This window comes from Mastacembelus armatus, chromosome 17, assembly GCF_900324485.2.
Source record: "Mastacembelus armatus chromosome 17, fMasArm1.2, whole genome shotgun sequence".
Taxonomy (NCBI): domain Eukaryota; kingdom Metazoa; phylum Chordata; class Actinopteri; order Synbranchiformes; family Mastacembelidae; genus Mastacembelus; species Mastacembelus armatus.
This window is the reverse complement of record NC_046649.1, coordinates 9,572,191-9,687,285: the sequence shown is the minus strand read 5'-3', so window position 1 is coordinate 9,687,285 and position 115,095 is coordinate 9,572,191. Positions and strand designations below refer to the sequence as shown.

The following is a 115,095-nucleotide window of genomic DNA, read 5'->3' as shown; positions in this document are numbered from 1 at the left end:
AACTCTATGAAACGACAGTCAAAGATTGTATGAGACCAACAGTAAGTTTAGATGTGGGTTGTCCTGTGTGTATGCACCTGAGTTCAATGTCTTCACCATGTTTCCCAAAGCCACAAACCACAGCACCACCCCTATTGCAAGGAGCAAGGAAGGAGCCCAGTGTAATCATCATGATCCCAGAAAGGAGACGATCTGTAAATAAATACATCTACAGTTTTCCAGTTTGACAAAAAGTTACACAAATCCCAAATGTAAAAAATCTGCAGTAACAGAATGTGAATGTCTAACCTATTCTTTCAAAATCTAATGAAAACACAATTTAGGATTTAGAAATAAGATGCTCAGGGTGTAAAAACACTGAGAACAGCAGGACAATCTTTCACTTTACCGACACTGACTTTAAATAATCCATAGAAAGAAACTTTGAAAGGGTGTCTTCATTTCCCATCATGCAGCAGTCTCTAAAAAGTGTTTCCTCAGGGTAGAAAACACTTGAAAGAGGGAAGAGAAGGTGAAGGGAGTGGCTCCTAACAGGCATACCTCAGACCGTCAGGCTCCTGTCCCAACACGTCTGATCACAGGAGACAAGCAGCCATCACAGTTCATGGAAATCAGAATTTATATCTACATATATAAAATCAACCCATGTGTTTCTCTGTATCAGTGACACAGAGTTTCTGACTTCGTCCCACCAGTACATGCACCACACAACAGGAGTTTATCTAGTGTTTTTTTCTCCTGTTGGGACACAGAGTTGCCTCCATTGTTTCACATCCAGCACACGATGCAACTATACAGCAGCAGAGAGCTCCACCATCTGGTAAATCATAAGTCTGCTGCTCAAATACCGCATAGCAGAGAAAATGATCTTGTTTAGGCTAAAAGAAAAAAAAAAAAAAAACCACAAAGAAAAAGTAAAACATAACAATGCATAACAAAACAGTGTCAAAAAATTAAATCTTCCATTCAAACTTTTTATAACAGACATTTTAATAAAATTATGAAAGAAGATTAATAAGTATCTACTAACTTTTGGCCAAAGTCAGTAAGTAAATAAACATATTTTGAAAATATTCTGTGCAAGTAAATGTGTAAAAGTGTGTGGCCACTAGAGGTCAACAGAGGCTTTTAATCACGGTGTTTAATCCTCGTCCTCTACCAGACCTGAAATGTCAACACCTACATGCCAAAACCTCCTGGCACAGGGATGGTTAGTTTCCCCTCTCATTAACTCTTAATGTAATAGAGTGGGACAAATAATACAGTTATACTTACATCTGTGAACTAGTGCAAATGCCTATTTGCATATATTGTATATATAAGAATATTCATTTAGGAATGTTGTACATATCATATTCTAGTTTTTTTTTGGTTTGCCTTCTTTTTAATTTTTCATCTTCTATTTTAAACATCTATGTTAATTTTATATATAGTGAGCTTAGTGAACTGGAGTCAAATTCCTTGTTTGGTCAATAAAACTGATTCTGATTCTTAAAGTCTTCACACTTGACACAGCAGGGATACTAGTAAAATATACATTTACTGTGATGTCAACACTAATTGATAACTAACTTGATGTTACAGATTTTAAGAGTTTCGTTAAGTTCAAATGGTAGGTTAAATGGTAATCCTCAGCACCAATACTATGGTATATTTTATCTGCATTTCAGCAAATGCTTTCTGAAGTATGAGGATATGCTGCAATAAACCCCAATTAGAAAAATATTTTTATGATCTTTGTGACACAAGACATTTAGACTGATGAAGTGCATCCATAAAGCAGCACTTAACTTGAGGGCTTCTTCTCTCTTAAGTCCAGTATTGGCTCTGGAGCTGATCCAGGCTCCAGGTAAAATTGCTGTAATCAGCAGAGTCCAGCAGCCAGACATCGCAGAAAAATCAAGAGCTGCTGAAAGCATGTAGCAATATAAACAACTGTCTCCTCCATGAAAGAGTCTGTGACGACTCAGTTGTCCAGGTGAAGTTATCTAGAGAGTCATGGCAACTGGACTTATAGTTTTTAGGTCGAAACGTTTCACCACTAGTCAAGTGGCTTCTTCAGTCTGAGGCAAAGAGGAATCTCAAAGGAATTTCAACTTTATCCTTCAGGTTGGTTTCACTCCACCCCTGAGTCTGAACAGGCTCGTTGGGTCGACTGTGTAAATGGGGTGAGAGTCGTTATAGCCTGAGTTGGTTTCACTTCACACCTGGCCTGAATAGGTTAGTTAGGGGAACAGTGGGAATGAGCAGAAGTGAGGGTTATTAGGCTCTAAGGGTCGACACCTCTGATCCACAAACTGTGTGTACAGTGTGTCCTCCCTGAAGGACATGTAAATTAGTCCTTAATCTTCTCTGTTCTCCATGAAATGATCACATACAGATTCTATAACAGGTGACATATAACACGTTCAATAGGTAAATCTGACCTAACATAAGGTCTGTAACTCTCTAATAAGCAAGCTACTATGACATAACTAGAACAATCAGAACAATACATCCTAAATGCAGGAGACAGCTGTATTTACTAGTTACTTTGCAGATTCAGGTTTTAAAGTTTAGAAAAACTCCATATGATACATTGTTACAGCTGAAAATACCCAGCAGTACTGTATATAATGCAGTGTAATTTAGCTTCAGTGGCTATAAAATGTTGCTGCCACGTTATTGCATTTGTAGAAATAACCTTATCATATCTTACATAGCAATGTGCCACAGCAGCTATTTGTCTTCACCAAAAGCACATTTAGTTTTCCAACTCTAAGGACCCCGTGTTAATACGTCTGTTTAGGACTGTCAGTGCAGAACTTTGGTAAAAATATTCAAACATTTCTGCTTCCACTTATAGGAGAGCAGTTTTTCTGTAGTCCACCAGCAGAGGGGCCCTTTCGCCTGTTTTTAAAGTCCCTGACTGGCTCTTAAACAACCTGAGCCTCAATCTGGGCAGAGATCCTCAACCTACACCAGCCAGATCAAAATAACTTGATCTGTTAATCCACTCTGCACCAAGGAGCTGGGTCACCACACAACGAGTCTGTAATATCAACAGCTGCAGTGATGGTCTGGGGCCATCAGGTGTTTATAATGTGAGATTCTGTATTAAGTTTTTATATGATGGGTTGGGAGCACAGCTTATTGTATTGACTGTCAATCTGATCAATCCATAGGTGTTATATGTGTGTTTGCTATTTATATTTAAAAAAAACACAACCTGTCTGAAGGCACAGGATTATTTCTTTGCTTAAAAATGTTTTATCTTAAACGCGAGTCCTCTGTGGGGGCTCATTGTGACTAACTGGTCTCCTGCATTTATCATCCTGATCAGCCTCCTCCTCTTCTCGCTAAGCTTTTTATATTTGGCACTCCATGTGAATAAAGTGATTGGGAAGATGCACATAAAGGCCTGTTCACGGCAAACACACACAAACACACAAGTGCACAGAGAGACAACTATACACACATTTGCAGACCAGATGATCCTTGAGGCTTAACTAATGAGATCAGCCTGACTTAAAGAAGAAGTCAGAGTTTTTGAGTGTGCTACTGTCTGTGTCCACATTTTCATGCAAATCTTTGTGAGTGTGTGTGTGAACTCAATATTTACGTGTGTGTGTGTGTGTGTGTGTGTGTCATGACTGCAGCTCACACTTTATCACTTATTTTGCTGACCTCCACCAATACCTGGAAATAACACAGGCGTCATGTTTAATGTTTCCAATCCACATGTGGAACAGGAGGGACATGTTTTAATGTGACGTTTGCAAGTATGTAGTTAAAAATGTTATTTAAAGCATTATCAAATTTAGTTTTACTCCACAGCAAATTAACTTTGAATCATGCAACTTCTTGCATCAACATAAATACAGACAATATATCACGTTGCAGCTGCAGCAGCACATTTGTTTGCTCTGCATCTGCTGAGGCACAAATTTCTTCAACAACAAACCTAAGGCCTTTTCAGCTGACATTCAAATACCAGTGTCCAATAGTTACACGTATTCTTCCTACTTCTGTCCTACCGACCAGCAGCTGAAACTCACTTGAACTTTCAATGCTAGACAAAATATTTTGCAAGCTTTAATGAATATATCCAAAATCTTTCTCTTCCTGGCAGATGCAGCTTATGGGTCCCTGGCTGAGGTCTCGAAAATATCCAAAAGGAGCATGTCCAAGATGTGGATGGAAGTGATTTAAACATGGGTGTCAGTGCACTGGCTCCACACCTCCCTGCCTGCTCCAATCCGAAGGAGAGCAGGAGCCAACTGAATTCAAAACTCCTCGTCTCTGCTTTCCAGAGTAATACCACACCCAACCTAGGCCAATAAATGCTTTTGCAGTAATCGTTTGTCAAAAATAATGACATATAATGCTCTTAAATTTACTATTTTGTGCTTAAGGAGAATAAAACACATCAATAAAATTTAACTTCAGCTCCAAAGGAATTTGTTAAGATGTGGTGGTGGTGGTGGTGAAGGAGGAGAGGAGAGGACCCAAATGCAAGACAAGTTCTTTATTAACCTGGGTTGACTGGGCTCGGGCAAACACATACAATATCTCCGCCACTCGGGGCAGGCAGGGAGAAACAGAAAAACGCCACTCAACGTAAAAACAAAAACCTTACTCACGCACATTAAACAACGCAATACACCAACAGAGAACAAAGAGACACAGGGGGTATAAATAGACCGAACCAAAGACTAATTAACACAGGTGAAACTAATGAACTAACAAGAAATAAAGTTAACCAAGGTCACACAGGAGAAAACAGGAAACAGCCCCAAAGTAAAAGTCCAAGACCAGAACTCAGAATTCACATCATGACAGAATTTTGAACAAATATATTTTGTGGTCCTCAGATGTGATACAGTTGCTCTTGGAAGAGTTTATTTCAGATCTCCTAAAAGGGCAGTTTAAAACATAGTTCTTTTCCTTTCAGCTGCTCCCTTCAGGGGTCGACACAGCGAATCATCTGCCTCCATTTAACCCTCTCCTCTGTATCCTCCTCACCCACACCAACTATCCTCATGTCCTCCTTCACTACATCCAAGAACCTCCTCTTTGGTCTTCCTCTAGGCCTCCTTCCTGGCAGCTCTAACCTCAGCATCCTTTTACCAGTGTATTCACTGTCCCTCCTCTGAACATGTCCAAACCATCTCAATCTGGCTTCCCTGGCTTTTTCTCCAAAACATCTAACATGAGCTGTCCCTCTGATGTCCTCATTCCTGATCCTATCCATCCTCGTCACTCCCAGAGAGAACCTCAACATCTTCAGCTCTGCTACCTCCAGCTCTGCCTCCTGTCTTTGTCTCAGTGCCACTGTCTCTAAACCAGACAACATTGCTGCTCTCACCACTGTCTTGTCCACCTTTCCTTTCATTCTTGCTGACACTCTTTTGTCACACATCACACCTGACACTTTCCTCCACCCGTTCCAACCTGCTTGCACACGTCTCTTCACTTCTTTTCCACACTCTCCGTTGCTCTGGACTGTTGACCCTAGGTCCTTAAAAGATTAAGAATATGTCACCTTATGCTCCTCCCTTTTCTGGAACAATGTGTTCACTACAGCCATTTCCATCCTTTTTGTGAAGTCTACCACCATCTGTCCTTCTACATTACTGTCCTGCATACCAAACATACCCATCACTTCCTCATCACCTGTGTTTCCCTCACCAACATGTCTGTTGAAGTCTGCTCCAATCACCACTGTCTCACCACTAGTGATACCCTGAATCACCTCATCCATCTCCCTCCAGAATTTCTCCTTCTCTTCTAACTCACATCCTACCTGTGGGGCATAACCACTGACAAGATTCAACATCACACCTTCAACTTCCAGCTTCGGACTCATCACCCTATCTGACAGTCTCTTTACCTCCAGAACTTTCCAATCCTCCTTCAGGAGAACTCCTACTCCTTTCCTCTTTCCATCCACACCATGATAAAACAGCTTGAACCCTGCTCCTAATCTATAGGCCCTGCTACCTTTCCACCTGGTCTCCTGAACACACAAGATATCCACCTTTCTTCTCTCCATCATATCAGCCAACTCTCTAGTTTTCCCTGACAAAGTCCCTTTGCCCACGAATATGCCTTCCTCCTCTCCTTCTTCGACCAACAGTAGTCCAATTTCCACTGGACAATTTCCTCGTGTTGTTAACCCCGGCGCGACCGATTTGGTATGGAAGTCATATTTGTGATTCGCATGTTTGATTTGGCTTAAAATCTATGTTGGATGCCCTTCCTGACACAACCCTCTGCATTTACCCGGACTTAGGACTGGCACATGAAGAAACTGGCTTGTGCCTCCCTGTGGTTGCATTAGTTTAAAACATACTAAAAAGGTAAAATATAACATGATAAGATAAAATAAGATAAGATAGATATTATTCATCACCAAAGGGAAATTCAGGTAGTCTTATAGTTAATAAATAACTCGGTAGTGAAGAGTAGTCAGTAGTCATCTGCCATCGTCTAAGGTGTTGTAGAGCCTGATGGCAGTGAGGATGAAGGATCTCCTGTATGCTTCAGTCCTGCAGCACGGTGAGGTGAGTCGTCCACTGCAGCTGCTTCTCTGATCCATCAGGATGTTGTGAAGTGAGTCCAGCCTCATTCCAGTCACTAAACCAGCTTTATCCACCAGTTTGTCCAGCCGCCTTGCATCCTTAGGCTTTATGCTGCCTCCCCAGCAGACTGCAGCATTAAACAGCACACTTGTTACCATAGCGTGATAAAACATGTGCAGCATCTTCTTGCAGATGTCTAAGGACCTAAGAAATCATCTGTGCCCTTTTTTATAGAGTCTGCCTGTTTTCAGTGACCAGGTCAACTTATTGTCCAAGTACATGTCTAGAATTTGTACCAATGCCCATTGTCCCCCCAAGTTGATTTTAAATGAGGGATGTAAAATTGTGTTTGTCATAATGTTTGTTAATCACCTAAAGGATGAGTAATCACTTTAAATCTTTGGAACCTGCTCTTGGTGTAACTATCACTATTTGAGCCTGATTAAATAAACAACACCTGCCTTTAATTAATCAGACTCATTGCCTTAGTACAATCTTGTGATTTCTTGCTTTAGATTCTCATTTTGTTGTAATTCTATAAATATCTACATCCAAACTATGTCATAACTACAGCATAAACATCTTTGCATCTGTGGGCATCATGAAGTATTTCTTAAATAAATATTAAGTATTAAGTATTACTTTGTATGAGGTGGCTCTGATCCTTCCACCTTATGTCCTCAGAGAACCATTGAAATGGTTCTCATTGAGGTCAAAATAAACACAGCGAATTCTCCACGTGGCAGACACATGGTCCTGATCATGGGACACAGAAAGCCAGAAATAAGTTTCTGCTCCAAACACACACTGACTTTACCTCTCTCACAGCTGTGCTTTTTCCAAACACCCCTGACTGAGGTCATGGATTATAAACCTTAATTCTAATATTTAGTGTTTTTAACAATTGCTGATTCATGCCATGCAGATTGAATTTCAATTGTATTTTGTAAATGTGCATGTTGCCCTGAATTTTTAATTGTTATTTGTTTGTTCTGAACATCGTTGTTATGGTTATACAAGAGCCACGAGCTTTTATGATCTTGGGTGGGAAGCCTTCAGGGGTGTAGGCAGTTGTGTCTGCACTGCACACACGCAGCTTCCACTGGAGGGGGCATGGGAGTGGAAATGAAGCTCCAGGCAGAAGTTGATACCCAAATAAAACTAAATTCCTGCACTCCAGGATGGATCTGTCAGGTTAACTTTGAGTGGTGCTATGCAAAGACATATGTAATTCGTCCTGCCTAAACACTGTTTGACACGATGTGCCGCCAGGCCAAACAAAGCAGGACCAGATAGGTTGTGAATTCAAGTTCCTCTTAGTTATTTAGGTTCACAAGTGACATAGTTCGGAACAGAAGCTTGTTCTGAATGGAGCCTGTTTTAGCAACAGGGTGCACTTGTATTTACATTTAATACACAGTGGGTCTCGTGTGTGACAGCCTGAAGGTTTGTTAATGACAAAGTTTCATGTTGACACCAAATCAAATAACTAAATGTAATGTAAAGTCCTTTTAATTAAATAACAGTATAGCAACACCACAATGTAAAAATAGCATGTTGCAAGAAAAATTCCCAGAATTCCCCAAAATTATAGTAGAGCATCACAGGCAAAGCAATTAAAGGTACAGCTTTTGCAGGTTTAAAAATTAAATTGTAGATTCTGCAAGGTGTGGAAAGATGAAGTTTATATGTTGTGCATAAACATTATTATTTTTAAGTTATCAAATATTATCATTTTTTCAGGGCTTCAAAGCTTTCATGGTAGTTTTAATGTAGGGCAAGTTACATCCTAATTATTCATATTAATACATGGTGATCTCCAATATAGAATGTATCTTATTTTATAAACTTAATCACATGTTGTAAGTAAAATCAGAAAAACTACCACTCAACTCAGCAGCATTATTGAGCTTTTTATCTCCTCTTTAGTTCTTTGTTTGTGGCACATCAGTTCTATGCTTCACTCAAGCTGATTTTAGCAACCACCTTACTTTTAGCAACAAGCAGCAGTTTAGAGCATACTGACTCCCAAAATGCCAGACGGGGCTGGAAGAGACAGTGGCCATTGAAAGTGGAAGGAAGTGTGATGACTAAATTGGGGAGACTGTAAGTTAGTACAGTGCCTGTACTCTCAACAGGGCAACATTTTAAGGAGGAAAAAAAAAAGGAAACATTTCAAAATGAAATAAGCCTCATAATTAAATTTTGTTTTTTTTCCTGCAGTCATCTGAAATTCATCTATTAATTCAATCCATCTCATCTTCAGGACATGTCTGGCATTAGTAAGGATGGAAAAGTACTGTGTGCTATTTAATTACTCTCTTCCCTATAAAGAATATCGTCCTTTGAGAACATTTTATAGAATGCATCCATAAATATTTAACCAGACACACATGCCAAACATTTGTTTAATTGTTCATGTAATTGTTCATTGCCAAGCTGGAAAAGCCAACGTTCTCCTTGTAAAGTGGGTTGAAGCACCAGAAATATGACAATAATTTACAATCATCCTCCTCCCCAAATTATAATTTAGAAACTGCAAAAACTCACATTATTTTACTCCAGTAATAGTTCACCTAAAACCTTAAAAAAGTAGCATATAAAATTTGTAAAATGAAAATTGCTTTCCTCCTTACATCATTTAATCACAGAAAAATCCTAAAATGATGACAGCTGAAGTTGTCCATGGGTTAAAGACCTGCTTTTGCCTCTCACGTGCTGTGGGAAATGCTTTGTGTAGCGTGTAGCTCAGTGTATGGTGTGTGTCATGCCTTGACCTGACCTGTAACACTGACTGACATTTGTGCATTGATCCAGTGTACAATAAACATGTTTACACAGCCCCACCACACTCACTGACGTACTCATCCTGGAAAGCTATTATATTAAAATACTATATAATAACCTCATTAACCTTAATTCATTTGTTTCAGGCCAGTCAGTGAGCTGGATTCCCATTGCTTGTTGTGTTTGTTGTGAAATTTGAAGCTTCCTTTTTCATTTTGTCTTATAGGAACATACACTACAAATAAACCTGAAAGGAAAAAAATATGAACGAAAGAAAACATGAAGGTCAGAGTTCATTATCAGTTGTACCAATACTTAACTTCCACTGTCCTGTCCCATGTGGTGAGATCAGTACTCTGTTGTCGACTGACCTGTGATCAATAATTAACAGATATAATACTTAGAAATACTCCTAAAGAAAAATATAAGGTCTGCAAATTCATTATTTCTTGTAGGGAATCTTGTAAAAAAAAAAAAAGACAAACGTTTAATCATTGACCTTTTATATTATTAAAATGTATTTTAACCCTTAGGAGTCTGCTGTCACACTGGCATAACCAAATCACATGACTAGCTCAGTGGCCTAGACTTCTGAGGGCTAAATCTTCAAAATCTCAAACTATAATCAAGAATTGGTCAAATGCTGTGCAGCTGACTGATTATAAAGAGAAGATGATTATGTACATGTGACATATACGTGTCTGTGAATGAATCTTTCACATTGCAAAAATAAGATAAATTATAAAACTGATGGTTGTCTGTGAAGACAGACACTGCTAAAGATAACTGAAGTTGAAATTGAAGTTCTTAAGTGATCATGGGAAGCTGTTAGCGCTGACGTTCAAGCTGGATGCCTGAGTGTCTCTCAGGACAAACAGAAACGTACAGGATGATGACAACAGAAAGCATTCAAAGCACACTGCTGCCGCTATTTCAGTCTGAATGTGGCCAAAATGTACTGTCTGATTTGATTTGACTTAGGGAAACATGCAGTGTACGCTCTGCAGCTCTTTGAGGCATTAAAAAAATAAAATTTTCAGGAATACACTTATTTGATTTCTTAGTTAGAGGAGAAGATCAATACCACTCTCATGTATTTTAAAATCTTCTTATTGAACTTTAGCAATATCTGAAATTACTCATGACAGATCACAACAGACAGCATCATGACTTCCACAGGCAGTACAATATCTACATTAGATCCTGATACTCAATGAATAACTTTGTCATAATAGTACAATGCCTCCATCTGCTCTTTGTCTCTTGTGATTTCATTTTCTAATTCCTGTGACCATTTTGGTGCCAGATAAAAGATTAAATGAATTTATCCAGTTATTTACCAAAGATTTTGTAGCATAAATATTGTTTGAAAAGAAACAAAAATCAAGGCAAAATGTTTCTCTTGGCAGAGTTCACCGAGCATGAGGTCCATCGATTCAGAGCCTTTTTAGCCTTCTCACTTATATTTGGCCTCCTCTACTGACTCCTTTCCAGTCTGCTCCCCCTCCTGAGGGGCTCGATACAAATATCAAAAACAAGCAGGGACAAAGTAAACCACTGTCTGCTACCTGAGGGAAAAATCATTAGAAATGAGTCTGTTCTAATACAAGAGTTTGATGAAGCATGCAGGATATAAACCCAATAGAAAACAGCAGAAACAACGACAAATTTAAAGCTGTAAGTAAATAATTATATTCTGAGAGACATAGGCCTATACAGGGGAAGTGATATTTAAACACAGACATATAAAGTACACAAAATAATTATTGCAGGTTACCAGAAAGTTAAGATAAATGATGTTTTATCAGGATGTGTTGGATGGACAACAACTTGAGGCAGGTTATAAAAAAGTAGAGCCCAAGACATAAGCATGTCAAGCTTGGCTGCAGGGATGTTAGTTAAAATATATCCAATCAATCTCTTCTGTATTGTAAATATGTAGCTATAGCCCAAAATAGTCAAATAATGAAGTAACAACTGATAATACAAGAATAAACAAATATGTGTATTTCCCCAGTTCACACAATGTCTAAGTATTGTTTTATTGTCCCTTTGTGTTTCTTTTGAGTTTGTCCGACCCTCCAAACCTGATGTTGCCACTTACTTTTCTCATGCTGTGATTAAAAAAGGATGACTGGGGGGGGGGGGGCTTAGGTAAACAGCAGGGTGTTCAGCACTCACCATTGATTATGGACCCCAGAGAGCCTCAGTTGCTAGGGCCTTTATAGCATGGGTCGCTAATTGTTCATTCAAGAATGATCCATCCTTGTATGGAAAAATCTAAGTGGCTATTGCTGTGCTGGCCGACTGTCATACCGGTTTTGCCAGAGCCAGCGGACATATTGCATTAAGAGACCACACATACCCAGTGTGACTCACTTACTGGTTGGAGGTAGAGCTTATGTAAAGCAATACCTGAGGCCAGTGGAGGATGCAGAGCCAACAACTCACTTTGAGAAGGGATTAATGAAAACCTGTGAGATATGATGGTGTCAGTGAGACTCGACTCCCATCCATCCCCAGGCCCTCTAACATCCAAGTGCTGCCTGAATTTCTCTCTGGAAACACACATGTTTCTTTGAACGTTTCTCATAGATTGTGGTGTCAGTTCAGTAACCTTTCATTAGGGAGTTCCTCTATGGTTAAAGACACTAAATAATATTTTCTTTTTTATAAATCGTGTGAGAGAGGAGATGTTTCCTGCAGATGTTTCAAATAAAGAGGCAATTACAAAAAATGGGGGTTTCAGGCAGAGATAGTTTTTGAATAAAATATTACACTGCTGTTAGTTATTTTACCATGTTTGCAGCAACAGGCCCACATAGTCAGTAACTTCCAAAACTATGTAGATCCAAAATGTTAAACACTTCTTTCTGTGGTCTGGAAACTTTGGCAGCTTATCACAGAACTGAAACTGCCCTGGTTGTCTCAACAGAGAAAGAAGGGCATCATAAAGTAAACTCTGTAAAAACTGAGTTGTCCTGTACACAGTAAGTGGAAAGACACAGGATGAAATAGCATCATAACACTCTGAGTTCATAATATTTTTAATTACTATATCAATGATTATATTATATATTTAGTTTGTTTTTCAAGATGTCACGTTAAAAATTTTGGATCTGGCAAAGTTCTGGTTAAGGTTTGGTGAATTTACATAGACGTAACTGATAAATGTATGAATTTATAAAGAATTTTATAAATGTTGCCTACTGAGATGAGCTGTGGCCCCCAAAGCTCCTCCCTAAAGCACAAACCTTGTTATGAGGTATATTCTGGTCACTTTCCCAGAGATGGAAGTGCAGCAAAGAAAGGTAAAGCTTGCTGAGATGACAGAGACAAAGCCACTAACACCAAACTTCATATGAAAAGGAACAGAAACCAAGTCAGTCTGCTGCTGTGAGTTTTACTGTGAATGTTCAATGGTCTCTGTTGTCTATGAATGAGTCAGTGAGTGTGTGAGACGTTGGTGTTTCCTCAAAACTGAAAAGAAATGCTTTAACAGAAACAAAATTACTTTATGTTTCTGGGACTTAATGCTCAGCTAAATGAAAGCTATGTAACCAAATGCCATTCAGTCATGTTATGATGCTAAGGTTGAACATAGCTGGTGTATAGTAAAGAACTAACCTTTCAGGTAAAACTGTTGTTTGCTGAGTGTTTGCTCAGATATTAAATACACACTCTGGACTCCACACTGGACGTTGTGTTTGGACATTTGTCTCATTTTCTCTGTTATTCCACTGGTGGTTTTAATAGTAAACTAGTGTGTGGAAATAAAAAGTGACACTGAGTAGTGCCCACGTAAGTGACATCTGCTGTGAGACCGTCATGTACCTCCAAGCACCTTGCACTCAGTTCACATCAGGATGTGCGTCAGTGGAGAGCACTGAGTACGCCATCAAAGTGAATTCACAGGTAGCTGTCGCTCTGGTTTACTTTCAGCCCACCTTGTCTAAGTCAGGATTGGTACTGGGTGAGAAAACCCGTCCTCAGTGTGAGGATAAAAGGGAGTTAGGGGGTCTTTTCTCAGATTAAAACTGAGGCTTTACCTCTTCTTCTCTCATTCTGTCTTTCTCTCATGCACACAAGCAGAACGCAATGCTGAAATTGTTTTGCTGTTGTAAAAAAGCCCTGAGACAAATTCTGATTCTACATACAACCAGGAGAAATGTCATCAGAACTGAAGTGTATTATGACCTCACTAGTTAAACAAAGCAGGGCTGTATGTGGTGGTTTCCATCTTCTCCTGTGTCCTGGAAGAGGAATGTGCTCTCTCAATCCACCCAAATCTCCTGTTGCAGACTGTGAACTATGTGTGAACTGTTTGACCTGGATCAGGATCAACTCCCACAGGATATGGATCAAGGCTAGACCTTCAAATAAAGGTCCAGAGTGAGGCTCGGATGAGATTGCTGTGTCTGTATCAAAGAGGTGGCATTTGTATATTCTGTCTATATTCCAGCATCATTGTAGGTAAACAATGTTCTTAAAATACACTTACCCTGCTGATGCTTCATTCGTTTTGTAACTGTCTGCCAGATACAGTAGTGAACAGTGTGGCTTATAGCCAGGGGCCAGTTTCTCTTGCAGATATGTGATGTTATTATGTTTCCTCCTCCTTGTTTCTTGTCTGTGTTACCTCAGAGCAAACTGATCCAGGCATTGGACCCTGGCAAGGCCTATAAATCTGTCACCTCCAGGTGTCAAATGCAGGGCACTCCTACAACATGTTTGCTACCTAAATAACCCTGATGACTTGTCTCGTTTACAGCACTACCAGCCTTTCACACATCCCTGTTGCTCCCGTGTCAACAAGTTGTTTATCTCTAGCTTGTGTTGCACTTGCGGTTGTGCCTTGGTGAGTCTTGTGAAACCAAAGTGATGACCTGGAATTCTATCCTTGTATCTCTATGTGAAAGGTATGTCTGTGACGAGGCTGCACTCACACTTAGGAGCGCTTTCTTTCTTTCTTAAAATCCTCCAAACTATTATGAAATGATGAACTTTTTAGTGATCTCTGAAACCCTTCATTTGCAGGATCTATGCAAGATCAACACAGCCTATTCGAAAACATATCTGCCTCAATAAACAGCCTCCACTCAGTACTCTCTGTGCAAAACACTGTTGTACACGTTGCACACAGTATCAAATTTCAGGTCACACTCGTCAGATTGACAGTGTATAGTCCAACCTCGAATGGTGGAAAGGCAAAGAGAGAGCGCATATCATTCAGAAACATCTTGGCCTCAGAGAAAAATGTTATTACAGCTGCATAAAAAGCTGATTTACAGCACAATTCACAACCTGTTACATAAAGAGAGCACACAGTAGCTGTACAGGGTAAATATTTTTTTCAAATGTTGGTGGCCACAACAGTAAAAGCAATATGTCAGTGTGTGCAAGAGTCACTTTGGATAGAGTAAACAGATCAAGCCAAAGGAAACAAGGTAAAACAACCTTAGTGCCAGAGACCACTGATGCACAATAATCATTTGACATAAATGAAGCTGGTTTAAATTTTAACCTCATAATGATTAGAAATCAGTAAATATTATGTGAGACTAAGCAATAATGTAATCTTCATCTACAGCATCGACCCAGAGCTTGAATGCTGCTCAAGTTTTCGGTCAGGTTTTTGTTCATTGATCTATCTATCTATCTATCTATCTATCTATCTATCTATCTATCTATCTATCTATCTATCTATCTATCTATCTATCTATCTATCTATCTATCTATCTATCTATCTATCTATCTATCTATCTATCTATCTATCTATCTACCTCTTATAAAAATGTTTGTAGAAAGATGGAAACACGTGAAATAATAGTAATTATTAAAAAAAGGTCATTAATGTTAAATTAAAATAAACTATTTTATTTAAGTATTCTGTCTGAGATATTAGATCAAGACGCTGGTTCAAAAATGAAATGACTTAATGAAATGAAGCTTGATGTTACTCCACAGTGGAGACTGACAAACTTAATAACCTGATATTTTATTCATAAATCAAGTATATCTATGTACAACAGACCAAACCTGTTTCCCCTAACAACCTTTACACAAGAGTCCAAATGCTAAAGCATCAACAGCTTTGGTGGTATGTGAAGCTCTCACACAACCCTTCACAAAGGGGCAGAGACACTGTCAGAGAAGATCATATTTTCTAAAAAGCACTTGTTTAAATGCCCGTCTGTCTGACATCAGCACAGGTTACACATTAATCCAGTTTTTAAATACCTCCACTGCAGAGCCAGTGTTGCACTGTGGATTGCCCCACCTGTTTCTTTAAGGACAGATGTTTCCCTTTTAGAATCTGTAATAAATCAGAAGATGCTGGAAAGACCCTAAAGGTTTAACTCTCAGCAACACTTATATTCCAAGCATATTTTAGTGAAAGGATCATACACCATCTTGTCAGCTCTTCTCTCAGGGAGAAGCAAGGAATCTAGAGATTCACTTAAAACCTGTTGACATGAAGAAACAAAACAAGTTTCAACCCCTCACAATAGGAAATGGTCATTTAGCACCAGATGGGTCCAGTGAGTCACATCTGTGCCCTATGCTCAGGTTACATGCGATAGATATCATGTAGCTGAGAGACAGCCCACTGCACTGATGCACTCCTAGATACGTCCTGTGACTGTCACAGAACAGCACCATCGTAGTAACAGCCTGCAGTGATGATGTACACTATGGTTCATGCTTCAAGGGCAGATCTGTGACATGAACATGCATGAGGTTCAGCTGTGTTTCTTCTTATGTGTGCAAGGCTTATTTTTTAAGGTTAGCATTAGATCATTCATTTACGTTTCTGAATGCTGAGAGCTTGTGCTTTTGAAACTTTAGATTAGGGATGCACAAAAATGATTGTGGGCGGGGTGTCACTAAAGGAGGAGGCTGATGTCTAATTTTTGCTGAAGGGAAGATAGTTGACATTTATGTGGAAAGGTCATGAGTGACTGAATGCTATTTACTCTGCATTATAATGAGAAGTGAAATATGTGAGTGTTTGTGTTCAAACCATTGCAAATATAGGCGCACACCATCACACATTTTGTGCAGAATTATTTATAACACTGTGAATTTAATCACTTCAGTAGTGTTATATTACTATGAGATATTTTTTGCTGCCTTAAAAATGTACCTTACAGTAATCTTGGTCTGACTGCAATAAAAGCGAAAATAAGCTGTATCTGTAGTGTTGAGCAAACCCAGCAACAATTTTTGCTTGTTATTTGAGCTCCCTAGTCCCAGGTCTATAATTCTCTCATGCAGATTTGTAGCATCTTCAGTTCATTCACGTCTTTTAGACTTTCTGTTATAAAAGAAACACACACTGGAGAAGATAAACCTTTGACTTCTCCAGAAGTCACTAAGTTGTTTAATGCAGATCACATCCGGATTAGCTGCTAATCAGAGAGTTATACGAGTGCCTTAGTGGCTGCAGCTGGTGTCCAGATTACAGCTAATAGTATTAGCTTCCTGCTCCCTGTGAGCATTATTTCCTAACCTCAAAGTCAGCAACTTCCTGGAGCTCAACAAGTTTCAGTGCATTTAATTTTTTGACCCTGTGGAGCATTTTTTTTAAACCATCTTCAAATACATGAAGATAGCATTGACATACAAAATAGACAATAATACAAATTATTTCAAAGTAAAGTTACTATCACTGCACATGCAGCTAGTCCATGAAATCAGTACAAGTGAGAATCACTTCAATTCTTTTGGGAGAAGCTCTGTGCATGTTTTAATGTCACTATTGGGTTGTTTGTGGATCATTTTGTGTTATTAAAATTGTTTACAATAACGCCTTTTTAGTTTATGTTCTCACTCTGCAAAACATATACAGTATACAAATAGGCCATGCAAGATTGTGTGTGCATTTGTCAGATGACTGCTGTTATTTCCTTCTTGCTGAACTAGTAGGCAGATAAGTATCATATACAGCGTAACAAGCATGTGCTGCACTGTTCTTGTTATCCTGTGCATGAATGTGCAAACTTTACTATAGAAAGAATTTCTTATATCGGAATGACACATTTTTGCGACTCAAATTTTTCAACAGGACAGCTTGATCTCCTGATCTCTACGTTCATTTCAGAGTAAACACTTTTTCTGCAACATGACTTCTGTTGTCTTGTCAGTGGCTGCAGTGCTGTGACAACACCGACTGATGGTGGCTGAGGTGAAAGGCTTCACTCCGCATTCATTTTTCACATCCAAAATTTCCCAGCCACTCTATTGTGAAGGTAATTTTCCATAGAGAAACCACTGGACACACACACACACACACACACACACACACACACACACACACGTACCCGTCCTCCTCCCTGAGGCTTTGCTGTAAAACAACAGGTTGATCCACTATGGTGACATAGTGTACTCTGGTACTTTTCCACATAGTGAGAGGTAATGTGTTGCAATATGTGTTTATATTTACTTTGCCCATTTATTGCTTGACATTCCAGATAGTAACGGTACACTACACCGAACCCTAATGTGTTCTCTGCTGGTAAAGATGAATTGGATGATGATCAATGCTGAAACTTTTCCACTTTTGGTGCATGTTTTTGAAAAAGTGAGTCTGATATTGTTAGGCCAGTAGCAAATCTCTATCTGTTCATTAGTTTATTTATATTTTGCTCCCATATTATAACATCAGAAAATGACATGTTGCATAATGCACAGAGCGGTCCTCAGAAGTACCTTTTCTCTGCACGTACTATCCAGTTAGCCACTTACAACTGAGGATACATTCTTTGGTTTGGTGCAACAAAGCCACCATTCATGTAACTCCTCTAAGCATTATATTTGAGGTTGATCCACATGATTTGGTGTCCTCAGATGACTAATGAGATAATCCAAACATTGTGATTTATGTTTTTGGCCGTTATCAAAGAACATTGAAAACTGGCCTGTTTCCTGTTTTTGCGTCAGCAAACAGTCTCATTAACTAAAGGTACAGTGCATGAATTAATGTTTTTAGTCATAAGTGCTAGTCTTAATTAACATGATGACATGTAATATCATTTTTTTATTTTTTTATTTCTATTATTTTGTGCTCAGTTGACCCAGGATGGAAAAGGAGTGTTTCCTGCTGAAATTCTTTGTGCACCTGTTACAACAACAAAAGCCCAACTCAACAAAAGTGAGATGAGATGGACCATTTCAGAAATAAAAATAATACAAAGTGGAAACACAGAATACAAACTTTATATAACAAGTGCTGGGATTAAGCCTGATGTGTTATTATGAAGCTCAGCAGTCCTCTTCCCTGGGGTCATGTCAGGCTGTGGAAATCACAGATATGAACACAGTAATGAAGAGCAGAGTTTGTGTTTAATGTTGAAGGAGCAAACTGTGACTGCAACCTTAATAAACCACATCAGAGGGCAGGCAGATAAAAATGTGTTCTGAAATATTGGAAAAACAGAGTTAATCGTGTTTGACTTGACATTTTAAAACAATATTCTAATTTGAATGTTACTGCAGGTGGTTTACTGTTCAGAAATAAATGCATTCAAGAATGCTGCCTGCTCAAAGTCATGCTGACTGGTGACCTAACAAAAATGTTGCCTTTTACACCTAAATGTCAACACTTATAACGGTAACTATCTCGCATTGTTCACTGGGACAAGCACTGGCATTACAGTTAGTTACCTAATGTCTAAACCAGTTTTACAATTTTCAGCTGAACTAAATTATTTCCATTACATTTAACCTGCTAATTATGTTCATTATAAATCAGTTGTTTGATTTATAAAATGCAAAAAAATAAATTGCCTGTTATAATTCCCTGTGTTTTCCAATATAACACAAAATATAAATATACTGTCCATAAAACAACAAAACCTTTTCTGAGTCACCTTTTGTTGATTGACAAATTGATTTATTGACTTGTGTTAGTTCAACAGGGTCTTGTGTATTTCACGTCAGGTTATTCACACTTTTGTTTACATCTCGTTGAGCTTGAGCTCTGAGAACAGAAATGATGACCATGACCATACTTCAAGTTATTCAGAGTATGTGCAAATATCCTCTGAACTGTGAAGACCTGACCTGCCCTCATCTATAAAAGGACCACACACTCTCTAGTACACCACAATGCACTTGATGTGATCAAATGTAGTTAGCAATTATTATGCAAAGACCGCTTACCGTCTGCGGTTTAAATAAATACTTCTCAGTAAGTCTCATACATGCTGCATGATTTGGGTTCAGAAACAAACACGTCCTTCTTTCCCCCCTTAGGCTACGTGTTTCTGAAGACTGTTAGATTTAGAGTCGTACAGTATTTTACTGATGTGACCTTTGATCCCTGCCAGACAACCGTGTGCCTGGGACATGTTTTGGTACGATATCCGTCTATGTCTAGGCCTTGGGTCAGTGGAGTTCACAAGAAGCCGTGGTGTTGTGCTTGTTAAAACATAGCACAAGTTCTTTGACTGGCTGAGCAGGAGACGGAGGGAAGGCAGCAAATTTGTGCCAGGGGTGGTTGGCAAAATTCCATGTAGTGTTGTTTTTGTGACAACTATTCGTCAGAGAGCGCTTGCAGAAAATTAGACAAGGTGTCTGATGTATGAGGAAAAGCCACACACAATCAAAAACAAATACCATGTTTATTTTGTTGCTCTTTCTGTGACTTTTTCTAGAATCCTTTTAAATGGCCACTGATTTCACAGATATCAATTTATTGGTCTTGATTGGTAATACCTTTTCAGTAAGAACAGTTGTATAGTGTTTTCTAAAGGACCTTTGTTAAGTTTTAGAAAACATCCCTGGTGATGTCATTAGGTTAATGTCAGATTGGGCTCTAAGAACAGAAAGCCTGTGTTAAAAACTGGAAGAGAGGAGAAAGAAGTGGGCATTTATCTGACAGGGAGGTTCCAGGGGAGGACACTATCACACATTAAGGGAAATGTAGGATCCATAAAACTCAAAACATTATGGAAGTATAAAAATAAAATCTCAAGAGTGCAAATTTATTTACTTTTAAAATGAATCATAGAATTTGGTTTATCTGCAACCAACAGCAATAAGAGATGTTTGTTTTCACTTTCAGCAGATTTGAGTCAACTTTTGTGGTAACTTCCTCACAAGGGAAAAAACTGCCAGACCTACATTCTGCATAGTGAACAAAAAGCCCCATTTTTGTGCGATTATATTGATTAGATTCATGAATGTACATATATCTAGCACACACAGCTGTTTGTCTGTGCCACATCTGCTGTAGCTTATCTACTCTTGTTCTGCAGAAAACCTCTGATACTAAGTTAAAGATGCTGCAAAGATATAGGCAAAAAAGGCTGAGAGGTAAATTCTTTGCATGCTTTTGTGCGTCAAAAAAAAAAAAACTACCTGAAAATCAGACATTTATTATTTATATTTAGACTCTCTGACTGAGTGAACAACTTTTGTCTCGTCTCATTCAGATTAGAAAATATCACTTCTTTCAAAGGATGTAAAGCTGAGCAACCCACAGAAACTTGGGCCACTAAAGATAACCACAGGGGAAAAACATCTAGAGTGAAAACATTAGCTAGAAATAGCTGCTTTGTTGCCATAGCCACCTGAGCAGCTGTAATTTAGACCTGTTGAGCAGCATGGCGTATTTATTTCATGGAGAAAATTCTGTCTAAAGATAAGGACAAAAACACGACCTGTTTTGTGTGAGTGCCAGGAAGGAGTGATCATTTTAACAGCAGTATAACAGTTGTAGACGTCTGTTAAAAACATGAAATCAGACCTATTAGTAATATCATACTTGTAAACTGCCAAGTCCTGACTTTGGTCATGTTCCTTTCCAAGATTCAAATTTTATTGAGATTTATTACAAACAAAGTCTTTGCAGTGTCACTACGAGCAGCTTTTAATATACTTGTTCAGGACCACTGGTTATATGGTAATAATGTAAAATGAAAGTGGAAGAAACGTCGCTTTGACCCCGCAGTCTATGATCAGGTGGAAATGTATTTCTGTGACAAATATAGTCCTATAGTGAATTCATGGTTCTCGATTTCTCCAGTTCTGTTTTCCTCCCGGTGTTCGGTCCAAGCTGCCTGCATGTTTGCTCATCACTGCAGTTCACCAGTGAGAGTGAAAGATCATGCCAGCAGAAGGTAACTCTGTATGTTTAAAAAATAAAAACACTGAAACATCTGTTTTTTTAAACATTAGAGTTAACTGAGCAGGGGACAGTTATGTTTTATGGGTGTGCTTACAGTGTGCATCAATTCAACACCAAGATGATTTCCTGGAATATTTTCATTCACGTGTAATGCTCCTTGAACTGTGAGATACAGTGTGATCACAGGGAAGCTAAAGAAAAAGCCTGTAACAAGTATAGCAACAAATACATAATAAAGAGATAAACACTAGTTACAGGTTTTATGCCATTTACTAGATGGCAGTCTGATCTCCTCACTGTGTAACTGTATTTATAGATTAGATTCAGAAACTCCTTGTGTCACTGATTGGATGATTGGTAAGTACACTGGACGGAGATTTTCATCTTATTGTGTTAAATGTTACCCAGACCAATGCACAGGAAGTGGTGGGAACACCGACGGGTGCGAGCGAGCCGTTTGGAGAGCTGAGGACTTCACATACACTCACATGTGTCGCTTTCAGTTTGAATTGACAGAAATAAAACATGCATATAAATACACCGCCCAGTGCCTTACCAGAAGTGTATTACTTTCACATGCTGCTAATTCATTTAAAGAGACGAAGCGAGGCTGCTGAACTGCAGCGACTCAGAGCGGGGAAAGTGTGAAATAAAGCGCGGGACATCAACACATGGCGGGCAGGTGTTACACAGGAAAAAAAATAAACGGGGACATTGTATTCTGAATTATTAGAGGGTGAAGACGGTCCGCGGGTCCTCCCGCACGTTTGCATGGACAACATGCTCTCATATTCCCCCTGGTATTTATAACTCAGTCGCTGACCTTGCACTTGGACTCGTCCATCAGGCAGGGGTGTTTACTCAGACCGACAGGAGCTAAACAACCTTTCAAAACGACCATACAGTCGCAACGAAGAGAGAGACGTTTTAATAATCTAGTGTTTGTGTCGGACCCGTGTGTTAAGATTTATGAGACTGCTGGGAGAAGGAGGGCGGCAGAGGCAGGGAGCGGCTCCCCCGGGCCGCCCACAGTGGTACGGTCCAGTGTTGAAATTCCGAGAATTGAGCTACAGCGTTTCTTAGAACTGGATTCTCAGAAGTGGTGATGTACAGAGTTTCGAGGAAACTTTTACAAGGTGACTTTTTTTCCTTCCTATTTTCTCAGCATTAGGTCAGACGTCTAGTGGGAGTAGCAGATGCTCACAGGGCTGCCTCGGCTGCTCTGGGGCTGCCTGTTTTCCCCCAGACCTCAGTGTTTTGTGATTCCTACAGCTAGACGTGAACTAAAAGGTGTGAAGTGTGGAAGCAGATTTTAACATTTGCACAGTTTTAGACGGAAGTGTGGATTTATCTGTCTTACATATGGCTTTAATGTCTGCTCTTTGTGGTGTTAATTCTTAGCCAGGACAGCGGGTTTGAGTTACAGCTTAATATTTGTCTTTTTTTTTTTTTTTTTAGTTTATTCGGGGCCATTTAAAAGTCGTGTTTGATGATATGACAAGTTTGAGACTGGTCGAGAAAATGTGGCGCAACAGGGCCGGTCGGTAACATCCAGCTAGTTTTCTCTCTGCGCATTTCTCCGGTCGATAAACAATCTTTTCACTTTACTGTGTGCAAGGACCTTTCACTGCTTGTTTTAAACCTTCAGACAAGTTTTAAAACAAGACAAAAACAACAAAAATAACATTTTGTTGTTTTAAAAAAAGCATAATTAAAGTGCGGGGCGGTCCCGAACGGTATTTCTCAACTTGGACGGACTGGAGCTCGGTGGCTCAGAGCCGAAGTTACGCAGCAAAGAAAAAAAGCCCCAAAAAAACCAAACCCCCCCCCCAAAAAACTCTCTCTCCAATCACACCCTGCGAGCTGAAGCCGCCTGAGTCTAACATTTCAGGCCTAGACCTGGGGATTAGTTTAGCGGGAGGGGAGCTGATGTTTGCGGGTTAAAAGAGGTGAGTGCTACTTATAACGGGGAACAGGAAACCTCCCTGTGTACTGGCAACCTAATCTGAGCAGCCAGGACGGTATGTGCTCAGCGTCAAACACGTTTACAACCTGCAGGCTGCCAGCACACACTGTTTATCTGCCACACACTGAAAAACTGGAGTCAGACCATTGAAACCTCACGGCCCCGTGGGACTGTGTTGGTCCGATTATTAGCTGTCGCATTAAATGGACAATAAACGCACTTCTAAGTTGTAAAGATGTTGACCCACTTACAGATATGTCACGGCACAGGGCCTGTGTAATAACACCGTTATTAAGGCCCAATGACATGCAAGGCTCTAAAGGTTTAGTGACCCTCCTTCTTTCTTTTCTCTCTGCTGTGGCGCCCCCTCTTGATAAAACACGCACAAAACATTTGTTAGCTTCAAAGGTTGTTTTGATTGTGAGTCTAGAACCGGAAGTGATGACATGCAAGAGTAATTATCATATACAATATATATATGTATATGTTTCTTTTTAATTCATGTCTTTTATTTTTAAAGTTTAACTTTTATGTTATGTGTTATGTTTTATATATAATGATCGAGTCAAATTCCTTGTTTGTGTGCACAAACCTGGTCAATAAAGTTGATTCTGATTCCTATGTTGCTTTAAAATTATTTCTGAGATGTACCACAGTGACAACTTGTTGGTGTTATCAGGAGAATGGCCTTAATTTTAATTCTGCTCATAATGATCCAGATGTACCCATGTTGTAATTGATATACACATAGTGGCTCTTTTATGTGCCTTAATATACCAGGAGGTCTCTTTTAGAGTAACTAACAATGCATTATATTTTCCCTTGCTCAGATTGTGACAGCATGGCCACGGCTGCCGATGGCTGCATTCAGTTCACGCGCCATGCAGGTGACGTCCTACTTAACTTCAACCGTCTCCGCAGCAGGAACATCCTGACTGATGTCACCATACAAGTTGATGGACAGGATTTTCATGCCCACAAAGCCATCTTAGTAGCCTGCAGGTACACGATAAGCAAAGGGATTTTTATCTACCAAATAAATACAGAATACACAGCCACACTCACATTTTTCTTTATTAGAACTGATCGAGAGTATAAACTAATTACACACAATTCTAAATAATGCGTGTGTAGATAATCATGGCACCCACCTTTCTGGTTTTCTTACAGTGGCTTCTTTTATTCTGTGTTCATGGACCCTGAGAATGCAAATCTTGGCACCATCAGCTTAGATGCTAAAGTGGACCCAAAGGGTTTCTCTATCCTGCTGGACTTCATGTACACATCTTGTCTGAACATCAAGGACAGTCTGGTCCTGGCCACTCTGAACACAGCTATGTACCTACAGATGGAACATGTGGCCGACACCTGCCACAGGTTCATCAATTCCAGGTAAACTATATCAGACAATGTGATAGGACACAGTCTGTTGTCTTGGCAAAAGCAGGAGAGATCTCACTTAGAGTTGAATATGTTTCTTCAGGCATCAGTTGCTGAATATGCAGAATGAAGTACAGACCAACTCATTACATCTGGCTGAGGAGATTCCTGCTTTGAGGCCCATCAGTGAAAAAGAATTCGACTTTAAAAACAACCACATATCAACCTCATCCCCTTTACAGGAGTGCAGGGGCTACATCCCCAATGTTTTCAGGGGTATCAACACCTCCGGCTCCTATCATGTCTACGGTGATCTTCATGTTTCTGCTGGCAAACTGGAAATTTCCCAAAAAATGAATACCCTTCCCAGAGGAGGGGCTTTGTCCCAGAAACAATGCTTGCAGGTACCCAACAGTAATATTGCTCACAGTGAGTCCACCACCACCATCTCGCACCCAATTTCATCCCACCCCACTTTTCCCACCACTATCGTCCGACCGGAAGGAGCCCATGGGAGCCTTCAAGGGCCTGCTGCTCCCCTGGAGGAAGACGGTATTCAGCACCCTCAGACCAGCTGCCTAAGATTGTCCCCAGGCTTTAGCAAGGGTGTTATTTGTAGTCCTCAAAGTCCGCTTAGATCTGACTGCCAGCCAAACTCACCCACCGAGTCCATTAGCAGCAGAAACGCAACCTTGAGCCTCAAACATCCCCCAAACCACAACAAAGACACCAAATCCCGCAACTGGAAGAAGTACAAGTTTATCGTGATGAACCAAATTCCTGATGAGAATGAAAAGGAGGCTCAGGGAGGCAGTGCTGAAACTCCAGCCATGTCCCCTACACTGAGCCCCTGCAGGAGTGGTGGAGGAGGGGGACTCAGTGAGGTCCAGGTAGACGAGGGAGTCGCCAAGCACAGAGAAGATACCCCCAGGTCTCAGAGTGTCAACAGCTGTAGCAACAGCACCTGCAGCAGGTAAAACTACCTCAGTCAAATTGCAAAATGAAACTTACTGTTGATAGAAGAGCTTAAACTTTTATGAACTCTGTGTTCTTTCTGTCATATGCAGCCACTGCAGATGCTCCTCCTGTGTCTGTGACAGCCCTCTGCGCATGGAGATGGGACACCTTTCTCCTGACTCATACGGCAGAGATGACACCACCAGGCTACACTCAGAGCATTCCTCCTCCAGCTGTGGTACGTGTACTCCATCAGTGACATGCTGTGAGCCTAGTGTTTGGAAGCATTGTTTTAAATACAAGCACTGAGCCATACATTGATTTTGTTTTGTTTCTTTCTTTCTACAGAAAACAGCAACTACTTCTGCAACAGCTGTGACTCCAAGTTTCTAGACGAAGATTCTCTGAAAGACCACATGGTCCAGGTCCACAGCGACAAGCCATACAAGTGTGACTGCTGCCAGGCTGCCTTCCGCTACAAAGGCAACTTGGCCAGCCATAAGACCGTTCATACAGGTAAAATTAGTAAAACCTGACTGACTTTCTAAAGTTTATGGATGTAACTGTTTCACTGTTTCACAACCTGCTGATCTAAACTTGCAGGTGCAAAGCCGTACCACTGCAACATTTGTGGTGCTCAGTTTAACAGACCAGCCAACCTCAAAACTCATACCCGCATCCACTCTGGAGAGAAGCCATACAAGTGTGAGACATGCGGCTCCCGATTTGTCCAGGTAAGGGGGAGGGGGCACCTCAGCATCTGCAGGATTGATTTGTGAAAGTGTCACATCACTGTCTCAGTGTTAGTGCGTTGACTATATGGTTTCCCTCCAGGTGGCCCATCTTCGTGCCCATGTGTTAATTCACACAGGAGAGAAACCGTACCCTTGCGAGGTCTGTGGAACACACTTCCGCCACCTTCAGACGCTCAAGAGCCACATGCGCATTCACACCGGAGAGAAGCCATATCATGTAAGTTTCCTAACTATGCTTCTCTCCTTTTTCACTGTCTACTAACTGAATGGAGTGTAATCCCTTCTCCCCTGGAATCCATGTTCCTATCACTAGCTCTAACTACTCAGTGAAGTTGGTGGATGAATCATTCAGTGTTTTTTTTTGTTTTTTTTTATTTCTTCAGTGTGAAAATTGTGACCTCCACTTCAGACACAAGAGTCAGCTAAGGCTTCATCTCCGACAGAAGCACGGTGCGGTCACTAACACCAAGGCTCAGTATCGCAGGGCTCCTAGTAACATCGCCACAGGCCTGGTGAACCCCTGCTGAGTCAGCTGCAGCTGCAGGCCTCTTGTTTTCCATTGGCCACCATGTTAAAAGATTCTATTTTTTTAAAATACAAATAGAAACTAATGTTATATTTGCCCTTTATGCATTTGTAAATGATGCACATTACTTTATATATGCTCTTTGGTATTTCAAAGATTGTAGAAGTTTATGCTTTCATTGTGAATGTCTAACAACAGAACATACATGTTGAATGTGAATTTGAGCAAGTGTTTCGCACATGACATTAACAGAATGTCAGCATAGAAGGATGGTCCTCTCATTTGGATTGAAAATACTGTTTTGTAAATAAGATAATATATATTTTAAGATAACTGTCTGCTGGCAGAGTACAAAGATATTTACATAATTTTTTTTTATGTGCATTAAGCTTCACTGACAGTAACAGAAGAGTGTATTGTTTTGCCATGTTTTAGTTCGTGGTACCTGCAATAAACTGGTAATCTCTCCAGGGTGTACCCCACCTCTCGCCCAGTGCCAACTGGGATTAGCCCCAGCCTCCCTGCAACCCTGGATGTACTTGCATAAATGGTACATAATGGGTGAATGGATAGTTTGTGTAATATGTACGTATTGTCATTCATCAGCAAATTATTTTCATGTCTAGGCTCCCGTTGGTCTTTTGCACATACTCGTTATGCTGTATTTTTATTTTCATACTTTAAAATATTTGTACTTAAAATGTTCTTCACGTGTTGAAATTGTTATATCCCATGCTCAGCATTGTTTTACAGACTATTTTTTCTTTACTCCATTCTGTAACATTTTGGTACTGCAATGATCCACTGTCCCCAGGGAATCATTAAACTGTATTTCATCTAACCATAGTATCCATGGTGCCTTACATAGAGACTTTAATAATCAAGTCTCCCTGACTAACTATTCATGCATTTCAAGCTTGAAAATAAGAAAGTCGCAGTAGTTATGAACTGCTTTTGTGATGCATTTTGCATTTGGTACTTTGCCCTCTTGTCATGTGTATGCATGTCTGGTACTGTAGTTTTGGAAGCTAATAATCTTTGTGTAGCTCGTAAAATGCAAGCATACCAGGCCTCAAGCTAAAAAAAAATTGCTCAGGAATTACAGTAATATGTAAATTGTCTTTGTAACTGCAAATATGTATATGTATACATACATATAAATATGTATATGAAAATAAAATGTTTATTATATAGCTTACATTGCAACAAGTGTATTCATTATTTTTAACTGGATTTTTTTGTGTATTGTAGTACAGTGCTGTAGGTCTATACAGTATAAAGGTAAATCTTCTCTCTGGCTGCCCCTAGTGTTTACTCATGTGACCTTCACTTATTCTTCTATAGGGATAACTGATCTGGATGAGTGTTTGGGGGACAAGTGTCATTAACCAATAAACCACCTCATATTTGTATGTAATGTAAAGGGTATATATTCTACAGAGGACAGAAGATGACATTTATCAATTAATTTGTAGAAAACAGTTATTGCTGAAATATATAAAACACATCACACCTGCATTCAGTCAGCTATAGAATAGAAATAAATTCTAAATCAACAAAACTATAATACATATATAATCAATGGAATAAAAAAATGTAGAAACAAAAATTAGAGATTGATATGTAGAAATAATTTAGACATCTTTTTTCCCCCAATTTTTTTATATTTATTTGCATATTGTCATTCCTTTATTCATTTAGTGTCAACAGTCAAAATATTTATTTTACTTATCTGATGAATGAGTCATTTTTCATCCTCTGTAAAATCCTATTTCATGAATGAAAAAACAAACTTAACTGACCAGCTTCAAGTTACAGAGTGCTGTCAGGCGCCCCCTGCTGAAAGCTACCAAGTGCATGTGGTAAATATAAAATCTTGCACAGGAGTTAATTTGATCAGTCTTATTATGCAATGCACTACAGTATCATATGATGCAGTACTAATATAGTAAATATTGAAACAAAATGAAAGATACAGAGAAAAACCCCCTTTTCAGCTTTATCCTCCTCCTTCAAGCAGTTACTGTACAGACATTTTTATCTCCATGTTTTCTCTAAAGTATGACTAATACCAGGTGTCATAGCAGTGATGAACTACATGAAGGTTTTCTGGTACAGTTGGTCATTGAAGAATGAGCCATCAATCAGAGAAACAGTGCCTGATAACCATGGCACAACTTGTCACGTCCCGTCATTCTATTCATTTAATGGCTGCATGCATTTAAATTAGACGATAGACAGACTCCTGTCTAATCTGTAAACTCTTGAAATCGATCCTGGTCTCTCATTATCGACATAGTAGGCTATTTGGTCTGAAGCATTATGGGTGCTTCTAATGACATGATACACATTATTATTTTTAAATACCATATTCTGACTGTCAGTACTGTAAGTGACTCTGATGGACAAGCTAAAGATGCATTTTGTTTCTATGCAAAGGCTTCAAACTATGATGACAGACGGTGCAGATAAGCTGTGAGCTCCTCTGAACATGAACTAGTTGATCATAAGCAGCTGTTAGGCATATCTACTTCTCATTCACCCACATACATATTGTACATATTGTACACACACTCACAAACAAACAGTACAGCATTTACAAAAGAGATGGACAAAAACATGTAACCGAAGTAAAAAGTCATATGCACTGACATAGTATAGTATACTTGTAGCTGATAAAAAGAAAACTAAAAAGTTAAATGAATGTTGGCAACTGTGAAAATTCAACCCTCTCTGTCTAGGATGGCTTTCACATCAGCAAACACCTGAAAGAGAAAAATGGATTGCTGTCAAAACAGAGAATGTATTTCAGCTTTTGTCATGTTTTAATAGAATTGTCTATCTTTTCCTTTCAGCTGCTCCCTTCAGGGGTCGCCACAGCGAAGCATCTGCCTCCATTTAACCCTATCCTCTGTATCCTCCTCACCCACACCAACTATCCTCATGTCCTCCTTCACTACATCCAAGAACCTCCTCTTTGTTTTAATAGAATTGTCTTTGGAAGGTTATAATCTGAAGTACGTTGATACCTAATTATTTTCATTATAAGAAATTTCATTTATTATGTATTTATTATGTCCAGATTTGCCACTATCACTTACTCACCTCAGCAACAGAACGAGAGGCGTCTACAGTGCGCACCTTCCCTTGTTTCTCATACTGTTCAATGATTGGTCGTGTAGACTGCAGGTAGGTTTGGATTCTGCATCAAAGAAAAATATCCCTTGTTATTGGGGTCATATGACACAAGGGACCCAGAGGAGAGACAAATTAGGTCAAAAACACATATGCAGGTGTTCAACTGTCGACTAAATGGGTCAAGAAAATCTATAGCGATCAAATAGGTCTGAGCTGTCATAAGCAGCAGGACATCGATTTGTAGGGACGACATAAAAATACAAAGCACATTACAATTTGGAGTTGAACTCTTTTCTGGTGAAGGACTGTACCGTTTTTCCAAGCTTTCCCTGTTGTCATCTGTGCGTCCACTGCTCTTCCCTCTTTCTAAACATCTGTTGATGCAAACCTGTTAAAAAAAAAAAAAAAAAAGATCTCCAAAGTGTAAAGAGGCTCATATGTCTAGTATGTAATGAAGAACAGAATGATGTTTTAGTTCTCTCGTTTCCGTAACATACCTCATTGCCACAATCAAAGAAAAGCACAAATTTGACATCTGCTTTGCCATTCATGTCACTGTTCCACCCCTGAAGGTTGTCCTCATTACGGGGGAATCCGTCTATCAGGAAACGGAACATTTTCTCATCTTTCTTCATTGTCTCTTCCATTGCCTTAAGGAACAGGAACAGGCAGAAAATTGGATTAAATTTACCTGTGATGCCATTTCACTGCAAAAGCTGTTCATTAAATAACCAAAATCAATGGGACTGCAGATAACCCAAGCACAACAACCGAAGAAAGAGCAGCACCACAAACTCTATTCAACATGCTTCCTACAGGTCATCACAAAATCAAACTGCACAAACTTTTACAAACATAAACTAAAGGTATTTTAAAAACAGAATAGCTCAGACATTGAACTATGTATGATTTTTGACTGTGACAAATGACATCTATGTAGGCCTGTACATCTTGTTAGACAGGGAAAGGTATTGGGATGAAGAGGGGGTTGACAATCACAAGGTGTTTACAGGGGTTAAGGTTTATTTATCTAATAACTACTTAATTATTATGTTCTAGCTTATCTTCCTCTTTTTTTCTCTTTGATTTGGATATGTGGGTGTATACATGTATGAATAGCATATTTGTTATTGTATTTCATAATCAAATATTGTATATTACATATAGTATATTATAGATAATGATATAGGAAGTGCCTTCCACCCGAGAGAGAGCTGGGATAGGCTCCAGCGGATCCCCGTGACCCTGAACAGGAAAAGCGGGTATAGAAGATGGATGGATGGATGGATATAGGAAGTTGCCCTGGTGACCTGTCCAGGGTGTACCCCTGCCTTTCACCCAAAGAGAGCTGGGATAGACTCCAGCAGATCCCTGTGACCCTGGTTAGGAATAAGTGGGTATAGACAGGAAGCTGATTTAATACTCTGAATGACTTAGTGAGAAGGTGTGGGATTAAATAACTTTATGCCTCCGCTTTTTTTCCAAATGTGTTAAATCGTGTTTGACACTTTATTTTCCTTTATGTTATTGTGATGTCTCTAAATATTATCTTCTTGATTGACAGCATGTATGCTCATCTATTTGTGTTTTTGCTTTACATATTTGAAATAATTTTTTCCAATTCAAATTCCAACAAGCACACATCCGATTTATAGCCTGTATTTAGTACATACCTTCCTGAGTAAGCTGATGGTGATCTTCACTGGGACAATTTTGCCTTCCTTAATGTAGCTGGCAATGAGCTGTCCAACCTCTGACCCTTCTCTAGCTCGCTCTTCTCTCAGCAAGTCCCCAGCTGACAAATGGGTGTAGTTGTAGTTCTGAGAGACAAAAAAACACAAATATTTTTTTTCAAATATGAAAAGCTGGCCCATGTGATGAAGAAAGTGGTAGAGCAGTTTTATATTTCCACAGTCAGTGAAACTCTACAGTAAAGAGGACAGGTTTTCCAGACAGGCTAAATCCTTGTTCAGTCCGGGATAAGGTTGAAGCTTGTGTAATGAATGAAAGGAGCCTTTGTGTATTCCTGCCATTCAAACATAAATACCACACTTAAAGTACGCCTCTTTATAGCTACACACCTTAAAACTAACATACACATACAGGTATCAAAGAATCCATGCAGCCAGAACTGCAGCTTTATGAACGTCCATGACTTTAACTTTCAGACAAGCAGAGTTCTGGCCTTTCAAACTTTTTGGGTGGCATATTAACATAACTTTTTGTGAAGCCACTGCCGTTCCTCTGGGATGGTGTGTAACTCAGAACAAATGAATTATACATTAGACAAAGCTTGACACAATACACAATATCTTTAGCACTGGACTGTGGTGCTCTATTTAGCATCAGCCATCCAGAGTTTATACATTGATTTATGTTTTTTTTATTAAACAGTAACAAAGCAGGAGAGCATCTGCAGGCCCCAAGAAGAATATTTGCATGTGTGAGCACATAGCTGCAGAAACCTCAGAGAACATGAACATGCCACGATGGCAGGATATGAATAGGAACTGTACAAACATTTGTTTAGTTTATGGCCAAATTTAGCAGAATTACATGATGATCTATGACTAAGACTATGACCCATACACCTGCATGGGGTGATCAAGGTAAAAGTTCCTCAGCCAGCAGATCAATATCAGTTCCTGTGTGTCCAAAGTCAGTTAAGTGCACTTTATATAAGCACTGCTGCATGATATGTGTGTGTTAGCTCTGTGGCTGCTATCTCAAGCTAATAAGCAGACAGTTCATTTAGCGTATTGATTTAGGCGCAAATGCGTTTTATTGGATTTGATTATGGTTTGACTCAATTGTCTGTACTCTGTCTGGCTCCTCTGTGCCAGCACAGCTTGTACATCAGCACTAAACCCTACACACAGGGCGGCTAACAGTTAGCCGGCTAACACTGGTTCATTTTAGAGGACAACCGGAGGTCTGTCTTACTTCAATAATACTTCATAAAAAAGGCACAACCACCCAATAGTTGAATAAATAATGTTGTCACTACAGCGGGCAAAAAACTCTACTATCAAAGGCCATAGGTTTCATCGACCTTTATCATCTTACCTCTACGATTTTGGAGCACTGAGTCCCTTTGCCGGCACCAGGCCCGCCCAGCACGAACACAACCTGCGGCTTCATCATCAGCGAAACCCGGTACAACAAGCTCGGCACCCTCTGGGACACGCTACCGAAACAACGGCTGATCATAAACCAGCACCACCAGCTACAGACGGGAACCGGCGGGGCAGGCGCAGGAAAAACGAGCCGAACTGGCCGGTGAGTGCGTGTCAGCGTCGGTAGGTAGGAAGTCGACGAACCTAACGACACCATTTCCGCTTCTGACCTCACTGACCAATCAGCTTTCAGAGAGGCGTGACGTGAGCCTTGGACACGCCCTCTCTCACGTTATTTTTTTCAATGCAGAGCTCGGGTGACGCCCCTCCTGCCTCTCCAGCATCAGCACCTCCAAACCGAGCCAGGCGACCCGCGGCCGGAGAAGATGCTCCCCGGTCCGTGAAGCTCAGCGGCTCGGGGGCACACAACGATGAGGCGGCTGGCCGAGCGGCGCTGGGGTATTGTCACCGTTTTCTGCACGTTTCTGCTGCTTCGCTGCCTCCATTCATGATGCACCATTCATGCATCCCCAAGAATGGAAGCACACTGGAGGAAAACATGAAAATAGTCTGTCACAGCCTGCTGTCTCGCCTTTATAAGACACTGTCGCGCATTTGATGAAGCCTCTTTTCATGTAGGTCAAAGTGATGAAGAGCCCGATTTTATCTTTTGAGGGCGCCGCGCGAATGTAGGGCTGATAGAGAAAAGCCAAGCACACAAAAGGCATCCAGCCCCCCCTGCTCTGACGCACCTGGCTGCCCTGTCGCCACTTGACATGACAGCGCAGAGCCAGGAGCAGTGCAGCAGGATCAAGGGGCACCGACGTGCAGCCGGACGTGTGGACTCGACAAGGAACGGGGGAGCTTCCGGACGCACGGCGGAGCAGCAGCAGCCCAGGGGAGGCCGGATTGCAGTTTCTGGGGACGAGCGCCAAGGGCAGTGCGGCAGTCAGCAGGCAGACCGGGGGGAGGAGGCTGCAGAGATCTGTGATACTTCCCCCCAAGTCCCCACTGCGCTCCCACCTCCACATTATCCTGAATACGATGGTGGATGCTTTTATGTTTGATCAGTGGTGACTGAGATACTCCCTATTTTCTCTCCTTCTTTCTTTCCCAACCAATCGGTGATGATGGGCAATTAAAAGGTTAGATTTGATATTCAGGCAAGGGTGGAACCCTGAGGAGACTGATGTGCATACTGGCCAGGAATCATTTGCTCCCTTCTTCTTTGGTTTTGCTCGTTTTGCTTGTAGCCTGCACTATGGGCTGTATTCAGAGCATTGCATGCAAGCCCCGCATCAGACGGGAGAACATTGTGGTGTACGAGGTGTCGGCCTCTATTGACCAGTGTCCCACCATCATTGAAGAGAACTCACCAATTGTGCTCCGTTACAAGACGCCTTACTTCAGGGCCTCAGCAGGAGTAGTGATGCCCCCAGTGCCCCGGAATGAAACCTGGGTGGTGGGATGGATCCAAGCTTGTACCCAGATGGAGTTCTACAACACTTATGGTGATATCGGCATGTAAGTATAGTCGACACCACCTCTAACTTTCTGCTTAGCATATGTTATCATCATGCCACTACACCTGCCACCGGCAAACAAAAGCCTCTCATCCTCTCAGGTCCAGCTGGGAGTTACCAGAGCTACGAGAGGGACGGGTCAAGGCCATCAGTGACTCCGATGGCGTCAGCTACCCCTGGTACGGCAACACTACAGAGACAGTCACCCTGACCGGCCCTACGTCCAAGCCGTCCCGCCTCACGGTCAGCATGAACGACAACTTCTACCCCAGTGTGACCTGGGCTGTGCCCATCAGCAACAGCAACACACCCATGCTGACCCACATCACCAGAGACCAGAGCTTCATCACCTGGTTGGTGGCCATGAACTCCATCACCAAGGTGGGACTAGAACACAGAGAGGAGCCTCCCACATGCATGAAATTAACATCTTGAGGAAACTCATAAGTCTCTGTGTTATTTTTCTAAAATGGATATGTGACATGACTTGTTCAGTTTAATTGAAGAGCACTGGCTACACAGCTTTTGAATTTGCTCATACATCACACACACCAACTGATCGTGATGCTATCAGCTCTTCCTGCACTTTTCCTTTCTGGTGTAAAGTTACAAAGTACCTCACCGTTGCCTTAGCTGTCCTGAACACAGCCCCTGTATCAGTATCACACAGCGTGTGTGTGTTGTGTTTGTGGAAATGCTGTGTTCTTCTAGACCATAACAGAGACGGCTGTTGGGATTGTTTTCTTTATTGATGGTTAATAAGTTAGAAGAGCTCAGGGGTTAGAAAACTGCCAATGAAATTCTGAATCTTACTTAAATGTTTTCCTCTCAGTTATGTTTAAATGATCATCTGTACAGGCTGGTAATACACTATTTACTATACTATATGGAGCAGAGGATAAAATGCACAATACATTAGGTTTGAGCAAAATGCTAATTTTTTAAAGCAGACTGCATAATGCATATGTTATATGTAAAGTAGTGCCCATACTAACGTTATTCTGCTCTCCTCTCCCAGGAGCGTATTGTGTTGCAGACAGTGCGGTGGCGGATGCGGGTGGACATTGCTGTGGACCCAGACATGCCTCTGGGCTCTCGGGCCTCATTGGTAGGTCGACCCTACCAAGAGCAACCGCACATCCTCAACTACCAGGAGCCTATTCCTCCCAACGCACTAGGGAGGCCAAATGCCAACGACGCCCAAGTGCTAATGTGGAGACCACGGAGGGGGGCACCGCTAGTGGTCATACCGCCAAAATAAGAGACTGAAATGTTTGCACAGACAAAAGTATAAATGTTCCTGCTTGCAGAAAAGGGCTCATGAAGGTGGCAAGGTCAAGAAAACTGTCTAAGACTCAAGAAGCCTGAAGGATTTGGACCATTATAACAATCCAGAGAGGATGTTACATCCTGGATCTGACAGAGCAAAATGTCAGAAGAAGAAAAAGTCTACAATGAACTAGTGTCAGGAGCCTGGTCTTACATCCAGGCTTGTTTGGCATCAAGTTTTGGACTACATTAAAGAGTTCTGCCTGCCTTTTAGCAAAGAAGGAACTCTGTTTTTAGATGTACCACAGAGGTACAGTATTAGACCACATGGGAACTGTGCCCTGCATCTTTATGTAGATTTTATTGCATGAGAGAGTGAGAGACAAAAAAACTGTCCTCAAGAAGTTTAAGCATAGCATTTGTTTTGTATAACTTGATAGCGGAAGACATTTTGATTCAAAAGTCAGCCAAAAAAACTCTGGTTAAACCTCGTCAGTGCCAATAAAGGCCTTCAGCACACTCAGTGCCAGAGTTAAAAATATGTATTCAGAAAATTAAAGACAGAAGTATTATATGAATCTTTTAAGGTTTAATATTAATCTCTTACATCAATCAGATTGTATTAAGAGCACCCACCTGGCTTAAATATCTGGAAGAAAAACAAATCTGCTGTAGTTTTCACTGAAGTTTTGCTAATACACCAAATATATTTTCCACTAATTAGCCTCCATAGAACCGCTAATAATGTATTCAGACAGGTCACAAATCATTCAGAGAGACGAGCTGGACCTGGTATCAAATCAATGTCAGCTACGCTAACTTTTTTTTCAATAAATTGCTTGGAATAGTGCCATACAACACATTTATAACTAAAGTGTAAGCGCTGCAATGGGGCCAAACTGTACTCAGACTAAGGCTAGATTCGATGTGGTACTAATCAGGCCAAGTTTCGCTTCCGAGTTATATAAATCTTTCTACAATCAGGAAATCTAAATGTACTTTTAATAGATTTCTCGATTTTACAATAAACCAGACTGAATTTAGGCAAAGTTTGATTTGGATAAGGGCCATTTTTAACACCGGGTTTCTGTGTGTCACAGACATGTATGGTTTCTCAGTAGGTTTCATAGATGAATGTTTTCCTGTGTCATGGCTATGGTCTGTCCACGGACTCAACCTGGGCTCAGTCCAAGTCCCTGCCTGCCACTCCCACATGTCACATGACTCATCCTCCATCTGTGCTTCTCTCCAGGTTCACACCTCACCTTCCCATCTTCCTGCTCCTTTTCTCCTGTTTGTCCACCTCATCACACACACACACACACCATCCCCACACCAAATGTCTCATTTAGTTTGAAATACACAACTATGCAAAGATTGTGACTGTGTAAACAAACAACAGAGAAAAACTGGCAAAATATTGTTTAGTTCCTGCTGAATAAAATGTCTGTTACTACCATGTGAAATACTCAGAGGTTAAAACAAGTTATATTAATTCAGTTTGTCGCTGCCCCACAGCTTGATCAGACATGTTGCTATAGAGACTGGTTTGGTTTCTCTGAGTGCACTGCAACTGGAACTGAAAAAAAAAAAAAGCGGTTCAAAATATTCATGGGTGTGCCTCGCTCTGTGTGTACGCCTTATTATGTGTGCATGAGGGTTCGCACATACACACTTACAGCTCCAATTTATCCATTCACTTCATGCTGAAGAAAAAACAGATCACGAGGACGCTGGTTGTTTCAGTATAGATGACGCCTCAATGTGTTGATTTGTTCATACTTAAAGACGTTAATGTAGCATTTAAATAATAGTGGAATGAATGCTTTGCTTATAAAAAGTCACACTGTGAGCACATAGGTCAGAGCAGCCATATCTATCTTATCACATCTCATATAGAAAAGGACATTCAGCATCTTTGAACAGAGGTAACCCCTCCTCTTTGCAGCAAGTTTGCTTTTCATTCCACCACTAGATGGTGACTGTGAAGGGACTTCCTAACTTTGAAGCAGACAATCTTAACAACATGTATCCTCCATACCCTTTTAATACACAAACACATAGTAGAAGTGTTGAACAGTAATAATATATAAAATACATAAAAATATCATATAAAATATACCTTTCCATACATCCCTGAACCTATGGATTCATCATAATCTTATCCTTGTATCTTCATAGATGCAAGATGATTCAGTCATAAAGTACATTAGCTTCGCCACAACAATGTGTGTTGGCATGACTTGGCTGTACCGTACTTGGTATCAATCACCTTAAGAAAAATGTGTCTAAAAAGCAAATGTATTGCACATTACTGACTCCCTTCTTGTGTAAAGCAGCAGAGGGGTCAATGAGGCACATTCTGTCTCAAGTCTTCAGCCTTAGTTGTTTGTCAATAATGAGTTTTATCACTTTCACATTTCCCATATCTGTAATTACTACATGTAAAAGACTTCATAAATGTCCTTCTTCATCGTTATCTCTTCTGCCAGGAAATGCGGTTCACAGACGTCTCTGTTTATACTTTGATGATGCTGTTATTGGCAGGTTTGCACTCATAACTGTAAAGAAATGTGGCAGCAATAACCAGCACTGCCCCTAGGACAAATAGACTGAGACAAAAGGTAGGAATGAGAATAAAAGGAGAAAATAAACAGGCATTAAAAAGTAATTAAGCCAAAAAACACACACACACTGATAACTGTGCACCCTGTTAATGTCATATGAACAATGCAGACACGACAAGACAGATAAGAGTCTGCAGCCAAGCATACTTTGACTAAAATGATAATGGCAACATATTAAAGGAATAGTTTTTCACGTTGGTGTCAAAACAATAGTGAGACTAGGTCTTAGTCATCGTGACATCTCCTATCTGCTATTTAAAACAGATGTGTCACTTTTTATCCCGCTGAAGGTAGGAGTGTGTAAGGCCATGTGTGTTTACCTGGTGGGATTAAAGTCCTCCAAGAGGAAATATGAAATGAGGGTGGACACGATGATGGACACAGAAGTGGCAAATCCTTTGAGGATGTTGTCTGCATATTTAATGACCACCGCTACGACCAGACCGCCCAGTGCCTGCAGACGGAGAGAGAAAGAACTCAGTGACATGATGACAGATGTGTACAAAACCAAAAATAAATAAATAAATACATTATACAAAAATGAATGGGACAATAAAATCAGAATGAAGAGAAGCAGAATGGATAAACCTGTAAGACAACAACTGCATAGGTGATAAGATTGTAGCCCTGGAACATTCCTGACACTCGAACTGTCTGACCGTCATACACAATCATTCCTGTAAAGCCAAAGATGAAGCCAAATAAACCTGAAAGACAAAGACAGAGATGAGGGTGTTTTTTTTTTTTTTTTTTTTTGGAACAGATAAAGCAGCAGGATTTACAGTTCTTGTTAACAATTTAAAATATCATTAAATTATTAAAGCTCATAACAGGCAAAAAAGGGAAAAGAGATTCACTGTAATTTAGAGTTTACGATGAATTTGTTAATTAGTGTTGTCATTTAGAAGTAGAAGAAGATTCACTACAGTTGATAGTATCTAGATAATTGCTGCTTCATACATGGTACACACACACACACACACACACACACACACACACACACACACACACATCAAGGTAAGAGGTAGCTGTTTTTAGTTGCTGCTGGTAGGAATGCATTCAGCCTGCATCAGGCTGTTTTATGTTTTATTTTGGGTTTTAACCTGACTGAGTGTGTTTTCATTGCTTGTAGTGTCATGAGTCCCTGTTTGGGACTTCCTGCTTGGGACCTTTATTGTTTAGAGACTTCCTTTTCCCTGTGCACTGGTCCCCGGCAGCTTCACGTTGCAATTTGTGTTTATTAGTTTCACCTTGGTATAATCACCTGTTGTGTTTCTCCCTATTTATACCTCCCTCTCTCCTTTGTTCCCTGCCGAATCATTCTGTCATGAGCTGGTGTGTGTGTAGAGGTGTGGGGAAGAGGGAGAGGCAGTAGCACCCAAATGCAGACAAACAAAAGATTTTATTCTTCCTGGGACTTCCAGGGCAAACGAATACACTAACACTAGGGAACCGGGTGAGACGGTCAGCATTGAAGAAAGACCGGGTGGGACGGTCGTCATAAAAATAGCTCTAACATAACTGACATCGACTATAACTGTAACTTAACACAACTAATGATTCGTTTATTTACATTTATTATTTATTAATTTTGAGTGGCCAGCTTGCAAAAAATGTTGTCTCAAGCTCCAACTTTTTATTTAAAGGTGCTTTATTTTTCAGAATCTATTTTCCTGTGACCTATAATTAAAATATAGTTTGGTCAGAGAATATAAATTTTAAAAAGCCACAGCACCTGTGACAAAAGCTTCTTTATACTACACAATATCTCTCACATACAGTTATTCACTCAACACATACCCACTCACCTTACCAAACAAACAGAGGCCAGAGTCACTCACCCAGCTGTATGTTACGGACCCACACACTCTGTTTAGTCCCCTTGAGGAGTTTCTCAAAGTAAACTCCTGCAAAGCCACTGGACACGCAGGCCATCAGCACGGCCATCAGTCCCACAAACTTGTGGCCTTTGTGCAGGATCGTCTGCTCAGAGTCACCTTGAGACTCTGTGGGCCACTGTGGAGGTTACAACACTGCTGAACTAATGTGCAGAAACCACAAGCGCACTTTAAACCTGACTGCTCAGAACAGCATAGCTAACATCAGACTAAACTCTAAACAACACTAGAAGCCATTATCGCAGCTAAACCTTTTTATTTGTTTGCTCAGGGATGTGTCATGGGTTTGGAGTTACCTGCACCAGAGTCACTCCAGCCATGAGGAAGAGTAAGGAGAGCCACTGGTAGAGGTTCAGCTTCTTCCCCAGCATGGAGAATGAGAACAGTGCTGTGATGAGGATCTTCAGCTGGTACGTCACCTGGGTGCAGCACAAACACAGAAAGTAATCATGAAAGCTTCTCATGTAGGGCTTCATGTTTCAAAAATGCTCCAAGGTGAACCTGAACCAGCACATTAATGTGTAACCTGATAGGTGGCTGCATCCAGCTTGGATAAGGCCACATAGAGCAGATTGTTCTGCAGTGTGTAGATTCCTGCAGGAATGGCTAGCTTCATCGTCTCCATGGGCTTGTTCAAAACCTCCCTGAGAACCAGGTTCATTGCCTGCACACTGTAATCTGGCAGAGGTGGAGAGTGTATTGTTAGTCATTTGACTTTGGGAGCATCCTTGGGGTGAAGAGACAGAGACAGACAGGTAGGATACATGCATAAAACCAAATGTGCACCTGGAAACAAACTAAATACAGAAAATAACACCTCAGCTCACAACCTTCTACTCACTGTTCTCTATAAAGACAAGAAAGGTGCAGGCAAAGATCTTGAGCACCTCCGCCGACACCACAGCAGAGGAGGCCAAGTACTGGGGGCCATCTTCTTTCAGGGTGCGAGAGTAGCGCATGGTGAGCACCAGTAAGGTGGTCTGTAACACCAGCACCCCGAGGGACACATATTTCAGCCTCAGGGAGTGTGGCGTGGACAAGACCATCGTGTAGCACTCTTCACTCGAGTCAGAGGGCAAGGCCTTTAGGAAGCAAAGAAAAAAAAAACAGACAGTCATGCAGAAAAAGGGCAGAACATGATTAAATAGTTGAGCAACATTACAAAACTAAGACATAACAATAGAGCGACTGCATGGAAGACAGATGCGAAGAGAATAGTGGAATAGATATAAGGTAACGGCACAGAGTCTCTACTGACTCAGGAAGGAAGGACTGAGTAACAACTGAAACTGCAAGTACAAGACATTACCAATTTGCCACCACAACACTGCCACAGGCTTTACTTCTCCTTTTGGCATAATTTTAGTTTTGGCTCCTTTTTTATGTTATATCACATTTCTAATTTCTGGCCAGTGATTCATCTGTTTTCAGTCAGTTTTGCTCACTAATTTTACAGGTGAGGATATTTGTGTATTGTATTTTGGTGGTTTTATAATAGTCTTATGTAAAAATCTTAATATGGAAATTACAAATTCTATTCAAGTGTAGTGGAGTCTACATCAGCATAAACTGGAAGTACTCACGTAACGTTCAAGAACCTCAAACTTGTATTTGAACAGCATTTGACTAAATGCACTTATTTATCAAATGGTATCAAATAATGTTTCACATCTGAAGCACACACCAATGACAGACAGTAACTATGTACAGTTAGTCTGTGTCTGTTACTGCATTTATTTGACAGCTCCAGGGGCTTTTCAGTTTGATGAGCTTATAAATCACAATGAACTGATCATAAAGATATCAATCCCTTGTGATCCCTTTCACAAAAGAAGCATCTGATTGGAGTTGATTGCCATGTTGTAGGATTTTTACTTGCAAGAAAGTATTCTTGAACTGTTGTATTGCTGTTTTTACTGAAGTAAAAGATACAAATACTTTTTTTCTGGAGTACAACAGTAAGAACACATATGATTTTATTTTCACTATGACTGAAGCTTTCATCCTAAACTGACGTATCAGCATATCTCCAGCAGAAAAGCACATTGTGTCCAGCATGTGGTTATTCAAAAGTTACTGTGGATAAATACGTTAACAGTAGTGAGATAAGTGTTACCAGTCTGCAGCATCTCGATGGCTTGAAGACAACATTCTTCATTATTTATTTCTTGTTTCCTGTCTGAGCCATGTTATCTTATCTCTAAACAGTGGCTGACACTAAATTTCGCTTATCTTCACCATCTAATCCACATGCCATCAACGTGTAAATATTGTTGTGCTCTGAAAGCAGAATTTTCACTGAGATAAGTTTTATTTAACTCCTGTATCACTTCTACCATCCCAAAGGTTTCTACAGCCCCTGTAATGTGTTGGGAGGACCTGAGGGATGTTCACTGGTTGTTATAGGCACAAACTGCAGAATGGGGATGTTTCATGTGGACTGGTCACTTTATTGGGTTATTAGCTCCTGCAACTGTATTACTACTAACAGATCTAACTATAATATATCGTTTTTTTTAAAAATCAGTTTGCATTTCCCCATACTGTTATTTTCTTATTTCATACACACAAATTAGTTATTCTGTGAAAAATAACACAAAAGAGAAGAAGGCAATTGGTATATCTGTATTTACTGACAAGCTGAAAGACAAAGTCCACCAAGCCATATCATAAAGTAATCGTTTTACAAGCAGCAAGTGCCAAAGACGTGTTGACAGAACGAGGGTGTGACATGTTCAACACACTGCCCTCCTCATGTAGCAGCTCTGCTTAGCAAAGAGCATGGTTGCACAATCTCCCTTTGTTTGTCTGTGTGTGTGTGTGTGAGTGTGTGTGTGTGTGTGTGTGTGTGAGAGAGAGAGAATTGAAACCACTTACACACTTGCACTTTGGGGGACTCAGACTGCCTTGTGAGGACCAGCTGCTGGTTCCCACCATGTAAATCACTGAACCTTGTGGTGATTACTTGGTGTAAGTCTATCTGGTCCATCCATCCATCCATCCAGAAAGGCATTGCTTTCTTCCGTTTCCTGTGACTAAGTAGACTACCATAACTTCTTATAACAGGGTATGATAAGGTACAACCTTCTTTATCGAGAGACTATCAGTAAACTACTCTAGGATTCTAATAGTGCTGAGCTTTGATCACCAAAGGCTCTGGCATCCTCCAAGCTAAAGAGTTTTCGTGAGCAGCTGAATCTATTTCAGGGAAGCACATTATGTTGTCACCGGGCTCAATGACAGTGTTTTGTCTCTAAAATCTGTGTTCCAGCGTCTTCACACACCAGGGTCCCTGTAAGACTGTGCAGTCATTCAGGCTCGTGACAAAACACAGATCAGCTGTGGTCTCATGACATAGACATAGTGAGAGTGGCTCTCCAGCAAGTGATTCAAACAGCACAAATCATTTCTGGACCTGCCTTTCTTTATCTGTAATACCAGAGTCATACCACATAACATCATAGGAGACAGTGCTGGACTGTCATCATAAGAGACAGCCATCAGGCAGACGCTGCAGGAGCATAAAATCCAGAACAAGATTCGGTTTTAGCTGCATCGACTTTACATTTTCTGCCATTTCACACTTTGACTTCACTGCAGCTCAGAGGGAAATATACTACCTTCACTTCTTTTACTTTGTGATATATAAAACTTAAATAAAATATAAGGGAAGGAATCTGTGGCGGTTTCAGGTTTAAGAAAACAGTGCCTGAGGCCCTGCTGAGGGTGGGGCACCCTATCAAGCCTGCTCCACCTTTAGACGTGTGTGATAAGTATGGGCACAGCCTTTATCCTAACAAATCACTGTACAGGACGGTGCCATATATAAATGTAGTGCTACAAACAACTAAAAGTGCAAAGATGTTTCAGATCTACACTGAAACCTGGCTCAGGCCTACGTGAAAATCTGGAATCGGAGCCAGTAGGACAAGTCGTCAGCCGGAGCCGGTATGCTTGAGCCGGTGACGTGGGTCTGTGTAGTAAACACAGGAGCCATTGTGCCGCTAGGAGCTCTTCAGGTATTTGTTTCAGTGAGAGCAAATATTGCCACATCACAACATAAGGTGGATTGGTCATTAAACTAACCAAGGCGCAACAACTCCATAAAAACTCATGTTTAATTAAAAATTAACAAACTTACCGCCAACACTTCCCCATCACAGAGCCTCAGTCGTATGTTTCATTAACTGCATTAATGCTCTAAACTCTCCTAAGCCCCAAACTCTGCATCCTCTGACTTACATGTACGACAGGACGGGGGTGGCAGGCTGCGGACAGTCCTCTCCTTGTTGCTCCTCTCTCTTCTGGTAACACCCATAAAGTTTCGTAAATTCTGGAGCAGCAAAATCTGGAGCAGCCCTGAGCAGGAAAGCTGCAACACTACACCTTTCTTTACCTTCCTTCACCGGGGCCGGAGTTTCCCCACCTCTTTGCTCAATGAATGAATGAACCGACTCACAGGTTTGGTGACACTGTTAGAGACACAAGCCGCATCAGCACGACTGTTAAAAGACCTTTAATGACCAGGGCTGACTCTCAGAGAGCATTCCTCAGGGAAAACCTTTAAAAGTTACACAAATAAAAAGGATAATGTTGAAAGACATTGCAGCGTGTCAGCCTTCCGTTTATTTTCACTTTAGATCTTCTATTTCACTGATTATTTCATTAATTATATCATGAATATATCTCAGACACTCTACTGATGCAGCTGATGAAGAATGAATGCGACATCTGGGGGAAACGATGCTGTGTCTGGTGTATTTACTGTCACAGCACGCAGACATGTTTAACGCTGACGCACAGCAGGTGGCGCTGAAGACGTGACATGCAACATGAAATTATTCCAGAGGAGAAGAAGAAGAAGAAGAAGGAAGCGGAAGCTCTGTCTCCATGCTGCTTGTTCTGCGTGTTAAGAGAAGCCGGTGTTGTAAATAAACTGGCTGTAGCAGGGAGTAAAAAATGGTCCGTAAATTAAAGTACCATGAACAGAAGCTGCTGAAGAAGGTGGACTTTATTAACTGGGAGGTGGACAACAACCTACACGAGGTCAAAGTGCTGCGGAAATATCACATCGAGAAGAGGGAGGACTACACCAAGTGAGTGAGGAGCATTTAAAGCCTGTTGTCTGTTCCCCATGGCCCTCAGCGTTGTCCTGTACTGTTTGGAAACGCTTTGAGGTGAAGCCAAAGAAAGTGCTTCATTATATGTTTATCATTATTGGAGCTTATAGTTTTTTAATAAGGCCTGGCCAGTTGATGTGTTGGACAGAGTTTTTTTTTCTCCACTGTCTCAGGTATAACAAGCTGAGTCGTAACATCAGAGATCTGGCCCAAAAAATCCGAGACCTGAACGAGAAGGATGGCTTCAGAGCTCAGAGCACCCATCAACTACTGGAGAAACTGTGAGTGTGGAGGAGCGATCCCTCTGTACAGCTGTGCTGTGGGAATAGGTGCACTCTTTGTGCAATGGCTCTGGTGTCTGAATGAGATTTCTACACCTTCGCCGACACCACACTGATCCTTTTGTTTCTCCACATAAGGTACAGCATCGGCCTCATCCCCACCAGACAGAATCTCTCCCTCACAGACAAAGTCACAGCGTCTGCCTTCTGCAGGTAAACCACATTTCCTGTCATATAAAGTGCGTGTATGATTGTCTCGTTCTCATTCAATCTGGGGATGCCATCAACCATCACCTGTGACTCCCGCAGGAGGAGGCTGCCCAGCATCATGCTGAACCTCCGTATGGCTCAGAACCTAAAGACAGCCATCACCTTCATTGAACAAGGACGTATCCTTCATTGGTGCAGTCATATGTGCTGCTGTTTGCCCACAGAATTTATATATGTATTGGAATATACTTGTTTTTTTTTTTTTTTGAGACATCGCATTTGTCTTTCTCCCAGGGTAAAATTTGTCTTTAAGTTTTGTCCTTGACTCGGTCTCAGATGTGCGTGTTGGCCCAGACATCGTCACAGACCCAGCATTCCTAGTCACGAGGTTGGTCTCCACATTTTTTCTGTCCATCTATTATTCTTCTGTACCACCTGATGTTGCTAACGCCCTCTTACATAAGCTAAGTTCTGTAAAAGCACAAAATTAACAGTAAAGATGGCTGTTTGAGAGCATCTCAAGTGATCGAATATTGACCCTGTTACTTGACATTTTCAGAAACATGGAAGATTTTGTGACTTGGGTGGACTCATCAAAGATTAAGCAGCATGTCATGAATTATAATGATGAAGTGAGTTTTCAGAATCTGCCTATGTGTTATCTTATAGTTGCTGTAGCCTGTAGTTTAGAGCGCATGACCCTCTCTCCGGTCATAAATATAAACATAGATAGGTAAAGCCTTATTCTGACACTGCATATGACTGTTTCTTTTGCAGAGGGATGACTTTGATCTGGTGGCCTAAGTCCTACCTAATGCCCATTCACCACCCTGGATGACAAGAAAAGGAGGAAAATAAATGTTTTCTCCTCCACAGCACCTATAACATAACTAAGCAAGGACAGAGGGAGTCCCCACCCAGGCTTTTGATGGCTCACCAAACTCGGTTTTGGTGTCGTCATATTTCTGACTGAACTGACAGATTATAATCCAGCCGAAATATGTCAGATTTTTTGTTTGTGATTGTCAGCCACCACATTAACACAAGAGTCATTCATTTTATTTATCACATTCATTTTTCCAGTAGAGACTCCGACACAGGCTACTTCCAGTGTTGTAAAGGTGTAAATCCATGTTGTTTGCGCTGCATAACATGCCACTGTGTAAATATTGCCACTTGGGTTAATGTGTCACAGTGAAACACCTGTATAAACACAGTTGTGTGTGTGTATGTGTGTGTGTATATACTATGAAGAGCAGGACTGTCTTTGTAATGTTAACATAGCTTGTGTCACACACATCTATATAACATAAAATAGAAATTGACAATTTGATAAATATTTCATCTTTTCAGTAAGACTTTTTAACAATGTAAACATTGTGAACAATAAACATTTTTTAGTCACAGTATCAGGACCTTTAACAAAACTTCTGCATATGCATACTTGGTTTCTTGTTAATGCTGAAACTGAAAGAAACCCATGTAACTGTGTAAATATATCCATTTGTCAACACCCTAATATTCCAGTAAATAGTTACATGAACTCACCATAAACCATTTGTTTCTAAACAACAAGTCCCGCCACAAACCTTTGGCTCAGTTTATACTTTACACCTATCATCACTCAAAGGGGATTAGAAAGAGCATTTACCTTCACAATGGACAGACCTGTATATGATCCCTTCAAGGCACCCTCAACAGAAACATAGTCTGTTAAACGCTTCATTTTCAAAGAGAAACATGTCACTAATGCCAAAGTCCTTGCTAGAGTCCATTAAAGCCACCAGAAACGCACATAGATGATGAGTGTGATGAAGACCACTGCCACAGCAGCCACCTTGGCATACGTGGAGCGGGTGTTGAGGTATTTAGCATCACTTCGGTACTTCTTCGATAGGGTGGATAAGTTGCTGGCTTTAGTGTCTAGTGCTGAGGGAAATAAGTAAGAACATGAGACGACCTGGACATTTTCTTACAACACATTAATTGTGAAAAGCTGTGTACTAAACAGTAACAGCAAGATTGTAACTCTTTCTAATGTATCAGCAGGTTTCTTTGGTAGATTCTCCTCATGCGTACTGTTCAAGTACCTTGGCCAGAATTGTTTTTGTCCTGTACTTACCAGAAAGAGCTTCTCCTCTTTGTAGAACTTCCTCAATATTTGCCACCATAATTCTCTGGACATCCTGCAGCTCTGTGTTGATGCTGCCCAAGTTCCTCCTGGCCCTGGTGTCAACATATATCTTCTTTGTTTTCTGGATGTATGTGTCTGGAACAGAGTACATATGACGTAGTCAAGATCGTTGTACTTTCTACTGAGAGAGAACAGTGAGATTTACTACACAGACACCACCAAGAGTCTTACCAAACTCGATGAAAGAGTAAGGCCTTGTTACTGTGGGTACTTTTTTTCCATACTGGTCATAGAACTCATTGTGGAGGTCTTCAAGGTAGGCAAAAACCATCTTTTTGGGAAATGAAGCCTCACAGAGGGACAGGTAGCACACACCCTGTGCTATTAAAAAGCTACAGATAATACACACAGTCCAAATCAGTGGTTATGACTCTGTTACCTGATGATACATACCTGACTTAATTGTACAGTATATACAGTGGCAACACTGACTTATATTCTGAGGGACCTTGCCTGTGATACTTTGTATGTGATTAGCAGCAGTAACTTACTGAAAGCTCATGTCCCCGGCCTCCAGGGTGCAGCGGTCAGGACTCTGAGCGTTCAGTTTACGGCACAGCTGCTTGGCCTGGCTCTGGTACTGCTGGAGGTCTCTTCCTGACTGGCACAGGTAAGCACAGATAAGCTGTAGACTGGACTGTGTAAAACTGAATCATAGTTGCTACGGACAGACGGACGGACCGACCGACCGACAGACAGACAGACATAGATAGATGGACGGATAGACAGATAGACAGAAAGATAGATAGATAGATAGATAGATAGATAGATAGACAGAAAGATAGATAGATAGATAGATAGATAGATAGATAGACAGATCGATAGATAGATAGAGACAGGCAGATAGATAGATAGATAGATAGACAGATAGATAGATAGACAGATAGATAGATAGATAGATAGATAGATAGATATAAAGATAGATAGATAGATAGACAGAAAGATGGACAGATCAATAGATAGATAGATAGATGGATAGATAGATGGATAGACAGAAAGATAGATAGATAGAGATAGATGGATAGATAGATAGATAGATGGATAGATAGATAGATAGATAGACAGACAGACATACAGACAGACAGATAGACAGATAGATCGATCAATAGACAGAGAGACAGATGGATAGATAGATAGATAGAGACAGATAGATAGATGGATAGATAGACAGACAGAGACAGACAGACAGATAGATATAGATAGATAGATGGATAGATAGACAGAGACAGACAGACAGATAGATAGATAGACAGAGACAGATAGATAGATATAGATAGATAGATGGATAGACAGACAGATAGATAGACAAAGATAGATAGATAGATATAAAGATAGATAGATAGATAGAAAGATGGACAGATCGATAGATAGATAGATAGATGGATAGACAAAGATAGATAGATAGATAGATAGATAGATGATAGATAGATAGATAGAAAGAGATAGATGGATAGATAGATAGATAGATAGATAGATAGATAGATAGATAGATAGACAGAAAGATGGACAGATCGATAGATAGATAGATAGATAGATAGATGGATAGACAAAGATAGATAGATAGAAAGAGATAGATAGATAGATAGATAGATAGATAGATAGATAGATAGATAGATAGATAGATAGATAGACAGACAGACATACAGAAAGACAGATCGATCAATAGACAGAGAGACAGATGGATAGATAGATAGATAGACAGACAGATAGATAGATGGATAGATAGACAGACAGAGACAGACAGACAGACAGATAGATAGATATAGATAGATGGATAGACAGACAGACAGATAGAGATAGACAGACAGATAGATAGATAGATATAGATAGATAGATGGATAGATAGACAGACAGACAGAGACAGACAGACAGATAGATAGATGGATAGATAGACAGACAGAAAGATAGATAGATACCACACCATGATCTGACATTTAACTAGCAACTAAAGAAGAAAGTTGCAGTTTTGTTAAAATAAAGTATGACTACATTATATGTGTCATTTCCATTTGTCCACTAAGACTAAACGTGATTAATAACAAATCTTTTGCTGCGAGGTTTCGTTACACCTTTGCGGAAGCTGGCCGTCACTAAACATCGCCTTTTTTGAATGGGGTTTGGCGTGTGGCTCCCAGTCCTGACACAGACCCAGACTTTACACCAAACCGAGTCTGACCTGTTCATCCTCCTCCACGGAAGCAGCGAGCGGGAGTCCGTCCGCCACACGAGCGATAATCGTCAGGACAATCATGTTGGTGGAGGTCGGTACTCGGCGGTGTCAGGAGTCGGTTCTGCCGCAGACGGAGGTAACTTCAAAACTTGGGATGTTTTTACTGTCAACTTTGATGATGACGGAGTGAGGGGGACGGAAGTTCATGGTGCGCCGGTGAATTGGGCCCGGGTAGGAACTGAAGATTCGCAGCTAGTTACCCATCGCGCAGAGAGAAAGGCAGTTCGAGCAGAGCAGCGAGGAAACAAGTGGGGTTTACTGTGTTCTGCTAACTATTCAAATAATAGTAATGTCTGAAATAAAGTCGACTTGAAAATCTCTTCAGGTGTCGATAGTTTGTTTTCTGATCAGTAGGAGCTGTATTACCAGGAGAGTGTGGGGCCATGAGCTCCAGTCCGACCAGACAGACTGGCTGCATCTACTCTGCATCTCCACTGCTGGAGCCTGTGCTGAGCCGAGGGCTTCAGATCTGACCCGGAGCTTCTCTGAACCAAGACCAGAGGAAGAAGCTGAACCATGGACACTCTGAAAAGGTAGTTGTGCGTTTATTTCGCTCGTTTTTTTTTCATTTTTCACCTCGCTTGTTGCTGCATCTTTTCGCATCTTTTATTATTATTATTCTGTAAGGCTGATCGCTGTCTCCTCTCTCCGATGTGGTGGAAAGACACGATACTCGTCATTTTTGCAGCCTTTGAGGAGATGTGTTTTCCTCTTAGCGGTACTTCTGATTGCGGGTCTATTAGATGCAGCTGCAGCTTTTATCTGCTGTATGAAAGTACACATGGAGGCTGATAAGGATGGCATCAATGCGTCAGCTGGCTCTGCAGCTGGACTCAGCTGTGCGGCCAGTGCGTTTAGGACCATACCATGCACACATATGGGGATCGATCACTGGTCTGTGCTGGTGTTGTTTTGGCCATATTGCACTTGTGCGCGTCCACAGTTTAATCCTCTGAGCGCCGCAGACACACCGCCCCCATCCACTAATAAATGACCCGGCGGCTTGGCACAGTGGCATCCTTACAGCCTGAAAGGCCTTATTGTTGCGGTGCAGCTGGCACCACCGGGAGCACGTCCTGATTGGTGTTTTCCCAGATCGGCGTGTGCGTGATGCACAACCCGGCCACAGCGTCTGTTTTACTGTTTTTCAAGGACAGATTGAGACGATGCCCGTGTTTTACTTCTAGGGTGGGGCGCTTCATGACTAATTGATGCTGGGAAATTAATGGTTCTCAATCTGGAGCGCAGGGGATTTCTTCCATCTTTTATTTGCTTTTCTTTGAGAGGTTAGTCTCTTTGGTTATCAGCACACTCTCACCAAAACGACTCAGGGCGTCGTAAAAGCCCAGATGCTTCACTCGTGATTTCCCCAGAGACAAAACCTTCATGATGAGGGCCGCCTGTTATCTGAGAGCCCAAGATACCTTTGTATATTCCTGATCTACACATATCTACCGTGCACTTCCTTATACCCCCTCCCAGGTGTGCTTCTCATGCTCAGGGGTGAGGAGGAGGAGGAGGAGAGCAGAGGAAGAGGAGATGGGCTGCACCTCAGCCAAGCAGGTTTCTGCTGTGCCCAGCGCTGAGGAGGGCCAGAATAAATCCTACAGCAACGGGGACCTCGGATCAGGTCAGTGTTTTCACTGCAGAGCCTGAAAACGTCTTTGGTGATATGAGGACATAAAAAAACAGATACAGGTAACAAATGTTCATGTTGGAGGATCAGAATGACTTAAATATATTTCTGTCTATAAACACAAACTCTTTCAGCTTATGTTTAAAACATAATTAATAGTTTAAACATAATTATGTATAATAATAAATAAGTAAAGTACAATAAAAGCATTTGTTTATTTCTATGGTTAACTGATTATTCTGTGACCAAGTTTAACTCACTGCTGAAAAACTGAATTTTCAAGCTTTTTTAAAATCTAAAAAATTGTTAGTCTTTTGATTTAATTTCCGTAATATTTAGATAAAAGGTTCAAATTAACATCATATTGGATGGTAATTGTTTTCTGAGCTGCACTGACCCATAATTATTGCACAAAAGGTCCAACTGTCACCTGTAGATAAGTGTTGCCAGTTTTCTTGGTTATTTTAATATTATTGTCATTAGAAAACATGTTTAAAAAATAGTATTAATAATTTACACATATTAATTTGATGTTCCAACTCTATGTGCCCATAAAGCTGCCATTACTATGCATCATTATCTCTATTTTCATTTCCCCCTCTCTAAATGTGTGGGAGTGAGACAGACGTGGGGGCTGTGCATGTGTGAGAGAAACGATGGATGAGAGACAGAGCAGAGGGGAGAGTCAGGCTGACAGCTCATGTGCTTGCTGCTTGCCAACCATTGTGAAAAGAGGATTTAGTCAGGAGCGTGAGAATTCAAGCACATAATTACTTTGCCAAGTACTGAAGTGTGAAAACTGTTAACATGGAGAGCAGTGGCTTTTGTGGGTCATCTTCTGTGTATTAATAAAAGGAGACGTGCTGCTCTCTGCCTCTGTCTCCCACTCTGCTGCAGATGAGTACAAGATGAAAGCAGTGGAGAAAGTCAAATACATCAGCGGAGAAGACGGAGGAGTGGACGGACAGGAGAGCACAGTGCGTGATTTCTGTTGTATTTTTCGAGTTTGGCTTTTGTTTTTTGCAACTCTTATTTATTTATTTATTGTATTTAATGACAACTTCTGTTCGTAACAATATTGAATTTGTCATAATTTCACATTCACAAACATTTGATCAGATTTTAGAGCACCGAGCTACAAAAAAAATATAAACATTTTCGGGGTTGAATTAGTTCATGTTTAAAACATGACTGTGCAATGATATAATTAGAACTGTAGAACTTCTTTGCTAATTGTTTTTTATCTCCTGCTATGTTTTAGATCAGATGGTTGATTGCAGCACTTTTGTTTATTGTGTCCTACAGGAGAAAAGTGCACTGCTTGGTAAAGGCCAACACGTGGATGAAACTGGATCAAATGGAAATGGAAAGATGCTGTAATGATGCTCTTTAAGTAGCACTAATATCTGTTTGTATGTTGTGCATTAGTGTTGTGTTTTGTTCAGTTATCATCTGAAGTGTTTGACAAGTCACACTCCAAAGCTTCAACCTGCTGTACATTGCTCTGTTGCAGGAGCATCCACTCCTCAGAGAGTCAGCAGGAATTTTTCAGGATGTTGGATGAGAAAATTGAAAAGGTAAATAATGACAAAGCATCACTGCTGCACCATTTGTTTTTTGCAAAAGTCCCCCTGTTAAATGACATAATGGATGTTAATCCGATTACTGCTGCAAATCTGTACTGAGTGAGGAAGGCACAGATGACACGATGATGCCACAGAAAAGCCCCAATCTGTCATGTCCAGTGGATTCCATGAGCATGTAGTACCAGTGGAAACATGTTGTGCTGCACAGAGGACTCATTTATTTAAACTACAGGCTGGGCTCTGTGTGAGTTTTATCATTCTGTGACACGAGGGCCAATTAAGTCATATCCTATATATCAAAATGTTCTCATTGTCAACATATATCACAAATAAGTCTGTGTATGTAACACTTCCAAAAAAAAGCTCCATTGTTGCCATAAAATGTTAAAATACATTAGTGAGCCACACTGTTGACACGCTTATTAATTATGGTGGACATGGGCTCTCATTTACTTAAGAGTTGATCCAACCTACGCAAACCTGCTGCTGGAAATAGTCACTAGTGCACCCGGCTACAGCTAAAAGTAGTCTCTAACAAATGCTCCTAATATTAGATATACAAACAAACAAACAAAACTACAATGTTCAACAATTTTGTAATTGTATTTCATGTCTTGAGTCCCAAGGCCACTAACATAATTGCTTTCTTTATTGGTTGTGATTTTGAACATATTGACTTTAGACATAAATATTGGAACTGTGCTACTGATTTCATAGAGTTCATCTTTAGTGATAAGAAATTCACACCATCACTTCAAACTCAAATTTTAATGTATATTAACATTTCTGTTTTGTATCCAGGGTCGGGACTACTGCTCAGAGGAGGAGGACATTACATAGCGGTTTGGTTGTATATCCATCCACCCTAGTTGGAGAGGAACTGTCACTCAAGTGATACGGATGTGCCGCATCATCTGACATCATGTCCAGGAGGGTCTTGTTTTGACTGTCCCTGACAGGAATAGATACTGACTTGAATCAAGCACCTTTTTGCCCTCCTGCTCATCTGATTAACCCAGAGAAAGAGTTTAACCAAAACAAAAGATGGCTTAATATTTAGAAGTTTTAAAACCTCTCCAAAGGGGCACAACACTATTCTTCTAACTACTTTATATTGGAATCTTGGGATTATAAGCAGCTCTTGATTTTGTCTCCCTGCTTGGATAACGTCTGGAAGGTCAGCACACATGGCTGTAGGTGAGGCTTATAGACACTGAAACACTCAGACTGTTGCAAATATAAATTTCCAACAGCCGAAATGACCAGCGCTGTTGTGGATACTCACTCAAGGTGAAAATGTCTTTATCTGCATCATTTTGACTATTTCATCCTTGAATGCCCCATTGAAAAACCACTGGGTTGGAAACTTCCTGCATTCCACAGTATGAACCTCTTTTCTACAGTACATTGGCCAGTACAGTGTGTTTGTCCATGTCTGTTTCTTTTATAATATATAGTATTTATGTTGAATAAGGCTCAGGGTTCAAGTGTTGTAATCGTTGTCTCGTGTGGTTAAGTCCTTCCACTCATTAAGACACTGCTGCACCATTAGAAAGACACATTCACACAGCAGGGACACCAAGGCCCCCTGCTTCACTATCTGTTCTATGTTAAGCCCACAGGGTGGACACTACAACGTTACATTAGTCTCCATTTCTCTCACCAGTGTTACATTGCTGTGCTCAATTTCTATGTTGAGGTTTTGTTTTTCTATAAAAAATAAAGTGTTTTGCAAAATGCAGCCAAGAAAAACAACCTGAAAGTGGCACAATAAGTCATTGATGTACTTATTTTAAATCAGTCATGTTCCTTATTACTCAAAATAAATACCACATTATTGTTTTAAGTCCACATTCTGCACCATATAACACATACTAACATCAAACCAATGCACTGGAGCACATTAACTCACCAAGATCATTAGTGGACAGCTATTACCAATCAGGTTAGAGTCCTGCTAATTTATTGATATGACTGTTATTTGTTAAACTTAAGCACAAACTTTAGAATCGCAATCATTTTCTATCAGTATCTGTACAGCCTCTGTACAGCCTCTGTACAAAGAGATGCACAACAAAACTGAGGTTTGTGGATGTCTAAGAAGATAAGTCTGAGGGGTCATATGAAGGGGAACTGAAACAAAAAACATTTAAGAATAAAATTGTATTTATTTCTTGGGCACACCCTTAAATATTGCTCCTTTAACCCTTGTGAATTATTGGGTAATTTTACCTCTTGTAAAAAAAACATTCAAATGAAACTCTTAGGTCGACCTGTTCACAACCCATGAACATTTGCAACCAGTGGGGACAGTTTTTCCTGTAAACTTCACTGTGTTGGGTGGAGCCAGTGATTTCTCACTGACAGGGAATCACAGTCAGGCACAGACACCACCTAGAAGGTTCCCATGGATGGGTCCAGTTGCACCTCCTACCATACTGTCAGTCCTTCTTCAGGTTCATTTTAAAGGACGATGATACTCTTCACCATCTCACTGCTGCTGCCGCCGCCTCTTCCGGTGCTGCCGGCGTCCCACATCCTGAAACGGTCCTACGGGAGGGTCCGGTGTCACCAACCCATCAGTCATCCTCTGATACACCAGGGTGGAGTCAGATGCCACTGCACACAGCAGCATAGGAAAGCCTCTGTCCAGTACGCGCCGTATGCTGCACAGCAGAGAGGGAGAAAATCAGGATAGTAAAAGTCTAAAGGACAAAACAGAAAAGGGGGCGGAGGCTTCAGAGCTTCTGCAGCGTCCCATCACCTTTCATGGCTCAGAGATCGGTCAACAGGCAGAGGAAGAACGCTCTGGATGGGTGTTCCTTCCTTCTCCCTCCCTTCCAGCAAAACCACCTGTAGTTCAGGACTCTTGACACACGACACCTCCTTCCACCGGCGCACTGTGAAGGACAGAGACACGTTATTATAGCCCACTGTTCTCAGTTACCAATAAACACTGGCTGACTATGTTTTTCTTTGGCTGGACTATTACGGGTTACAGGTTAATACAGTATGTAAATAAATAATACAGTATGTAAATAATAAATAATATAGTAGGTGAATAATAAATAAAGTATGTAAACCAATGTGCTGATTACTCTTAGTATAAGGGCTTAGTATAAATGCATGTTACCTCTGTTTTCAAAAGATAAAGGATTCAGTGAATAATGTGATTTTAAGAAGCTTTGAAACATCAGTCAAACAGTTAATAAAAATGGTGGATAATACATTAGGAAATGAGTGTAAATACACAGACATATAAAACAACTCAGTCAAATGACCGCCTGTCTCGGCATTAACACAACAAAGTCTCCAGACATGTCATCAAACTCACCCTCAGTGAGATCCATGTACACCAGGAAAGCTGCGTGGACCTGGGCGCTGTCCTCAACCTCCAGCTTCCTAATTAGCTGGTACTGACACCAAGAAGACAGGACACCGGTAAGTGCATTGTGGATGAGACCCCTGAATGCAGCACAGACACTCACCGATGGATGCTGGAGGATGCAGTTCTTTGGCGGAGGACTCCCCGACTCACCCGCTCGGTCTGGATCTCCCGACATGTCAACGACTAAACCACTGGACTAATTCCATCTACAGCCAAAATACCAGTCCGGGCTTAGGACATACTGCTACTTTCACAGCATAACACCGAGCTCTTTTCTGGTCTCGTTAGCGTGCTACAGTTAAAGCCGTCCGGGTAGAAAATGTCACTCTCGAGTATTTTTTTTCCTGTGAAGCTGCCTGACAAACCAGATGCAGGGTGACAAAAGCCCAGCTTACACACAGGCGCTGAAACAAATAAAGGAATTGATTTGAATTAGATTATTTATTGTTTATATGCCACACATGACACGTTTGGAAATAATAATAATAATCATCATCATAACAACATCAACAACAATTATTATTATTATTATTATTATGGTGATGATGATGATGATGATGGTGATTATTATTGTTGCTGTTGTTATATTATTATTATTACTAATAGTAATAATAATAACTATAGTAATAATAGTAGTAGCAGTAGTAGTAGTGAGGACTATGTTGCCTATGTTGCCTATGTTACTATCTTAGCACCCCCTCTCTCACTCTCTCTCTCTCTATGTTTTGTCATGTGTGTGAGAGCCCATCTCTCGCCCTCACTCGCACTGGTGTGAAGCTACAGAGACACAGAGGTGCCCTGTTGGAAATATGCCTTTTGAATTTGTGGGATTCAGATTCTTTGTTATGATTTTAGCTGGAAAGCTCTTCCTGCACACCAGCACAGAGGAGCTGGCAGCTGATGAGCTCCTCCAGCATCCAGCCCAGCAGGAGTCCTCTCTGCTAAAACCCACAGTGCTGATCACCATCCTTGCACGCAACGCACAGCACAGCCTCCATTACTTCCTGGGATGCATTGACAGGCTGGACTATCCAAAGGACCGCATTTCCATCTGGTAAGACTATGTGTTGTTACTGCATTGATTATTTGTAAAAATGTTTACCGTCAGTCGTGACATTCTCCATTAGTGTTGATAAGCAAACAAGGTATTCCCTGACAAGCGAGGAACCTACACACACCAAGAGAAAGAAAGACACTGTGTAAGAAAGAGGTGAAGCTGGTGTTCAGTAATGCTCTGTGTGATCTCAGGGCGGCCTCAGACCACAACATGGACAACAGTACAACCATCCTCCAGGAGTGGCTCAGAGGAGTCCAGCACCTGTATCACTCTGTGGAGTGGAGGCCCATAGAACAACCAAGGTGAACCACAGCTACAGAATTAAAGATGTCTCTGAGGCAGCAACTTTGCTTATTACCCCAATGTGACACTGTTTATTCATAAATTCAGTAGATTAATTTTAACTTTCTGATCACAGATGATGCAGTTCAATACTGTCTCTGTATCTGGTTCTCTTAGCTCTTACGCAGATGAAGAGGGTCCAAAGCACTGGCCCAACTCTCGGTTCACACATGTGATGAAGTTAAAGCAGGCAGCACTCAGAGCTGCCAGACGACTCTGGGCTGACTACATACTGGTGAGCCAGTAAAGACCCTGTGACACAAAGAATCATTATGATACAGATTCCTCTGTCATCTATTAATGTTTCTTTCTTGTGCCTCAGTTTGTGGACAGTGACAACTTGCTGACAAACCGCCAGGTGCTAACTGAGATGATGGCAGAGAATCTTACACTTGTTGCACCGATGTTGGAATCAAAAAGCCTTTATTCCAATTTCTGGTGTGGCATCACTCCTCAGGTACAGTCTGAAAAACGTGGTAACTACAGAACATTCATAGCAAACACTGAAAACTGGGAAAATTATTTATTTTTATTTTTATTTATTTTTTCATTTTTAAAATACCCATATAGGGCTATTACAGACGAACCCCAGAGTACATTCCCATCCGTAAATGGAAACGGCAGGGCTGCTTTGCTGTCCCCATGGTGCACTCCACCTACCTGCTTGACCTCCGACGCAGAGCCAGCCAGTCGTTGGCCTTCTACCCTCTTCACCCCCAGTACCTCTACCATCTAGACGACATCATGGTCTTTGCTTTCTCTGCACGGCAGGCAGGTCGGACCTTTGCCAAGATGTGTTTGAATTTAACTTACAGCTCACAAGATTGTTTTGCTATGTGAGTTTGGTGCCGTGTTGGCAGTCAAGTCACAGAACTGTGTAAAAATAAATAATGAATAATAATAATAAATAATAATTATAAATTTAGAGTTGAATCAGTCTGCACATCATCTGTTTATATCAAACTGTTGTCAAACCTCCATCCATTTGATGTCAGAGTGAGATATAATTTTGTAGTTGGATGAAATATTTGTTCAACTGATAACATTATAACAATTTTTTCCCAATTGTAAAAAGTTTCATAAATTTCAAAATAAAACAATTTACACAATATTGAATATGTATACAATATATTTTTATTAGGAAGGCAACATGATCTAGAGTTTAATTACCCACAACAAAATTCTGTAAATGATTATTTTGAATATTTATGACTATAATAGGTGAGTGCTTACACTAATTTTAACCCAGTTATTATTATTAAGAATCAAACTAAAACATGTTTAGCAACATGTTTGCAGTATTTCATCTGTAGCAAAGCAGAAAATCTCCATAATTCAGGTCACATCTTTATAACTTTATTGAAATCTCTATTTAAATAAAGTTATAGTTATATATATAGTTAATGTGCTATATAACATTATTAACGTTAAGTTGATTTATAAAGGCAAAGCTACAGATGTGATTAATATGTACTTTAATAGCATATTTATTATTATTATTCTCCTTAATAACAGCATATCTGCAGCACTTTATAATACGTGGACAGGCTATGACCAGTGTGACCGCATCATTTTCATGTTGTATCATATGATATGTCACTGCATTTTAAATAAAGAAAAGAGCTGATTTGCTGATTTGTTGATTTGTTCCCCTACAGGTGTCCAAATGTATGTGTGCAACAAAAACCATTATGGATATTTGCCACTGCCCCTCAAACAAGACCAGACACTGGAGGAGGAAAAGGAGAGCTTCACCCACACACTGACAGAGTCACTCAGTAAGCATGTACTTTGTTTTATGCATATACTGTGCACGACTTTGTAACTGAAGCATGAAGGTTACAATTCTCCATCTTCAGCTTTGTTCACTATTTTCTGCATGAGCCCGTTTGGTCTTTTTTGCTCTCATGGTACTGACACATGTCTCACTCTGCTGTGAGAAGCTGCTGCCTCTCATTTCTTTCCCCCTCTCTCTGATTTTAACCATTTCACATCAGTTAGCTGTTGAACTGATCTAAGCATTTCCCCTGAAACCAAAGGCCTGTACCACAAACTGTAACCCAATGATATATACAAGTGAACCTGTTTTCCAGTTGACTACACCGTGGAGCCTTCACAGTATGTGCACTTTGCACCTGAGGAACCAGGGAAGATGGGATTTGATGAGGTGGATATATGTTTTTTTTCCCAAAAGAAATGAATTTTCCAATTTCAAAGTCCTGTTGAGGTGATCGTTCACTTAATTCTCTCCACCTCTAGATCTTTCTGATCAATCTGAAGCGGCGACCAGACCGGCGAGAGAGGATGTTGAGCTCTCTGGCTGTCCTTGGTATCAATGCCACACTGACAGAGGCCGTGGATGGCAAGTATGACATAAAATAAAACTGATAAAAATCAAAACACATGCAAAAAAAAAAACACCTAAAATGTGGATGTACTATACTGTAAATAAATATTCATAAAGTATTTATAGATAACCTGCATTGGAAAACTCAAACCAAAGTCTTTTTGTAAGTACCTTTATTGCTGGGATTCCAACACACTGACAGGTGCATTTGTTAATTGAGAAAGTGGTTCCAAATGTCAGGAAACATTTGGAACACCCTGATAAGAAGAAAATGTTTATTCACAGAGCACTGAACTCCTCTCAGTTGCGGGCCATGGGTGTAGACATGCTGCCTGGCTACAAAGACCCATATTCAGACCGTGTACTGACCAGAGGGGAGATTGGATGCTTTCTCAGCCACTACAGCATCTGGAATCAGGTACAACCTGTCTCTGTGAATGTTGTAAACAAAACTTACATAAGCTCAGCTGATGTGTCAGTATGGAGGTTTAGGCTGTCCACTGACTGTCATGTTTCGCCCTCTAGGTGGTGCAGCAGGAACTGCAGCAGGTGCTTGTATTGGAGGATGATGTGAGATTTGAGCCCAGATTCTGCTCCAGGCTGGTGGCCGTCATGGACAACGTGCAGAGAGTGAAACTTGACTGGGACCTCATGTAACCGATCATTTTTTCCTTTCATTCTTCACAGATTCAACTCTCTTCATATCCAAATTAAGTTTCAAAAGTCATATTTTACTCAAAGCAGCCAGGCTTATCACTAATTTGTCTTCCTGAAGTTACGTGGGTCGTAAGCGGCTGCAGGTGAAGGAGCCAGAGTACTGGGTGAAGGGAGTCAGTAACCTTGTGCACCCAGGCTACTCCTACTGGACCTTGGGTTACATCCTGTCCCTGCAGGGGGCCAAGAAGTTGCTCCAGGCAAAACCCCTGAACAAAATGCTGCCTGTTGATGAGTTCCTACCTGTCATGTTCAACAAGCACCCAAAGTGAGTCTCACCTACCTCTCATATATTCACATATTATCCTTTGAATACATGTATGAGTAAAGTGGCACTGCACTGATAATCACTTTTAAACATGGCCACATCTCTGTCTATTCAGAGATGAGTACATGCAGTATTTTGAGGAAAGGGACCTGAAGGCATTTTCAGTGGAGCCCCTGTTGCTCTTCCCCATACACTACACGGGCGAGCCCGGGTACGTCAGTGACACGGAGACATCCACCATCTGGGATGATGAGGCTGTGGAAACAGACTGGGACAGGGATGGGGTCAAACACAGACGTGAGCAGGAAGCCGAGGAAACTGGATTTCGACCTGTGGCTCTTCATTCTGCTCGTGGTGACGTGCCGCCCGTCTCTGCCAATGGTGACAGAGATGAACTGTGAGAAACCAGCATGTTATATCCCACACCTGCTGGGCCCCTATTAACAGTGGCTCCTCCCCCAGTCTGTGCAGTGTGACCACTTTTCTCAGCAGGGACACTACTTCTCCCTATGTCCGCAGTGTTTAATTACACTCACTAATTTAAAAATATGCAACACTGTCTTCTAGGCCCAATTTAGAGCCGCCTATTATGTCAGCTGCGCCACAGTAAGATGGAGCAGCTACCTGTTTTGCCTGGGTGGTAATCCAGCCTTGTATGTACTGAGACCCACATCTAAAGACCAAGACCAGGAAACAATGCCAGTGTATGTGGCTTTTCAAAAAAATGTTCATTGTAAACTAAGTTTATGTAATAAAAGCTCAGAATTACATTTGTTGTTAACTGAATTTGTGCATTAGAAACATGGCAAAAATATTTGCTTGGTTGCTAGTTAAAGTTCCTTATTTTAACATGGTCCATGTAATGTTATGAAATTTTCACACTGCATACTAACAATGACTCAAGGAAGTTACTTCTTATTTAACATGCCAAAAGATCATTATGAGAATTGTTTAGATACCTAACAGACAATTTTTTATATAGATACAAGCTATTTAGTCTAATATCTAATAATTGTCAAAGTTTGTGAGACTACTAAATAAATGTTATGACAAGAACAGTTTCTTGTAATTAGCAACAATATTACAGTAACACTGAACATAAAAATCTTTATGTCATGGTGGCTTCAGTATGCAATACAATGGCAAATGCTTTCTGGGTAGGTATTGGTGAAGACCCAAAATAACAAAGCTGCTTTTTAGGATGACTTCAAAAATTCAACTAAAACATTTTGTAATTTTTATTGGAAATTTAAGGACTGACATTTTTTACATTTTGTCTCTCTGTGCTTTTGTAGTTCGACCTAAAAGTGCAATACAAACAAGACAACAGATAAACACAGCAATCAACTTAAGGATTTTTATTTTTAAAAAAAGCACTGGTATTTTCATGTCAAGCAAACAATGGAACCATTAAATATTAGTACTGTTCCATATCACAAAATGAGTTATGAAAAGAATAATTAAACCACACAAATGATACCATTTTTGTAATAAATTAATCAGCATAACAAAAGAAATAAAACAGGCTTGTACTTCGGCTTTGCACAGGAAATATTGAAACCAATGCTCAAAATTTAAGACACCTGAGAATATAAATATCAAAACAGCTTGATGCAGCAATTTTTTAGTTCCACAGTTCCTCCTATTTACCTTAACTAAAGATCTGATAAAAGAGAATTCTTAAAATTACATTAATGTAAAAATTAGGCATCAATTTAAAAAACATCCATTGCTGTACAATGTGCATATCTGAATTAGTGGGGTGATGATGAACTGCCGCGTTTTGTTTTTTTTCTCAACAAGGCAGTGCAGAAAAAAATGTAATCCAAAGTGGATAATGGTCATCTGTCATCAAGCCACATTCAGTGATATGAACAAGTAGATTTGGATAGAGCTTTCAATCAATATCTGCGGTGAACTGACAGTACAAGTACTTTTTTTTTTTTTTGACATTTCATTACCTCTTTTCGACCTCTACCCCAGCAAACTAAACTGCTGCTGAGCATTAATGATGGGGACTGTTAGCACAAGATTTATCCAGTAGATCCATTTACCACTGTCTGACAGTAACATTAAGTTCATTGAGACAGGGAAAAGGAAATTCTGCTGCTACTCAGGTAGTAGTGATGTTGCATATAGAGAAAGCATAAGGACAAAGGTAAATAGCAGACCATCTAGCTGATAGAAACTAATTTCTAAAACCCAAGGCTTTATAACAACTTCTGAAAGATAGATTGGATGGATTTTGTACAGGTAGCACAAAAAAATCTGTGAGGTATGTGATATTATAGCTTTGGGACCCGGACAGAGTCTGTGTAAAAAGCCACTCCCATCTGTGAGGAGAGATGGAAGGGAATATTTCCATTTGGAAATGCAAGAAGAAAAAAAAAACTATTCTGTGTGTGTTTAAACAGTCCAAGTGTTCAAGGTTACTGCCAGCAGCAACCAAAAACCATCAACAGATCAAACCTCTGAGGAAACGTGTACAAAATTTCAGAGCACTGCATTCACCTTAAGGAGTACGGATCCATTAAAATGAACAGACTGAAAGTGAAATAGAAAATGACAATGGTTTGACATAAATTTGGAAGACATCTGCAGTTGTTCTCTTTGTGGATTAAACAAAGTCAACATAACTGGGAACAACAATGAAGCATTTTCCATCTAGAAAAAAAAAAAAAAAAAAAAAAGCACACAAACACACACACCTAAAAATTCCACAATAAAAGAGATGGCCTGGATGACAAATACTGAAAGAAACTAATTAAAAACAAACACTACTAGTTCTTTTATCACACTTTCTAAAGCACTTGGACAAAAAGGCAGTTTTACAAACCATTGGTTACCAACACATTAGCGAAGTTCCACAGTGCTTGCTTGTAGAAGCATTGTAACAGTGTAAGCCATTACACTATTCAGCCATAAACACCTGTAAGACAAAGTGCCATATTGCATAATGAGAATCTGCAGTGAGCCCACAGGAGGGCCTATATACCTATACAATGATCCAACTGTAAACGTGGTGCAAAGTAGTTATGACATACTTTAAGGCTTTCAGAGTTTCCTGAAGAAGTGTTGTTCACTGAGATAAAGGAAGATGTCCATGAGTTGGACAAAAACAAAGAAAAAAAAAAACAAAAAAAACAAAAACAAAGCATCAACCTCTCTAGATTCAGACCTGGACAGTGTATGTACTGGAATAAATTTCATACATCTCAATTATTCAGGGTTTGCACCATTTAGATAAACACTGACATTTTTGGTGACAATTTAGAATTATTGAATGTTTTGCCAAGATCGGAAGAGTTAGGTGCCACATCACCAGTTACCAAAAACAAATGTTACTAATAACATTAGTAATATCTGCATTTCCTGCCCTCAAGCACTGTGCATGCCAGTTCAATACTGTAACTACACAGAATAGCACCATCCTTAATGTTATTAGTTTGCTATACTATCTCTCCTGAATGGGAGCAGATTGCCCATGTTTGATTTACCTTTCATATCAGTTTTGATCCCAACACAGGGAAGAAAGTTATAATAGGAAGATTTTTTTCCCCTCATTGCTACATGTAAGACTCTGGTTTGTCAGCTGCTGAAACTCAAACTGTGTAAACCAACACCTGTCACACCTGATCCTGCATTACGCTCTGCTGTCTGCCTCCACGCCCCTGATGACTGGGGCCAACACTTTTACTCTGAAGTCAGCAGTCTGAAAGTTAAGCTCAATTCATGTCAATATTTTTCCCCAAAATTATTTTGATAGCATCGCATACACACTTTTCCTAGTTCTCCTGCTAACAGAAGTGTAAATAAAAAAAAAACACACACTGACACTCAGGCAATGCCATCCTATCAAGCGTATACCATTACCCCTAATATAAGGACTACAAGTCATCACATATTAACTCCGCTGTTAGTAGCATTGCCGTTTTTTTTTTTACTTTGAAAGCTTAAAGCTTATATACATTTGCATCATTATTAGACATAATACTACTGTGTATTATGTGTCAAGCATTGCATGGTGATAACTGATCTAAACGATGGCGTGCAAACAGCTCTTCTACAGTGACATTTGATCCACCTCCTGGCAAAATTAATCTATATTTTAACTGAATATACAAGAAAAATATTAGGAAAAAAAAACACCTCAATGATACTTACTAATGCAATAAAAACGAAGGAATGTTCCACAACAAAAGACTCAGCAAAGCTAAAAAAACAAAAAAAACAAACGAAAAAAAAAAAAAAACAGAACAAAGCAAAACCCTCTAGTCGCTGCCTTGCTATTTAACATCACAAAATTGTGCTACTTGTGGTAAATAAATGATACTGATGACTACAACAATATACAAATTAACCACAAGGAAACAGAGAGGTTTTGGCTGATGATGAATGTGCTGATTTTTAGAGAAAATGTGAAAAATCCCTGCAATTTGTGGAAGTGTTTCAGTTTGAGGAAATGGGGTTATGGGTAGGGCTGGGTTTATTTTCTCGCTCAGTGATTCCAATTCTTATTGAATCCTGAAGAAAAGAAGGAATCGAATAAAAGACCATATTTATTTAAACGAACGTCTGGTTATGTTGTTTAAAATAAAGTTAAAAAAGAAAACACTCCCTGTTGTGCTAGATAAAAGTAAAATGGGTTTGCTTTTTGTTTTTTACTTTCCAAGCCACTGAATAAAAAAGTTGTATTAGGAAACACTGGAAATCAGTGAGCCCTGCTGCACGGCATAGCTGGTTTTAGAGGATTTTCGCATTAATGTGATGAAGTATCTTAATTTATCTGCATTTTACTAGACTTCATTACCTGGTAGTAAAATGTTTCACCATTTAATTTCACTAAGTCACAATACAGTATATTTATTTATTCTTTTTTCCCCCTAACACGCCTTTATTTTGATAAGGTGATCACATTTCACTGAATCAATAGACTAAAGTATGGTCTCAGTTTTGAAACGTAGCTTCAGTTTGGCATATTTTAAACATTATAATGTGCTTTGATACATATGAAACCTGTGAGGTGAATGGAAGCGCAGTACCTCCAATCTTCACTTTCAGGAAACGATAAGTGGAATCCAAAAGCGCATTTCTTAAAAAAAAATCCATAGTTCTTATAGATTTGGACCATTCTTGAAACCCAACCCTAGTTATGTGGAGCAGGTGGATAGTGGTCATCTGTGTGGCTGGCAAGATGAGGCTACTTCCCACTCTCATCCAGCCCCTGTGTGTTCGTTTGTGTACGTGTGTGTATGTGCACGTTTTAGTACAACACAGCAATGCTAAATCCTAGTCAGTGGATCTGATTGTGGCTGGTTAATTTGAAACCACCGTGACCAACGGCATCAGTAGGAAACCCCCAAACCAAACCATCCTAACGGTGCATAGCCTGGCTGGAAGTAGAGGATGCGCCCTTGTTGCGTCCCAACATGGACGGCTCAAAGTCAGGATGGCGGCGGGCGTGCTTGATCAGGTGGTCGCTGCGCATGAAACGCTTGTCGCACAGTGGGCACAGGAAACGCTTTTCTCCTGTGTGGGTGCGGGTGTGGCGGGCGAGCTCATCGGAGCGAGCAAACTTCTTCTCACAGTCAGGCCAGGTGCACGGGAAGGGTCTCTCACCTGTAGGAATGATGGAGAAGGAGCAGAGTTAACAACCATTGACCAATGATAGTCTGGCTTCATGTCATCAGGATTTCACTACAACGGTACAACATATTTATTTAATAACTGAAAACATGTCAGCAGAAAATGTAAGACAGTGATGGACATGGTTTACTCCCTTTAACAATGTTTAACAATTTAATGTATTTGTATTAAAAAAATCTCTTTAAGTTGGACTCTGGTCACATCACTTATTTCAATGTGATCACAGTAAAACCTGTGCAGTACATTGGTTGAATAGCAGCCAATGAGTAGAATTATTTCGAAATTGATTAAGTACCAGCCTCTATGGTGTCAACTGGGATTGGCTCCCACCATGACCCTGAGTTGGACTAAGCTGTATGGAGAATGGATAGATGGATTATTGATTAATCAGCAGATTTTCTAAAGACCGTTGCCATCATTTCCTAAAACTCAAGGTGATGTCTTCAAATAGCTTGTTTTGTTTTTGACCAATTAAAAAAAACCTGCAGTTATTATCACATAAGAAAACAGCCAATTCCCACATTTATCAACTGCATTATAAAAACAGTATGATTTCATAATCATCATCTGATCTGATTTTTCCTTTAACAGAACGGCAAAAATATTGAAATCAATAAAATACTGGTAGAAAATCTGAGACTGCGTCCTCAGAACAAGCTGAAAATGTAACTAAGCTTTAATCCCGACATAGTTACAAACGTGACAAAACATATCTAGGATTTAGATTCTCCAGATTAGTCTTCCTAAAATACTACTAGCCTTAATCTCTAACAGGCGACATAAGTCAGGATAAGGGAGTAGGATGCTCCATTTTCAAGATCACAAAGCCAGGCCACGTTGTTTCACGACTCTTTGTGGGCGTTCACACCAGTTTCTTTCAGCAGCTTCCTGCCCCAAATGAGTCTGCGCCTGCTCACTGACCCTGAACACACCGATTTCCTTCAATTTGCGAAGAAATCGTGCAGTTTGGAACTCGGTATAGTGAGGCGCCAGTGTAACTCTGAGGGATTGGTCTATTTCCTGCTAAAACTACTTCAGCTTTTCACAGCTACGAGCTGATTGTGAAATGGGGCCCAACACAATATCCCCTGATATGTCTCCAGACCCACCTCCAAACTAATGTGGAGATGATCAGACTGGGACAGGGCCGATCTGTCAGCAGAAGAGCAGACACACGTCAAGTCCTGGGATAGGCTGTGTCCGACAGTGAGATCTGCTCTCCACGTTAAGGTTTCGTCTTACGTTCATTTCATATGCAAATCCGGTGGAGAGGAAGAACTTCGTCACCGGTTTTAACGTCCAGCCCAGTTCTTTTGTTAGTTTACTTCTTTGTCAGAGTCTGAGCGGAGTTTTTCTGCCTGTCCCTCTTTGTTTGCCCACGTTACTGAACAAGTCCCGGGTAAACTGGGACAATCTAACCCTGACGACACTATCCCTACCCACAATGTACATAAGGCACCACGTCTTGTTGTTGCTGCTATAATGGTCACAGTAAGGGCGTGCATGCGGTTGGGGCAGCGCTGAAATCTGGGCCGAGCCGTGCGTGTGGACCGCTCACATTTGTTGTACATACCTGTGTGTGTGCGGATGTGTGCCTTCAGGTGGGACGATTTCCCGTAAACTCTGTCGCATCCGTCGAAAGTGCACTGATGTCGCTTCACCGGGGACCGCGGGGCCCCCACGCCTCCCCCCCTGAGGTGGTGCTGCTGCTGTCCGGGGACCGGCGTGGCGGAGGGGGTCATGGTCGGGGTGGTGGGATTGGACAACGTGGTGTACCCGCTCTCCCCTCCACACGAGGAGTTGCTGCTCTCCGAGTAGGCCGACATAGGGCGGAACTTGCCGTGCAGGTCGGTGAGGATACCGGCCACCACCATCATGTTCGCACCCTCCAGCCTCAGAGTCTCTCGCACTTCCCTGTCCTCGCTCGACCCGTCAGGCTCCCCGGGGAGCAGGCCCACTGTGGCCGCCTGACTGGCGGGGGCCACCGGGGTGGGTCTATGCAGGACAGGACCGCTTGATATCGATACCAGACACTCGGCTGCGAAGTAATCAGAGGAAGCAGTCAACGACATTGTTACCGTCCTTGTTTTGTTAGCTTTAGCGAGGAAAAAACAGGGAAAATCCACCAGGAGGGGCTAACGGCAGTTAGTCTGATCCCGACCTCGTTTTCATCAAACTCTACGAACCAACCGCTTCCAGCCAGGCCTTGTTACTGCCATATAGGGCGTCAGTAGTTGGAGAATTACTAAGTAAACCAAATAAAAGGCACAACTGGGAGTAATAATATGCTAAAACCGCGTTACTGCCTCCGGACCAACATGCGCAGCCGTCCCTCTCTGACGGCTCATTGTGTCTGAGGCTCCGAGAAGCCGGTCAAACCTACGCCCCCTGTCCGGGCTAGTGACGCCTTCACGTACTGTCTGTCTGTACGTGACGCTGTGTTTACAGCACTGTAATGCACACACACGTACTCTCAGATGGGAGCTACAATCACTCCAGTATAGGCTCGATAAGTAATACATTCAACTCACTGCGTCCCAGAAAAATCAACAATCGTACTGTCAATCACAAACCGAAGATCTAGCCTCGATTTGTGTTTTTCAGGTGTACTGTGTATATTCCGTCTAAATCACATATACAGTTGTTTGATCATCATGAAGTATATCAGGTATAATTAACGCCACAAATACACAGCTAGTACTACTTTACAAGATGGAAGTTAGCTAGCAGTGTTTTTCAGAGGAAGTTGTAAAATACCATTTTTGTTGGTATTTGAATGCCGCCTTTACCAGCAGCAATTTAGTGACGTCACAGCACGGGCGTGGACCACGGCGGAGGGTGCATCGTGGAAAGTAGGTGGCAGGCAGCTTGGGTAATGATGGGGGAAGGAGATGGGGATGAAAGGCGTGCTGGGTAATCTAGCTTTAGCTCATTCGGAGGCTGGAAAACGTGGCTGAGTGGTGGAGGGCTTTGTATTTCCCACTGTGAACCAAAAATAGTTCTATACATGGCCATCCACTGCAGCCTCTACAGTTGTTTATCCACAAGACACAGACACTAGATGTCTCTGTTCTCTTTTACTCAACATCTCTCAGCTGTAGTTGATAGTCTCCAGGAAAAGTCTATCAATTAGCTTTTAATAGATTAGAAACCACATTGGTTGTGGTTTATTGATTATGGTCATATTGACAGTGTGGGTTTGTGTGTTGGTGTGTGCATCCCTAAATCTTCAACAAATCTATGTTATTGTAAACGCTTTAACATTACAGGCTTTGTTTTATAATTCTGCTGTAATATTAGAAATGTTCTAGTTATTTTGTCCACCCCTTTATTAACAGCCTGCCTGCTTTCAAACTTTTTCAAACTTTGAAAATAGAGAAATTGCACTTTCTTTCCATATGTGGCTCCTGTCTTACTCCTGTCCAAGTCACTGGGGGGGGGCAAGAACCCCTGTTTTTTTGTGGGGCCCCGTGCCGTGTCAAGTGATTGGCTCAGTGGATGTTTGTAGCTCCAGCTTGGAAGGTATTTCCTGATTGGTTGCTTTGAGCGGGTCACTGTGGAAGCCCACGTACAAGTGTGGTTATTCAGTGGCTGTGAACAGTGCTTGGTTTTCATCTCACTTACATGTGGAGGTTTGGAGGCAGCCAGACCTGCAGTGACTTTGGTTTGCTATGGCTGTGTCCTCATCATGGCTTTATTGTCTACATATCGTACTGATTTTTCTCCTGGTGCACGGTGAGTTGTATAGCTGTAATTGTGAGGTAGGTGCTATTTCTTTGTCAGTTGAAAACTGATTGACATTTGTGACATGATGACATGGCTGTTAGGGTTCAGTGTAGAAGTTTGACAAGCTTTCTTTAAGAAAAAGAAGAAGAAGAGGAAGAAGTACTTTTTTAATCCCGAAGGGGAAATTCAATTGTTACAGCAGTTATTCTAATTTAAAGTCATTAAATTTAATATTACTTAAATTAGATTAATTAATAGTAATTAATAAAGTAATAAAGTAATTATTAGTTATTTATTTTGAGTGTGTGTGTATATGCGTGCACGCATGTATATGTGATGTGTGTGTGTGTGTGTGTGTGTGTGTGTGTGTGTGTTATTGTTTATATTGTGGAATTATAGTCTTATGGCCGTGGACACAAAAGACTTCCTGAATCTCTGTCTTGGCTTTAGGGGGAATTAGTGGCAGGATTGTCCAGTGTGGAGTTGATTTTGTCCACCATCCTCCTCTCTGCCAAAGAAAGGTTGTGTCTTTTTTTGTTAGCATGTCTGAGTTTTTGTTTCTGGGCTTTCTGCGCTTTAGGTCGCTGCATTCAGGTGGAACCAAATGTCTGTGATTCAGGTTGTGCTGGTGAGAATTGTGCTTGTTCTCAGATACATCCATAATATGTTTTTTTCTTTTCTTGCAGATTAGCAAATTTTTTCTTTACATTTAAATAACAGGAAGTTTACCAGTGAAAGTTTTGTTCTGTGTGTTCTTTCACATCTATAGGGCTTCCTAGTCCTGACTTGTCCTTTCAGAGAGGGACGAGGTATACTTACAGGTACAGCACGATAATTACCACCACTCTTCATGGCTCCAGTGCTGGCAGGAATGGACTGGCTTTGGACTGTGTGGTTGATATTGATGTGGTCTCCAAGTGTCACCTAACGATGCAGGTCAGTTTATCCTAATAGTTTGTGAAATACAGAAAGTCTGTGATTTTGTGGTTTCATTTACATGCTTGTCCAACAGATTAGGAACCCACAGATAAAGAGGCTTTCCCCTCAGAAAGAACACTCTGTGCAGCGCTTAAAAAGCTTGAGGTAATGTACAATAGAGTTCATGCAATTTGTTGTGTTTTATGAAAGATAGTGGAAGAATGAATGCATGATTTGCCATATGTTCAGTTATTTTGCACATGTGCATGTGGTCTCTGTCTGCAGTGTTCGGAGTGTAAGTCCAGCTCATTTCGGAATGCTACAACTGTTTTTCCTATGAAAGTGATACTCTGTCGAGACGCTCCACTTGTCTGTGTTCTCTGGTCCCGGGAGGATCATCTGGTGTTTTTGTTTCCCAGGGAGTCACTGGAGAGAACACGCCTCAAGTTCTCCCTCCAGGGGGGAAAGGTCACGGCCCTCTGTCTCCAGGAGGGGGAGCAGGTGTGGGCCCTCAACATTAAAAGGGCTCTACTGAGCATGCTCCAGACCTCCCGCAGTGCCCCCACACAGGAACTAGAGGTGAGGGTTGATGTGGGCCATGGTCTAGTGTGTGCATGTACTAACAATGTCATTGCCATAATATAGTGCAGTGGATAAAATTCACAGGGTGATTATCTGTGCTTTCTTTAATGCCTCTTTCCCAGACTGATGTGTACGGGACATGCACCAGCAGGTATGAGAGACGAGGACCTGTGCTGCTGAAGACCAGGAATCTAAAACAGTGTCATGAGTCCAGGCTGGCAAACTTCTGGCCTCATTCAAAAGCTCTTACTGAAGATACAGTGAGTTTACTTGTCTGTCTACAATTAAAATGCACATACATGTATTTTATCAGTCAGTATATTTATATATGACTAAGTTTAGGTTAAATAAATATATACTATAGATAATCACATTTATATTACTGGTGATATGGCACATTGAATGAGAATCATTTTGATAAATAAATACATACATACATACTACTACTACTACTAATAATAATAACCCTATCAATTTGAAAATGCAGCGCATTTGATTAATGAATTTATTACATGGGGTTGGCTTGTCCTCTTTTTGTTAGTCAGTGCAGTCAGAGCTACACTGTGTTCAGCGCCATGGATCTACTGTGTTGGAAGAAGTTAACTGTACTGAAGCTGTTTCCATGGCGACATGGTTCAGGGCTGCAGGGCAGGTGCACACTCGAACAGTGTCCACGCTACTCCTGCTCAGAGCCCAGCCAGGAACTCCTTCAGGACCAGGTCAGAAGCAGTTTTTCACTCTGCACTATAACATCATGTTGCATTTCTGCATGAATCTGTGCTGCATGAGAGACAATGACCATATTGACTGTTGCCCCACAGATTTGTTAAATTTTGGAGGGGTAACAGACCTGCAGTTTGAGGATGAGGTCACTGTAAGGCCAGGAAAAACCAGGCTGGCAACATCTTTGCAAGCCAGTCAGACTGTCAGGATGTTATGTAGCGTCACAGCAGACCCTCAACAGGTGGGTCTTCCTGTGAGCCATTAATTGTATCTATATGTAAGAACCATCGATGTGTATTTCACTTTCCCTGCCTATAGTTATTTGATGCAGCTCCTTCAGCAAACACTGAAAACTTTTATGCTGCACATATCTTGCCAGAACACTATATGCTTGTTTGTGTTTGTAAGTTGTGAAGTTGTGACATGACTTCCCCTGAGGCTTTCGCTTGATATGAGCCAGTGTCTCTTTCATATTGGAGGATACTCAAAACCAACCTAGCAACTTTAATAATCTGTTTACACTGAAACTATTCAAAAGAAACAATCACACCCAGAACTTGTTACTCGGCGTGATATAATTACTGTGTGGGGAGCAGGTGATTGATGGATGCATGTTCACAGTTCTGGAAGAGCAGGTAGAGTAGTTTCAAAACGCTGGCATATAAATGGTATCCATTTTGTACCTCCAATGTAGATTCACACATCTGGATTTTATTTGCTTCTAGTTATCACAAGAGTTCCTTCAACTGACTTTCCAGCTGAGGGATCTGACTCTCTCTCAACTCAAGGCACTCTGGCAAGAGGCGTCTTTCAAGTGCCGCAATGACTGGTCAGTCTTTCCTCAGTTTTATAATGTAGTACCTTTAAACTAGTCCCTCAGTTCTTCATCAGGCTGAATCCAACATGATGCACATTTTCACATTCTGCACTATAGTTAGTTAAATGCAATGGAGGCAGCACAACAGTGTGAGAACATACTGCGCTCATGTCTGTAGGGTAAATATGAAGGTGCAGCCAGCAGTCAGCTAGCTCAGCTTAGCGTTAAGACTGGATACAGGGAGAAACAGCCCGCCTGTTGTGCATGTGTTTGTTTTTTTTTTTAACCAGCAACCATCTGAGATTCCAGGAAGTTACTACTCCCAGCCAAGAAATGTTCCAGCACTCACATCCCTCACAAAATTACAACGCACCATTTTTATACTTTTTGTTTTTAAATATGTCATATCAGTTTATATGTAAACAGAGGCTGATCCTGATGATGAACTGTTTGGACAGGCAGCCGTTGTTAGATGCATTACCAGCGTGTGGGTCTGAAAACTGTATTGTACTACTGATGGACCTGATGAAGGCCAAGGAGCTGGAGGAGGAGCAGGTCCACTCTTTCCTCACCACCATAGCCCTAACTCCGCATCCATCCCCACAGATCATCGACTCCATCAATGTAGGAACCTCTGGGTGCTGTGACAATGATAATGACTTGAGTCTCTCACCAAAACATAAGATATATTAGTCACATTAATGCCAGTGTAAATATCTTGTGAAAAAAAAAAAGTATCTGCTGCGTCAGTTAATCAGTGTGTGCTGAGTGTGTCCTACTGCTACTGTTTGTGTTAGGCCTTACTGGAGATCCCAGAGGTGCGGTCCAAGGCCATGTTGGCAGGATCATCTCTGGTCTTTCAACTGTGCCAAAGATCCCAAACTTCCTGCAGTGAAATTCCCCAGGTACAGACCTTCATGCAAGCATTAGAGGAGCCACTGAGGGAAGGCTGCGAAGGAGAAGAACCTACTCGAGTGAGAGAGGTACACCTAAATCATCAGGTCTCACTGATGATTTAATGTTATTATATAAAAGGGGAAATATAAAAAGGTCCAATTTGCTTTTCTTGTGCTGCCTGACAGGTTTTCTATGCACTGAAATCAGTGGGAAACACTGGTCTGTCTGCTCAGGCCTTCACTCCTCTGTTAAACCGCTGTGTTCTGGGCCACTCGACAGCACTGGAGCTGAGACTTGCTGCTGTCCAGACCTTCAGACGCTTTCCCTGCTCAGCTGATGTGAGTGCATACTGACACAGCAACTTTAGTCAGACGTGAAATAATGATTAGTAACAGTGACATCAGGAAATGTCAAGTAAATGACAGTTAAATGGTCTATACATAAAAAGCCATTTAGGTAGCCTGTAATCACAGAAACTAAAAGTGGAAGGGGCAGGCTAATTGATCCATGAGGAGTTGAGCGGCAGTCTGACATCAGTGACTGACAGCAGCTTTCTTCCCTCAGAGGTCTGTGCTGTTGCAGCTGTACCGCTCCTCCCAGGAGGATCCTGAGGTCAGAATTGCTGCATACCAGCAGCTCCTGCACTGCCCCGACCAGAGCGTGTTGGAAGTGGTGAAGACGACGCTGAGGAACGAGACGTCCAGCCAAGGTCTCATCTGAACTATTGTGGGATTTTTTATTAGAGGGGATGTCTATAGCAGCTTCTTCCAGTAGTGACAACTGAAGGATACTAGTGTGCAGACAAAATAATGTAAATAGTTCATGAAAACTATGGTCAGCTGTTTGTAAGTCTGTTTATTACAGTAGGAAACACTGTTAAATTTATCGAACCTGGATATTCCTGGTGAGTAAGGCCGCTGGCAGTTGTGATTGTGTTATGTCAAGTCTTTCCCATTATTTAGTTTATCTTATAATAATATCTCAAATGATATATAATGTACATATGATGGACTTTCTAAAGTTATTGATGGTGATTGTTTAAACACAGTCTTATAATTTTACTCCTTATAAACACTGTGGGTGGTGAAGGGAAAATAGAAAAGACAGATGATCACGTCTTTTTTATGTTCATCTTTTTGTTCATCAAAAGCTTTTGCTCTTCTGGTTTTCTAGTGGGCTCGTACGTGTGGAATCACCTGACTAGTGTCCTCAGGAGCGAGGACCCCATGAAGCAGGCCCTGATCGACTCACTGCCCGATGACATTATCAGCAGAGACTTTGAAACTGAATTTTTGAAGTACTCTTCCTATTCAGACCACACTGTTGCCACAGGTGATGAGTGCTACTAACTTTAAAAGTTAGTTTTTTATGATTATTGTTTGAATTGGCAATTAAAATGTTGGGCACTAGCATATATAGAGACAGACTGAAGCATTTGTCAATTTTTTGTGTTCGTTTGTTTCAGACATGGGAATCGTAAACTTGGAAACATCTTTAATCTTCTCTCCTAAATCATTTCTACCAAGATCTGCTGCTGCCAACCTCACAGTGTATTTTCATGGTAGAGCCCACAACCTACTGGAAGTGAGTTTCATACCCATTTCTGAGAATATATTAGAGGCTTATAAGAAAACATATACAAATATGTTACATGTATGCACTTTGCTTCCCAAATTAGGTGGACTTTCACATTGAAAATGCTGAATCACTCGTGAAGAACATTTTTGGTCACCAGAGCCCCAGCTCAGATGGACAGTCCACCACTCGAAGTAAAAAACATGAGCAGGAAAATGTGGCAAAGAGGATGAGAAGAAAAGCAGATGATAACCAGAGAGGAAAAGTCAAGTGTTCATCCAGCACCAACAGTTACCTAAACCAGGCCAGGGCCATGGTGAGGTCACTGTGATAGTTGTAAGACTGGCTGGGCTTTCTACTAGGAAACTTGCAAATTGCAAAATATTGTTACAAAAAAAAAATGTTGCTCTCATGATAAAAGTTTTAGTTCTCTGTAATTGCGCTGGAGGCTTTAACATGAGAGAAGACCAATTAATTGATAATGATTTTCTAGCAAATTTTGGTGTTTTACATTTTACAATACAGAAAAACATAACTGGACTGCATACAATTTTATGGATGCCTCTCAGCATATACACACACCATGTTCAGTCAATAGTCAGAAATGTTTTATAAGAACTGAATTACAAAAAGTGAGCGTTAAAAGTCTGTACTCTGCATCTGTACCGTGTATTTGTTTTTTAATTTTTCCAGCTGTTTGGGAGGAGGAATCCAGAGGAAGGGAAGCCCAGGTGTTGGGTCAGTGTGAAGGTCTTTGGGAATGAGCTCAGTGTGTTTACATGTGAGGATCTCAACAATCAGGTCAACCGACTGTCGCTGAGCATGGCAGGACTGGCTGTTAAACTGCTCAAGGTATGACGGTGGTTGGTGTGTAGCTTGTCGTCACAGTTTCTGTCTGACTCTCATTTTCATATGCACTCTCATTCTCTCTCTTTCTTCTCACGCTCCCCTCCTTCTCTCAGGGTCATGAGGTTCAGCTGAACCACAGGGCCGTGCTGATGACGGAAGAGCTGATTCTACCGTCTCTGTCTGGTTTGCCTGTCAAATTGGCCATCAACATGACCTCCCTCATCTCACTGCATCTGAAGGGAAACATCAACTACAGAGATGCATCTCACTTCTCCCTGAGTGGATACATCAAACCCAAGTACGTCCAGTATTACGCAATGTATTGGAGGCTGAAACTCTGCCATCTGATCACCGCCTGTATGTAACTGGTCTGTTTGTTCTCAGTACCTATATGGGGCTGTCAGCCAGGATGGGGGTTGACGGTGCCCTGGGTCAGGCTGGAGTTGACTGGGTCTCTGAGCTGACGAGCTCCATCAATGTGGACGGCAGTGTTCAGCTACAGGAGGGGCGGGATGTCAGGGTCATACTTAACACACCCGAGGACGTCATGGACATTATCTCTCTCAGGTAAGTGCCAGCAGTTGCAGATACATGTTAAACCTCCCTTAGTTCACTTTAATATTTAGACATTAGTTTGAATCACGGTTATGTATTTAAGCCAACATTCACTACTAGAGGTTTATATACTATGCATGTTTAAGCCCTTTTTATACAGCTACTTTTATCAACTGCATTACACTATAGAAATCATGTAAACATAAACAAAGTTTATATATGTCAAATGTTGTATATATTTTATATATATTTTTATATAGTCATATAGTTTTTTATAGTCATTTTTAATGTGTTTTTTAAATATTGCTGGAATGACAAGTAAAATGAGAGAAAGCTTAGATTAGTTGAGGTTTGGGTTAGCTGCAACTCTGAGAAATGTTTTTGACAATGGTTTCCTAAAAGTTGGACATGTATTGTTTTGTTCACCAGGTCCCAAGTATTTCAGCGGAGTGGAGACCATAGAGAAGAGATAAAGGGGCCGAAGAGTCGAATCCAGAAGACCACCTGCACACCAAAGACTTGTGAGTCTTTATACACAGTGTATGACATCTATATGAAAAACAGTGTAACCGATTGTGTTGTATGGAACTGAACCACTTCACACAGTGATTAACATTTGTTTAATAATTGTGAACTATTATCATAATAGGTTAAGCCTTTACCAAACACACATTTCTACATCTTTACAGGGTCTAAGATGATTGGCTGGCAGCTGTGCTCCAATTCTTCCTACCCTTTACCTGCTGGAGGTATTTCACTTCCCCCTCCTGGACCTGTGCATCTCTCGCTCAGGCTGCTGAAGCTGGACCGGGGCCTCGTTTACTACCTACTGGAGGCCGCCTACTCCCTGCTGCCACAGGTACAAGGAAATAAGATCTAGCAGTGAATTTCCAATGAGTTTTCTTTCAGATGGTTCTCTATTTCTCTATTTGCTTTGCGAGGACCTTAAAAGCATGATGGTGTTTGATTAATTTTAAGTCTCACAGTGGTAAATATCCAAAGCTGTCACCTTTTGTTTCAGGGAGGCACTTGGCTCCCCAGAGAGGCTTCCATCCACCTCCTCCTGGCCACACCTCAGTCCTCCGTCCCCAGGGACATGTCTCTGGACCTGACCTTTAACCCTCACAGGCTGCTGCTGAGGATGACCCATCCTCTGAAAACCATCCACATACAGGGTGAGTCCCACAGGAACACCAACACAAAAAAAAAAAAAAAACAACTCGTGTTTTAATGCTGAACAAGTGTTGTCTGCACAGGGCAACTTGAACAGGAGAGGAATATAAAGTCAGGGAAGCTGGAGCTGACAGTTGATGGTTTTCAGTATTATATCATGGTGAGCACTTTACTGAAGTTTACTATGATTTGGTGATTTTTCTTTTGTTTGGAGTTAATCCTAAAGTAACTTTTTAAAAATGTTGCCCTTTGAAGGGTTTGGTTGATACTCAGTCACTGCTGTCAGAGATACGGACACGCTATCACCTCGAAGCAAAAATGGCTGCTGACGGACATCCCATGATCCTCTCTGCTAATGTTACTCGTGGTCTTAGCAAGAAGACCAGCTTCTCTGCTAGCTTGAAGAATGTGTTCAGAGAAACTGTGTCATTGTCAGGTATCAAACCAGCATGGGCAAATAAAAAGCATTTATTATCTCCAAAATCTGTAGTTTAATACTCATCTCCCTCATTACTCCCATCAGTGGCCCTGGAGCGCAGGCAGGACAGCAGCAGCAGGCAGTACTCTGTGGAGGCGGAGCTCCTCTTGCCTGGTGTGGTCGGCAGCAGAATGCTGGGACTGATGGAGCAGAAGGGCTCACTGTGGAGCTCCGCGCTCAGGCTCAAATATGGCCTGGGAGGTGAGAGAGTGAAAAATATATAGTGTAAAGTTTTGGTGCCACACAACAGTTTAAGCTGCTGCTCATAAAAATAAGAGTTACAGCCCAAAACACAAGCAAATGTTACTCCTTGTACTTGCAGTATATTCTTACAGATTGTTTCTGTGTCATCTGCTGAGGTTAAGACATTTGCTGTAGCTGACTGGGTTTTAGGTGAAAACTTTAGAAAAACTCAACACAAGCTTTATATACGTTATAAGTATGACCACTATCTGTCTCAGGCCATGTATGGTAGCTTCAGCTAATTTCACCGCAAATTCACAGTGAAATCTAAATGAATTGACTGCACTTATTAAATGTTACAAATGTCACTGAGCTTTCACATGATGTTTCCTTTCATTAACTATCACAGTATGAGAAAACAATTTATGCGAACTTATTTCTTTTATGACTAAATGTCTTCTATTTTTCTTCCACCCATCTTTATTCCACAAGACTTTTGTTCAAATAATCAGCCTAAAACAAAACAAAATGCTTCAGATCATTTCTTACTGCCCTACTGCATTTGACCGTTCTTCAGGTGATGCCCGGCACCTGCGTCATGAGTGCTACACGTCTCAAAGAATGAGGAGTGAGAGGGACTCCAACCATACCTACATGATTAGAGCAGATCATGAATTCTACTGCTCCAACACTGCTCCTATCAACCACAAGGTAACTGCAACCACAGGAGCACAGTTTGACAGAGAACAATATATATTTTTTAAGAAATCAATTATTTATTCAAATATTTATGATATTATCATGAGCATTATATAAGTTATAATGTTTTGCTCCTTTTTTATTTTTGGAGACAAAACTTCATCTTGGGTCAAACAGAAAGCAGAGGCTGCTTCTGTGATTAGAAGCTTTGTGGTTTGTTTGTACTCTGTGTCCTCAGATCCGCCTCCGGCATGAGGAAAGCCCCAGCCACATCAAATCTGCCCTGGACATGAGTTATGGCAAACACTGGGATGAGATAAACAACAAATGCACACTCCTGCTGAGCCAGTCATTCAAAAACCAGTCCACAGTAAATCACACCAGCTACACACTAGAGGTAAACAGACCTGCATCTGTTATGGTCTTTCACCTTAGAGTAAAATTTCAGGTATTCTGGTACACTGAATGATCATTTTGATCTGAAGCAACACACACATGCACAGACACTGAAATTGATTCCTTAAGGCTCCCAATCATTGTAAGTACATTTAAACCAATAGTGTGTATTTTCTTTGCCCAAAATAAAATAACATACTTTTTCATTTTTGTTTTTACAGTTCAGTCTTCAGGTGCCAGAGAAGAATCTAAACTACAGGACCCAGCTCCTACACTCTCACCTGAGACGGCTCGGGTCTGAGAGCAGCACTCATCTCAAAATCAACTACAACAACCTGATGCCACTGGTGGCTGGATTACACTGGAAGAGCTCTCCCACAGATCCCCTGCAGAAGAAATGGGAAGGTTAAAATAATGTATATTCTTAGATCTCACATTCCCAGAATCATCTTACGTTATTCTTCACATAAATCACATGGATTTTGAAGTTGGATATATGTGCAGCGTCATCTTTCTCTTATTATCATCCAGGCACATTTAACATGGATACGCCGTGGCTGTATATACACACCGCCCACAAACTCAGCCAGCTCCAGCAGCACACACTTCAGCTGACATCGGAGCTGACTGCCAGCAAGTGGCTGACCGTCCGTAACCTCATGCTGGAGGGTTTCTACAGGGACAGAGGCAGAGAGAGGGAGGCACGTCTGGAGGTCTACACTCCAGCTGTCACCTACGTCCAAGTAAGAAGAGAAGAATCTTTTTTAACCATTTTACTCAGGAAAATACTCATGATGCATGATGTGAACTAAAGGCAAAGCCTAAGGTGAATTAATTGCCAAGATAATAATTAATAAAGAAAATAGTACTTCTAAGTTTTTAAGTCCTGCTATCTGACCAGCTCTTGCTCCATCCCTCACCAGGCAGGAGGGTGGGGCGTGGTGGGGAAGCGAAGTGTGAAGGCCTCCTGCTCACTGAGCTCATTATGGACTCCTCTTCTTCGAGGCGACGTCTCCCTGGAGTCCTCTAAATTCAGCCACATCCTGCAGGTAGCGTCCACCTATGGCGAGCACAACCTCAGCCTCGCTGCTGCCTTGAACACCAGAGACAAGGTTGGGCGTGTTAAATTAAACATATTTTTTTATAGAATAAAGTTGTCATTTCTTTGTATTTTTTCTGATGTTATGACAATTTGTGACTGTTTCCTGTCTTGTATTAGACTTTGAAAAAAAGGCAAGTGACGCTGAAGGTGACCCTTTCAAAGCCCAGGAGTCCACCCACAGAGCTGGAGTTTGAGGGAACAGTGGAGGAGCTGAGGAAGGACAAGAAAATGTATCAGAAAACTGCAGTGCTCCATCTTAGGTCTGTGTCCTGATCGATTTTCTTCTAGCAAATCTGTTGCCATGTTTTAGAACGGTGCTGATTTGATGCCATAAAGCAGTGAGAACATTTCTGACATGTAAGACATAACCATCTCACACAGACAGCCCTTCCAGACCTTTCCTCAGAGACTCCTCCTCAGGGAAACTTTTACTGTCGACCTCCTCAAAGGCCTCTACATCCTGGAGTCTAAAGCTGGTTTCCATGACAACTCAGAGGTCATCCACACTGTCACCCTTGGCTACCACCCACCGAGTCCTTTTGTAAGTTAAGCTCAGGGTCATTTATTATTAACTCGACATACACTCATTAAAGAGAAACTAGGGGGAAGTTGTTAAACACTTTGATGGGCGTTTTATTTCTGTCCTTATATTCAGTTTTGTTCTGCGCTGATCCATCCTTTCAGCTCTGACACTATTCCGTCAGACTCGGAAATCTGTGTGACCATATCGAGCAACCAGGTAAACTGCCAGCCTTCATTACTCACAACACTGACCGGAAAAAGGCAAAGATTTAATTTGAGACTTGAGACTTATGTGCATCCATCCTCACAAACATTTTATGCAAACAAACATTGGCTCAAATTATAATCCACGTACCACCAAAGATTCTCAACATGTCAGATTTACAACAAACCTTATGCCATTTCAGGCAACAGCACAGCCATCAGATCTGTGTGTAATAGATGAGATGGATCTTCAGCAGGAAAAATGAAAACAATTATGTATTAAATGTTGATATATTCCTTTTCAGACCCAGAGGGGCATACAGGGGAGGTTACGGGTTGGCAGCAAGGAGAGACTGACTTTATTTGGACAAGTCCAGCTGAACCCTTCGCAATCAGGTCACCAAGCAATAAAAGTTAGAGCTAATTTCACCCACCAGCTCCAGGTAGACCAACCCCAAAGTTATTAAACTGTGTGAAGTGCTCAGTAGTATGATGGTGATTGTAGTCAACAGTACAATAAGTACAGTACAATAGTTTACAGTAGAAGAGGCCAAACTTGTGACCAGTTTGCTGTTATTGCTGTTACAGCTGCAACTCCCCTCCTCTGCTATAATGGAGGGAGATGTATGTTGGAACCCCAAAAACAACACAGGCTTTGATTATCAGACCCGAGGCAAGCTGAGAATAGAGCGCCAGGAGTGCCAAGTGAGTAAAGCAAACTTCAAATTTGAATTGGTGTTTGTTTAACCTGTAGCGTTTCTGATAAAGTTGGGTTTTTTTTTTAGCTTTCTGTGCAGCTAAATGGGACATCAGGCAGAGTCGGACTCTATTTGTCTCTCATTCATCCCTTCAAATCAAAGATTCCCAAAACATTAGAGGTGGGAAAACATTGCAAATGAACAAGTTGACCAACTTTTGCCATCATATCTTATGACTGTACTGTTTGCTCTGTTCAGGTTAAGGCCGCTGCAGACATGCACACGGTTCCTGGTAAAGGGAACAGCTTCATACATGTGAGGGCTGATGGGAAGGACAGGGTGAAGCTGGATGTACAGATGTCCCACTTCCTCAAGAGGGAAGACAGAGCTGTGAGACTGAGGATGAACTTATCCCAGAGCTTGCTGCCTGTGGCCAACAACCTACATGTCAACATGGCTGCCAGCATGTCTTCAAATAGGTGTGTACACCCACGTGTGTTTAAACATTTATGGTGAGAGGTCTCTGTTTGTGATGACTGTCCTCTGATCTCATTTGTATTTCTGTTTTCTGCCTGTCTCTTGCTCTCTCAGTGTGTCTCTACATGGCTCTTATACACAGGAACATGAGACTCTGCTGGCTCAGATGAAAAGCTCACTAAACAATACCCCGGGTCTGCAGCTGGCTGTGTCAGGAGACCTGAGGCACTCCATGACCAACCTCGCTATGCTTCCTCCAGTTCTGGAGCTGGATGGAGCTCTGGGACAGTCTGACACCCTCCTCGAAGGTAAAGGTTCATATGAAAATGTTTACTAATTTAAATTTACTAATAACTGTTATAATAAACCATAATTTCTGTCATTTAGTTTAGACATCCATGAGTCTTAGCCTAATAGTGTGTGTGTGTGTGTGTGTGTGTGTGTGTGTGTGTGTGTGTGTGTGTGTGTGTGTGTGTGGTGCAGGCCAGTTAAGAGTTAGAGTAATGGACACCTTGTACAGTGTTGAGCTGAGGCATCAAGAGGATTCTGGAGAATATTTGGACAAAGAAGAAGAAGGCACGGTGGGAAAAAGGTCACACAGGGTCTGTGATTGGTTGTGTGTTTGGTCGGGCCAGGAGAATTTGTGCGTGAATGTGAGCCGCCAACATGGGAATCAAGGGAGGGGTGAGGTCTACGCACGACTTTCTCACTCTTTCCGCCTGCTTACAGTCAAAGGTAATCATTAAATTATACATATTTTAGGTCTTATAAATCTCTTTTGCTCTATCAGGCTCTTTGACTTCCGATTACAGGTGTACCTGCCAACAACAGTGTCCAGGTGAGGTGGGGCCTGGACAGTGGTCGACTGTCAGTCCTGGCGGAGCTGCAGGCAGGACCTGAACATCTAAATGCAGAATTCAATGGCGGCAAAACAGGTCATCTTGTCCCACAATGGGAGTACTTCTCCAGGCTGCAGCACAGAGTCAGTGCCCTGCTCAGTCGAGGCCTGTCAAGCTGCATTGAAGCAAAAGCACACTACAAGGTGCAGTATATAACAACAAACTCTCCTGTTCTCACTCTCACATTGAACCAGACATAAGCTTTTAACTTTACCTCTGTATTTGTCTCATATTTCATGCTTTCTTTCTGCTGTCAGTTAGAAGCAGCAGGTCTGGACACAGGACTGGTACTTCTTGTGGAAGATGAGAGGATGGTGGACATACTTTTTAATATCGGATCAAAAAACGGCACAGCTATGGTGGTAGTGTCCCTATGGCAACAGATGGAGCTATTGCAGGGACTTATACCTGCCTCTTTAGAGGTACATTTTACACATATTAAAAATTGTATTCCTTTAAAATGTTTCTGTATGTCACTCTTACTAATAAAAAAACTGGACTGTAGCTTATGGTGACATCTTTAGGTCTGCAGTAAACTGAGTGACGAGTAAATCCATTAGACTCACATCATCAGTGGTGATCACATCAACTGTGATCACAAATATTGACATTTTAGGTCCATAAGGAGGAGCATATCATTTAAATAAACATCCCCAAATTAAAAAGAGAAATATTTGTACCTTACATGCAGGATCGGGACCAATTAAACAAATAGTTCTTTCTTTTTTTAAATTCATTTATTCACTTTCTTTATTTATTATGATTCTGTCTAATTCATAAAAAACAAAGTGTAACTCTCTCACTGTATTTTAAGTCTTTAAGTTAACTAGCTGTTATCATACAGACACAATAATGATGTCAATGTAACTGCAGTAACTGTCTGCATCAAAGGCAATTTGCATTTTTCTCCAAATCTACACTGAATATGTATTGTTTCATAATAAGCTCAAATTAGTATTTTGGTGTAGTACTATATTTTATGTGTCTGGTTTAAAGTTCAGCAATTACTCAGAAATTCTTCCATCGTCTCCTTCTTTTTCTGCTTTGAAAAATAAACTTTGACAACAGGGGATTTTGTTTTCACAGATGAACTGCACAGGGGACGCCACTGCAGAACGACTCTCGGCTCAGTGCTATGGAAATGTGGCAGGTCGCCCTGTGGAGGTACGAGCCTTTCACTCCTATAGACCACACAGCAGGATTTGCTATGGCCTAATGCTCACTCACTTTAGCTTCAGTACTCAAGCCAAAGGCTGTTACAGTTCTAATGGTCAGAGGGAGTTCAGAGCCAGCCTCACTCATTCGTCTGCATTACTATTAAAGTATTTGGGTGTACCCACCAAATCTGGTCTGACCCTCCTGCTCCGGCCTGGGCCTCAGAGGTGGGCTCTGGGGATTGGATTTGTGGTTGGCCCTTGGAGAACAGATTTGAATGTGAGATTGAGGTTGGAGAGGCCTGGGCTTTATGGTTGGCGCGGGCTGCTTGAGTATGGGACACACAGTCTTAAGCACAAGGCTGAGGTGACAGGTCGGATAACTTTGGAGAGCTGGTGTCACATCCGGGCAGATGTCAGTGTAGCATGGGACTCTGTCAGCTCCACTCTACTGGTGTCTGCCCGGTGTAAAGGGGTGGGGAGGCTGGTGTGGGTGCAGGTTGGGAATGTTGATGGTTTTGAGCCACAAAAAACTTTTTTAACTCTACATGGAACAGCAGGGAAAGGTGGACTAAGAGGATCTCTGGGTTTGAAAAACCACCAAGACTCCCTCCAGTGCTTCCTGTCTATACTGCTACAGGACCAAAAGACTGAAGTGAGCTGGATCCTTCAGCACAACTGGTCCTCTCTCAGCTCAATCATCCCAAACAAAGTGGACCTACGGGGGTCAGGTCAGCTCCATGATACCTCCCTCTCTGGAAGTGCTCAAGTGTCTTTCGACACCCATTTAGCTAAGATGGACATGACGGCAGCTTGGGAGCCCTCCAGCTCCTTCATGCTCATGCTTCAGCAAAACTTGGTCTCGACTCGTTTACCAGGGATACTCACAGTCAGCATGTCGAGCACTGCTAGTCAAGCCCAGTTTGAGGTGGAAAGTGATGTGTGCTCAGTGCTTGTTCTGGCAAATCACCGCAGGGGAAGCGAAGCCAAGAGGACCAGCTGGAAGGTTTCTGTCCAGCAGCGATGTGTCTTACTGAAGGTTAGAGAGGAAACAAGAACAAGAACCTTGTTTCCCAGCAGAAACAAAGCAAAAGAAACATCTTCACTTTGGAGATGACTCTTCTTATCTGGTCCAACTTAATTAGTTATGAATTTTATGGTCCCTAAAGGATAACATGTAATAATTCTGTTAATCCCTTAAATTTCCTGCTATCATTGATGCTAAACATCTCTTTATATAGTGAGTTCTTGAATCAAATTTATTTTGAAGATTTCTTCAGTTTCTTATCTTTTTCTTTTTTCTTTTTTCCTCTATAGACTCTTCTGCCCCCACAGACCTCAGTCAACATCTCAATCACTCGTTCTGGCAGGTCCACAAACCTCAGTACCATTTTTCAGGCTGAGGGGAAACCGAAAGGCAGTCTTATTCTGAACATAACTTCCCACCCCGGTCTCAGCCTGAAAGCATCGGTCCAACACTCTATAGAGGCAATGCAGACGCTGGCATTTCCCTCTCATGGAGCAATGATCCTGAATGTCTCAACTGCACATGTGCCTGGTGTGGAGCTTGGCCTGGAGCTGGGACGTTGTTATTTCAGGGGTAAATTGGGGAAGACAAAGTCAACAGAAGGAGACCAGTCTTCTTACGCTGTCAATGTGACCAACTACTGTCTTGCTCTACAGGTAAGAAAACTGTTCTGTGTAGTGCTGCAGCTGGAAACCTGAATAAACTAGTATGTTCATGCTGTAAATATTGCTTTTACCTCAGACTGTGAAAATGCGTTGTCATTTCTTTCATCACAGTTAGAAGCACTGGGGTTTCCTCCTTGCTTACGCTAACACAGCGTCCTTTGAACTACAGTTTCCAGCCTGTTAGAAGGTCAGGTTACAGCGTATTTATTGTATCACTAACAGCTGGGGAACAATACTATAGATAGTGCAGCTGCTAGATGCTTTCTGCCCAAATGCTGCAGATTAAAAATATTATGATTAACTATTTATTACAACACTGTCAAAACTAATGAACCATCTCCATGTATGTTTGTGACATAGGAAACAGTCCTCCCGGTGTTCTTGACTCTTCAGGGTCTCCTGTCAGTCTCCCCCTGCGAGCTGAGGTTAATCTCCTCTCTGAGGGCAGACAACCAAGACCTCTCCCTGGAGCTGAGTCAGTCCTGTAGGCCTCAGCGCCTCTCTGGGACCCTCACTCACTCCTTCTCTGGGCTAAGGAGTGGAGGTCTGCCGCAGACCATCAGCATAGAGGCTGTAGCTCCTGGAGGCCGTGAGCAGACTCACAGTCTGTTCATCAAGGTTGGGACATGTCACATTAGGGCCAACAGAGTCACAGAAGCCACAGGCAGGACACAGTGGCTCTGGGCTCTGGAGTCCAAGTGTCCGATGTTACAGGTAGAGCTTTGTGCATGATTGCTAAAACTTGGATGTAGTTTGAGTTAAGTTAAAAGATAATACATTTAATCAACAAACCAGTCACTCAATCAAAACACAGATTATTAATGCTGACCTGCACTACAACAGATCCATGCCTACAGGTAGAACCGTTTTTAAATCTGAAATCTCAAAACACTATTTTGATGACGAGATAAAGCATCTCTGATAATTGGTAGCTGTAAACAATGTACATGCAATATTTCTTTTTAAAAATTATTCTGCACACATAAAGACATAAATATATACATACACACAGCAAATTATTAGGCACCACATGCAAAAGAAAAAGCAAAACAAGCAAAATGAAGAGCTAATTGAACTGAAATTCAAAGCTGACTTTGAACTGTAATGAACTCAAACACCAGACTCTAACAAACCCCCATTACTCACAAAGCAACATTACACACATGAATAAATCAGTCCTACATTTTTCAAAACCATACATAAATCATAACCTCACACTTTATCTTTTTTGTGTTACAGTAAAATATGCATTATATACTGTATATATGCACATACATTTTTATTTAACGTTAAACGTCATCCCAGTTTAAAGTATCCCAATAACCTGTGTAAAAATGTTTCTGATCTTTATTATATCAATAAATAATACTATTTGTAAATCGAAAAGACAATAGTATTCTTATCTGTTCCAGGCCCATTTCAACGGGTCAGTGGGGCAGGACCCTGCTGGTGTCTGGACGGCTGTGATGGACACTAATCTGGAGAGAAAAAGGGGTTTTGTGAGGCTCAGTGCAAAGGCCTGGCCAGATGCAAGTGTAGAGAGTGAGTTCAGTCACAACATCCCTGATTTCAGAGGTTTACCTGAACACAGCAGAGTGAGAGTGACCAGCAGGACAGGACAGCAATACAATGCTGAAGCCCTAGTTCAGATGGACGAATGTGCAGTCAGAGCCACTGGAGCTGTGATGTTGCAGCCTGGCCTGCAGGGGTCACTGGTGTATCACAGCAACTGCTCTGTGATTCAGGTAAAGCGATCATACCCTATATATAAATACTACATTACCACATTAATTATTACACAGAATCACTGACTGCCAATCAAATGTGTGATAAGTTTGCTTTCTGATCCTGTTTGCAGCGGTGGGGTAGTCCTGACAGGCTGCAGGTTTCTGGGTCAGCAGTCGTCTCCCCAACCTTTGCTGAATCTCAGGTCTCCATGGCGATAGATGATACAGAGTTACATGCTTTATTGGCTCTCAAGAAAACTAAGGTGTGGAAACACACGAAAACACCACAGTCATTTCCATTTGTTACTTTTCAATTAATTGTAGATTTCACCTTTTGTTGTATTACATGTGATATAAGTACTAACCTTATTTCATCCTTAATTGTTCACTGTTCTTATTGTTACAGGACAAAAATGAAGCATCACTTCTAAATCAGCTAAATCTAAACCACTCTCTGCCCATGCTGAAGAGGCTAGGTCTCCCTGCAAATGCAGCATTAACAATGCATTGTGGGAGTCACAGCAATGGCTCGTACTTTTACATATTTAACAGCAGTGCAGGAAATCAAATGGTAAGTGTAGTTTTTCAAGGGATGTTTGGTAAAATGCAAATCACGGAAGCCCAAAGTTCAGGACCATGGTAATAAATACGTATTTATTACCTGAGAGAAAAAACATGACAGAAGCATTAAGAAGAAATCTGATTTGATTTCTTTTTGATTTTTGAAATCTTTTGATTACTGCCTAACAGCCTACAGCTACTGCAGTTGATTTTCTAATGTTTTACAGCTAAGTAAAGAGCTGACCATGGCAAAGTCAACTGAAACAATGAAAGTGAAGAGTAATTTCAGACATACAGTGAACTACCTGAGGAAACTGGGAGTCCCTGCGAACAACACCATCCAGGTTCAACCAGTCGGTTATACAGAAGTGATTACTCATTGACTGTTCATTTCATTCAGAGGCAGATAGTTTATGTCACATTGACTGTGTGTTCAGGTAGAGCTTGGTTTGGCTGCAGGAAAGTCACTGACCCTACTGTCCCAAATTGGAAGTCAACAGGCAGGACTGAGGCTAAAGATGAAACGTTTCCCTACGACCAAAGAGATACGAGGCAGCATGTGGCACAGCTGGTCATGGCTACAGGACAGAGGACTGCCACTTAATGTCGAGGTAATGTCACATACAGATATTTTCTTTTTCCTTATCATATTGTTGTATTGACTTTTGGCAATGTTTCAAAATACATCTATGGTATTTATAAGACCTCTCTTGTGATTTTTGTTCTCGAAGGGTCTATGTTCCATCCAGGGTGTGTTTTCTGAGTTTCAGTCCAGGGCTCAGCTCACTGTGGATGGACACAAGTTGCTCAGCTCTGGCCTGAATGTCAGTGTGGCTGTTGGACGTCTTGCTGTGCAGCTCTCCTACTCTCCCGTTTCCAATCACACAGGGACACAGCAGAGTCTGGACGCTGCACTGACTGCTCAGTATAAAGGTCAGCTCGATTTCATATTTGGTGTCTCAACAAGCTAGTTTTAACGTTGTTCCCTGAGGTACAGGTGGCCTGCATATCACCACAGGTCCTTCTTTTGAAGATAAAGAGACTGAGACAATTAGATTATTACAGCAATTCCTAACTGGCTAAAAAGGCTCTGGTCAGGATCCTTCCTACACTTAGAGGTTTAGAGACATTTGCAGATGCCAACATTTACCTTTTGAGAAAACCAGAGAGATTGTGATTCAGGTAAGATTAATTCTTTACCAAACATGTTTATTGCTATTCATTTTGTTACTTAAAACCTTTTATTACCAGTTATTACCATTACAACTGAAAAGAGCAGTTAAAAACAGCATGTAATATTACACAGTGATCATGAGGCCCTGCCTTAAATGCTACAGTACAAATGCAGTATGGAGGGTTGACCAGCAGGTGTCATTATTGGACTTTGGTTCATTGTTTTAAAAGCATTTTTTTCTTGTATAAAATGCAGACACCGTTGTCCTTGCAACACATTAATTGCTGGTAAAAGCTGACTCAGGTATTACGGCTTCTCTGCAGGTCCCCTGTGGAGTGCCTCAGCAGACGTTCACTGCAGAGACTGGAGGGTCAGAGTGGTGGGTGACGTAGGAGGTTGGGGAGCACATGCAGGGGCCAGGGATGCCAGAGTCACATTAAAACACACTGTACAGGGACAAACTAGCCCTGCCCTACAGGTAAGGACAGCATGCACTGTATCTCTGTCAACAGTTCAGGCTCAGTTTAGCATAAATTCAGGCAGAATAGATAATGCTTGGTCTCTCAGCGTGTGCTTGGTTTTCCTGTGCTCAGTGGTTCTATGACTGTAAATGTAGGTTGAGGCCTGGGGAAGATTTACAGGCTCCCAGCTGAGGTGCTCCATGGCTGTGAACCCTGAACTCAGCTCCTCACTCGCTCTCATCATCCAAGGTCACCATCTGCCTCACAGGTACTGTAAGCACACACACACACAGACACACAGTCACCGCTTCACTGTTTCCATAACAAACGCTGACAATTGTAAATTGTGAGCATGAAACTAATAATAAATACCAAACCACATGTTCTGACAATCAAACATATACTGTCAGTGATGGATCCTCCTTTTTTCCAGCAAGGACCTGATGGTGAAGGTGGTCCAGAATATTCCTGAGATGCTGATCTACTTGCCCTCTCAGCTAAATGTTCGGTCTCAGGTGGATCCTTATTCTCAAAGGCACTTCTTTAAATTAAATCTGTGTGTATGAGAATACGGCATCGTGTTCTGCAAACAGGCAGATTTGGAGTTTGTTATCCTGGCATGTCATAACACGTGTCGCCATCTCTCCTCCCTCTCTCCAGCTGAACCAGTCTCAGTCCAGCATATCCAGTTTGTTGGAGGTGTTTTCGGGCAGGAAGAGGCTGTGGGCACTGGGGGAACTGGCAGCCATCGAGAGTGGATACAGGCAGGCTGTAGAGCTCAAACACTCCTACCCACAGGTATTCTGAGCTTATTCTCAACTCTTATTTATGTACAGGCACATGGTTGTTTCTACGGAAGTGACATGCATGTTCTTTCTTGTTGTTTTGACAACTTACTGAGTGCTGTATTGTATTATCACATGTGCCCTTGCATAGTGCTGTAGAAACAAATAGATCTGAGTAAAAATATCATCTCCAGCTGGTGTATTCTTCATAATCGACTGTTATCCATCTGGGATGTGGCAGCACCACCTGCGTCCTGCATAAAAACACTGTGTGCCACATGTGCACTGTGCTTTCACTGAATGTGCTCAGTGTCTAAAAAAAATCACCACTGCGCACACTTTATTTTTTGACCTTAAAAGGAAATACTGTTAACACTCTAGTATTGTATGTATTTTCTATATACTTTAAGATTTGACATATTTGTCAAAATAAACTTTTTTTCCACAGTGAATCTTATACAAAGATGAACCAATTGACTGGTTTTATTTTCCAGCTGAAGCCAATCCCCAGAGCTGTTGCAGTGAGGACAGTGTACGAAGCCAGAAACTGGAGCTACCAAGTCCAACATGGGGCCGTGTGGGGGAATCAGGAGATCAGTGTGTCTGGCCTCTACTCTGCCCCTGAAATGCTGGAGATGGGAAACCAGACCCTGATGGGTAAAAGCACTGCAGTGTTGGGACAGTGTTTGTTTATTTCCATCACATATTTTGGTGGTGACAGGATGCCGAGAGCAGAGCAGTGAAATATGCAGCTATTAATAAGAAAACTGTTCTTGATTGTGAAGTCTGGTAACTTTCTGCTGTTTTTGGTGCCCATGACTTTAGTTGAGATCAACTGCATTCCTCGCTGGACCAGTTTGCAGGTGACATTGCAGCGTTCCTTATATGGCCGACAAGACGGCGTTTTATTGGGCTGGATGAGACATGGACGACCGGAGCAGGTCAGTCTGTACAAATTACAACAAGAAAAAATGAAGGGCTCCATTTAAACCAGATTGGTTTCACCTTTTTCTGTCATATTCAATTATGTAAAACACTTTTTGACATGAAGGATGTTTAATAGTGGCACATCTAGCCTTTTAAAAAAAGGCTCTGAACCTTGCTCTGTCTAAAAAAGCCTTTTGTAGTCACAGACTGTGGTGTGTTTACCTGAAGGTCAAAGCTCTCAGCTCATGGAGTCGGTCAGAGGAGATGAATGAGACCAAGCTGGAGCTGAAACAGCCGTTCTCCACCACACTCCGCCAGATGTCCCTTCATACTTTGTCACACGCCTCACAGAGACAACAACGCAGCAGCCACCAGGTACATTAGTGAAAATGAAAGGGACTTTGTGGCCAAGTATGGTGACCCATACTCGGAATTTGTGCTCTGCATTTAACCCACCCAAAGTGCACACACACAGCAGTGAACACACACCCAGAGCAGAGGGCAACCAATGCTGCGGCGCCCGGAGAGCGGTTGGGGGTTCAGTGCCTTGCTCAAGGGTTTCATCTCAGTTGTGGTATTGAAGGTGGAGGCTATTCACTCTTTCGCCCCACCGACAATTCCTGCCATTCCTTAGACTCGAACCTGCAACTTTCGGGTTACAAGTCTGACTCTATCCATTAGGCCATGACTGCCCCCATAAGGGCTGTCCACTGTCCACTGTCCACTGTCCACTGTAGCCATTTCATTTCATTTCAGCCATCAGTCAGTCACTACACATTTGTCTAAGCTAAAATCATGTTCCCAAAACATGATATGAACACCATATTGTTCATCACCATTTTAACTCTAATGCTCCCAGCTTCTTATAGTTGACTTTTTATTTAACTTTTTTTAATACTGTAATGTGCAATTTAAGTGCAAAAAGTGAAAAATTGACTAACATCTTATTCATATATCTTCATGGGGTTTGCTTTGTGTTTTACTGTTTTTACTGTCTTTTTTTATTTTTTAATTGTTTATACAGATCAGTCTGTCATGGGACAGCACACTCCCTGTCAACGTCTCCCTCACTCTGAACAGACAGTGGCAGAACAGCTCCAGCAGGGGGCAGGCATGTGGGGTGATCTCAACACAACAGGTTGGTGGATCCTCTGCACACACCTTATAGTTGTTTATCTCTGTGTTTGTGTCCTGTCCAGTTCACCTCCTCCCCACCCCTGTCTGTGTAGATGGTAGTGTCTCTTCTTAAAGGCTGTGTGTCAGTAAGTCAGGAGGGCAACTCATATTCACAAAATGCAGAGCTAAGATGGGGCATGAAGAGTGTCAAGCAAAGCATGAAGTACCAGGTATTCTGCTCCCTGTTGGATGAAAAAAATATTGCATTTCTAAAACATATTCTTTCTTTATGTAATAGCAGATGGTTGTTTTGAAAAAAAAAAAAAAATCGTTGTCTGTCTGTGTGTTTGTAGAAGGGTCCTCAGGGAGTGCACAGCCTTCAGGTTAATGTTGGGTTTGACAAAGTGTCTCCTGCACCCTGTCCTTCACACAGCCTGCTGGCCAAGGTACAGACCAACCTGAGGGACCATCTGGAGCACACAGTGCTTCTGGGCCTCTGCCCTCCACGGCCCGTGAGTTCGCACAGCTGTCCATCTTTTATTTCTTCTTCTTTTTATTATTGTCATCTCTTACTGTTTTATTGCTAATGCAGTGGTTGATAATGTTTGCTCCTTTACCCCCACATTTGAAGACATTGTGGTGATGTGTAGAGAGGAGCTGCTGTGCTCATATAAATAACGGTTTGTATGTAGTGTCTGTGTTTGTACTGTTAGAAATGTACATAATCTCTGAACCTACTATTTGATTATTTGTTATTAATCCTCAAGTATATTTTAATTGTATGTAACACACATTTTACGCTGTATTTTTTTCTTCTTGTAGCCCGGAATGATCTTGTTATTCAAATTGCTGATGATTTAGAAGAACAGGATTGTGTCTTCGCGTTTCAGGCTCTGTCATGGTCAGGATCACACAGAGTGAACTCAGGAGAGGAGCTGTTTTACACGCAATCTCATCTGTCGGTGACTGGGCGGCCATACGAGTGCAGCCTCACCCTGGCCCTCACCAATTCCTCTGCTGGTCAGCGCACCAACATATCTCTGTTCTCTGAGGTAAACAACTAGAAAAACCCTCAGGCATGTCTGAGTAAAAAAGAGAAACTTTATATTTTGTTTGTTAAAGAAGCTACTGGTCCCAGGAAAGAAATACTCTTCACATATCCCTACCCCCACTGCAAAAAAGTCCTTTTTTTTCAGAAACTATAAATATGTGTGTTCACAGTCTAGGATGGGTAACTGGAGTGTGCTGCTGGGGGGTAGTGCCCTGTCTTGGCCCCACGGGTCTGGCCTCGAGGTGCAAGCCAGACTGGACCACAGGGAGGAGATCTGGCTTAGTGGAATAGTAGATAGACACTGTCTTGAGACCACAGCAGGTTATATTAACGGTACATACAGAGTTATCTTTGCAATATTTGTTGAAATGTAATATGAAAAAATGTAATTATAAAGTATTCACATTTTTTCATGTCCAGGTCCAGGCCTTCATGAAGCCCTGACTGTAGTGGCATGTGTGGGAACAAATCACAGTTTTATGCTAGATGTGCAGAAAAGAGGCAGCAGCAGTAAATCTGAAAGTCTGGGCAGTGTCTCTGTGGGTACAGCCAAACAGAGACTGATGCTGAGAGCACATGGCTGTTCAGAGAGTCTAACTGCAGTGGAGGTATCACCAAGATTAAAAAATAGCAACATTTTAGTTGCAGTACAGTATGACACTTTTAAATGTTGTTTGTTGTTATTTTCACAGACACAGATTTACTATCTGACCTCCAAAATCCAAACTAAGCTGTTGGAGAGAATCAAGACATTACAGCATCTCCTCACTGAGTTCAGACGACAGGTAACCACAACATAAATTCATGCAGTTAATTTGAGATCTTTCAATGGAACGTGCTGTTTTTAACACTGTGACTGTTTCTTCCTTCCACTTTCTCTTCAGTCCAGTGACAGCGAGTTACTCCAGGAGCTGAGTGCTGCAGCTCTACGTGTTTCCCAGCATGCCGAGGCTCTGCTGGGGCAGAGAGACAAAGGTTGCCTGGCTCTGTGGCACAACAGCCAGCTTCGCCGCACCTTGACCGGCAGCCTGCCTCGCTTTCTGAGTGTGGTGCAGCACGCCTCACAGCTGGGACTACAGGAACTGAGGAGTGAGTGCAGTGAGATGATGCTCACCAGGCGTGTCGGCTTGATGGGGGGCACATTCTTGTGTTGTTGAAAGAATACTAAGGAGAGCGATAAAAAGGCAGTTCCTGCTGTTATAATTGGTCAACATCACCATTTTCAGTTATGAAATATGGTAATTTTGCCTTTTTAATGTACAGACAGGTCAACAAGTACAGAAGCTACATCACATTATTGGCTGCATATACATGTATACACAGCAGTAAATCAAGTTGCTGTTGATGCAGATATGCTTTTTTTGAGTTACGGCAGTCCCTGTCATTCCTCACAGGCAGAAATACCCAGGAATCCTCTCTCCCTGTCCTTCATTATCTTAAACATGCAAAACAACCCTTCTGTCACTCATGTCATTATTTCTCATTTCTTGCATGATTACAGAATTTAATCCTCCTACTCCTACACTCCTCTTTATTTTGTTTCCTGCAACTTTAGAACAACATTAAAAATGAACGTTGTTGCTGTTTATTGTTGGATGTCTGAAGTGTGTCAGAACACAAGCTAAACCATGACATTGTTCTGTTGTTCATCTTAAGGACCGCTGGCCACTTTAGCAGGTGTGTACCAGGATGTGAAGGGCCAGAGGTTGGATGTGCTGTGGAAACAGGCTGTGTCACTGTGGACTGACAGGCTGGTGGAGGTCCTTCCTGCTTTGCTGGGGAGCCCTCAGCTGAGGCCGCTGGCTCAGGCCGGTGTCGCCACACTCAGCGTTGCCCTGGATGTGGTGAGGAGCCTGCACACTGTTGTTTTTTTAGTTTGATTATAGTTAATATTTCTGTGCCACTGATTGTGTTTATATGCACACCAGTATCCCAGTTATAACTTCTTTTTTTTTTGTGCATGTTGGTTTCACTCACTGTAGATGAACTGAAATCCTGGATTTATAAAAACCAGGATCTGCTAGAAACATGGTACTGTGACAATGTTTAAGCACTTTGTCCAGGTTTCTGATCATTGTCTGCCATGTTTGTGGGTAGCACATATACATGCAACATAAATGTGATGATAGAAGTGTCAGGTTTTTGCATGTGAAGGAGTCACCTTGTTAGGATGTTACAATATTAGAATCAAAGCATTATTAGTAAATTAGTATAGTATAGTAGTTTCTCATCATATCCCAAAGGTGATCAGATCCAGGATAAGACTGAAAACCAGGATACTCTTTGTGCCTGTAAATGTTCTCATTAATGTATATTTAATGACGATTCTGTGAGTGTGTTAGGCAGGGCAACATACCTACCACTGGATGGAGACCAGGTTGGCCACAGCTCTGTCTGGAATCAGGAAACGACTGGCTTCTGTCTACAAAATCACCCCCAGGTACTGCAGATGTCTGAGACCTATGTGAAGGTCCCTTCTCTCACTTAATCAGGTCATGTTACAATAGGCCGATCCCACCAGCATGAACTAAGTGCAAAAGATGTCAAAGAAGTGAAAACTGGCATACATTTAGTTTCATCATAACCTGTTATCATTAATTGTGTCTTTTAACATCTTTAACTGCTGTTTAAACAGTATTTTAGTGACTTTGAAATGGACTCTAAGAAGAAACTTAATCATAGTCAACTAAAAGGCTTTTGAAGAAACTGAAAACAAAATTTAGGCCATTTCCATGGATGCAAGTTACCAAATCAGTCCTTAAAGTGGAAAAGTTAACAAGTAATACTGAGCTATAACTGACCTGAATCCAATTTTACTGTTAATTTACCAAATGTTGACACAGAGCAAAACAAATGTAAAAAATTTATTCCAGTAAGACATTTGATGGTTTTCCCAGCGAATGTTCAGTGACCGTGTCGGTGCCGCTGCCGCCGGTGCCCTGGGCAAAGGTGGCTGAGGCCGGGCTGGTGGAGATCCTTCTGGAGGAGTGGCTCCTGAAGCCCCTCCAGACCCTCGCCTCCATCAGACCCACAGCCGAATTTTACTTCCTTAAGAGGAAGCTCATGGACAGCCCATTTGCACGTAAGAAAAGCTCACATTTGAAGGAAATTAATGAAATTATTTATTAATTAGTTAGATTTTATTAGGAAATTTTGAAACTGCAAAAAAGGTTAATTCATTCGGTTAAGTAAATTGCAGAGGCAATAACATTAATCTGTGACATGTCTTTTCTAAATGATAAATTAAAAGGACCTCAAATCTGTCTAATTTTTTATATTTTTGGCTCTTTCTAAAAGACCAAGCTCTTTTGGTAGCAGATCAGTTTGTAGTGACGTTTGACGGTCACCTGTATGAACTGCCCGACTCCCGCCCACTGCTCCTCGCCCAAGACGTCAGCGCTGACCCCTCATTCACGCTGCTGCTCGGTTCAGACTCACACACCTTCCTCCTGGTAGACATGAATAACAGCACCATCAACATTCAGCACAGTGGACAGGTGTGTTTTACGTCAGATGACAAAACTGAGCTTAGGTAACAACAAAAACATGAATGAAGGGAGTAGAGGGCAGAGAATACTAACAAGCTTTTATTTTCTGTTTGTTAAATGAAAACTATTATGACAAACGTGAAATAAAAAGTAAAGATTTTTTTTCAACAAGTGTTGTCTCACAGGTGAAGACAAACTGCAACAACACTGTAACACACACATTTCACAGTGACAGTGGAGTGGCTGTCAGAAGAGGACCAAACGTTGTGCAAGTGTCCAATCAGAATGGAGTGTCGGTGTCATGTGACCTGTTGGTTGAGGTGTGCAGCTTGACTACTGATGGATGGTTACACGGTAGGAGAACTATGGTTGTACTAGTAATTGTGAACACAGAGTCACATGTCCTACACTGGCACACACACATGTTTTTCTCTGCTCAGGCGCGTCCACTGGTCTGTTAGGGACCAATGACAATGAAGCAGGGAACGATTTCCCTCTGCCTGATAGATCTCAAGCTGAAAACATGGACACTTTTTTCTATAGTTGGCAGGTAGGACAAGTAAGAAGCAAATCTTAAATTGTCATGTCTGCACATCTATGTTTGGTGTAGCTTTGTTGACATTATCTAGGTCTTTTACACAGTCTGACCATTTGTCCACCCTCAGGTGAAACCAGAGTGTATTAGACCGCCAGCTACAACAGAGCACTTCTCTAAAACAGCCACAAGCCCCGTGAGCTGCCACCATCTGTTCTCTTCTCCTGATTCTCCGCTAAGCTCCTGCTTCAGGGTGGTGAGTAGAAAAAACACTGCTGACATAAGTGAACATTTTGTTTAACCTTGCATTATCTTAAGTTAAGGGATATTATATAATTCATGGTGTTTATCACTGTGTGAAAAGCCCAATCATATGTGGATATAAGGCTGTCGAGGCATAGACCTCCCCAATCTCTCTTAACTTTTAATGGATTCCATTGCCAAGGCAGCACATAACCATGACCAAAGCGTGTCTTCCTGGAAACTTCACTCAAAGGAAGGAGGAAGCAAAAAATAAGTACAAATTTCTAGTTGTGCCAAATATTAATAAAAAGAATTAATACTGGAGCTGCTACTGTATCTTATTATTTACCTTTGGTGGAAAGAAAATGCTGAACTGACATGACCATAAATTTAAGGATGTAACATAGGAAAAACAGGCCTGGATATGTGACAAATGACCAATGGCAGCTAAAAATAAATCAGGTTCATTTGTCACTCCCGTACACGATGCTGTCTGACTGTTTACAACAGTGTGTCTGTGTCATCAGGTGGATCCTGCTCAGTTCTTGTCGGTGTGTGAGCTGAGCTCCTCCAGAGGCCCTTGCAGATTAGCATCTGCTTTTATCCATCTCTGCCAGCAGAACTACATACCACTGGAGGTTCCCCTGCAGTGCCGTAAGTCAAACTATTCTGAAAGTCATGCTGTGTCTGATCTGCCACACATTGTCATGGTGGCAGATGTTTTAAATTTAACACTGCAGAGACAGGTATGTTTTTTTAAAATTGTGTTTCTTTTCTGTTTCAGTGAAAGTATGAAGGAAGACTGATGGTTTGTGATCTCCATCAGCTGCTTAAACAAACACATCTACACTTTTATACCACTGGTTGGGCTGCATTAATTATATTCATTTTTATTATTAAATGTTGTACTGTGTTGTATAGTTATTATTCTATTACTGTAATTCACTTGTTTAGACGTACAGACATTGTGCCAGTAATGTGAATGCGAATATGCTAACAAGTAGTTTATTAATAATCACAAGGGCTTTTTTGTATTTTCTGTGGCACTGACAGTATCTGTGACTAACTTCAGTGCAGCAACTAACTAATCCTCACAACCACACAAGGACCATAAAGAGATAACAACAAATATTTTTATACAGTTTGGTAAAGATAATACATTGTTATATACTATGTACTAAATATGTGTTTGTAGTTTTCTTTATTGCTCAGTTAACTAGAAGATGGGTATGTAGTTGTGTATCTTGGACTTCTGTCTCTGTGTGACACACTCAGCGATCCACACGATGTTACGATTCTCCTGCTCCTTCAGTTTGACGTAGGAGTAAAAAACTCCGAAGTGGAACTGCTGCATGAAAGCCAGTGTGTTCAGCTTCACCTGGGGAAAAGATAACACCACTCAGATTCATGTATAATTGACAAATTCACACTTTGTCGTTTGCCATGTTTGTCGCTTTGCAGAAACAGTGACCACATCAGCTCTACACTCTCACTGAAAGACAAAGGCGTAGTACCTCCTGTTCATAGAATCTGTCCTCCAGCGACTTAAAATCTGATCCCGGCACTGGGTCATCAAAAATGATTTTATAGTTCTGTAGAAAAATTTAGGTTAAAATTAACCAGAGGACTGACTCAAGTTAACTTCAGTAACAACACAGTATACTCAGGGATGAGAGCAGACTCACTGGGTAATATTCAGCCACAGCTTTGACCTGTTCGTGGTCCTCTGCCTTGGCCAGCAGCTGCAGCCCTTCAGGATAAAGTTTGCCACATGACGGATACAGTGCACTCCTGTCTGTACCACTAAGATCTGTCCCGAAGGAATTCACTGTGATGATGAAGGCCCGTCTGTCTGCTTCAAACTGCAACACACACACAGAAACAGCGTTCACAGTGTTACACAAAGCGTAAAACTCAAGCAAATCCAGTGTGGCAGTTGTCACAGTACCTCCAGGACAGGACACATTATTTCCTCTGTGGCTCCACCAATGTTCTTGCAGAAGGCGTGGAAAGACTCTAAATATGCCTTTAAAAATAGATTCAAACTGTTATGAAAAACATATGTGTCTGGTGATGTAACACTGGGTAAAGATTTGACCAGAACCAAAAATGGCAGCTTAAGTTTTCAGCACATCACTGTAAATTTTCAGTGTTCTGGGGTTGTTAAATCTAACACAGTAATAAAATGCTCAGTCCTTTTACATGTCAATTCATATGAGCGCTCACATATATTCTGACACAGGCATGACAAGTTATGGTAGCTGTTAATGTCACTCTGTACTTACCTTATACATTTTGTTTCTTAGGATCTCAGCTTCCATTTCATCCAGGTTAGACTCGGATACAGCATCCTGAAAAAACTGAGCTACAATGCAAACAATACATTAAGTTAAAATATCGACTTAGTGAGTCAACTAACATGAAAATGTTTTATTTTCCTCATGTCTAATATTTTTTCTTCCCAAGCAGAAATGGACTTTTAGAGACTCACATTAAAACTCTTTTTCCACTCTAGCCTCATAATTAATCACTTCTTCTAGTGATTTGCAATGAGTATTAATACCAAACACTAAAACTGATCATCTTTGGTGATCAAACACAGATCAGTTGAATATTTGATTATCCACCTAGCGGCGTGTCCACTAGGATGGCTGAATAGAGTTCAGTTGGTGTGCGGGCGATGCCCACCGCTGCCATCTGGTCAAAAGCTCCCAGTGGGTGACACCTCAGGAGAAGCTCTGCCACGTCTCTCTGCTTCAGGGCCCCAGTGATCAGCATCACGACATTGTCAATCATGTAGCTGTAACTATAGCAACGTGGAAAACACAGTGAATGGAGGTAATTTTGTTTTTCTGTGTGGTGTTTTCAATTACATCCCTCTTATTAATCACACAGCTCCTTTTGAAAATGCTTTTTAATGAATAGTCCATTTTCTAAGCAAAAAACTAAAAGGACATAGAGAAAAAAGACTTTCAATGTTATAGACTGACAGTAAATCAGGGGATCAGTATGTGACTAAACCACAGTGTTTTGTTGGGGAAAAACAGGAAATAAATTAATAATGTGCTTATGAAAACAAATGATACAACCTTATATCATAGCTTACGTTATGTAGTCAAGGAAGGTGGAGAGTGGAGGTAGGGCATTGGAGCGCAGGCAGCTGAATTCAGTCACCAGGTTCTCTGTCAGCTTGCTGTCCATCAGAGACACAGTCAGATCCTCTTCGACTGAAGACAGCAGCTTAGCATAGTCTGTGCTCTGTAGGTGCAGCTTCATGTCTGAGGAGAGGAGAGGAAAGACTTTGCATATACGCTGCACACTCGATTCCTCTTCCCTGCTCAGTTTGTGTCCAGTTCACAACAGACATTAACTGCTCTAAAATCTGTGTCATTCCACAGCAATTTCATGTCATTATTGTTGTTTCAAATTAGGAGGAGGTGACTCATAGTACAGCATAAATACACAGATGACTGTGTTAAAGTCAGCTGATGATGGCTACTAACACAGATACGCAAACATATTAAACAATTTCAAAGTCAAACTGTCTTTAAGTCGCTATCCAGAACCTTTTGCCATATACAGTAGGCCTACTGACATGTATGAGTGTAAACGTGTAAAACTAACACCTCAGCTTTTTTATTTATTTCATCTTTACTCCCTCAGAAAGGAATGCCTGAGTCCTTTAAAGAAAATTCAGACTTGATATATGATATCTGCGTGAAAACAGGTGACCCCTGTGAGCACTTCATCGCAAATCTTCTTGACACCCACACGGATCCACAAAAATTTAAAGGGGAGTATAGTTGAAGTGTACATGTATAATATATTTCTGGTAAATCTTATAAGCAGCACCAAAATCATGTTTTAACAATAGTCTTACCCTCAAGTGTGTCACACTGAGCCAGGTTGTGATAATCAGTCTGAGTCAGAATCCCAGCCTTCATCCCTCGGACCAGACCTTCCAGATAACCATGATCCACGTTGAAAGTGAGCTCTGCCATGGTGTCAGACATGCTGTTAATAAGGCTGGCTGTAGTTTAAGTGATGTTTTGATGGGTTTCTCTTTGTTTTGTGCACTAACGTCTGCACCAGTCCCTCTCTGACTCACATTCATGCTGTTTTTGCTTCCTCTTTGATACCAATAAATTCCATAGCTGCCCTAAAAGTGTTTGTCTCAGTTCCTGCTCTCGAGTACATTAAGTCTTGCTTTACATAGTTTTGCTCACATTTTTAATGTACCCAGATAAATTAAAAGCAATGTTGCTATACAAGTCAAATAACAGGGTGATCAGGCAAGAGACAAATAATGAAGCTAAACATAAATGTTTCCTCATGTTGTCATCCCTTTATATATAACTGTGTAACTTTACGCTTAATTGACATAATCTTACATAATGACATGTTCAGCTATATGAACTCTGTGCACTGTCATATATACATGAATGAAATATGGTTTTTATTTTTATCATGGACACATCCCTCTTTGTTTTTGCCTCCATGTTAATGGCTCTAGAGGACAAAAACCACAGTGATGGATTTTATGAAATCAATAAAAGTATAACTGCTAATGCTAGATTTCAATATTTGTGTTTATTCTTGTAATCACACATAGTTCCTCCTCATTTCCATCAGAAGAGGGGGAGACAATGTTCCAGACAGGGTACACGTGTCTATGCACATCTTTTGAACACACACTTGGCCCCCTAAACACAGGCTTAATGTTCAAACCATCCGAGAAAAGAATGCAAAACAGGTTTAGTCCTTATTTATCCTCAAGATAGCTTACAGCAAACATTTTTCTTAGCTTTTTTTTTTAAATAACATGTCTCTTATTTTCTAAATGAAACCTCTTCCTGTCACATAATTTATGACATTTCCATTTAAAAAAAACAATAGGGAAAAGGAAAACACAACCATAATATAAGTTTACAACATTTATTCAATACTAAAATATAAAGACTTCACTTATAAATCCACAAATGAATAATTGTTCATTCCTACAAAGGAGGCACCAAATCATTAATTGCATGTTCTCCCTGTGTCTGTGTGGGTTTCCTCCCACAGGCAGGTTGGGGTTAGCTTAATTGATGATTAAATTTTCCATAGGTGTGAATGTGAATGTGAATGTGTTTGTCTGTCTCTCTGTGTCAGCCCTGTGATAGACTGTGATCTATCCAGGGTGTACCCAGCCTCTCACCCAATGTCAGCTGAGATTGGCTCCAGCATCACAAGTGTTATATAATGGATAGATGGATGGATGACCCAAATTTGTTGAAGTTTTATTTTTTTTCTTTTAATGGAGTGAATTAAAAAAATAGTTCAGTATCACTTCCCACCTTTTAATATGGCAGAAGAGTCAAAATGACAAAGACATTCAAAAATAACAGGAAATACTTGAGGTACAACACAGGTTATATGTGAGTGGCTACATTCATGGCAAAGCACATGTCGCATATTCTTTGTTTTATATATATATATATAGTAATATAAAACACACAAAGTCATATATATATATTTACTGTACATGTATGAGTATACTGTATGTATAAGCCAGAAAAACACAACATCCTCCCCGATCAGAGAAGTGTGAAAAGCCACAAACAGTGGAAAAAAACCTTGACTGGTTCTTCATATATTTCCAAGGCAGTATACGTGTATATGTGATTTCCTTGTGTACACTACACATTATCTATGTCTATCCCTGTCTATCTCCAGGTACTGGGCAGTGTGGGTGTGCTCTATCTATGTCTTCTTTAAGCAGCGGGTGTTCATCCTCCAGCAGTGACAGATGGTGTTGAAAAGTCGACAGCGGCACGAGGTGCAGGGGTCGCAGCATGGCAGGTGAGAGAAGCAACTCTCTGTCACACGGCTGCAGCGACGTGCAGAGCTTATGTGGCTTGACTTACGTTTCTGAAATAACACCAAGAGAGACACAATCTGTAGGAAATGTTTAAACACAAAGAATTAAACTTTAAAGCGGCACTAATTTGAAATTTACCATTTACCTCAGTTCTAAATTCAGCGTTGGTGTGTGTTAGTGCCTTTCGGCTAATTGTTTGGTATGCAACTTCATGTTTTAGTTTGCCACACTCATCATTGTCATTTTTAGATGGCAGGAAGCTTTTTAGTGAAAATCTCTCTGTGCTCTAGTCAAGACCACAAGCTTGAATCCAAATTAAATGTGACTCCAGATCTGATGGAAGGTGTAAATAACAGTTTGCATTACAAGGTGATAATATGCCAGTGCTGGCTATGTGTTTACAGCCTGTTGTTACTTCAATTAATTAATTAATGTACAATATTTAGAGTGATCTATTAGTAGCAATCAAATATAGTATTAATGACATAAATATCTTGTGTGTAACCACCAGAAAATACCAACTGTTGCATTTTCTTTGAATGAGCCTTTTAAATATACAAGGGAGCAGGTCTCCTTTCACTGAGGCAGCCATGTTGTGCCACCATGTTTCTACAGTAGCCCAGAATGGACAAACCAAACACTGGCTCTAGACAGGGAACCACATTTTGTTTTAAAGGTACCTCCCCCCACAGTACCTCCCCCCGTGGCTGAAAATGGGGATGGAGTGTGCTCAGGAGGTTGCAGTCTGTAATCTCACCACTAGAAGCCACTAAATCTTCCATCCATCCATTTTCTATACCTGCTTATTCCTAACCAGGGTCACAGGGATCTGCTGGAGCCTATCCCAGCTCTCTTTGGGTGAAAGGCAGGGGTACACCCTGGACAGGTCACCAGTCCATCACAGGGCCACATACAGACAAACCTGACATACATGTTTTTGGACTGTGGAAACCAGAGTACCTGGAGAAAACCCACACAAGCACAGGGAGAACATGCAAACTCCACACAGAAAGGCCAGGTTGCGAACCCACGACCTTCTTGCTATAAGGCAACAGTGCTAAGTACTCAGTCACCATACCCACTAAACCTTTCACATTTTAAACATTGCATTTTTAATGCAGACTGAAGCACGCTGTACTTTGCTATAAAGCCACGGCATGTGCAGACTAATGGCATCGGTCACTTTATTATAATGTTTTATGGTTTTTCCTGTTCAAGAATAATAAAATCCAGGTGTTAGCTGTGTGGAGAACCTACATGGCTGCCTGCCATTATATTGTATTTTACAACTCTGAAATCTGACCGGGGCAGATACATGCACACAAACATGCAACAAATACAAAACTTACACTGGCAGCTGTCCTCACTATTTACATGCAGAGCCTTTTATCTCTGAGCCCTTGTTTTCAAGGTGTGACGCACTGACGCATTAGTGAAGATACAGTGGCATTATGTGGCATACAAAGGCAGTTTGAAGAAGAATAAAGACAACTTACAGGAATGTTACTTTCCTGTGGTGGAGAAATCTTTTGTTTTGAAAATAGCTGTCTTGTCTTCACTCGGCTCCAACCTAGGGAGGGAAATAATATTTTAAAAATTGTTTACTCCTTAATAAGCATTGTTTACTATAATTATTTGCATATTGTATTTTCAATGGATGTCAATTCAAGTTCTTCAAAATAGAAAAAACTCACCACACTCTCATGAAACCTATATTATTAATATGCAAAGGGGAAACAACAAAGCAGCTTCTGGCTAGTATCCATGGGGCCAGTTTGGGATCAGACCGAACAGACAATATCAGGTCTGCTGCCCTGTGGGCTCACCACCCACAAGGAGCAGTGTAGAGTTTCATTGCCAACTAATTTGTGGGCAGGGGCAGTGAATTTGGCACCAGACACCCAGAAACTGGGTTTTACTATATGGAATTTATAGCTACATTACTTACACATTTTCCTCTAAATGAGCCAAGTAAATACCGCCTCACTGACTTTACAATTTGTGCATGCTACCATGTGAGACCAATTACTCTGTCATCACATGGATTGACCTTTGTGAAGCCTCTTCATAGAAAGAACAACTGTGGAGTCTGTCCTTTCTTGGGTTAAAAAAATATTTTATATAGTAAATGTTTTTCTTATGCCCCTGTTTATGTAACTAGTGATAGACCGCAACACTTAATGGAATATTATAGGGAAACAGCCACATAAAATATGTTTATTTTTTCTTTAGGATGTCTCTTTCATCCTCCCCATGTGCATCATTTGTCACTTCACCGGCAAATTATTTCCAATCCGCTTGAAATCTACTTCGCCTCTCATCAAAATTCAGCCAGTAACACACAGTCCGTTAAATTTAAGGACATGTCTATTAAATATTGGAAAAAATGTGACCTTTATTTTTCAGTATGTTAAAAGGCTTACATTTCTAGTCAGCAACACTACTGTTTCAGTTTAGGGCAATGTTTTGTAGCGTTGTACAATTCTCACGTCAAAACTTGCTACTGATACATTTAGCCATGATAGTGTTAATGTCAGTCAGTCAGTTGGTCCCCAATACTGAAATGTGTCAGCAATTTTAGAATAGGACCTTCATGGTGCCATCGAGATGCTACTGACTTCCTCTGACTTTTCTCTTGTGTCACCAAGAGGGAGACATTTTTGGTTTCATACCATAATTTTGGCAACTATGGGAGGAATTAGCAGATCTGGCACACATACCCATGGTGCCCGACTATAAAATGTAACTTTGATCATTGGCTCAAATTTTAAATTTGCCCAATTCAACCTGCAGAGACAATCATATTCCCATCATCCTCAGCTGTCCGCTAGCATGATGAACAGTTCACACATTATAGGCTACCTGCTAAACGTGTTAGCGTTGTCACTGAGGGCATATTGCTATGGTGAATTAGCACTGAGGTGCTAAGCACAGCCTCATAGAGCGCTGGCCAGTCTAGTTCTATCATTATTTCTTTTAAATGTGTGCATGTGATGGTTGTGTCTTTGTGTAAGGGTTTCTGACTTCATTCTAATTGTGACATTTGTTTCTGTGAATATTGCAAATTTAAAAAAAATGCAAATAATAAAATTTAAAGACCCACTTCACAGCTCACAATCATCCTCAGGAGGTGTTTGTTGTCAACATGTCGCAGTTATCAACATGTGACCCCAGAACGTAGCTTCTTAAACTAATTCATAAATTCATTTGGTAACAACTGAGCTACTCCATCCCCTAACAAAGACAATGTTGACTAAATCAAACTGCCACGGTGCTTTTCTTTTGAAATTATTTCTCTTGACAGAAAATTGCATCACTGTTGAGTATTATTTCCATAATTACACTGAAGCAGGGACACTTCTATCATGGATCAACTTGAGGTGAAGACAGCTGCATAAATTTGAAACAGATCATGCTAATCGGTTGTTTTGCAATGTATAGCTGACACAGCCAGATTCACTGGCTGGGACCTGTTTTATTATATCTGTTATCTGTTACACTGCAGAAAATACCGTCACACAGCTCGGTGAGTTTTCATGCCTGGCTTTCTGCTAAGGCTGCACGCTTTGTAGCTTTAGATACGAAATTGTAATGACACACTCTTCATATCAATAGTCTGAGGTGTTTTCTGTTGATAAAATATTTTGATTGGCACAAAACAAGAATATTTTCGCTCAATCTCACCACTTGTTTTAGCAAAACATAAAACATAATAAAGCTCTGATAAACTTACAGCCTTCTGCCTACCACTTCAGCAGCAAACTGCAGAAAACGTGAGTGTATAGCTGTTACACACAGTGGATCCTTGATTCAGTCTGGCCCCAGAGATATAAATGGGGTGAGTCAAATCACAGAAACACCTGTCGGTATAACATACAGCTCAACAGCAGCACCAAATGACCTTAGACCTCCCCACAACACATCACCTGTAGGACTGTTGTATTAGACTGTGAACCAAATAGACTGACGACTGAGTGTACATTTTATAAAGGAACTATGAAACATAGAGAACACATACCAGTCAGTGATTTCTACATACAATTTTTTTATACAGTCATTCTCTATTTTATAATCTTCACCACAGGCTAATTGTTGATGATGTAGCCTTCATCATTAATTAATAAATCCAATAGATAAATAAAAAATCAGCTTGACTGTGGGGTGTTCACCACCAAAGAGTCCTCACCTATGTCAGTGTCATTGTCCCCCACGTTTCTCTTCACATTCTCTGCCCAGGACAGCGAGAGGAGAAGCAATAAGAAGCACAAGTGTTTGCCGGAGATCTTCCTCATGATGATGATGATGATGATGATGAGATCTGTTGCTGACAGCAGGGGGAAGAAAAATAACACAAGCTCACAGTAATAAAGTCAGTGACACTCTACAAGGTGCTGTTGGCAAAATAGCCCATGCGTCTCGTAGTTCTCCCTAGAAAATGTTCACTTTAGCTCCCTCATGTTTCTCTGTGGCTGAGGAGGCGCCTCCGCCTCCAGCAGCACCGACAAAAGGCGCCCCCTCCTGGCGACTCGGGACACGGCAGGAGACGGCTCCTGGTATATGACAGTTGCCCTGGCAACAGACAACGCACTTAGTGGAGGCAGTACATCCCATAGTGCCAACAAAGAGCAATATGAATAAACAACACATAAACAAACCCTGATACAGGACATTAACATCAGCAGTTTTGACAGATGCATTATGGGAAATGTAGGATCTGGCATTTTTTGACGTTTGACTCATTAGGTGCTAATCTAGTACCTCAATTTAATGAAATTGAAATAGTAAATCAGAAATTAATTTAGTCATTTTTATAAATTAAATTATTACTTTGGTTTTTGGCTCCTCTGACATGAGCTGCTTACTGGACTAGCCTGTGTTGCAAAACTTGTACATTTTCTTATGCACTGCAGCAAATTTTGAGGAAAACGTACCTTGCTTTAGTATTAAGTGCACAGTTCTCTGCAGTGTGCCAAGTCAGTCAGGTATTTGTGGTTGTGATCAGGGTGTTTTCTAAGTTATGCCTAGAATATGTGCCTATACTGCATATCAAGAATTGTGCAAAAGGACTTTAGCTGTGTTATCACAAATCACAAATTCATTTTGACAATGACCCCCAACAGACAGCCAGAGTCATAAAGAATTATCTTCAGCAACAAGAACAAGGAGTCAGTTCATGTTAGGTGTTTTGGAGAAAAAGCCAGGGAAGCCAGATTGAGATGGTTTGGACATGTTCAGAGGAGGGACAGTGAATACATTGGTAAAAGGATGCTGAGGTTAGAGCTGCCAGGAAGGAGGCCTAGAGGAAGACCAAAGAGGAGGTTCTTGGATGTAGTGAAGGAGGACATGAGGATAGTTGGTGTGGGTGAGGAGGATACAGAGGATAGGGTTAAATGGAGGCAGATGATTCGCTGTGGCGACCCCTGAAGGGAGCAGCTGCAAGGAAAAGAAAAGGTAGTTCACCAGGTAGTTGCCTATCTCACCTTATGGCTGAGGTGTCTGATCCTGAATAAATTTTGAGAGGTTTTTACTGAGTCAGATTCAGTTTGTTTCACTGGTTGGTGAACAGGCTCAAAGCTACGCCACTGTTTCTATGGTTACCTGCAGCCACAGACTGTAACACCTGATTAGACCAGGATTGTATGGTAAGGTATAAAATGCTGCAAACATTATTTTGTGTAACTGCAGATGTTTGAATACGCTCAAAAACACAAAACAGCTGATGGGCAAATACTTTAGCAAATAGTTTAGTTTATAGTGTTTACTAGGACCTTTCTGGCAGGAGATAATACAAATAAGCTAATTTTAAAGTAAACAACGCTAAAAGACATTTATGAGCTTCTTATGTAATCCAACAGATTTAAAGATCTAAATGAAAGGTCTGTAATAGTTTAAGGTCCTCTTCTATAAAATAAAAATTTAGATTTCTGTTTCTAACTGGAATAACAATAAGTCCGTAGCAGATTTAAGTTCTCCCAGTCTCCCAGCTGCTGATTTTATGCACTCTGGTCCAAAAAAAAAAAAAAAAAAATCAGTCTTTCATTTCATGAAAAATCTCCTGGTGGACATTTTGAGACATATTTAACTATCCCATGTCCATGAATTTGCAGTCTTATTCTTAAGAACTCTCTTTATTTATTCCCTTACAATAACAAACAAAACAAACATGTCATATCTATATGCAAACCCAATCCCAATGCAAGTCCTGTAAACAGAGCATTACAGCATTAGAGAAAATATAACAGAAGAAGTACAGTAACTATGGGGGGAAAAAAATCAGATTAATGGTAAAATATTAGCTACTCAATGTCACTGTTTACTCAATTAAAAGTAATTTATATGTCCTAAGCCCCTTCTCAGTAGCTTCTCTGCTTAGTCTGCATAGTAATCATGAACTTGATCATATGTACAGAAGGTCAGCATCAGCTTCCACTTCTTTTCCATTTCAAGGATCAACTTTTCCAAAGATTGACTTTGACTTTTATAAAGATTGACTTTGATCATGGCTTAGATCTACCAGTCCAATTTCAGATAAATTGGTATTCGTGACTCGAGACATCTGGTTCTTTGAAATCTATCTGAAATTGAAAATAATGTGCAGAGACTTCTTGGTAAATTAAGATTTATTTCAAACTAAAAAACAGCAACTGCATCACGTAACCGCAAAGCTCCTGTCACTCCAGTAGAAAACATTTTCCTCCAGGAGAAACTCAACAACATATAAGGACAATTTACTGGTAAAAATTCAGCATAAAAAGGCAAAAATAAAATGGCATTAACACAGCTGTCAAACATCACTGATAGATAGCACAAAATCATGTGCTGTTTGGTTCTGATTCACCAAGGGGAGAGAATGGTTGTCCCTAATAAGTATAATAATAATTATTATTATTGTTGTTGTTGTTTCATTTCATATCATGCATACATGGAAAGGTTTATTCAAATGACCACAAAGTAATTTAGAAACAGCAAACCTGAAAAAGGATAAAACATAAGAATAGGAGTAAATGACTGTTTCTCTCAACATAATAAATCTGTCATGTGTATTTGGCTGGTCACTGTACATGATGGCTAAATGAAGGCAAAAGCTGTAAACCTTTTATTTTTCTTGGATTAAGATGGAGTCTTCTTTTTAACTTTTTATATATTTTATTTCAACATATCCCGTTATGTACACACTTGTTAAATCCATCTATGTTTTTCAGTATACCACTTATCCTGGAACGTCCACGGTTGGCTTTAGACTGAGGGAGGAACTGGGGTTCCATGGAGAAAACCCACACATAAGGAGAAAATACACTTTCCACACAGAAAGCCCCGGGGTGAGTGGGGTTCAAACCCCAAACCTTCTTGCTGTGATGTGACAGTGCTAACCACCACCACACCACATTTCCTTCTTCAGACATTTTTCATTATAAACACCTTTAACCTTTTCTTTCCATTGTTTTTTGGTTGTGGTTGCAGCCATTGGATCTGGATTCTTTTTCAGCTGTTAGACGTAGGATCCTTAATGTTTTTCATGTTTTTCATCATGTCAGCATTGATCATCATTTGATCCCTAAGATGGATAGCTTTGGATGGAAAATTAAAGTTGTATCCAAACTAAATTTATGTAAAACCCATGTAGTTTTAGAGAGGCCCGTGATAAGAATAAGTTTAATACCACAGTGACTTTGATGCTTTGTCTATATGACAAATTATTCAGGACTGATAAAGAATCCAGTTTCCAAGTATAGTATCCATTGCACAATCTGCAGTTCAGTTTAACTGATGGAGCCCTGTGGACAAATTTGCAAGGAGGAGTCATGAATCATTTATTAGTTTTGTGATACTGACACTTTTGGGTATAATCAGTAGGAATATGTGAAGTATTTATATCCCCACTGAGCTTTTACTTTTTTATTTATGATCAGTATTTTTCATGCACAGTGTTTTCCACATAGACTGTAAGCCAAACTGCTGATCCCATACACAGCTGTAGGAAACAATGAAATGAGGTTTAAAACGAAAAATGGAGCAACATGGTGAGTTTTCCTTCCTACACAAAGTCTGGCAGTAGTTTGTTTTCTGGGCTGTTGAGTCTTGAGTGAGTATAAGTTTGTGTAATTATAGTTGGAACAACAAGGGCTTCTTTATCCAGATGGGTGACAGGGTCATTGTTTATATTTACAAGTGAGTCTTAGTATTGTCTTGGTCTTGGTACTGTGGCATTGATCTGAAGCATGTAAATTGCAAGGAAAGGGAATTTGCTGCACACGTGTGGTATTGCGGACACGGAGGAATTATATTTCTTTACTCTGTTCAGAGAGTCTACAGAGGCCCGGAGAACTTAATGGGTGACAGTATCAGCATAACAAATTAGCAGCAGTGAGACGACGGAATGATGTAGGACAGAAGAATGGGTTTTTCCTTTCATGACGCATTCTGAACATTGAACAGCAGTCCTCTCACAAAACACAGCCACTACCATCCCATGGCAAATTCCCATGACAACTGAGGATCAACAATTACAATTACAGCGATGCCCTGTTGGTGAGGCCTCAACATGTTGTTGCCACTTCTGGTGGCCTTGAAGGAATGGTAAGTAATTGTGCCCAAAAGTGGTCCACCTCATGTGGCAAGGATACCATGGTCTCCTGGTCAATGTGACCAGAGCGTGAGACACTTGTGGCAAGGAGGGATCCCACCGCCCCATCAGCAACATATTAGGAGTCATGGGATCTGGGTCTGCAACATCTGATGACACATAGCCCAAGGGCTTCGCATTGAGGATGCCTTCCACTTCTATCAATATTGTTAGCAGGACCTCCTCCTGGAGCGTCTGGGCCCCAATAACAACTTGTAGAGCCTTCTTGACAGATTGCACCCCACACTCCCACACCCCACTGAAGTGAGGGGTTGCTGGTGGGTTGCACCAGAACTTGATCTGTTGCTTTTCATGTCTTTCTCATAGCTGCAGTTACATTGCAGCACATACATCCCTTAGTGCTTTCTCTTCTCCTCTAAAATTTGTTTGCTTGAACTTGGCAACATCATCAGGCCTTGAGGCAGCAGGTCCTAAGAGCCACCTAAGGAAGGAGGCCATAAAGAAAGGAAGGTGCTTGAATCCATCGGTTTGGCTCTGCTAGATCAGCCAAGGTCTTCCTACAAGTGAGGACATCAGCAGAGTTGCTGTCCGTGTCCACATACCGTGT

General features: G+C 41.0%; 14 protein-coding genes across 18 annotated transcripts; 7 read left to right on the top strand and 7 right to left on the bottom strand.

Moving 5' to 3' along the window:
- Positions 1-22,487: 22,487 nt before the first annotated feature.
- bcl6ab (BCL6A transcription repressor b) lies at positions 22,488-28,265 on the top strand. The gene is made up of 9 exons (XM_026314360.1): positions 22,488-22,619; positions 24,280-24,451; positions 24,620-24,841; positions 24,933-25,802; positions 25,897-26,024; positions 26,135-26,302; positions 26,390-26,520; positions 26,621-26,758; positions 26,925-28,265. Exons 1-9 carry the CDS (start codon positions 22,589-22,591, stop codon positions 27,066-27,068), a joined length of 2,004 nt encoding a protein of 667 aa, XP_026170145.1. The 5' UTR covers positions 22,488-22,588; the 3' UTR covers positions 27,069-28,265.
- Positions 28,266-28,730: 465 nt separating this feature from the next.
- cmpk (cytidylate kinase) lies at positions 28,731-33,530 on the bottom strand. Its single transcript, XM_026314613.1, has 6 exons — positions 33,272-33,530; positions 31,879-32,025; positions 30,703-30,855; positions 30,517-30,593; positions 30,173-30,269; positions 28,731-29,832 (listed from the first exon to the last, which is right to left on the bottom strand). The coding sequence occupies exons 1-6, from the start codon at positions 33,413-33,415 to the stop codon at positions 29,791-29,793; spliced, it is 660 nt and encodes a 219-aa protein (XP_026170398.1). The 5' UTR covers positions 33,416-33,530; the 3' UTR covers positions 28,731-29,790.
- fam78ba (family with sequence similarity 78 member Ba) lies at positions 32,533-36,105 on the top strand. 2 transcript variants are annotated; one of them, XM_026314615.1, is made up of 4 exons: positions 32,533-32,549; positions 34,582-34,845; positions 34,946-35,225; positions 35,863-36,105. In XM_026314615.1, exons 2-4 carry the CDS (start codon positions 34,583-34,585, stop codon positions 36,103-36,105), a joined length of 786 nt encoding a protein of 261 aa, XP_026170400.1. In that variant the 5' UTR covers positions 32,533-32,549; position 34,582. The 2 variants fall into 2 exon arrangements, with proteins under 2 accessions (XP_026170400.1, XP_026170399.1); XM_026314614.1 differs by lacking the exon at positions 32,533-32,549 and adding an exon at positions 34,159-34,168 and having other exon boundaries at positions 34,554-34,845.
- A 2,144-nt stretch (positions 36,106-38,249) lies between these two features.
- On the bottom strand, positions 38,250-45,005 carry slc35a3b (solute carrier family 35 member A3b). 2 transcript variants are annotated; one of them, XM_026313350.1, is made up of 8 exons: positions 44,881-45,005; positions 41,480-41,720; positions 41,165-41,316; positions 40,935-41,057; positions 40,582-40,756; positions 39,329-39,447; positions 39,061-39,194; positions 38,250-38,725 (listed from the first exon to the last, which is right to left on the bottom strand). In XM_026313350.1, exons 2-8 carry the CDS (start codon positions 41,682-41,684, stop codon positions 38,632-38,634), a joined length of 1,002 nt encoding a protein of 333 aa, XP_026169135.1. In that variant the 5' UTR covers positions 41,685-41,720; positions 44,881-45,005; the 3' UTR covers positions 38,250-38,631. The 2 variants fall into 2 exon arrangements, with proteins under 2 accessions (XP_026169135.1, XP_026169136.1); XM_026313351.1 differs by having other exon boundaries at positions 44,780-44,901.
- Positions 45,006-45,506: 501 nt separating this feature from the next.
- Positions 45,507-47,710, top strand: imp3 (IMP U3 small nucleolar ribonucleoprotein 3). Its single transcript, XM_026313353.2, has 7 exons — positions 45,507-45,734; positions 45,932-46,039; positions 46,178-46,252; positions 46,349-46,428; positions 46,586-46,637; positions 46,809-46,881; positions 47,027-47,710. Exons 1-7 carry the CDS (start codon positions 45,598-45,600, stop codon positions 47,051-47,053), a joined length of 552 nt encoding a protein of 183 aa, XP_026169138.1. The 5' UTR covers positions 45,507-45,597; the 3' UTR covers positions 47,054-47,710.
- sec22ba (SEC22 homolog B, vesicle trafficking protein a) lies at positions 47,287-50,837 on the bottom strand. The gene is made up of 5 exons (XM_026313352.2): positions 50,620-50,837; positions 48,935-49,044; positions 48,615-48,775; positions 48,372-48,518; positions 47,287-48,178 (listed from the first exon to the last, which is right to left on the bottom strand). Exons 1-5 carry the CDS (start codon positions 50,692-50,694, stop codon positions 48,024-48,026), a joined length of 648 nt encoding a protein of 215 aa, XP_026169137.1. The 5' UTR covers positions 50,695-50,837; the 3' UTR covers positions 47,287-48,023.
- Positions 50,787-55,638, top strand: LOC113134118 (uncharacterized protein C1orf21 homolog). 2 transcript variants are annotated; one of them, XM_026313356.2, is made up of 7 exons: positions 50,787-50,921; positions 51,028-51,206; positions 52,156-52,303; positions 53,207-53,286; positions 53,615-53,685; positions 53,823-53,886; positions 54,697-55,638. In XM_026313356.2, exons 3-7 carry the CDS (start codon positions 52,213-52,215, stop codon positions 54,733-54,735), a joined length of 345 nt encoding a protein of 114 aa, XP_026169141.1. In that variant the 5' UTR covers positions 50,787-50,921; positions 51,028-51,206; positions 52,156-52,212; the 3' UTR covers positions 54,736-55,638. The 2 variants fall into 2 exon arrangements, with proteins under 2 accessions (XP_026169141.1, XP_026169142.1); XM_026313357.2 differs by having other exon boundaries at positions 50,869-50,921; positions 51,025-51,206.
- A 41-nt stretch (positions 55,639-55,679) lies between these two features.
- tsen15 (TSEN15 tRNA splicing endonuclease subunit) lies at positions 55,680-57,582 on the bottom strand. Of its 2 annotated transcripts, XM_026313355.2 has the most exons (4): positions 57,384-57,582; positions 57,230-57,311; positions 56,660-56,795; positions 55,680-56,561 (listed from the first exon to the last, which is right to left on the bottom strand). In XM_026313355.2, the coding sequence occupies exons 1-4, from the start codon at positions 57,456-57,458 to the stop codon at positions 56,387-56,389; spliced, it is 468 nt and encodes a 155-aa protein (XP_026169140.1). In that variant the 5' UTR covers positions 57,459-57,582; the 3' UTR covers positions 55,680-56,386. The 2 variants fall into 2 exon arrangements, with proteins under 2 accessions (XP_026169140.1, XP_026169139.1); XM_026313354.2 differs by having other exon boundaries at positions 57,230-57,582.
- Positions 57,583-58,092: 510 nt separating this feature from the next.
- LOC113134142 (procollagen galactosyltransferase 2-like) lies at positions 58,093-62,412 on the top strand. The gene is made up of 12 exons (XM_026313381.1): positions 58,093-58,337; positions 58,532-58,642; positions 58,800-58,917; positions 59,005-59,139; positions 59,253-59,457; positions 60,341-60,460; positions 60,776-60,849; positions 60,942-61,048; positions 61,315-61,447; positions 61,555-61,682; positions 61,805-62,011; positions 62,127-62,412. Exons 1-12 carry the CDS (start codon positions 58,093-58,095, stop codon positions 62,410-62,412), a joined length of 1,869 nt encoding a protein of 622 aa, XP_026169166.1.
- A 4,016-nt stretch (positions 62,413-66,428) lies between these two features.
- LOC113134799 (Krueppel-like factor 13) lies at positions 66,429-70,022 on the bottom strand. The gene is made up of 2 exons (XM_026314317.2): positions 69,231-70,022; positions 66,429-67,630 (listed from the first exon to the last, which is right to left on the bottom strand). Exons 1-2 carry the CDS (start codon positions 69,727-69,729, stop codon positions 67,386-67,388), a joined length of 744 nt encoding a protein of 247 aa, XP_026170102.1. The 5' UTR covers positions 69,730-70,022; the 3' UTR covers positions 66,429-67,385.
- Positions 70,023-70,548: 526 nt separating this feature from the next.
- Positions 70,549-73,871, top strand: LOC113134141 (apolipophorins-like). Its single transcript, XM_026313379.1, has 7 exons — positions 70,549-70,570; positions 72,153-72,319; positions 72,396-72,466; positions 72,721-72,880; positions 73,006-73,143; positions 73,425-73,602; positions 73,705-73,871. The coding sequence occupies exons 1-7, from the start codon at positions 70,549-70,551 to the stop codon at positions 73,869-73,871; spliced, it is 903 nt and encodes a 300-aa protein (XP_026169164.1).
- Positions 73,872-74,189: 318 nt separating this feature from the next.
- On the top strand, positions 74,190-101,760 carry LOC113134139 (uncharacterized). The gene is made up of 67 exons (XM_026313376.2): positions 74,190-74,241; positions 74,332-74,435; positions 74,882-75,047; positions 75,221-75,406; positions 75,506-75,658; positions 75,885-76,029; positions 76,494-76,652; positions 76,786-76,904; positions 76,999-77,211; positions 77,589-77,747; positions 77,858-78,042; positions 78,129-78,311; positions 78,729-78,820; positions 78,989-79,158; positions 79,321-79,474; positions 79,556-79,632; positions 79,728-79,908; positions 79,996-80,151; positions 80,711-80,844; positions 81,071-81,229; positions 81,450-81,633; positions 81,760-81,971; positions 82,152-82,340; positions 82,448-82,590; positions 82,712-82,871; positions 82,986-83,069; positions 83,362-83,499; positions 83,645-83,761; positions 83,842-83,934; positions 84,013-84,233; positions 84,346-84,539; positions 84,715-84,966; positions 85,044-85,273; positions 85,388-85,552; positions 86,217-86,294; positions 87,602-87,967; positions 88,337-88,690; positions 89,389-89,721; positions 89,835-89,966; positions 90,110-90,274; positions 90,492-90,608; positions 90,702-90,875; positions 90,996-91,197; positions 91,762-91,916; positions 92,055-92,167; positions 92,333-92,414; positions 92,560-92,697; positions 93,179-93,341; positions 93,510-93,625; positions 93,840-93,986; positions 94,636-94,749; positions 94,841-94,957; positions 95,081-95,239; positions 95,618-95,779; positions 95,949-96,111; positions 96,199-96,386; positions 96,471-96,563; positions 96,663-96,867; positions 97,435-97,622; positions 98,121-98,218; positions 98,676-98,860; positions 99,076-99,275; positions 99,452-99,620; positions 99,707-99,816; positions 99,932-100,057; positions 100,572-100,698; positions 100,829-101,760. The coding sequence occupies exons 1-67, from the start codon at positions 74,218-74,220 to the stop codon at positions 100,837-100,839; spliced, it is 10,551 nt and encodes a 3,516-aa protein (XP_026169161.1). The 5' UTR covers positions 74,190-74,217; the 3' UTR covers positions 100,840-101,760.
- Positions 101,242-104,065, bottom strand: atp6v0d1 (ATPase H+ transporting V0 subunit d1). The gene is made up of 8 exons (XM_026314516.2): positions 103,925-104,065; positions 103,151-103,322; positions 102,672-102,850; positions 102,330-102,409; positions 101,993-102,070; positions 101,730-101,906; positions 101,559-101,636; positions 101,242-101,422 (listed from the first exon to the last, which is right to left on the bottom strand). The coding sequence occupies exons 1-8, from the start codon at positions 104,055-104,057 to the stop codon at positions 101,261-101,263; spliced, it is 1,059 nt and encodes a 352-aa protein (XP_026170301.1). The 5' UTR covers positions 104,058-104,065; the 3' UTR covers positions 101,242-101,260.
- Positions 104,066-105,693: 1,628 nt separating this feature from the next.
- asip2b (agouti signaling protein, nonagouti homolog (mouse) 2b) lies at positions 105,694-110,341 on the bottom strand. The gene is made up of 3 exons (XM_026314258.1): positions 110,091-110,341; positions 107,401-107,474; positions 105,694-105,954 (listed from the first exon to the last, which is right to left on the bottom strand). Exons 1-3 carry the CDS (start codon positions 110,194-110,196, stop codon positions 105,787-105,789), a joined length of 348 nt encoding a protein of 115 aa, XP_026170043.1. The 5' UTR covers positions 110,197-110,341; the 3' UTR covers positions 105,694-105,786.
- Between the last annotated feature and the right edge of the window lie 4,754 nt (positions 110,342-115,095).

Excerpts from the sequence above, each read along its gene's own strand:
- LOC113134118 (XM_026313356.2), top strand. The coding sequence starts at position 52,213 with ATGGGCTGCACCTCAGCCAAGCAGGTTTCTGCTGTGCCCAGCGCTGAG. Across the intron at positions 53,287-53,614 it reads TGGACGGACAGGAGAGCACA|GAGAAAAGTGCACTGCTTGG; the intron begins GTGCGTGATTTC and ends TGTGTCCTACAG. Across the intron at positions 53,887-54,696 it reads TGGATGAGAAAATTGAAAAG|GGTCGGGACTACTGCTCAGA; the intron begins GTAAATAATGAC and ends TTTTGTATCCAG.
- asip2b (XM_026314258.1), bottom strand. The coding sequence starts at position 110,196 with ATGAGGAAGATCTCCGGCAAACACTTGTGCTTCTTATTGCTTCTCCTC. Across the intron at positions 107,475-110,090 it reads GGACAATGACACTGACATAG|GTTGGAGCCGAGTGAAGACA; the intron begins GTGAGGACTCTT and ends TTCCCTCCCTAG. Across the intron at positions 105,955-107,400 it reads CACAGGAAAGTAACATTCCT|AAACGTAAGTCAAGCCACAT; the intron begins GTAAGTTGTCTT and ends GTGTTATTTCAG.
- bcl6ab (XM_026314360.1), top strand. The coding sequence starts at position 22,589 with ATGTACAGAGTTTCGAGGAAACTTTTACAAG. Across the intron at positions 25,803-25,896 it reads AGCAACAGCACCTGCAGCAG|CCACTGCAGATGCTCCTCCT; the intron begins GTAAAACTACCT and ends TGTCATATGCAG. Across the intron at positions 26,521-26,620 it reads GCGGCTCCCGATTTGTCCAG|GTGGCCCATCTTCGTGCCCA; the intron begins GTAAGGGGGAGG and ends GTTTCCCTCCAG.
- fam78ba (XM_026314615.1), top strand. The coding sequence starts at position 34,583 with ATGGGCTGTATTCAGAGCATTGCATGCAAGCCCCGCATCAGACGGGAG. Across the intron at positions 34,846-34,945 it reads ACTTATGGTGATATCGGCAT|GTCCAGCTGGGAGTTACCAG; the intron begins GTAAGTATAGTC and ends TCATCCTCTCAG. Across the intron at positions 35,226-35,862 it reads CCATGAACTCCATCACCAAG|GAGCGTATTGTGTTGCAGAC; the intron begins GTGGGACTAGAA and ends CTCCTCTCCCAG.
- LOC113134142 (XM_026313381.1), top strand. The coding sequence starts at position 58,093 with ATGCCTTTTGAATTTGTGGGATTCAGATTCTTTGTTATGATTTTAGCT. Across the intron at positions 61,049-61,314 it reads ACAGAGGCCGTGGATGGCAA|AGCACTGAACTCCTCTCAGT; the intron begins GTATGACATAAA and ends GTTTATTCACAG. Across the intron at positions 61,448-61,554 it reads ACTACAGCATCTGGAATCAG|GTGGTGCAGCAGGAACTGCA; the intron begins GTACAACCTGTC and ends TTCGCCCTCTAG.
- imp3 (XM_026313353.2), top strand. The coding sequence starts at position 45,598 with ATGGTCCGTAAATTAAAGTACCATGAACAGAAGCTGCTGAAGAAGGTG. Across the intron at positions 46,040-46,177 it reads CATCAACTACTGGAGAAACT|GTACAGCATCGGCCTCATCC; the intron begins GTGAGTGTGGAG and ends TCTCCACATAAG. Across the intron at positions 46,253-46,348 it reads ACAGCGTCTGCCTTCTGCAG|GAGGAGGCTGCCCAGCATCA; the intron begins GTAAACCACATT and ends TGACTCCCGCAG.
- sec22ba (XM_026313352.2), bottom strand. The coding sequence starts at position 50,694 with ATGATTGTCCTGACGATTATCGCTCGTGTGGCGGACGGACTCCCGCTC. Across the intron at positions 49,045-50,619 it reads CCGTGGAGGAGGATGAACAG|TCAGGAAGAGACCTCCAGCA; the intron begins GTCAGACTCGGT and ends TACCTGTGCCAG. Across the intron at positions 48,776-48,934 it reads GCCGGGGACATGAGCTTTCA|CTTTTTAATAGCACAGGGTG; the intron begins GTAAGTTACTGC and ends TATTATCTGTAG.
- LOC113134141 (XM_026313379.1), top strand. The coding sequence starts at position 70,549 with ATGGGGATGAAAGGCGTGCTGG. Across the intron at positions 72,467-72,720 it reads CAGCGCTTAAAAAGCTTGAG|GGAGTCACTGGAGAGAACAC; the intron begins GTAATGTACAAT and ends TTTGTTTCCCAG. Across the intron at positions 73,603-73,704 it reads AGGAACTCCTTCAGGACCAG|ATTTGTTAAATTTTGGAGGG; the intron begins GTCAGAAGCAGT and ends GTTGCCCCACAG.
- atp6v0d1 (XM_026314516.2), bottom strand. The coding sequence starts at position 104,057 with ATGTCTGACACCATGGCAGAGCTCACTTTCAACGTGGATCATGGTTAT. Across the intron at positions 101,637-101,729 it reads CTGTGGCTGAATATTACCCA|AACTATAAAATCATTTTTGA; the intron begins GTGAGTCTGCTC and ends ATTTTTCTACAG. Across the intron at positions 101,423-101,558 it reads ACAGATTCTATGAACAGGAG|GTGAAGCTGAACACACTGGC; the intron begins GTACTACGCCTT and ends TCTTTTCCCCAG.
- tsen15 (XM_026313354.2), bottom strand. The coding sequence starts at position 57,458 with ATGTCGGGAGATCCAGACCGAGCGGGTGAGTCGGGGAGTCCTCCGCCA. Across the intron at positions 56,796-57,229 it reads GTACATGGATCTCACTGAGG|TGCGCCGGTGGAAGGAGGTG; the intron begins GTGAGTTTGATG and ends TGTCCTTCACAG. Across the intron at positions 56,562-56,659 it reads CGATCTCTGAGCCATGAAAG|CATACGGCGCGTACTGGACA; the intron begins GTGATGGGACGC and ends TCTGCTGTGCAG.
- LOC113134139 (XM_026313376.2), top strand. The coding sequence starts at position 74,218 with ATGTTCACAGTTCTGGAAGAGCAG. Across the intron at positions 83,762-83,841 it reads TAGAGCGCCAGGAGTGCCAA|CTTTCTGTGCAGCTAAATGG; the intron begins GTGAGTAAAGCA and ends TTTTTTTTTTAG. Across the intron at positions 100,058-100,571 it reads TAAGCTCCTGCTTCAGGGTG|GTGGATCCTGCTCAGTTCTT; the intron begins GTGAGTAGAAAA and ends CTGTGTCATCAG.
- slc35a3b (XM_026313350.1), bottom strand. The coding sequence starts at position 41,684 with ATGGTCTTGTCCACGCCACACTCCCTGAGGCTGAAATATGTGTCCCTC. Across the intron at positions 40,757-40,934 it reads CTGGAGTGACTCTGGTGCAG|TGGCCCACAGAGTCTCAAGG; the intron begins GTAACTCCAAAC and ends TAACCTCCACAG. Across the intron at positions 39,195-39,328 it reads ATGCAGTTGTTGTCTTACAG|GCACTGGGCGGTCTGGTCGT; the intron begins GTTTATCCATTC and ends CTCCGTCTGCAG.
- LOC113134799 (XM_026314317.2), bottom strand. The coding sequence starts at position 69,729 with ATGTCGTTGACTGCTTCCTCTGATTACTTCGCAGCCGAGTGTCTGGTA. Across the intron at positions 67,631-69,230 it reads ACACATCCGCACACACACAG|GTGAGAGACCCTTCCCGTGC; the intron begins GTATGTACAACA and ends TCATTCCTACAG.
- cmpk (XM_026314613.1), bottom strand. The coding sequence starts at position 33,415 with ATGATCAGCCGTTGTTTCGGTAGCGTGTCCCAGAGGGTGCCGAGCTTG. Across the intron at positions 30,594-30,702 it reads TCTTTGATTGTGGCAATGAG|GTTTGCATCAACAGATGTTT; the intron begins GTATGTTACGGA and ends TTTTTTTAACAG. Across the intron at positions 30,270-30,516 it reads AGGGAAAGCTTGGAAAAACG|AATCCAAACCTACCTGCAGT; the intron begins GTACAGTCCTTC and ends TCTTTGATGCAG.